General features: G+C 37.4%; 4 protein-coding genes across 9 annotated transcripts; 2 read left to right on the top strand and 2 right to left on the bottom strand.

Moving 5' to 3' along the window:
* Window positions 1–625: 625 nt before the first annotated feature.
* EAF2 (ELL associated factor 2) lies at window positions 626–53,058 on the bottom strand. 2 transcript variants are annotated; one of them, XM_069555172.1, is made up of 7 exons: window positions 52,824–53,051; window positions 41,272–41,366; window positions 32,888–33,024; window positions 30,708–30,853; window positions 21,160–21,417; window positions 19,725–19,848; window positions 626–798 (listed from the first exon to the last, which is right to left on the bottom strand). In XM_069555172.1, the coding sequence occupies exons 1-6, from the start codon at window positions 52,927–52,929 to the stop codon at window positions 19,742–19,744; spliced, it is 849 nt and encodes a 282-aa protein (XP_069411273.1). In that variant the 5' UTR covers window positions 52,930–53,051; the 3' UTR covers window positions 626–798; window positions 19,725–19,741. The 2 variants fall into 2 exon arrangements, with proteins under 2 accessions (XP_069411273.1, XP_069411282.1); XM_069555181.1 differs by lacking the exon at window positions 19,725–19,848 and having other exon boundaries at window positions 52,824–53,058.
* Window positions 53,059–53,113: 55 nt separating this feature from the next.
* Window positions 53,114–95,416, top strand: IQCB1 (IQ motif containing B1). 5 transcript variants are annotated; one of them, XM_069554804.1, is made up of 15 exons: window positions 53,114–53,190; window positions 53,726–53,807; window positions 58,586–58,697; window positions 58,918–59,080; window positions 60,922–61,051; window positions 64,403–64,496; window positions 69,689–69,788; window positions 74,298–74,476; window positions 77,130–77,239; window positions 77,840–77,949; window positions 81,647–81,789; window positions 83,392–83,540; window positions 92,079–92,210; window positions 93,825–93,981; window positions 94,826–95,416. In XM_069554804.1, the coding sequence occupies exons 3-15, from the start codon at window positions 58,598–58,600 to the stop codon at window positions 95,053–95,055; spliced, it is 1,797 nt and encodes a 598-aa protein (XP_069410905.1). In that variant the 5' UTR covers window positions 53,114–53,190; window positions 53,726–53,807; window positions 58,586–58,597; the 3' UTR covers window positions 95,056–95,416. The 5 variants fall into 5 exon arrangements, with proteins under 5 accessions (XP_069410905.1, XP_069410896.1, XP_069410932.1 ...); XM_069554795.1 differs by having other exon boundaries at window positions 53,114–53,242; XM_069554831.1 differs by having other exon boundaries at window positions 53,114–53,242; window positions 92,079–92,214.
* Window positions 85,362–86,548, top strand: LOC138421266 (pirin). Its single transcript, XM_070289496.1, is given in 2 exon segments — window positions 85,362–85,427; window positions 85,748–86,548. Coding segments are annotated over 2 exon segments (774 nt in total). The 3' UTR covers window positions 86,456–86,548.
* On the bottom strand, window positions 87,038–90,563 carry LOC138421143 (G2/mitotic-specific cyclin-B1). Its single transcript, XM_069555009.1, has one exon. It carries the CDS (start codon window positions 88,382–88,384, stop codon window positions 87,101–87,103), a length of 1,284 nt encoding a protein of 427 aa, XP_069411110.1. The 5' UTR covers window positions 88,385–90,563; the 3' UTR covers window positions 87,038–87,100.
* Window positions 95,417–107,296: the final 11,880 nt, after the last annotated feature.

The raw sequence follows: 107,296 nt of genomic DNA, 5'->3' as shown, positions 1-107,296 counted from the left end.
CTGCTCAATTTTACTGTGAAACTAAAACTGTTCTTAAAAATAAAGTTTATTAATTAAATAAAAAACTTGCTGTTCATTAGTGACTCTCAATCTGGTGTTTATTTCCCTCAAATTCAAAAATGTTACAGGTATAAAGATTAATTATTTATCTCATTAACACAACTGCTTATTTTTTATCTCAAAAGCAAAATAAAAGGATTAAACAATATCAAAGAGATGATAAAGAGAAAATGACAAACTATGTGAGAGATAACAATGTCATTAACAGTTTCATTAAAATAATTACTTAGCTTCATCTTTACCTTCAATTTTAGCTTAATTTTCAACCAAAATTTAAGGAATATCAGAAAGGTTCAGAGACATAATTAAAACCAGGACATTTATTACAAATCAAGTTTTGACATTTCACAATTGAAGACAGGAGTGTGGTAAAACAGAACACTGAACTTGAACTTTAGAACACCTGATCTGCCACTGGTTAACTAACAATACGTGGGCAAGTAACTTAAGAGTCTGAGTTTGTTTTCTCATCTGTAAAACCTCATAAGAGTTTTGTTAAGATTAAATAAAACACATGAAAATGCTGGTACCCATAAAAGGTAAAAAATGTAACATCAACTGAAAATTCTGAATCAGATTAAATTTATTATCAAAGTTAGGATACATTTTCCTCAGTCTTAGAAATTTTTATTCCTAAGATAAAATAAATTATCACATCTTGCAAATTTTATACTTATATCTGAATATTTCTTCAGTCATCACTGTCACTTCCTGATTCACTCAACTGCAAATCATTTCCTAAAATAAAAAAAGCAAAACTCTAGTAATTATTTAATATTTTAATGTTTTTTGATAACACAGATATTTTGCCATATATAACCCCAAGGTGATCCTGTTTAGCCAGCATTACATTCTTAAATTATAGAAATAAGCAATCTGATTATTAGTTATATCAGTAGCAACTCTAATTGATAATGTCTGTAAAGAAAAGACAAACCATTAATCTTCAGCACAGTTTTAGTATCACTTGGTATCTATTTTAGTCTTCTTTCACATACCAACATCACCCTTCTTTTATACCACTGACTTAATTACATGAGAAAATGTAGCTTAGCATAGGGGTCCCCAACGCCCGGGCCAAGAACAGGTTCTGGTCCGTGGCCCATAAAGAGCTGGCCACACAACAGGAGGTGAGTGGCGGGTGAGGAAGTGAGCGAAGCTTTATTTCTGCCGCCACTCCTACCTTCACATTACCTCCTGAGTTCTGCCTCTTGTTAGATCAGTGGTGGCAAAATAACTCTAATGTGTTGTGCTTGAATCATCCCAAACCATTCCCCTCACCCCTGCCACTGACTGTGGAAAAGCTGTCTTCCACAAAACTGGTCCCTAGTGTCAAAAAGCTTGGGGACCATTGGTTTAGAAGATCAGACTATTTTGAAGAGTGAAAAAGAGCTGTATAATTGTTTGTTTCAAATTCAGTCAGTCATTAAGTAATATATGTTAAGAGTAACTCATCATTGAATCTTTCATAATTCATCCATGTGCTTACAGCATGGAACATATTCCAGTAGGGGAGACAAACAATAAACAAATATATTATATAATATTTATCCTAAGTAGAGATAAATATTATGTAATTTAGATGGGTATGGGGGGAGGGTGGGAGGTAATATTTTAGATAGAGGAGTTAGGAAAGCCTCCTCAGGGTGGGACATTAGAACAGAGATCCAAATGTAGGCAGAGACGCATGAAAATACATGAGTGTGGAGTAAACTGTCCAGGATCAGGAAAAAGCAAATATAAATGCCCCAAGGCGGAAGCATGCTTTTCGTGTTCTCAGACAGCAAGAATACCACCGTGGCTAGACTAGAAAGAATTAGGAAAAAAATGTTAGGAAATAGGTCATAAAGATATCCAGAAGACCACAGTGGGTAGGTCTGGAGAAGGATTGGTAACTCACTCCAGCATTCTTTCTCGGAAATCCCATGGATAGAGGGGTCTGGTGGACTACAGTTCATAGAGTTGCAAAAGAGTTGGACACGACTTAGTGACCTAACAACAAATCGTGTGTAGGTCATGATAGAACCTTTGAATTTTGTTTGAAATATAATGGGAACTCAATTCATTGTAGCTCAGCTGGTAAAAAATCTTCCTGCAATGCAGGAGACCCCGGTTCAATTCCTGGGTCAGGAAGATCTGCTGGAGAAGGGATAAGCTACCCACTTCAGTATTATTGGGTTTCCCTGGTGGCTCAGCTGGTAAAGAATCTGCCTGTGAAGAGGGAGACCTGTGTTTGAGTCCTGAGTTGGGAAGATCCCCTGGAGAAGGAAAAGGATACCCACTCCAGTATTTTGGCCTGGAGAATTCCATGGGCTGTATAGTCCATGGGGTCTCAAAGAGTCAGACACAAGTAAGCAACTTTCACTTTCAATTCATTAGAAAATTTTTAAAAGGCAACTGACTTAAACACTGTATATCAGTGAACAGACTATAACGGTGTGGAAGAAATATGCAATCAGGGAGGACAGTTAGTTATGAGAGTATACAGTTTCTCATGTGAGATATTGTCTTTGAGAAAGACAAATACTGTATGATTTCACTTATATGTAGAAACTAAAGAACAAAACAAATGAACAAATATACAGAGAAACAGAGTGACAAGTACTGAAAACAAACAGGTGCCAAAGTGGAGGTGGGTAGAGTGAGGAGACAAATAGGTGAAGGAGATTAAGTTGTATAAACTTTTAGTTATAAAATATATGTTACAAGTATGAAATTTACAGTAGGAAGAATATAGTCAACAACTGTGTTACATCTTTCTATGGTGATGGATGACAACTAGACTTTTCATTGTGATCACATTTAAATGTATAGATTTAACATATATATTTAAAAAATATATTGTAACTCATACAAAAAAAAAATCAGGTTTGTGGCCACTGAAGGTAGGGGGTGGAGGATGAGGGAATTAGCTAAAAGGCAATCAAAAGGCACAAACTTCCAGCTATAAGATAAATACTAGGGATGTAATACATAACATGATAAAAATAATTAACACTATTGTGTGTCACAAAAGAAAACTGGTAAGAGAGTAAATCCTAAGAGTTCTCATCACAAAGAAAAAAAGTTTTTTTTCCTATTTCTTTGATGTTTTATCTATATGTGATGATGGATATTCACTAACACTATTGTGGTAATCATTTCAGGATATATGTAGTCAAACAGTTGTACACTTTAAGATTAAACAGTGCTGTATGTCAATTATATCTCAATAAAACTGGGAAAGAAGAAATAATATTGGCTTAGACTCAGGTGATTCAGGCAAAGGTGGTGACCAGTGGTCAGATTTATAATTTTCTCTGAAGATAGAGCTTACAGGCCTATCAACAGTATTAGACTTAGTGCAAGAGAAAGAGAAAAGTGAAGAATGACCCTCAAGTCTTCTGGTCTTACCAACTAGATATATTGTGGTATCATTTACTGAGATGAGAAGCAGCAGATTACAAGACTATGTAAGAAAAATCACAAGTTCAATTTTTAAAATGTACATTTCAAATACCTAGTTAATATTCAAGTATATATGGTATATACAAGTGTATATATAAATCTGAAGCTCAAGGTAGAGGCTAGACCTGAAAACTATCTGGGAGTCATTGATTATAGGGGGTTTATTTGGAGCTATAGGATTGGATAAATCTTTCGGGTAGTAAATTAAAATGGTTAAAAATTTTTTCTATTTTTAAACTACTCCACAATCAACAAAAGCTGATATATTCTGAAATATCCAATTTAATAGAAATAGTTTTTAGGCTCTATATAACTTATTGTAAGACAACTTGGCCCATTGCATGAACTCCAGAACTAATTACATGATTTGATAAAGAAACCTGCTAAAGGTCTCACAGGACCATTTTGTCATTTTCAACACTCAAGTTTCTACTTATTATACAACTATTGTATGGCATAAGATTGTTTAACTTTATGTGATATCGGTACAATGAGATTCTCAAGTGACAGAAACCCAAATGTCCTGAGTTCCACTTTTCTTAATAGACTTCATTCTACGGAGGTTATAAGCACAGTATTACCAATGCTGTTGGTTGAAATGTTCAGTTATGTAGATATGAGATTAGCCTTTGAATATGAGATGCTTAGTAAAGAAAACAGGTTTCAATTAAAATGGTAATTAAAACTTGGGAAAAAGAGTTTACCCATAGCAAATGCATTCTGACACCTAAACCAATGTTTCTCAATGAGAGCAATACTGCTCCTTTAGTAGATGTTACAGAAATGTATGTGAGAGATTGCTTGTCCCAGTGATTTGCAGATCGCTTTATAGATTGCTAGTGGCATACTGTGGAAGGGGAATTTTGGAAGCTTAAATATCTTGCAATGCAAGGCCCGTCATGTACAATAAACAACTCTTCTATATTCCGCAAAACTTTTGAAAGTCCAGTGGGATATTCATGTACTTGTAAGATCTGGTGGTAATTTTAGGGCCAGGATTAGTTGCATTCTTATATACTAAAAGTATTCTTTTGTATAGATTTAAAATTCTCTAAAATTTACAAGGGCTTCTCTGGTGGCTCAGACTGTAAAGAATCTGCCTGCAATGCAGGAGACCAGAGTTCAGTCCCTGGGTCAGGAAGATCCCCTGGAGAAGGGAATGGCAACCCACTCCAGTATTCTGGCCTAGAGAATTCCTAGACAGAGAGCCCTGGTGGGCTATATAGTCCATGCAGTCACAAAGAGTTGGACATGACCGAGTGACTAACACAGACACACAAAATTTACAAGGATGTAACTATCATCCTTGATAGTTAAACTGAAAGAAAACTTTACTTTTTTCAGAATCTTACAAAGATTTTTTTTAATTGGTTTTGAAAACACAGCAATTATCTATGTTGCTCAATGTCTTTGGGTCAGCAATACAGCCCTTCAAAATGTGTCTGTGTATGCAATTCTATGAATATAATGTATATAGTTTTCCACTCCTTATTTTAACAAGTTAAATAAGAAATATTATTAACATATGAGTTGAATATTGTTTTGCTTCTCTTAATCCCACATATAATCATTAAAAGTAAGGGCAAACTTATAGGACTTTGTTACATCTTCTGGCCATGCCTGAACAAAGTAGAATATGTATTACCTTACTATAAATTTTTGTCTTAATATTATATTAATCATTTTCAAAGATGTATGTGTTTAGATGATATCAAACTATTAAATTCATTTCATGTTAGTAAAAGGGACTTAAAATATGTTATGAAAAAGGGTATTGAGTCTGCTAAGGTTGAAATGGGATGACTATTTTAACAGTAAAAAAGGGTTTATTTCCTCTTATTAGGAAACCTACAGTTTGGATAAATTATATCAAGAAAAGAAATTCACTATTTTTTAAAATTCCAATTAGTTATTACTGGTATAACAAAATTGCTGCTGACCTCTCCATATCATTTTTACATCCAAAATATTTCTAAAGTCTTTTATTATTTCTATAGTTTGTTGATTCCTTTGGATTTTCTATGTAGACAATTATGTTATCTACAAATAAGGGTGATTTTATTTCTTGTTTCCAATTCTTACTTTCATTTCTTTTACTTGTTTTATTGTATTTCTCCAGAACCTTCAGTACAACACTGAATAGACACAGGGTGGTCCTAAAATGGCGGAGGAATAGGATGGGGAAACCACTTTCTCCCCCACATATTCATCGAAAGAACATTTGAACGCTGAGCAAATTCCACAAAACAACTTCTGAATGCTGGCAGAGGACATCAGGCACCCAGAAAGGTAGCACATTGTCTTCGATAGGAGGTAGGACAAAATATAAAAGATAAAAAGAGAGACAAAAGAGGTAGGGACGGAGATCCATCTCGGGAAGGGAGTCTTTAAAAAGAGAGGTTCCAAACACCAGGAAACCCTCTCACAGGCGGGTCTGTGGGGAGTTTTGGAATCTCAGAGGGCAACATAACTGGGAGGAAAAATAAATAAATAATTAAACTCCACATATTACGTTGCTAACGGCAGCTGCCAGCAGAGAAGCAGCGCAAACACTCTATCCGCCACTAGTAAGCAGGGGCTGGACAGGGAGGCACAGGCTGCATTGCTTAGGGTAAGGAGGTAAGGATCAGGCCTGAATGCCCTGAGGGCAATCTGAGGGAACTAACTTGAGATAGCAACCCAGACTGTAGGATAGCCAGAGAGAGAAAGAAGAAAAAAAAGAGGGATAGAGAGAAAAAAAAAACTATCCTGGGAAAAGCCCTAACCTAAGACACCGCCAGGCCTGCTCACAGAACAAAGGACTGAGCAGAGCTAGACGGCGGTGGACTGGCCCATCTCCCGCTGGAGACAGGCAGGTGAGGGTAGCCAGAGCCGGAAGGGGGCAATTGCGACCCCAGAGAGGCATCCTCTACCAAACTGCAAGCAGGCTTCATTGCTAACCAAGACTTCTTGGTATTTTGGACAGCTGACATCCACCAGGAGGGTCGCAGCCAGAGATCAGCTCCCAGAAGAGACACATGGCACACCTGAGAAGGCGCGTCCATTGTACACCCAGAAAACCGAGCGGCTGGGACAGGGGAGGTGATAAGATGCACCCCCCACCTGGGGGTGACTGCTCTCACCAAGCACCTGGTCACCTGAGCTGCTCGGACCTTGGAAGGGCACAAAACGCAGGCCCAACCGAGTCTGCACCTTTGTGGAGTACCTGAGAACCTGAACCTGAGTGGCTTAGACCAGGGAAGTGTATGCAACCCAGGGCCTGCCTCAGACAGTTCCTGGCAGAGCAACCTAGAGCCTGAAAACTGTAGACCATGAAAGCACACACGCTGTGAGCAAACCCAGTGCAGCTAAAACACTGCAAGCACTCCCCACACACACCAGTGATACTTGTTTGCAGTGTTCCTCCCTCCCCAAAACACGACTGAACAAGTGAGCCTAAAAAAGTGACTACCATCGCCCCCTAGTGTCAGGGCAGAAATTAGACACTGAAGAGACTAGCAAACAGAAGCTAAAATAAACAGAGGGAACCGCTTTGGAAGTGACATGTGCAACAGATTAAAACCCTGAAGTTAGCACTAACTACACCAACTAACATAGGAAGGGGCCTGTAGATGTTGAGAAGTATAAGCCAGATCAAGGAACTATCTGAAAATGAACTGACCCCACACTGTCTCCAACAGCTCCAGAGAAAGACCTAGATATATTTTCACTACTATCATTTTTTAAATTAAAAAAATTTACATTTTAAGTCCTCTATTACTCCTTTAATTTTCATTTTTATAACCTACTGATGGTGTGATCACTCACCTAGAGCCAGACATCTTGGAATGTGAAGTCAAGTGGGCCTTAGAAAGCATCACTATGAACAAAGCTAGTGGAGGTGATGGAATTCCAGTTGAGCTGTTTCAAATCCTAAAAGATGATGCTGTGAAAGTGATGCACTCAATATGCCAGCAAATTTGGAAAACTCAGCAGTGGCCACAGGACTGGAAAGGTCAGTTTTCATTCATTCCAACCCCAAAGAAAGAAAATGCCAAAGAATGCTCAAACTACCGCACAATTGCACTCATCTCACACTCTAGTAAAGTAATGCATAAAATTATCCAAGCCAGGCTTCAGCAATACGTGAACCGTGAACTTCCAGATGTTCAATCTGGTTTTAGAAAAGGCAGGAACCAGAGACCAAATTGTCAACATTGGCTGGATTATGGAAAAGGAAGAGAGCTCCAGAAAAACACCTATTTTTGCTTTACTGACTATGCCGAAGCCTTTGACTGCATGGATCACAATAAACTGTGGAAAATTCTGAAAGAGATGGGAATACCAGACCACCTGACCTGCCTCTTGAGAAACCTGTAAGCAGGTCAGGAAGCAACAGTTAGAACTGGACATGGAACAACAGACTGGTTCCAAATAGGAAAAGGAGTACGTCAAGGCTGTATATTGTCACCCTGCTTATTTAACTTTTATGCAAAGTACATCGTGAGAAATGCTGAGCTGGAAGAAGCACAAGCTGGAATCAAGATTGCCGGGAGAAATATGAATAACCTCAGATTTGCAGATGACACCACCCCTATGGCAGAAAGTGAAGAGGAACTAAAAAGCCTCTTGATGAAAGTGAAAGAGGAGAGTCAAAAAGTTGGCTTAAAGCTCAACATTCAGAAAACGAAGATCATGGCATCTGGTCCCATCACTTCATGGGAAGTAGATGGGGAAACAGTGTCAGACTTTATTTTTTTGGGCTCTAAAATCACTGCAGATGGTGACTGCAGGCATGAAATTAAAAGATGCTTACTCCTTGGAAGGAAAGTTATGACCAAGCTAGAGAGCATATTAAAAAGCAGAGACATTACTTTCCCAACAAAGGTCCATCTACTCAAGGCTATAGTTTTTCCAGTGGTCATGTATGGATGTGAGAATTGGACTGTGAAGAAAGCTGAGCCCTGAAGAATTGATGCTTTTGAACTGTGGTGTTGGAAAGGAGAGTCCCTTGGACTGCAAGGAGATCCAACCAGTCCATTCTAAAGGAGATCAGTCCTGGGTATTCTTTGGAAGGAATGATGCTGAAGCTGAAACTCCAATACTTTGGTCACCTCATGCAAAGAGTTGACTCATTGGAAAAGATTCTGATGCTGGGAAGGACTGGGGGCAGGAGGAGAAGGGGACGACAGTGGGTGAAATGGCTGGATGGCATCTCTGACTCGATGGATGTGAGTTTGAGTGAACTCCAGGATCTGGTTTTGGACAGGGAGGCCTGGAGTGCTGTAATTAATAGGGTCGCAAAGAGTCAGACACAACTGAGCGACTGAACTGAACACCTTGTAAAAAAAAAAAATAGAGACTATTTTAAAGCAAACTTCATATATATATGTTATAATTTTGTGACTTTTTTTTAAATATTGTATTTTTGAGAATCTAACCTCTACTCTAGATTTTTAATCTCTGCTTTTTGGTACTTGTTATCAATTTTGTATCTTTAAGAACCCAATCTTCAGTACCCATTTTTATTTGGGAGTGAGATTACTGGCTTGATTGCTCTCTCCCCCTCTGGACTCTCCTGTTTTTCCATCTGGTCACCTCTATCATCTCCCTCCCCCTACTCTTCTCTACCCAACTCTGTGAATTTCTGTGTGTGTTCTGGGCTGTGGAGAATACTTAGGGAACTGATTACTGGCTGGATCTGTCTCTTCTGATTCCCCCTTTTCTCTTCCTGGCCATCTCTGTCTCCTTCCTCCCTCTTCTCTTCTCTGTGTAACTCTGCGAATATCTCTGAGGGGTCCAGACTCTGGAGAGCCCATAGGGAGTTGATTACTGGCTAGCTTGCTCCCTCCCTTTTGATTCTCCCTCTTCTCCTCCTGGTCACCTCTATCTCCCACCTCCCTCTTCTCTTCTCCAAGTAACTCTGAGTGAACCTCTCCAGGTGTCCCTCACTGTGGAGAAACTTTTCATCATTAATCTAGATGTTTCATCATTGGTGCTGTATAGATGGAGAAGGCTTGAGGCCACTGTAAGGATAAGACTGAAAACCAGAGGCAGGAGGCTTAAGTCCAAGACCTGAGAACACCAGAGAACTCTGGACTCCAGGGAACATTAATTGATAAGAGCTCATCAAAAGCCTCCATACCTACATTGAAACCAAATACCACCCAAGAGCCAACAAGTCCCAGAGCAAGACATACCACACAAATTCTCCAGCAACACAGGAACATAGCTCTGAGCTTCAATACAGGCTTCCCAAAGTCACACCAAACCCACTGACATCTCAAAACTCACTACTGGACACTTCATTGCACTCCAGAGAGAAGAAATCCAGTTCCTCCCACCAGAACACAGACACAAGCTTCCCTAACCAGGAAACCTTGACAAGCCACCTGTCCAACCCCACCTACAGTGAGGAATCTCCACAATAAAGAGGAACCACAAACTGCCAGAGTATGGAAAGGCCATCCCAAACACAGCAATATAAACAAGATGAAAAGGCAGAGAAATACCCAGCAGGTAAAGGAACAGGATAAATACCCACAAAACCAAATAAAAGAGGAAGAGAAATCTACTTGATAAAGAATTCTGAATAATGATAGTGAAAATGATCCAAAATCTTGAAAACAAAACAAAGTTACAGATAAATAGCCTGGAGACAAGGAATGAGAAGATGCAAGAAATGTTTAACAAGGACCTAGTAGAAATAAAAGTCAATATATACTGAATAATGCAATAAATGAGATCAAAAACACTCTGGAGGGAACCAACAGTAGAATAATGAAGTCAGAAGATAGGATAAGTGAGGTAGAAGATAGAATGGTAGAAATAAATGAAGCAGAGAGGAAAAAAGAAAAAAGAATTAAAAGAAATGAGGACAACTTCAGAGACCTCTGGAACAATGTTAAATGCCCCAACATTCGAATCATAGGTGCCCCAGAAGAAGAAGACAAAAAGAAAGACCATGAGAAAATACTTGAGGAGATAATATTTGAAAACTTCCTTAAAATGGGGAAGGAAATAGTCACCCAAGTCCAAGAAATCCAGAGAGTTCCAAACAGGATAAACCCAAGGCAAAACAGCCCAAGACACATATTAATCAAATTGATAAAGATCAAACACAGTTCAATTCAGTTCAGGTGCTCAGTCCTGTCTGACTCTTTGCGACCCCATGAATCGCAGCACACCAGGCCTCCCTGTCCATCACCATCTCCTGGAGTTCACTCAGACTCACGTCCATCAAGTCCATGATGCCATCCAGCCATCTCATCCTCTGTCGTCCCCTTCTTCTCCTGCCCTCAGTCCCTCCCAGCATCAGAGTCTTTTCCAGTGAGTCCACTCTTTGCATGAGGTGGCCAAAGTACCGGAGCTTCAGCTTTAGCATCATTCCTTCCAAAGAAATCCCAGGGCTGATCTCCTTCAGAATGGACTGGTTGGATCTCCTTGCAGTCCAAGGGACTCTCAAGAGTCTTCTCCAACACCACAGTTCAAAAGCATCAATTCTTCAGTGCTCAGCTTTCTTCACAGTCCAACTCTCACATCCATACATGACCACAGGAAAAACCATAGCCTTGACTAGATGGACCTTTGTCGGCAAAGTAATGTCTCTGCTTTTTAATATGCTATCTAGGTTGGTCATAACTTTTCTTCGAAGGAGTAAGCCTCTTTTAATTTCATGGCTGCAGTCATCATCTGCAGTGATTTTGGAGCCCCCCAAAATAAAGTCTGACACTGTTTCCACAGTTTCCCCATCTATTTCCCATGAAGTGATGGGACCAGATGCCATGATCTTTGTTTTCTGAATGTTGAGCTTTAATCCAACTTTTTCGCTCTCCTCTTTCACTTTCATCAAGAGGCTTTTTAGCTCCTCTTCACTTTCTGCCATAAAGGTGGTGTCATCTGCATATCTGAGGTTATTAATATTTCTCCCGGCAATCTTGATTCAAGCTTGTGTTTCTTCTAGTCCAATGTTTCTCACAATGTACTCTGCATATAAGTTAAATAAGCAGAGTGACAATATACAGCCTTGATGTACTCCTTTTTCTATTTGGAACCAGTCTGTTGTTCCATGTCCAGTTCTAACTGTTGCTTCCTGACTGGCATACAGATTTCTCAAGAGGCAGGTTAGGTGGTCTGCTATTCCCATCTCTTTCAGAATTTTCCACAGTTTATTGTGATTCACACAGTCAAAGGCTTTGGCATAGTCAATAAAGCAAAAATACATGTTTTTCTGGAACTCTCTTGCTTTTTCCATGATCTAGCAGATGTTGGCAATTTGATCTCTGGTTCCTCTGCCTTTTCTAAAACCAGCTTGAACATCAGGGAGTTCATGGTTCACATATTGCTAAAGCCTGGCTTGGATAATTTTGAGCATTACTTTACTAGCATGTGAGATGAGTGCAATTGTGCAGTAGTTTGAGCATTCTTTGGCATTGCCTTTCTTTGGGACTAGAATGAAAACTGACCTTTTCCAGTCCTGTGACCACTGCTGAGTTTTCCAAATTTGCTGGCATATTGAGTCCATCACTTTCATAGCATCATCGTTCAGGATTTGAAACAGCTCAACTGGAATTCCATCACCTCCACTAGCTTTGTTCGTAGTGATGCTTTCTAAGGCCCACTTGACTTCACATTCCAAGATCAAACACAAAGAACTAATATTAAAAGCAGCAAGGGGAAAACAACAAATAACACACAAGCGGGTTCCCATAAGGATAACAGCTATCTTTCAATAGAAACCCTTCAGGCCAGAAGGGAATGGCAGGACATATTTAAAGTGATGAAAGAGAGAAACCTACAACCCAAATTACTGTACTCAGCAAGAATCTCATTCAGATATGAAGGAGAAATCAAAAGCTTTACAGACAAGCAAAAGCTGCGAGAATTCAGCACCACCAAACCAGATCTCCAACAAATGCTAAAGGATCTTCTCCAGACAGGAAACACAGAAAGGGTATATAAACTCGAACCCAAAACAAAAAAGTAAATGGCAAAGGGATCATACTTATCAATAATTACCTTAAATGTAAATGGGCTGAATGCCCCAACCAAAAGACAAAGACTGGCTGAATGGATAAAAAAACAAGACCCCTATATATGTTGTCTACAAGAGACCCACCTCAAAACAAGGGACACATACGGACTGAAAGTGAAGGGCTGGAAAAAGATATTCCATGCAAATAGAGACCAAAGGAAAGCAGGAGTAGCAATACTCAATTCAGATAAAATAGACTTTGAAAAAAAAAGGCTGTGAAAAGAGACAAAGAAGGACACTACATAATGATCAAAGGGTCAATCCAAGAAGAAGATATAACAGTTATAAATATATATACACCCTACATAGGAGCACCGTAATATGTAAGGCAAATGCTAACAAGTATGAAAGGGGAAATTAACAATAACACAATAATAGTGGGAGACTTTAATACCCCACTCAAACCTATGGATAGATCAACTAAACAGAAAATTAGCAAGGAAACACAAACTTTAAATGATACAATAGACCAGGTAGACCTAATTGATATCTATAGGACATTTCATCCCAAAACAATGAATTTCACCTTTTTCTCAAGTGAACATGGAACCTTCTCCAGGATAGATCACATCTTGGGCCACAAATCTGGGCTTGGTAAACTCAAAAAAATTGTAATCATTCCAATCATCTTTTCTGACCACAATGCAGTAAGATTAGATGTCAGTTATGAACTGCACTCATCTCACACGCTAGTAAGGTACTGCTCAAAATTCTCCAAGCCAGGCTTCAGCAGTATGTGAACTTCCAGATGTTCAAGCTGGTTTTAGAAAAGGCAGAGGAACCAGAGATCAAATTGCCAACATCCGCTGGATCATGGAAAAAGCAAGAGAATTCCAGAAAAACATCTCTTTCTGCTTTATTGACTATGCCAAAGCCTTTGACTGTGTGGATCACAATAAACTGTGGAAAATTCTGAAAGAGATGGGAATACCAGACCACCTGAACTGCCTCTTGAGAAACCTATATGCAGGTCAGGAAGCAACAGTTAGAACTGGACATGGAACAACAGACTGGTTCCAAATAGGAAAAGGAGTACGTCAAGGCTGTATATTGTCAACCTGCTTATTTAACTTATATGCAGAGTACATTATGAGAAATGCTGGGCTGGAAGAAGCACAAGCTGGAATCAAGATTGCCGGGAGAAATATTAATAACCTCAGATATGCAGATGACACCACCTTTATGGCAGAAAGTGAAGAGGAGCTAAAAAGCCTCTTGATGAAAGTGAAAGAGGAGAGTGAAAAAGTTGGCTTAAAGCTCAACATTCAGAAAACGAAGATCATGGCATCTGGTCCCATCACTTCACGGGAAATAGATGGGGAAACAGTGGAAACAGTGTCAGACTTTATTTTTGGGAGCTCCAAAATCACTGCAGATGGTGACTGCAGCCATGAAATTAAAAGAGGCTTACTCCTTCGAAGAAAAGTTATGACCAACCTAGATAGCATATTAAAAAGCAGAGACATTACTTTGCCGACAAAGGTCCATCTAGTCAAGGCTATGGTTTTTCCTGTGGTCATATATGGATGTGAGAGTTGGACTGTGAAGAAAGCTGAGCACCGAAGAATTGATGCTTTTGAACTGTGGTGTTGGAGAAGACTTTTGAGAGTCCCTTGGACTGCAAGGAGATCCAACCAGTCCATTCTAAAGGAGATCAGTCCTGGGTGTTCTTTGGAAGAAATGATGCTAAAGCTGAAACTCCAGTACTTTGGCCATCTCATGCAAAGAGTTGACTCATTGGAAAAGACTCTGATGCTGGGAGGGATTGGGGGCAGGAGGAAAAGGGGACGACAGAGGATGAGATGGCTGGATGGCATCATGGACTTGATGCACGTGAGTTTGAATGAACTCCGGGAGATGGTGATGGACAGGGAGGCCTGGTGTGCTGTGATTCACGGGGTCACAAAGAGTTGGACATGACTGAGGGACTGAATTGAACTGAACAGAACTGAACAGGAGAAAAACTATTAAAAATTCCAACATATGTAGGTTGAACAACATGCTGCTGAATAACCAACAAATCACAGAAGAAATCAAAAAACAAATCAAAATATGCATAGAAATGAATGAAAATCAAAACACAACAACCCAAAACCTATGGGACACTGTAAAAGCAGTGCTGGGGGAAAGTTCATAGCAATACAGTTTTACCTCAAGAAACAAGAAGAAAGTCAAATAAATAACCTAACTCTACACCTAAATCAACTAGAAAAGGAAGAAATGAAGAACCCCAGGCTTAGTAGAAGGAAAGAAATCTTAAAAATTAGGGCAGAAATAAATGCAAAAGAAACAAAAGAGACCATTGCAAAAATCAACAAAGCTAAAAGCTGGTTCTTTGAGAAGATAAATAAAATTGACAAACCGTTAGCCAGACTCATCAAGAAACAAAGGGAGAAGAATCAAGTCAACAAAATTAGAAATGAAGATGGAGAAATCACAGACAACACAGAAATACAAAGGATCATAAAAGACTACTATCAGCAACTATATGCCAATAAAATGGACAACTTGGAAGAAGTGGACAAATTCTTAGTAAAGTACAACTTTCCAAAACTGAACCAGGAAGAAATAGAAAATCTTAACAGACCCTTCACAAGCACAGAAATTGAAAGTGTAATCAGAAATCTTCCAGCAAACAAAAGCCCAGGACCAGACAGCTTCACAGCTGAATTCTACCAAAAATTTAGAGAAGAGCTAACGCCTATCCTACTCAAACTCTTCCCTGAAAACTGCAGAGGAAGGTAAACTTCCAAACTCATTCTATGAGGCCACCATCACCTAATACCAAAACCACAGAAAGATGCCACAAAAAAAGAAAACTACAGGCCAATAATCACTGAAGAACATAGATGCAAAAATCCTTAACAAAATTCTAGCAAACAGAATCCAATAACATATTAAAAAGATCATATATCATGACCAAGTGGGCTTTATCCAAGGGAGGCAAGGATTCTTCAATATCCACAAATCAATCAACATAATACACCACATTAACAAATTGAAAGATAAAAACCATATGATTATCTCAGTAGATGCAGAGAAAGCCTTTGACAAAATTCAACACCCATTTATGATAAAAAAAACCCTCCAGAAAGCAGGCATAGAGGGAACATACCTCAAGATAATAAAAGTCATAAATGACAAACCCACAGCAAACATCCTCAATGGTCAAAAATTGAAAGCATTTCCCCTAAAGTCAGAAACAAGACAAGGGTGCCCACTCTCACCACTACTATCAACATAGTTTTGGAAGTTTTGGCCACTGCAATCAGAGCAGAAAAAGAAATAAAATGAATCCAGATTGGAAAAGAAGAAGTAAAACTCTCACTGTTTGCAGATGACATGATTCTCGACATAGAAAACCCTAAAGACTCCACCAGAAAATTACTAGAACTAATCAATGAATGTAGTAAAGGTGCAGGATATAAAATTAACACACAGAAATCCCTTGCATTCCTATACACTAACAATGAGAAAACAAAAAGAGAAATTAAGGGAACAATCCCATTCACCATTGCAACAAAAAGAATAAAATACTTAGGAATATAGCTACCTAAAGAAACAAAAGACCTATATATAGAAAACTATTAAACACTGATGAAAGAAATCAAAGAGAATGCAAATATATGGAGAAATATACCATGTTCATGGATTGGAAGACTCAATATAGTGAAAATGAGTATACTACCCAAAGAAATCTATACATTAAATGCAATCCCTATCAAGCTTCCAATGCTATTTTTCACAGAACTAGAACAAATAATTTCACAATTTGTATGGAAATACAAAAAACCTCAAATAGCCAAAACAATCTTGAGAAAGAAGAATGAAACTGGAGGAATCAACCTGCCTGACTTCAGGCTCTACTACAAAGCCACAGTCATCAAGACAGTATGGTACTGGCACAAAGACAGAAATATAGATCAATGGAACAAAATAGAAAGCCCAGAGATAAATCCACGCACCTATGGACATCTTATCTCTGACAAAGGAGGCAAGAATATACAATGGAGAAAAGACAATCTCTTTAACAAGTGGTACTGGGAAAATTGGTTAACCACTTGTAAAAGAATGAAACTAGAACACTTTCTAACACTATACACAAAAATAAACTCAAAATGGATTAAAGATCTAAACGTAAGACCAGAAACTATAAAACTCCTAGAGGAAAACATAGGCAAAACACTCTGACATAAATCACAGCAGGATCCTCTATGACCCACCTCCCAGAGTAATGGAAATAAAAGCAAAAATAGACAAATGGGACCTAATTAAACTTAAAAGCTTTTGCACAATGAAGGAAACTATAAGCAAGGTGAAAATACAGCCTTCAGAATGGGAGAAAATAATAGCAAACAAAGCAACCGACAAAGAATTAATCTCAAAAATATACAAGTAACTCCTTCAGCTGAATTTCAGAAAAATAAACGACCCAATCAAAAAATGGGCCAAACTAAACAGACGTTTCTCCAAAGACATACAGCTGGCTAACAAACACATGAAAAGATGCTCAACATCACTCATTATCAGAGAAATGCAAATCAAAACCACAATGAGGTATCACTTCATGCCAGTCAGAATGGCTGTTATCCAAAAGTCTACAAGCAACAAATGCTGGAGAGGGTGTGGAGAAAAGGCAACCTTCTTACACTGTTAGTGGGAATGCAAACTAGTACAGTGTGGAGAACAGTGTGGAGATTCCTTGTGGAGATTCCTTAAAGAGGTTCCTCTTACACTGTTGGTGGGAATGCAAACTAGTATAGTGTGGAGAACAGTGTGGAGATTCCTTAAAAAACTGGAAATAGAACTGCCATATGACCCAGCAATCCTACTGCTGGGCATACACACTGAGGAAACCAGAGTTAAAGAGACACGTGTACCCCAATGTTCATCGTAGCACTGTTTATAATAGCCAGGACATGGAAGCAACCTAGATGTCTATTGGGCAGACAAATGAATAAGAACACTGTGGTACATATACACAATGGAATATTACTCAGCCAATAAAAAGAATACATTTGAATAGTTCTAATGAGGTGGATGAAACTGGGGCCTATTATACAGAGTAAAGTAAGCCAGAAAGAAAAAAACACCAATACAGTATATTGACACATATATATGGAATTTAGAAAGATGGTAATGATAACCCTACAGCAAGACAGCAAAAGAGACACAGATGTATAGAACAGTCTTTTGGACTCTGTGGGAGAGGCTGAGGGTGGGATGATTTGGGAGAATGGCATTGAAATATGTATATTATCATATGTGAAATGGATCGGTAGTCCAGGTTCGATGCATGAGACAGGGTGCTTGGGGCTGGTGCACTGGGATGACCCAGAGGGATGGGATGGGGAGGGAGGTAGGAGAGGGGTTCAGGATGGGGAATACATGTACACCCGTGGCGGATTCAGGTCAATGTATGGCAAAACCACTACAATATTGTAAAGTAATTTAGCCTCCAATTAAAATAAATAAATTTATATTAAAAAAAAACACTGAATAGACATAATGATATTAGTTCTCCTACCTTCTTCCTGATTTTAATGGAAATGTTTCTGGAGTCTGTATTAGTATAATATTGGCAGTAGTTTTGCTTTTTGTAATGAACTTTTATAATATTAAGGAAATTCCCTTACATTCAATCTTAAGTAAAAGTTTTAAAATTAATAAATATTGGCTTTTGTCATTTTCAAATTTGTTGAAATGATTATATGGTTTTATTCCTATAATCTAGTAATATGGTAAATTATTATTATTAATATTATTTCAGATATTGAACATATATTACACTTCTGTGATGAGCTTTATTGGTTTGTGATTTAGCATGCTTGTTTTAATATCTTACTTAGTAATTTTACATTCCTGTTAAATGAAATTGGTCTATAATGCTTTTTGTCTTGTTTCTGTTCAGTTTTGGTATTGAGATTATCCTAAAATTATAAAAGAATTGAATTGCTTCGCCTAGTATTCTATTCTCTGAAATAGTTTGTCGAAGAATTGTTTGTTCTTTGAAGATTTGTTATAATTCATCTGTTAAATTATCTTCAGTTTTCTAACATCTTGGGGATATGGAGATAGGGTTAAGGAGAAAGAGACATTAATTGTTAATGGTTTCCTCAGATTTTCCACTCCTTTTTGAGTCATATTGGGTAAATTTTATTTTTTTTCCTAGAAAATCATCCATGTGTGTGTTAGTTACTCATTCATGTTCTGCTCTTTGCAACCCCATGGACTGCAGCCTGCCAGGCTCCTCTGTCTATGGAATTCTCCATGCAAGAATACTGGAGTGGGTTGCCATTTCCTCCTCCAGGGGATCTTCCTGACCCAGGGATTGAACCAGGGTCTCATGCATTGTAGGCAGATTCTTTACCATCTGAGTCACCAGAGAAGCCAAAATCATTCGTGTTTATGCCAAATTTACTGAGACAAATTTTTTGTAAAGTTCTCATAATTAAAAAAATAAAATATATAATTTTAACCACTTTTTCATTCCTAATATTGTGTTTTTTTCTTTTTCTTTCTTCATCAGCCTTAGTTAGAAGTTGGTCTTTTTTTAGTTTTCAAAGAAGGTAACTTCTAGCCTTGTGATCTTCTAATGTTTCTTTGTTATCTATTACACTAATTTCAATTCTGATATATAATATTTTCTTTCCCTGCTTTAAGATACTATTGTTCACCTCAAGATGAAACTCTCACTCATTTATTTTCAATTTTTTTATAAAAGAACATTTTGAGACTATAAAGTTCCCTATAAGTACCTTTTAGGTGGCACCCCAAAACTGCTGAGATTTTTTGATATTACTTAATTACAAATATTTTAAAATTTCATTGTAATTTCCTTTTAACATGTAAATCACTAGATACGTGCTCCAAAGTTTCTAAGCATGTATTTTGAACTATTTTTTATTTATTTATATTCTCATTGTCTATAGTCATATGATGATTAATAAAATATGATTTCTTTCAAATGTGTTCATTTGTCCTAGTAGAAATTAATTTCATAAATGTTTTACATTCATATTCTTGAAAGAACACCTGCTTTTTATTTTTATACTGTAATATTCTACATATTTACTATTAGAACAGGCATATTCAGTCTTTCAAGGCAAAAGAAATAAAACAAAAATAAACAAATGGGATATAATCAAACTTAAAGTTTTTGCACAGCAAAGGAAACCATAAACCAAATGAAAAGACAACTTACAGAATGAGAGAAAATATTCACAAATGATGCAACTGACAGGGCTTAATTTCCAATATATTAGTATTTTTAATGTTCCAAACCAAACAACCCAACTGAGAAATGGGCAGATGATCTAGAGGCATTTCTGCAAAGAAGAAATACAAATAGCCAATAGATACATTAAAAGATGCTAAACAAAGCTAATTATTAGAGAAATGCAAATCACCTCACATTAAACAGCCATCATTAAATGGTCTACAAATAAATGCTGGAGAGGGCGTGGAGAAAAAGGGACCCTCCTACACTGCTTGTAAGAATCTAAGCTGGTGCAACCACTGTGGAAACTTGTATGGAGGTTTTTTCAGAAAACTAAAAACAGAATTACAATATGATCCAGCAACCCCACTCCTGGGCACATATCCAGAGGAAAACCATAATTCAAAAAGATATATGCACCCCTATGTTCACAGAGAGCATTATTCAAAATTGCCAAGTCATGGAAACAATCTAAATGTCCATCAAGAGATCAATGGATAAAGAAGATGTAGTACATGTTTACAATGGAATACTACTCAGTCATGAAAAAGAACAAAATAATGCCATTTGTAGCAACACAGATGCAACTAGAGATTATCATACTAATTGAAATAAGTCAGAATAAAAGAGACAAATACCATACAATATCACTTACATGTGGAATCTAAAAGATGACGTGAATGGACCTATCTATGAAACAGAAACAGGTACTTTGTCAGTGCTAGTATTATGTGATAAGCAAAATAAACAAGATCATAGCCCTCTTGGAGCTTATAAGATAATAAATCAAACAACATATAAATTTCTAAATGACAATTGATATAAAGAAGATACTGCTCTGAAGATCTATAACAAGGGGGATTTGATCTTATCAGAAGAGTCAAGACTTTCTTGATCAAGTGAATCCTGGAATATAATCTAAAGAATAAATTATCTACATGAAAAGAAAGATATATTTCTAGCTGAATAGAGAGTTAGTGTAAGTCCCTGAGGTAGGTAGGTAGGTAGGTAGGACTTCTGTGTCTAGAGCTGAGAGGTGCAGGTGAGAGATGCAAATTTACAAGGTATATGTATACAAGTATTGATTGCAAGAGAAATATAGAACTTATCTGAGGAAAGAGTATAGAATAAAAAGAAAAAAGGACCTAGAATTAAGCTTTGAGAAACTTCAGCTGTAATAACTGAGTAGAAGATTATAAACCAGCAAAGAAAAGACAGAAAAGTATCTTGAAAGAAAGGGGAAAAGCCAGTAAGGCATGTCACAGAATCAAAAGAAAATGAATAACTTAATAAGAAGGTAATGGTGATTTCTGTTAAATTAATAAAAAAGAAGCAATTCTATTTAAATTTTAGGTTGTAATCAGTGTGATTCCATTGTGAATTCTTACTTTTCCAATCACTCATGCTTATGTATACTTACTTAAAGTATTCATCAGAAGGCCATTGTTATCATGATGTTTATTCTGACCAGCCACTATTTCAGGAATCCTGCACTGTGGCATGATAGACATGGTGGGATGTTCTGAGATATAGTTCCCTGGATCAGGAGAGGATTTGCACTCTTCATTTTCTGAATCACTGGAACTATCCTCACTGCTTGAAGATGAAGAACTTTTGGAATCTGATGAACTATCACAACTACTCATCTGGTCCATTAGACTAGCTTCTGCTTTCAGTTCTGAAAATTAAACAGAATTTAACAGTTAGGTCAAAATAATGTTAACTATGTATTTAAATATATAGTTAATAAATAATGTTAACTATAAATATTAAATAAACATAATAAAATTTGAATGTGTCAGTTTCTAATGAACTTGATGAGGAATAAATAATGTATACATTCACAGCATTTTATGATTTTATTTAAAAAGCTCCTCTACTAGTACAAAATGAAAAGTAAAACCCCACTTCCTACCCCATCCTCAAATTCTTTTAATCCTACTCTCCAGGAATAATCACTCCTAACAGTTTCTTATCACCATATATGTTTTAAAATTCTGCTTGGAAAATGGCATTTTAGATTTTGACACCCAATTCACCTATTGTTAGAGCTTGAGTGTGGTCTTTGTTATCACCCAACCAAGAGTTATTTTCTGAAGGGGCAGGTTATAAGATGTCCTGACTATGCTATTCCTCCTCTCGTCCTTTCTGAGGTCTCTAACCAGATTACCTTCCTCTTTTCATCTTTCAGAGTTCTCCTTTTGCATTGTTTCCTGGGTGTATAGTTTTACTTTGTGGGAAGAAGCAGAAACAGATTAAGTCTATGTCATCTTGTCCCACAATACATTTTAAAAGACAGAATTTATACAGAGTGTTTTTTTACCAAAACAAAATAAAATTTATAATTTATAAATGGAACCTAGATAATCTTCAAATATTTGAGAAGTAAATGCTCTTCTGGAAAACCCATGGATCAAGGAAGAAATAAAAAAGATTTTAGAAAATACTTCTAATTGAAAGAAAATGAAACCACAATTTATCAAAATCTGTGGAGTAAAAATAAAGTACATTTTGGAGAAAATTTTTAAAACATTAAATGATTATGTTGGGGGAAAAAGAGGTTTCAATTAAATGAACTAAGATGTATTTAAGAAGCTAGAGAAAGAAGAGCAAAATTAAACTTAAACAAGCAGAAGGAAAAAAAATTAAGAGCAAAAAAACAAGAAAGAACCAAAAGAGTGAAAAAATGAAATGAAATTGATTGCTTTAGATAAATAATGTTGATAAAACTCAGCTGGGTTTATCAAGAAAAAAAGATACTAAACATGAATTAGAGAAGGAAATGGCAACCTCCTCCAGTATTCTTGGCTGAAAAGTCTCATGGACAGTTGGTGACTAAACCACCACCACCAAACATGAATTACTAATATAAGGAGTCAACGAAGTGACAGCACTACGGATCTTACAGCATTAAAAGAATAGGAAGGAATATTGCAAACTACTTCACGCCCATAAACACAGTAAATTAGATGAAATGGATCAATTCCTTGAAAGGCACAAACTACTAAGGTTCACTCAAGAAGAAACAGCCTGAATAGCCCTAAAAATTAGGTTGTAGTTATAATCTTCCCCACACCCTGCACACAAATCTCCAGTGACAGAAGACTTTACCAGTGAATTATACCGGTTATTTAAGGGAGAAATAATACGAGCTTGATGCAAATTCTTCTGTACAATTAAGAAGGAAGGAATACTTTCCAATTCATTCCATACAGCCACAATTACTGATACAGAAATTCAACAGAGACATTACAAAACCAAACCAAACCAAACACCTAATATCCTTTATGAACCTGGTCACAAAACTTTTAAGCAAAATTTTAGTAAATCAAATTTAATAATATATACCAGTGGTTTTCAACCAGCTACGATTTTCTCTCCTAGGAAGAAATCTAGCAATGTTTAAAAACATTTTTGGTTGTCACAATGGGGGGCAAGTGGTGATACCAGCATCTACTGGGTAGAAGCTAGAGAGGCTGCTAAGTACTTTACAATATACAAGTCAGCCCCTGACCAAGAACCATCCATTTCCAAATGCCAATATTGCTGAGGTTGAGAAGTGCTAGTATTAAAAGGACAATATATAATGACTAAGTTGGATTTTCCAAGGAATACAAACTTTTAAAAATCAATCCATATAGTTCACTATGTTAAAAACTGAAAAATAAAAGCCATCTCAAAACAGCAGAATTGTCAACAGTAGTTCTTGACCAAAAAAAGGAAAAAAACTTTCAGCATCATAGAAATAGAAGTTAACCTGATGAAAGATGTCTAGAAAGAACTTACTGCTGAAATCATACATTAATTGTAAAGAACTGAAATCATATGTAACTCTAAAGGACTGAATATTTTCTAGCATCAGAAACAAGAGGTTTTCCACTTTGACCACCTCTAGTCAATGCTGAATTGAAGGTCCTCCTTGGTACAATAAGTTATGAAAAAGAAACAAGAACCAACAGATTGGAAAGGGAGAGGTAAAATTGTCATTATTCACAATAACATGACTGTAAATGTAGAAAATCTTAAGGTACCTTCAAAAAAGGCTCAAGAATGAGTTTAGCAAGGTTAAATATAACAAGGACCATATACAAAAATCAGTTTCATTCCAATCCCAAAGAAAGGCATGCCAAAGAATGTTTAAACTAACACAGAATTGCCCTCATTTCACATGCTAGCAAAGTAATGCTCAAAATTCTCCAAGCTAGGCTTCAACAGTACATGAACCAAGAACTTCCAGATATTCAAGCTGGATTTAGAAGAGGCAGAGGAACCAGAGACCAACCTTCCAACATTTGTTGGATCATAGAAAAAGTAACAGAATTCCAGAAAAATGTCTACTTTTGTTTCACTGACTACACTAAAGCCTTTGAATGTGTGGATCACGACAAACTGAGGAAGATTCTTCAAGAGGTGAGAATACCAGGCCACTTTACCTGCCACCTAAGAAACCTGTTTGCAGGTCAAGAAGCAACAGTTAGAACTGGAAATAGAACAACAGACTGGTTCCAAATTGGGAAAGCAGTATGTCAAGGCTGTATATTGTCACCCTGCTTATTTAACTTATATGCAGAGTACATCATGCAAAATGCCGGGCTGGATGAAGAAGCAGCTGGCATCAAGACTGCAAGGAGAAATATAAATAACCTCAAATACGCAGATGACACCACCCTCATGGCAGAAAGCAAAGAGGCACTAAAGAGCCTCTTGATGAAAGTGAAACAGAAGAGTGAAAAAGCTGGCTTAAAACTCAACATTAAAAAAACTAAGATCATGGCATCTGGTCCCATCACTTCACAGCAAATAGAGGGGAAAACAATGGAAATAGTGGGAGAGACTTTATTTTGGGGGCTCCAAAATCACTGCAGATGGTGACTGCAGCCATGAAATTAAAAGACAGTTGCTCCTTGGAAGAAAAGCTATGAAAAACCTAGACAGCATATTAAAAAGCAGAGACATCACTTTGCCAACAAAGGTCCATCTAGTCAAAGGTATGATTTTTCCAGGAGTCATGAATGGATGTGAGTGTTGGACCATAAAGAAGGCTGAGTGTTGAAGAATTGATGCTTTTGAACCATGGAGTTGGAGAAGACTCTTGAAAGTCTCTTGAACTGCAAGGAGATCCAACTAGTCCATCCTAAAGGAAATCAATCCTGAATATTCACTGGAAAGACTGGTGCTAAAGCTGAAACTGCAATACTTCGGCCACCTAATCTGAAGAGCCAACTCATTAGAAAAGACCCTGATGCTGGGAAAGATTGAAAGCAGGAGAAGGGGATGACAGAGGATGAGATGGTTGGATGGCATTGCCAACTCAATGGACGTGAGTTTGTGCAAGCTCCAGGAGATGGTAAAAGACAGGGAAGCCTGGAGTGCCGTAGTCCATGGGGTCACAGTCAGACACAACTGAGTGACTGCACAACAACAACATAGATAATTTTGACAAAATATTTGAAGGACCTATATGCTGAAAACCATAAAACATTTGTAAGAGAAATTAAATATATAAATAAATGGAGAGAGACACTGTGAGGAAAAAAAAAACTGTCCATATACACATGGGTCTATTTCTGAACTTTTATTCTAACACACAGATCTATTTGTTTATATTTATGCCAACACCATATTGTCTTGTTCAGTTCAGTTCAGTTCAGTCACTCAGTCGTGTCTGACTCTTTGCGACCCCATGAATCACAGCACGCCAGGCCTCCCTGTCCATTACCAACTCCCGGAGTTCACTCAGACTCATGTCCATCGAGTCAGGGATGTCATCCAGCCATCTCATTCTGTCGTCCCCTTCTCCTCTTGCCCCCAATCCCTCCCAGCATCAGAGTCTTTTCCAATGAGTCAACTCTTCGCACGAGGTGGCCAAAGTATTGGAGTTTCAGCATCATTCCTTCCAAAGAACACCCAGGGCTGATCTTTAGAATGGACTGGTTGGATCTCCTTGCAGTCCAAGGGACTCTCAAGAATCTTCTCCAACACCACAGTTCAAAAGCATCAATTCTTCGGTGCTCAGCTTTCTTCACAGTCCAACTCTCACATCCATACATGACCACTGGAAAAACCACAGCCTCGACTAGACGGACCTTTGCTGGCAAAGTAATGTGTCTGCTTTTCAATATGCTATCTAGGTTGGTCATAACTTTTCTTCCAAGGAGTAAGTGTCTTTTAATTTCATGGCTGCAGTCACCATCTGCAGTGATTTTGAAGCCTAGAAAAATAAAGTCTGATACTGTTTCCACTGTTTCCCCATCTATTTGCCATGAAGTGATGGGACCGGATGCCATGATCTTCGTTTTCTGAAAGTTGAGTGTTAAGTCAACTTTTTCACTCTCCACTTTCACTTTCATCAAAAGGCTTTTGAGTTCCTCTTCACTTTCTACCATAAGGGTGGTGTCATCTGCATTGTTTTGTTAGCTTTATAATAATTTTGAAATCAGAAAGTTTTAGTCTTACATGTTTGTTCTTCTCTTACAAAGTTGTTTTGGGTATTCTAGGACTCTTCCATTTTGCACAAGAATTTTAGAATTAGCTTCTCAATTTCTTACAAAGCTTGTTAAAATTTGTATTGGGATTGCACTGAGTTGTTTGCCATTTCCTTCTCCAGGGAATCTTCCCCATCCAGGGATCAAACCCACGTCTCTACATTGACAGGTGGACTCTTTACCACTGAGCCACTAGGCTCAATAATATATCTATATATTATATGTATACATCATGCATATTATCTAAATATATATTATATATACATGTACATACATTATATATTATGTAGATAACAATATGTATATATCTATATGTATATTATACATCTATATATAGATATGTATATATATAATGGAATATTACTTATCTATTAAAAAAAGAATGAAATAATGCCATATGCAGCGATATGGATGGACCTAGTGAATTAAGTTAGAAAGAAAAAGACAAATACCATATTATATCATTACACATGGAATATAAAATATGATACAAATGAGCTTACCTATAAAACAGATACAGACTCAAAGAGAACAGACTTGTTGCCAAGGTAGAGTGTGGGAGAGGGATAGATTGGGAGTTTGGGACTACCAAATGCAAACTATTATATATCATCTATATATGTGTAACTGAATTGCTTTGCTGTACACCAGAAACTAACACAACACTGTAAATCAACTATATTTCAATCAAATAAATTTTTAAAAGAAACCCAATGAGATACCACTACACATCTTATTAAAATGAATTCAAGCATTGATATAGATTAGAAAAATGTAAAATCATAGAACCACTTTGGAAAACAATTTGGTAGTTGCTTAAAGAGTTAAATATACACCTACCGTATGATCCAGCTATTTCACTTGTTGTTGTTGCTGTTGTTCAGTCGCCCAGTCGTGTCTGACTCTTTGCAACCCCATGAACTGCAACACGCCAGGTCTCACTGTTCCTCACCATCTCCTGAAGTTTGCCCAAGTTCATGTCCATTGCATTGGTGATGCTTACCAGCCACGTCATCCTATGAAGCCCTCTTCTCCTTCCCCTCAATTTTTCCCAGTATCAGGGACTTCTCCAATGAGTCAGCTGTTCCTATCAGATGACCAAAATACTGGAGTTTCAGCTTCAGCATCAGTCCTTCCAATGAGTATTCAGGTCTGATTTCCCTCAAGATTGACTGCTTTGATATCCTTGCAATCCAAGGAGCTCTTAGGAGTCTTCTCTAGCACCATAGTTTGAAGGCATCAATTCTTTGGCCTTCTTTACGGTCCAAATCTCACAACTGTACATGACCACCAGGAAGATTATAGCCTTGACTATACAGACTTTTGTTGGCAGAGTACTGTCTCTGCTTTTCAACATACTGTCTAGGTTTGTCATAGCCTTCCAGCCAAGAAGAAACTGTCCTCTGATTTAATGGCTGCAGTCACCATCCGCAGTGATTTTAGAGCCCAACAAGAGGAAATCTGTTGTGATGCGTCCACCTTTTCCACTTCTATTTGCCATGAAGTAATGGGGTCAGATGCCATGATCTTTTTTTTAATATTTAGTTTTAAGCTGGCTCTGTCACTCTCCTTCTTCACCCTCATCAAGAGGCTCTTTAGTTCCTCTTTGCTTTCTGCCATTAGAGTGGTATCATCTGCATATCTGAAGTTGTTGATGTTTCTCCCACCTATCTTGATTCCAGCTTGTAACTCATCCAGCCCAGATGTTGTGCTCAGTGTATAGGTTAAACAAACAGGTGACAGCAGACAGCCCTGTTGTACTCCCTTCTCAATCTTTAACCAATCAGTTGCTCCATATGAAGTTGCTCAATCATGTCCGACTATTTGTGACCCCATGGACTGTAGCCTACCAGGCTCCTCTGTCCATGGGATTTCCCAGGCAATAGTACTGGAGCGGATTGCCATTTCCTTCTCCAGGGGATCTTCCCAACCCAGGAACTGAACCTGGGTCTCCCACATTGTAGACAGATGCTTTACCGTCTGAGCCACCAAGGAAGCCCAGTTGTTTCATACAGGGTTCTAACTGTTGCTTCTTGACCCACATACAGGTTTCTTAGGAGACAGGTAAGATTGTCTGGTATTTCCCATCTCTTTAAGAGCTTTCCATAGTTTATAATGATCCACACAGTCAAAGGCTTTAGCGTAGTCCATGAAACAGAGATAGATGTTTTTCTGGAATCCCCTTGCTTTCTCTATGACCCAGCAAATGTTGGCAATTTGATCTCTGGTTCCTCTGCCATTTCTAAACCCAACTTGGACATCTGGAAGTTCTCGGTTCATGTAATTCTGAAGCATAGCATGCAAAACTTTAAGCATGACTTTACTAGCATGGGAGATGAGTGCAACTATCCACTGGTTAGCACATTCTTTAGTACTACCCTTCTTGGGAATTGGAATGAGGACTGACCTTTTCCAGTCCTGTGGCCACTGTGTGGTCTTCCAGATTTACTGACATATTGGATGCAACACCCTGATGGCATCATCCTTTAGGGTTTTAAATAGCTCTACTGGAATTCCATCACACCCACGAGCTTTATTAACAGTAATGCTTCATAAGGTTCACTTGACTTTGCACTCTAGAATGTCTGGCTCTGGGTGATTGACCACACCGTCATAGTAATCCAGTTCTTTAAGATATCTTTTGTACAGTTCCTCATGTATTCTTTCCATCTCTTCTTGATCTCTTCAGTGTCTACTAGCCTTCTACCATTTCTGTCCTTATTGTGCCCATAAAGCCTTCTTGTCTCTCCGTGCAATTCTTTGGAACTCTGTGTTTAGTTGGATGTACCTTTTCCTTTCTCCCTTGCCTTTTGTTTCTCTTCTTTCTTCAGCTATTTGTAAAGATATCCTCAGATAACCACTTTGCCTTCTTGCTTTTCTTTTTCTTTAGAATGGTTTTGTTTGCTGCCTCCTGTACAATATTACAGACCTCTGTCCATAGTTCTTCAGGCATAGTTAACTAGATTGAATCCCTTGAATCTATTCATTACTTCCAGTGCATATTTCACTTCTACATATTTAGTCAAGATAAAACATTTGTCTTTTCAAAGATTAATATGTGATGTTCATAAGAGTTTTATTTGTAAAAACCAAAAACTGGAAACAACTCAAATGTCCATCTTCAAGTTGAGCAGATAAGCAATTGTTGTCTGTCCATAAAGAAGATCCTTTTACTCAGCAGTAAAAAAGGATTGAACTATTTATACATGCTTCAATAATGGATGATTATCAAAATAATTATGCTTAGTGCAAAAATCTAGACATAAAAAAAGAGGACATACTATATGATTCCACTGATATAAATGTCTAAAATAAACAAACTAATGATAGTGACATAAAGCAGATCAGTACTTACCTAGGAATGGATGGGGTGGGGAGGACTGGCAGAGTGGTATTACAAATGACCAGGCAGAAACTTTTTAGAGTGATAAATAAGTTCATTATCGTGGTTGTGGTTGTAACTTCAGGATGTACAAATATCAAAACCTAATAGACTGTAGTTTAAATACCTGAAGATTTTGTATCAGACATACCTCAATAGAGCTGTTAAAACATGTACAAACACATGCACAAGTGATACTACATGGCTTCTGAGCCTGTGTAATTAAAAAGATAAAGATTTCACCTCCACGCTGTCCTTTCTCCTTTCACTCTCTGTCTCTCGACACTTATTCTTAGAACCTAGCCACTAGGTTGTGAGGAAACCTAGGCCACCTGGAAAGGCTACGTGTACTCTAACCATTATGGCAACAAGAGTTCTGAGATTATATTTTCTTACTGTTTGTAAAGTGAACACTAATATATTAGGGATCTAATACTATACTGGGCTTAGAAGGGGGCAAGAGGAAACAGAACATGATATATAAGTTATGAAGGCTAAGTGTAGAAGCAAATAAACTTCGGTGATCAGGATCTTGCTCCTACCACATTTAATTACAATAACACAGACACCCAAACTGCAGCTAGAAAAGAAATAGATATATAAGTTTCCTTACTTTCAAAGGGACTGTGCTTTCCTAGAAACACCTTCCTGCTGAGAAGTGAGCAGCACTTCAGAAGAACTTGCCTGCTGCTTTGGCTTCCTACATCTCCTCACTTCACTATTGGTTTGGCGACATCTTAGACATCTATAGTCTGGCTATACATAAAAAAACTTCAACAGGAAGATGCTGTGAAGACCTGAATTTGAATCATCATAACTGTCAAAGAGGAGAAAACTCCAATTACACGTATTTAAACTTGTTCCTCTGAATAATAAATAATAAATACTTGTTCCTCTGAATAATAAAAATGTAAATTCTGTTATATATAGGCTCATGTACATAAAATTACTAAACTATGTTCTTCCCCTAGAAAAACCCATAATTAAAAACATGCTTTTAGAATTTTATGGTTAGTTTGCTTGTCAATTAAAATGAAAGATTTCACTTAACATTTATTAATAATTTCTTGTAAAGGGACATTACATACACATAGACTTTACCTCTTTCAATATCATCCATTGGAGATGCTGGGGACATCTTGTCTTCGGATGGAGAATGTTTTATAAGATTGGGAGTCCTAGCTGAATTTCGCATTTGTTGCTGCTGCTGTTCTATTCGATACTGAATTTTACTGCTTCCTTCAAACCTGCCATTAAGAATAGCAAAAGGTCAAAACCAGTATGATGATTGCAATATAACAACAATTTCAACTTACAAAGCTGCTAAAACTGACAGCTTGTTCTTTATTCTAGAGCTCTTTAAAATGACATTCAAAGATTAAAGCATTAATTAATTCATTATATAACAAATGTTTATTGAGCCCTGCTATATACATGGCATACACACAGGCTCATTGAAGGATACAAATGTGAACAAAAAACAAAACCACTGCTCTAAGTTGAAGAGATAAGACATACACAAATGACTGAAATAAAATGAAATTATACATAAGTATACAAGAGATACAATATATTCCCTAAATTCTGAAACTTTCATCCTGTTAAAATTAAATCACTCCCACATTTTTCATTTAAAACATTAAGCTGCTAAGTCGCTTCAGTCATGCCTGACTCTGTGCGACCCCATAGACAGCAGCCCACCAGGCTGCTCCGTCCCTGGGATTCTCCAGGCAAGAACACTGGAGTGGGTTGCCATTTCCTTCTCCAATGCAGGAAAGTGAAAAGTGAAAGTGAAGCTGCCCAGTCATGTCTGACCCTCAGTGACCCCATGGACTGCAGCCTTCTAGGCTCCTCCATCCATGGGATTTTCCAGGCAAGAGTATTGGAGTGCAGTGCCATTGCCTTCTCCTAAAACATTAAGACATTTTACTAAAGAAGATTCGTATACTCTCCTTTCAATACTTTTAAGAAAAGAGTATGTATAAATAACACAGTTATGCTTGACTTTGCTGCTCCCATTTCCAGTCACCAAATCCTGCTAGTTCTTCCTTCACAAAGTATTTGGAACTTCGCTTTAATCTTCATTCCTACTCTCAAGAATCATGGTTTATGCATTTTTCTGTTTCCCACATGGTTTCATTTAAATTGATTTGCTTGGGATATTTACATTTCAAAACAAGAATGTAAGCATGTCTATCCCTGGTTAAAAAAACTTTAATGCAGTATATAACCACCGCCAATAAGACACTGTACTAATTTCATGGTTAATATCGAAAGCATTAGCTCACCTAACTCTAGCTTCTTCCAGCCTCATTCCCCATTTCTAATATTGGTATACAAGCAAAGAAACAAATTTCTGCTCTATTCAAGCAAGTCTTATTCATAGGTTCCAAATAAGTCAGATAAATTCCTACCTTGTTTATGTCCACATGTTCTCTCTGATAATTAAATCAGTATCTTCTAAACTTTTCTATCAATAAAAATCATCTGAGAGGAGAGGATAATTTAAAAAAAAAAAGCTTCCTAGGCTCCTTCCCTGATCAGTTGAGTTTGGGAACTCATATGTTTAACAAAACACACAAAGGTAATTCTTATCACCAAATATGTTTGGGTAAAACAGTTCTAAATCTTATCTTCCTTTTAAGGTACATCAATAAGAGCTCCCTTAATGCTCTGGTGAACCATAACTTCTCCCTTCTTTTAATTCCTAGAACAAGTTTTGTCTATACTATTAATATTTTTATGGCTTTTAGAGCACAGCCCTTTATGCTACATGTTAATTATTCTACTGCCTATCCCCCTTCCCCAAAATCTGAGATGGCTATACTCTCTTACTGACTTTTTTAGTGCAATTATATGTTAACCCAATTAAAATGTAGAAGTTTTGAGGTACTATTTGTATTGGAAATTCTCCCTTTTCTTGCTTCACGTTTTCTAGGTGCTTGATAAAATTTTACCAACAATAATGATATTATTTGGAGAGTGCATAATGACTCCTTTCAGTCCAGTTCTACAAACATATCTACAACAGAATAAAGATATAACTACATATAAGAAAACATTTAGAAACAAAAGAAGCTTTTATATATCATAGGGAGAGATGGTAAAAGCTTCTGGCTAAAGGATCTTCATCAAATTTAAACTTGCAAAAAAATCAAAACATCTTGCACCACATAGAAAAATCCTTATATAATAATGTGACTTAATCCAATAACTTTTTTCATTGACATTTTCTTAGCAATTTATGTGTTGATAAAATATTTATTTCATTAACCACATACCTTGTTTTTTTTACAGTGATGTTGCTGCTGAGTTTTTCTAGACGACATTCCCCAGTATCATGGTTAATAATCAAAATGCATTCTTTTAAGTAAGGTTTCTTTGAACCTTTGAAAACAGTTACTGGTGCAGTTGAACCCTGTTTAAAAAGTTTATTGTTATTAAAAATTTTCATGAAAATTCAGTTGAAAGAGACTGAGATCGTCACTTCTCTGGTACCTAAGCTAGTAAAGAATCCGCCTGCAATGCAGAAGACCTAGGTTTGATCCCTAGGTTGGGAAGATCCCCTGGAAAAGGGAACAGCCCCACTTCAGTATTCTGGCCTGGAGAATTCCATGGACTCTATAGTCATGGGGTTGCAGAGCCAGACACGACTGAGCAACTTTCACTTGAGATCTTCTGTGTTTCTCAATCTATTTTGTACTTCAAGTCACCTAAGTTAACTACCTAAATTTACTACTCTGGCTTTAAGGACTATAGTAAAAAAACACAGATGAAGAGAGATTGAGATCTCAAAATTGCTGTCATTAGGAAAGAGACTAGAGGAAGTAGTTGCGTTAAGCCAGTAAAGATTTGTTTCATAAATCTTTGTAGATTTGGTCTACAACAGGCAATTGGTATTCAATTCTAATACAGCTAATATACTTTACAATAAGGGGACAAAAGTTCTGAATTATATTTCCTACCCCTCCTCTTCTTCCTTCTTTAATTTGTCAAATCTTAAATCTTATTAAAGGGGTGCTCCCCTATGCAGATTAAATAAAATGAATGTATCAAGAAACATGTTACATTAAACCAACTGATTAAAAGTGGGCCAAGCAGACATTATATGCTTCATGATGTAATATAAAAGAAAGTACAAGGCACCATCTACAAAGCATTCTTGCCTGAAAACAAATAAACAAACAAACAAAACCTTACAAAGAATCTAACTCTCATCAAGCCTTTAAAAATAACTACCAGCTTATAGGAAACATGAGGAGAGAGAAACAAGTTACATAATACCAGACAGAAGTTATTTGGGTATATCCTCTAGGACAATTAATCTGGTTTCTCCAGCAAACTGATGTCATAATAGAGGTCAGGGAATTTTACAGAATAAAAGAGACATAAGAAACATAATATCAGAATGCAATATAGGAATATAAAATAGGTAAACAATAAGGACCTACTCTATAGCAAAGGGAAATATGCTCAATATCTTATAATAACTTATAATGGAAAATAATCTGAAAATATAGATAGATATGTATAATGGAATCACTTTGATATATACTTGAACTAACACAACCTTATAAATTAATGATACCTCAATAAAAAATAAATGAATACATAAATATGCTATATAAGGATTTTACATGGATTCCTAGGGAGAAAAGTTGAAAAAAGACATTTTTGAAAACATCATGAAAACATAAATATGGACCAGGTCTTATAATTAATTTTATGGTAAGTGATGGTTAGCATGGTCCTTAAGTGAAAGTAAAAATATCCTTATCAGTTAAGGATGTATACATAAGCATTTGTGAATATCTAGGATTGCTTTTAAAATATGACAGGAAAAAGAAGTGGTAGGAGACTATATTAAAAACAGCAAAATGGTGATAATTCTTGAAACTCAATAAGTACATAGGAGTTCATTATACTATTCTATTTTCCATAATAAAAGGTTAAAGAACCCTGGCTCACTCCTAATAACCCACATTTACCGACATGCTCCTCTTCTATCCTTTGTTCCCACTTTCCTCAACCCTGAAGGAATTTTATGTTTCTCATTCTCTTATTTTATCCCACATATATGTATCCCTAAACAATATATTCTTATAATTGCTTGGTTTTGAACTTTATAGAAGTACATTTAATTTTTACAGCACTAATTATAATAATTTTGTCAAACACGATAGTAATATTAGATCAAGTTAGAACAAGGTGATTTCTAAAACTCTGCAGCCCCACGGACTGTAGCCCACCAGGCTCCTCTGTCTATGGAATTTTCCAGGCAAGAATACTGGAGCAGGTTGCCATTTTCTACTCCAGGGGATCTTCTCCACCCAGGGATTGAACTCCTGCATTGTAGGTGGATTCTTTACCACCAGAGCCACCTGGAAAGCCCCCATAAAAGACTAAAGTGAAGTGCTGCTCAGTCCTGTCAGACTCTTTGGGACCCCATGGACTGTAGCCTGCCAGGCCCCTCTGTCAATGGGATTCTTCAGGGAAGAATACTGGTGTGGGTAGCCATTCCCTTCTCCAGGGGATCTTTCTGACCTAGGAATCAAACCCAGGTCTCCTGCATGAAGGCAGACTCTTTACCATCTGAGCCACCAGAAAGGTTAAAAAGGCATATCATATTTTAAAAGTTAACAATTATTAGAGATTGTACACATGATCACAAGGAGGAGTATGAGATAAATTTTGTAATTGAGGTTGCCAAACAGAAGGGCTAGATTAGAGACATCTGAAAGGTTGGGAGAGAACATGATGAAGCCAAAAGAAAGAGAAATTTTTCCAAGACAAAATGATCTATAGGAAGTTAAGCATCCACAGCATAGAAGAGGACATATCTGGAGTGGCCTATAAGAAAGAGTGAGATGGGGATCACTCAGGAGAAGCCCTGGTAAGGTACAGAGCCAGAAGCATGATCTTAATAAATATACTTGCTTGGCTGGTAAATATATTTTTCAGATGTCTTCACTGAAAATAAGTGAGTAAGATACCCCCAAATAGCAACCCAAGGGCTCCATGTTACATTTAAGAGATTCACGTAATATATCCTCCTTAAAAATACTTGTATTCTTACTTAGAAAACATTTTAAAATATAATACTTTATTGTTGCTCTGAGTTTCTGAAGAAGGAATACTGATTAGATTTTTTTATTGCTCCAATTATTTACAGTAACAAGATCTGAACAGATACTCAATGAATGCTCATATGAATAATATGAACATTTTTTATTATAAATAAAAGTTAAACAGGTTGTTCACAATCCCTATGCCTGCCTTCTATACTCTGAACAATTTTTAAAAAAATATTTATTTATTTATTTGGCTGTGTTGGGCCTTAGTTGTGGCATGCAGGTTCAGTTACCCAGTAACATCTGGGATCCTAGATCCCCAGCCAGGGATCAAACCCATGTCCCCTACATTGCAAGGTAGATTCTCAACCATCAGATCACTAGGAAGACTACAAACAAGTTTTTTAATTAAACTTTTTTACTCACTAAACTGAGCACCACTCTTATTTTAAACTTCAATTTCTGAACTTACTTCAGGTCCCAAGAAAGGGGTATTAAACAATTAAGGTACCAGGAAACTCCTAAGCATATGAACTCTCTTTGCTTCTGAATCACTGCTGAACACATCCTACCACCTCATGTTTCCTGCTATAACCCGACTTCAGAATGCAATTATCAGCTCACCTAGATTACTGCTATCCTCCTTCCTTCTTTCCTTCTAGTTTTGTTTTCCATCTGCTGACAGGCAAATCTGAGCATGTTGGATTGTGAATAACAGGAAAGGAAAGGAATCAGTAACGGAGTGGAAGAGCACAATAGTACTCCCAAAGTAACATGAGGGAAAACAAAGAAAAAAAGAAAAAAGATGAGCTGCTTCATAAAACTATTAACAAAAAGAGAAAACAAATTAAAAGTTGGCTTAAAGCTCAACATTCAGAAAACTAAGATCATGGCACCTGGTCCCATCACTTCATGGGAAATAGATGGGGAAACAGTGGAAACAGTGGCTGACTTTATTTTTTTGGCTCCAAAATCACTGTAGATGGTGATTGCAGCCATGAAATTAAAAGACATTTACTCCTTGGAAGGAAAGTTATGACCAACCTAGATAGCATATTCAAAAGCAGAGACATTACTTTGCCAACAAAGGTCCATCTACTCAAGGCTATGGTTTTTCCAGTAGTCATGTATGGATGTGAGAGTTGGACTGTGAAGAAAGCTGAGAGCCGAAGAATTGATGCTTTTGAACTGTGTTGGAGAAGACTCTTGAGAGTCTTGGACTGCAAGGAGATCCAACCAGTCCATTCTGAAGGAGATCAGCCCTGGGATTTCTTTGGAAGGAATGATGCTAAAGCTGAAGCTCCAGTACTTTGGCCACCTCATGCGAAGAGTTGACTCATTGGAAAAGACTGATGCTGGGAGGGATTGGGGGCAGGAGGAGAGGGGATGACAGAGGATGAGATGGCTGGATGGCATCACAGACTCGATCGACGTGAGTTTGAGTGAACTCCGGGAGTTGGTGATGGACAGGGAGGCCTGGCATGCTGCGATTCATGGGGTTGTAAAGAGTCCGACATGACTAAGCGACTGAACTGAATTGAACTGAATATATATACATATCCATATGTCTGATGGCTACATGCCTTTGACTCTGTTGGTCAAAGTCCCTTTCAAGATGAATATAGTCTGATTCTTTGCTTTAAGTTTACATAGCTCACTTGGGAAAGCAGCCCACCACATTCTTGGGACTTTAGCTTATTTTAGGACTAGAGCCCTATTTTAATGTCCTATTACAATTATACTTTAAAATGAAGTATATCTTTTATCATTGTATAATAAACCTTAATCAAGTATATCAGCTTTGAACTAAATGTGGATAGAATTATCCTAATAAAAACAGAAAGTGCAAATTAGGTTTAAAACTGAAACACAGAATATTCCACTAATTGGGAATGCATGTAAGAATTAAAGATTTTAAAATTTAAAAAATAAAAAACTAAAAATTAAAAAAAATAAAAATAAAAATAAAAAGCAGAGACATTACTTTGCCAAAAAAAAAAAAATGTAAGTAAATAAAAGACACTAAGATTCCATGAACATGCAAATAAAAAGAAAGCAAAGGTGGCAAAATTAATATTAAAGAAGGTGGTATTTAAGCTTAAAATCACAAAAACAAGGTAAAAAGATTTATTATACAATGATAAAAGATATACTTCATTTAAAAGTATAATTGTAATAGGACATTAAAATAGGGCTCTAGTCCTAAAATAAGCTGAAGTCCCAAGAATGTGGTGGGCTGCTTTCCCAAGTGAGCTATGTAAACTTACAGCAAAAGCAAAGAATCAGACTATATTCATCTTGGAAGGGACTTTGACCAACAGAGTCAAAGGCATGTAGCCATCAGACATATGGAACTCTCACATGTCCAGGGTTTGAGAGCTAGAGTTGTTGAGCAACCATTAGACATATATTCATTGCATAATAGGACGTGTAGCTGGAAGTTTCCTGTGGGCTATTTTACTGAAGTCCACAAAAGTACCTCACAAGATAACACTAAACATATCCCAGACTTAGACAGCACCAGTGACAAATCATTAGCAGTCAAGTATCTCTTTTCCTTTCAAAATTCAACATTTTAAAATTTTATAGCAGTCAAACATAGAGCTTTTTGTAAAAATGAGAGACTTGTAAATGCCCAATGCTGACTCCCTTAACTGTTCATTTTTATTCATTTCTTCTATTTGATACTATCAAAGAAAACCTAGAGAAATGAAAAAGAAAATTCACCCTATCAAAGAACTACCAGAATCTTAAGGTATTCTTAAAAGAATAATAAAAGTTCTATTTTATGGAATGCCTCCAAGCTTCTAGGCATTTTCACCAAGGTGATGAAAATAAGTTGATAAAGAAAATAGGAGAATCTAAATGCCTCAAACTAATAAAGCATTTCTACAAACACCCACAAAATTAAGAAAAGTGAAGAAATGTAAAGCTCCTACCTAGTTAAAGTTCTTTAATGAAGGAGGAAAGTAAAAGTGAAAGGGATTCGTGTTCAGCTCTTTGTGACCTCATAGATTATACAGTCCATGGAATTCTCCAGGCCAGAATACAGGAATGGGTAGCCTTTCCCTTCTCCAGGGGATCTTCCCAACCAAGGAACTGAACTGGGGTCTCCTGCATTGCAGGCAGATTCTTTACCAACTGAGCTATCAGGGAAGCCCAATGAAGGAGGAAAATGCCACAAAATTTGAGAATATATTTCTAGTCTTATTCACAATTGTTTACAGACTGTATGCCTTGGAGGAAAAAAAAAAAAAAACAAAACCCTGCTCTTAGCAAACAGTAATTCTAACAATTCTTTTCCATTCCAGCTATGTGAGAGTCACAGTACAGGATAAAATTCTTTCGCATTACACAATAGGCCCTTCTTTACCTGATTCCTAAATATCTTTCCATCTCCCACTATGTACTTATAGGCACCCTTTCTTACCTAGCCATAGTGGCCTATATGTAGTTCTTCCAATGTAACAGACTTTTTTGTTGCTTTGTTGTAGCCCATATCTTTCTTTTCTCTGCCTAAGAAGTCCTTCTCTCTTTATTTCACCTGGGTAATTTCAACTCATCTTTCAAGACAGCATTCCCAATGTCTCCTTTCCCTCTCCAGGCTGAATGATCCCTTCCTTGTACTCCCATAATATTCTGTGTATACCTTTATGATGGTCCTTACATTATGAAACTTTAGTCAATTATCTCCTATCTTTCTCATTAAACGGTAATATTTTTTTAGGACACCTACCACATCTAGTCTACCTCTTTTTTTTTTTTTTTTTTTTTTGCTGTGCTGTAGGAAAAACCACCTGATGTTTTTCAATAAATTTTCAACAAATTACGTGGGAAAATACACCTGATATTTTTCAATAAATTTTAAATTTAGGTTTTTCTTTAATAAACCTCACAAAGCAAAAAAAAGCCTTAGATTACTGGGTACTTAATTTCCTAACTATTTTAGAGACATCAGAATCTGAATACTTTTTAATAACAGAGTAATGCAAAGCCTTACTTATCTACACTGTTTCACACTGAACTCTATTTTTCATTTCCTTCAGTTTCTAAGGGAGCATATGAGAAAAATAAAATGCCCCCATGAATTTAATTAACATTAGGGAAAACTTCAAAGGCACCAACTGATACAGTCTGACATAAAAGTGAGGTCTCAATATATAGTGTTGGCTGATAAAAAGAAAAAGATGGAAGGCTGGATAGAGGATAGAGAGCTTATTGGCTATATCTCTAACCATGACAAGCCATTTCATAATTGTATATAAGAGAATGTGGATGAACTAGCACAAAACCATTCCTATCACAAAAATTAAATAAGACAAAGGAAAAAAAATCTCAGAAAGTCTGGTGTTTTCTATGTTAAACTATAAATTTACAATCTTGGTTTTCTTTGAGAATAGATCAAGTGAGTATAAAAGAAACATTGAATGCTGAGAAATTTCTAACTCAAGGATTGAGAAAATTAGAGCATACAATATAAACAGTATTTGATAACATCTGAAGATTTTTGAAATGGGCAAAACTTTTAGTAAAGGCTCCCTGATCTAGTATCTCTCTTTACCAACCCATTCCCTAATTAAGTTATTGCTAAAATCACTCCTAAAGCACAAATCTAACCATGTTATTTCTCCGCTTAAAGACCTCTGAAAGTTAAGTGTTAGTCGCTCAGTCATGACTAACTCATGCTCAGACTCTTTGCCACCTATGCTCTGTCCATGGAATTTTCCAGGCAAGAATACTGGAGAGGGTTGCCATTCCCTTCTTCAGGGGATCTTCCTGATCCAGGAACTAAACCCTTGTCTCCTGTGACTTCTGATTTGCAGGCACAGTCTTTACCCACTGAGCCATCAGGAGAACTCTAAAACCTCTAATGGTTCTCTAATACCTATGGGATAAACTTCAAATTCTATATTACAACTAAAAGATTCTCTATAATCTGATTCCAATCTACCTTTCCAGTCTCATATCAATCATTTTTCATCATTCTGTAATTTACTACATGCATTCATTTAGTCACAAAATTCTAGTCCTTTCTCCACAGAAACCTTTCACATATTGTTCCTTTTGCCTAGAATATTTTTTCCTCTTGTAACTGGTGAGATTCCACTTGTCCTTTAAGTCTTGGCCCAAATAGCATCTGCTTTGTGAAGCCTTTCAAGATTCTACCAGGCAGAGCATTTACTTATGTTTAAAATTCTTAAACAGAATTTTATCAGTGCTCTAATCTATAGCGCTAGGTGTTCATGTGCCTGTCTGCTATAACAGATTAGGACTAGGTGGCAGAGGATATGTTATTATTCCTAGTTTGTAGTACAAAATCTGGTTCATAACAGTGATTTAATAAATATGTTTAGATCTCTAATTGTTTCACATCATTTAATAAGATAGTTCTTGAAAATTACAAAGTAAAATTTAACGTTTCAAGCATTTCCAAGATTGTTTTATTTAAGATAGTTTAAGATTTTTTGCTTTGCTGTATTTATTAATTACTTTAATTGATCATCACTATATTAACTGTGCAATTATTTTCATTTAAATTTAGTAAAAATTCTATTAAAAATCTCTTCAGTTTAAATATTAATATATATACTCACTTCTATATTTGGTAAAGTAATTGTCACCTGTTCACCTTTGCCGACTTCAAGTTCTCCTTCACAAGAAGTGTCAATAGAGGCAGGTTTGAAGTCATCTAAAAATACATACAGATACAGGTTTTTATAAGATGGAATACCTGAATATGTGGATATCAAAAAATGAGCATGTTTCAGAGTGATAAATCATTTTCCAGCAGCCAGTAATTAAAATGGATTAGAAGTGTCTTGATACTAAAAATAAATAGAATACAATCCAGTTTTTCTGTATATATAACTCTGAGAAAAAAAAGAAATAACTACACTCTAAAACAGTATTCCTCAACATCATGATCCCTTAGAATCTGTTTATATCAAGATGATCCAAACTAAGATGTTCCACTGCTAAAAATGAAATAATGTCAGTGTCTTCACAATTTGCTAAAACCAATTGTCAGTAGAACATTTTCAACTTTCAGGTTTTTGTTGTTGTTCAGTCGCCCAGTCATGTCTGACTCTTTGCAACGCCGTGGACTGCAACACGCCAGGTCTCCCTGCCCCTCACCATATCCCAAAGTTTGCCCAAGTTCATGTCCATTGCAATGGTGACGCTTACCAGCCACGTCATCCTCTGAAGCCCTCTTCTCTTTCCCCTCAGTTTTTCCCAGTATCAGAGACTTCTCCAATGAGTTGGCTGTTCATATCAGATGACCAAAATACTCGAGTTTCAGCTTCAGCATCAGTCCTTCCAATGAGTATTCAGGTCTGATTTCCCTCAAGATTGACTGCTTTGATATCCTTGCAATCCAAGGGGCTCTCAGGAGTCTTCTCTAGCACCATAGTTCGAAGGCATCAATTCTTTGGCCTTCTTTACGGTCCAAATCTCACAACTGTACATGACCACCAGGAAGATCATAGCCTTGACTATACGGACTTTTGTTGGCAGAGTACTGTCTCTGCTTTTCAACATACTGTCTAGGTTTGTCATAGCCTTCCAGCCAAGAAGAAACTGTCCTCTGATTTAATGGATGCAGTCACCATCCACAGTGATTTTAGAGCCCAACAAGAGGAAATCTGTTGCGATACGTCCACCTTTTCCACTTCTATTTGCCATGAAGTAATGGGGCCAGATGCCATGATCTTACTTTTTTTAATATTTAATTTTAAGCCAGCTCTTTCACTCTCCTCCTTCACCCTCATCAAGAGGCTCTTTAGTTCCTCTTTGCTTTCTGCTATTAGAGTGGTATCATCCACATATCTGGGTTATTGATGTTTCTCCTACCTATCTTAGTTCCAGCTTGTAACTCATCCAGCCTGGCATTTTTCATGATGTGCTCAGTGTATAGGTTAAACAAACAGATTTACAGCAGACAGCCCTGTTGTACTCCCTTCTCAATCTTGAACCAATCAGTTGCTCCATACAGGGTTCTAACTGTTGCTTCTTGACCCGCACACAGGTTTCTCAGGAGACAGGTCAGATGGTCTGGTATTTCCATCTCTTCAAGAGCTTTCCACAGTTTGTTATGTTCAGGTTTTTGTTTCCCCCTAAATTCTTCTTAAACCACCTTGGTCTCCTACTACCGCTTGTCTGCTGTCCTGTGGAAAAGTGAGAGAGTTAGTCGCTCAGTCGTGTCCGACTCTTTGTCATCCATGGACTGTAGCCCACCAGGCTCCTCTGTCCATGGAATTCTCCAGGCAAGAATACTGGAGTGGGTAGCCATCTCCTTCTCCAGGGAATCTTCCCAACCCAGGGAACGAACCCTGGTCTCCAGCACTGCAGGTAGATTCTTTAACTTCTGAGCCAACAGGGAACCAAGGAATTCTGCTATGCTAGCAGAATACGAAATGAATGAAAACGCAGCAAACACATATTCATGGGGAAACTTTAAAGAAAGCTTATTTATTTTAACAGCTTGAGTTTCTCATGGATATATACACCACTAAAAGATGTGTAAATTTAACCAAATCTGCCACTTCATAAGAAATTAAAATAAGCTTTCATTTTGGATTAAAGTATGTCATTAAAATATATCACCTAGATGGAACTTAGGGTGCTGAGATATAAGTATTTCACATACTAAACAAGCTTAGAAACCTCAAAGAACACAAAGAGAAACTCCAACTAGATTAAAGACCTAAACATTAAGACCAAAAACTATGAAACTCTTAGAGGAAAATACAGGCAGAGAACACGTTGACATAAATCACAGCAGATCCTCTATGACCCACCTTCTAGAGTATTGGAAATAAAAACTAGAATAAACACGTGTGACCTAATTAAACTGAAAAGCTTTTGCACAGCAAAGGAAATGATAAAAAAGGTGAAATCCTCAGAATGAGAGAAAATAATAGCAAATGAAACAACTGAGAAAGTATTAATATTCAAAATATACAAGCACCTCATGTAGCTCAAGAACAGAAAAACAAACCACCCAATCAAAAAGTTGAAACAGACATTTTTCCAAAGAAGACATACAGATGGCTAATACACACAATGAAAACATGCTTAATATTGCTTATCAGTAGAGAAGTTCACATCAAAACTACAATGAGGTTATCACTTCACACCAGTCAAAATGGCCATCATCAAAAAATCTAAAAATAATAAATACTGGATAGAGTGTGGAGAAAAGGGAACCCTCCTGCCCTATTTGTGGGAATGTAAATTGATGTAGCCACTATGAAGAACACTATGGAGATTCCTTAAAAAACTAGGAATAGAACTACCACACGACCCAGCAATCCCACTCCTGCACATATACTCTGAGAAAACCATAACTGAAAAAGATATATGTACCCCAATATTCATTGCAGAGAATTTATTGCACCCCACTCCAGTACTCTTGCCTGGAAAATCCCATGGACGAAGGAGCCTGGTGGGCTACAGTCCATGCGGTCGCTAAGAGTTGGACACGACTGAGCGACTTCACTTTCACTTTTCACTTTTATGCATTGGAGAAGGAAATGGCAACCCACTCCAGTGTTCTTGCCTGGAGAATCCCAGGGACGGGGGAGCCTGGTAGGCTGCCATCTGTGGGGTTGCACAGAGTCGGAGACGACTGAAGCAACTTAGCAGCAGCAGCAATGTTCATTTACAACATGAACATTTACATTTCATTTACAACATTTCATTTACAACTATTTACAATAGCTAGGACATGGAAGGAACCTAAATGTCCATGGACAGATGAATGGACTGTGATATATTTATATACACACAAGGGAATTTACTTAGCCATAAAAAGGAATGTATTTGAGTCAGTTCTAATGAGGTAGATGAACCTAGAGCCTATTATACAGAGTGAAATAAGTCAAAAAAAGAAAAACAAATATTGTATACTAACACATATACATGGAATCTAGAAAAATGATGCTGATGAACCTATCTGCACTGTGGCATTAGAGACACAGACATAGAGAACAGACTTGTGGACACAGTGGGGGAAGGAGAGGGTTGGAAAAATTGGGAGAGGAGATGGAAACATATATATTACCATATGTAAAACAGATAGCCAGGGGAATTTGCTGTATGACACAGAGAACTCAAACCTGGTGCTTTGTGACAACCTAGAGGGTTGAGATGGGATGGGAGGTGGGAGAGAAGTTCAAGAGGGAGGAGACATATGTTTACCTATGGCTGGTTCTTGCTGATATATGGCAGAAACTAACACATCATTGTAAAGCAATTATCCTCCAATTAAAAATCAATAAGTTTATAAAACTAAGATATGGAAATCTCTTAAAACCAATTCACATCAGTATACATTAATGTTTGATAATAATTCTGACATAGAATTCCTTCACTGTTGTCAAGTCATCTTCTGATTTTTTCAAAAGAGAAGCTGGTGTTAGGTAAGAAGTTGGGCATGAGCAATGAGGGGTGGCCTATCCAAAAAGGATGCAAGCTGATCTCTAAAACAAAAATTTGGAACAATGGATTAAAGGATTTAAAACAACAGACAAGTTATAGCTCAGTTCCATTCAAGCAGACAGATTTTCTGTTAGACAGACACTCCCAAGACATGGGAGCAGGCTGACCCCAAAGCAGCTGTCTTCCTCATCCCTGTTGGCTTCCCTCTTTTCCTCATCCCTGTTGGCTTCCCTCTTTTCATACTTCCTGTCTCCTCCTTTTGGTTGTGCCCAGTGCAAAACAGGGCTTGTACCCACCACCAGTCAAGGAAAGGAAATACAAACGTGCATACACTCAAGGCCAACTGGCAATTGCAAGTTATATAACAACAGACTCTGTTGTGTATGTCTTCTCATAATTTCATCTGTTATGATCAAATATATGTATGTGTAGAATATTTATGAACACTTAAAGGGCTCCTAGATGCCTAAGGTTACTTGAAGAAGTGCCTGTGGTTAGCCTATATCCACTATGTGCCAAGGGTACATGTGCAGGAGTTGGAATAGTCTCTGTGGTTATTTTTGTAGCATATCTGTGAGCTCTCCTGGGTGTGCCTGGAATGGGGTTTAGTCCCTTGTTCCAAATTTTTGTTGTGATGAGATAAAAACCAAGGAAGAGAAATAAACCAACATGACACTTGTAATCCATATTTTTGTATAAAGGATCTTGATTTTTAGGATTTACAACTAATTTATGTTAAAACAACATCTGTGGGGGTCAAACAAAACATCTGTAAAGTCAAAATCTGCCAGTAGGCTATAAATCTATAATCTCTATTTTGGTGTTTAAAAACTGATTCTTTTTCTTTATAATATATCATTACTTTCAATCTTCACAACAACATTTTGATTTTAATATTCTCATCCAAATTTTACTGATGGTGAACTCCTCTAAGTAATGAAGCCAGTAAAAGATAACTCAGAAACTCAAGCCACTATTATTCTTGTTCAGTCGTTAAGTTGTGTTCGACTTTTTGTGACCCCATGGACTGTAGCACACCAGGCCCCTTTGTCCCCTGCTATCTCCTAGAACTTGCTCAGATTCATAACCACTGAGTTGGTGATGCTATGTAATTATCTATCCTCTGTCTCCCCCTTCTCCTTTTGCATTCCATCTTTCTCAGCATCAGGTGGCTGTTTGAATCAAGTTTAAGTATTGGACTTTCACCTTCAGCATCAGTTTTCCAGTGAACATTCAGGGTTTATTTCTTTCAGGATTGACTGGTTTGATCTTCTTGGCAATCCAAGAGAGTCTCAAGAGTCTTCTCCAGCACCACAATTCAAAAGCATCCATTTTTCAGCACTCAGCCTTCCTTATTATCCAACACTCACATCTGTACATGACTACCGGAAAAATCATTGCTTTGACAATATGGACTTTGGGGGCAAAGTTATATCTCTTCTTTTTAATACTCTATCTAGGTTTGGCAGTTTTCCTTCCACAGAGCAAATGTCTTTTAATTTCATGGCTGCAGTCACCATCTGTAGTGATTTGAGAGCCCAAGAAAATAAAATCTGTCAGTTTTCACTTTTTCCTCTTCTATTTGCCATGAAGTGATAGAACCAGTTGCCATGATCTTAATTTTTTTTAAATGTTGAGTCTCAAGCCAGCTTTTACATTCTCCTCTTTTACCCTCATCAACGGACTCTTCAGTTTCTCTTCAGTTTCTGCCATTAGTCTGGCATTTATTCATAAGCTTTTAAGGGCTATGAATCTGGCTGAGTCTGGCATTTTGCATGATGTACTCTGCATATAAGTTAAATAAGCAGGGTGACAATATACAGCCTTGATGTACTCCTTTCTCAATTTAGAACCAATTAGTTGTTCCATGTCTGGTTCTAACTGTTGCTTGTTGACCTGCATACAGGTTTCTCAAGAGAGAGAGAAGGTGGTTTGGTATTCTGATCTCTTTAAGAATTTTCCAGTTTGCTGTGATCCACACAGTCAAAGGCTTTAGCATAATCAAAGAAGCAGAGGTAGATGTTTATCTGAAATTCTCTTGTTTTCTCTATGATCCAACAAATGTTAGCTCTTCTTCCTTTTCTAAATCTAGCTTGTGTATCTGGAAGTTCTCAGTTCACATATTGCTGAAGACTAGATTGATGGATTTTGAGCATATTCTTACTAGTATGTGAAATAAGTGCAGTGGTATGGTAGTTTGAACATTCTTTGGCATTGCCTTTCTTTGGGATTGGAATGAAAACTGACCTTTTCCAGTCCTGTGGCCACTGCTGAGTTTTCCAAATTTCCTGGCATATTGAGTGCAGCACTTTAACAACATCATCATTTAGGATTTGAAATAGCTCAGCTGGAATTCCACCACCTCCACCAGCTTTGTTTGTAGCAATGCTTCCTAAGTCCACTTGACTTCACACTCCAGGATGTCTAGCTCTAGGTGAGTGACCACACCATTCTCTATTATACTCTACCCTTCTATACATATGGCTTGTTTGCCTTAGATCCACAGCTCTGAACTTTTGTATATATGCGTGTGTCTGGGGGTTAGAGATAGGAGATGAGCAATAGTCATAAGTCCCTTTGGGAATCTGATGAAAATTATAGACCAGCTATAGATCCTGTTTTCATAAAAATGCATTTATGAAAAAATATATCAAATACTATATAATTTCAAGGGATTCACAAGCCCTTAAAAGACTATGAATAAATGCCTATAATATCTGAGATACATATAACATACAGAAATGTACTCAACACACCTGTAGCTTTGCTTAATGATAAGCTGGAATTTATAACCAATAAGTCTATCAACACTATTCTGAACTACTCTGAATCTACATTTCTAATGATTACTGTTGGAATTAATAAATTCCACTTCTTACTTGTTTACATTAAGAAGTGTTATCTTTTTATTTACCTCACACAATAAATTTCTTTTAAAGTATGCAACTTTTGTGTTTCATGGGGTTAAATAGAGCTCTAAAATTACAGAATTTGTTGAATAATCTCATGTCATCCTTTGCATATGTTTTCTAATGTTTAAGTTGCTATGATTCCAGACTAAAAAGTTTATTTCTTTCAGTTTTTCTTGGTTTGGAAACCCCACTACTAATTTTATCATTTGTTTATTTTCTCTGGATTTCCTTTGCCTGTATTATTTTCTTCAAGTTTACAACACAATTACTTATACCACATTAAGAGTAGAAAAACATTTCCTGTTTTGTTTTCAATACTTTTCTGTTACTTTTTGACTGTTTTGGCTGTAGCATCACAAAATGTCAGTATCTTCACAAAGGAGCCCACAATTAGTATCATAAATTTATTTCCTAAGATTTGAACTAATTCAACTAACTCCAAAACACATACCCTTTCCATTATACTACACTAATCAGAAGAACATTACTGTAAATATGATTTTAATCAAATGTTCATTAGTGTCCTCTCGAATATTTGCTCACACCAAAGCTTACCACTTTTTTAGGAATGGTTCCACTCGGTGCCTCACAGTCTTCCTGCAGTCACTGTCCATGAGCTCATCATTTTATGACAGCAAAAAATGGTGTCATGTACAAACTTAGGAATTTCAATCTTTATTCACTTATCTGGATATAAATTGCAAAACCAGTGCTAGCCCAAATTCAGCACTTGTTCTAGTGAGTCCTATTACTCAAACTCTTCTACCCAGTGAGGCATCTGCAGTTAAGCATTTGGTTTATCATTTATAGAGCACCCCACATCTTCCCTACCACATGCTGACTATCTTTTGATAGGTTTTACTGCCAAGCCCTGATAAATGCTTTCTGAAAGTCTAAATAAATTACATTTACTGGCACTCCCATACACATTTGAATACAACCTTCAAGAATAACAGTGACTACTATTTATACTCTACCATGTACCAAACACTGTGCTAGGTTGTTTACACTGTCTTATTTAATTCTGAAATTCTGAAATGTAAATGCTATTATTATCATTCTACATTTGAAAAACTGAGACTGAAAACTCAGAGAATGTTCCCAAAGTTATATTACATATATAGGCAGTGAAGGTCAGAATTCACATCCAGGTTTTTCCAAAACCTAAGTGCATTGAACAGGCATAATTACCCAATTACCTAAAAACAGATACTTTGCCAACAAAGGTCTGTTTAATCAAGGCTATGGTTTTTCCAGTCGTCATGTATGGATGTGAAAGTTGGACTGTGAAGAAAGCTGAGCGCTGAAGCACTGATGCTTTTGAACTGTGGTGTTGGAGAAGACTCTTGAGAGTCCCCTGGACTGCTAGGAGATCCAACCAGTCCATCCTAAAGGAGATCAGTCCTGGGTGTTCATTGGAAAGCCTGATGCTGAAGCTGAAACTCCAATACTTTGGCCACCTCATGCGAAGAGTTGACTCATTGGAAAAGACCCTCGTGCTGGGAGGGATTGGGGGCAGGAGGAGAAGGGGACAACAGAGGATAAGATGGCTGGATGGCATCACCGACTTGATGGACATAAGTTTGGGTAAACTCTGGGAGCTGGTGATGGACAGGGAGGCCTGGTGTGCTGCGATTCATGGGGTCACAAAGAGTTGGACACGACTGAGCAACTGAACTGACTGACTTTCTTCCAAGTCACAATGATTTGAGTGTTTGTTATAATTAGGCCAACCCAGAAGGAGATTAAGAGGTACAAATCTCCAGTTACATAATAAACAAGTATTGAGCATAAGGAACATGGTCAATAACATTATTATAACTTTGTATGGGGACAGATGGTTACTAGATTTATGGTGGTGATCATTTCATAATGTATGCAAATATAAAGTCATTATATAGGACACCTGAAACTAACATATGTCAACTTTGTTTCAATTAAAACTTTTAAAATAAATAAATGGTTTTTATTTATTTAAAAATGCTAATATATAGTCTTAAAAATTATAATACTTTTAATATGTATTTCACAACCTTAACTGTTAAAATCCCTAGAAGATTATAAAGATATTTACATTTAGGGGATAAATGAAAGCTTTGAGCATTATGTAAAACTGATACTGAAAATATTTTTCAGTATTTTTCACATATCTATCAATTTAAGAATATTTCATAATTTTAATAAAAAATGAGAGAATGCTAAATTTATTGCTCCATTCTATAGATAAGATGAGCTCAGCAATTTAAAGTGAATTTTCTAAATTACATAGTTAACAGAAAAGTTGAAATTAATGTATTATGTGTGTATTTCTGTTCTACTTCATTACTGAGCCTAAACATGAATATATTTTTTAAAAATAGAAACAGTTCTCCATCAATCTCCTTCAGAAAAAATATATCTTTATGCACAGTAGTGATAATTAAAAATAATAAACATTTTTGATTTCTAGAAAGAAAATGCATAATTTTTAAAAAATAAGTCTCATCACTTACTCTGTGTCCTTAATGGGGTATGAATCACATAGGAAGTAAACCAGTCCTCAAGGTTAATGACCGGTTTTATTTTAATACATCTAGAAAGGTTCTGTCTGATTCAACAAAAAAAAAAAACTAAGGGCTGAACACCTTTGTAATGTCTTCCACAGGATTAAAAGTATATTCAAACACCTGGGTTTACTGTGGTTACTACCGTTGCTGTTTTGTTTATATTCATTCTTGTAATGGATCATCCAATACTCTGATTCTGAAGACACAATTCCAGCGTTTTGAGAACTTTTATAAACAAAAGACTTTAAGGCATCTGCAAAGTGCTTTTTGAAGTCTATTTCTTTTTCACTTAAATTTGGGTTTTACGCCCTTAAAAAGATATAGCCAAGTGTCAGGAAAATCGAGTCTTCAGCAAATGTGTATAATCTTAAAACACAATTTAAAAAATTAATACTATGATGACTGGAAACCTGAGAAAGAAGAGGAAAGGAGAAGGAAGATATTATTTGAGAGAAAGGTGTGGAGAAACCAGATAAAACTCTACCATACTTTTGGAAAATGGAACTGAAGAAGGAGAGAAACTGCACAGCCAGCACTAGCTGTCTCACTAGATAAAGTGTGGTAAAGAAGAGTCAGTGTTGAGGATCTGTTTGCAAATACTCCTCCATTTATTCTATCAACTGGATATTAATTTTGCTTAATAAAACCCTTTCATAAAATGTAAAAATATATCCTTGGAGAGTTAAACCTGTAGGCTCTTGTTATCTTCACTGTGAGTTACCATAATCAGATTGTGTACAACTATGTAAACCTAAGGAGAATGTGAGTTTTAACAAAGCATGAAACACTTCAGAGCAAAAACTATAAAGATCTCTAAAACAGTCTTACGACAGAATGACCGAGAAGGGTGGAATGATGAGACACTAACGAAGGGCAAGAGGAAGTGAAAAAAATACCTACTTTAAAATTTTGCCACAGAAAAATAAGAGGTTATGACTCAATGATCTCAAAGTTTCCTTCCCACTCTATAATTCTATGAGGGTTATTATGCAAAGAATGAATGTTTTACATATCAAATCATAATATATTATATTTCCTTCCTGGAATCTACACCATCCAACTATTAAAGCAAAAGAGTTCTATTTCCTACCTCAACAACATAAAAGAGGAAAATGTATCAAAACTAGTTCCAGAGGACAAAAGAGCTTTCTAATAAATTAATAGTGCACCCTTCAATACTGTGATCATTAGTATTTGATAGATGACTGAATGAAATCAGGGGTCCAAAAGAGATACAGATATAAGAATGATCAAAAAATCTTTCCCCAGAAATACACTAAGAACCCTCATCAGTCAGAGACACCAAAAGTGAAGACAGGAAAGAATATTTCCCTACCAACCTAAAGGCATTCTCCTTCCCATTTCCCTTTGCCCCCCCGCCCCCCATCCACTTGTCACCTTACTACAGTTGTTCCTTGAGTAACACGCACGCACGGGGCTGAGATTCACAGGTCCACTTACATGCGGAATTTTCCCCCACTAAATAGAGTACCTGTATTTTCATCTTACAGATCTTTAAATTAATGAAGTATGGGAGAAGCATGTGTTCCATTAGAGGTCACATATACGGAATCAAAACACTAAAGTTTCAGTCTGATTCTACCCAACGGCTTCCGCTTCTGGACCTCGGGTGAGTCGTATATCGACTCCCTGGTTTCTGAGGCAGAGGCAGCAATAAGTGGATTTTCCACAGCGCGAGATCGACACCCCTAACCCCTGCGTGGTTCAAGGGTCAACTGTACCTTCCTTTCCACCTCTGAATCGGCCACCAGTCAGCTCTGACTCCATCCATAGTCGCCTCTGCAGACCTACCCCACATAGCGTCCCTTTCTACCTGCTGTCGTGCTTAGTCCCTCAGTCGTGTCCAACTCTTTGCGATCCCATGGACTGTAGTCCGCCAGGCTTCTCTGTCCATGGGGATTTTCCAGGCAAGAATCCTGGAGTGGGTTGCCATTTCCTCCTCCAGGGATCTTCCCAACCTAGGGATGGAACCCAGGTCTCCCGCCACCAGGGAAGCCCTGCTGGTCTCCCTTAAATCACTCCACTCAGAATTACCCACACCTGCGGCTTCCATCTGCCTGCTTCCACCGGCCCCCTAGCACTTTACGGCTAAAGCAGCGGGTCGCACAGGGCACCCCATTCTCTCACAGAATAAGAGGATCTGTTCGAATATGACTTGGAGAGGGTTGTGCTTCTGCACCCCCGAAACCAGAAATCCTCCCTTTCCCCTCGGGCGTCCTCACTCACAGCGCACAGTGTGGAAGGCGCAGCGAGGCTGCTTCTCAAAACTGCCCCCTAACTTGAGAACTCGCTCGCGGCTGTCAATATGCGAAGGTCCAGCTGCTCCATTCATCCTTCTCCTGCGGCTCTGACTTTGCCTCTGCCGCTGGCGCAGACTACCAGTTGTCACCTCAGCCTGTTTGAACCAGCTGCGCCTGCTGCTACCAGTGCAGCCACCACAGACTCCGCCCCGCGCCAGCCGAGCGCCGTCCCACTGGGCGCTGATTGGCTTCCTGGGGAAGGGTGCCCCGCCCCTTGCCCACGAGGCTCCTGGTCCCTGCGCCCGCTTCACGCGTTGCGACGCACGCAGCCCCCGGGAGGCCGAGCTTCTGAGGTACGCCCTGGGAGCCGAGTTCTCTGGTGGAGCGACGCGAGGCGGGAATGAGGTAGCCGACTTGAAGTGGCGTCTGGGGAAGGAGGCGGCCCCGGGATACCCAGAGGGCAGGACCACAGGCTTCTGGACCAAGTGACCGGGCTTTTAGGAGCTATTAGAGGGAGAACCGGCCTTTTTGAGGAGATGTGGTGTGGAAACTGAGGAGGGGGAGGGGCGGAGAGTGGGCGCGAGGCCTGATGTCTTGTCTGAGGCCTGGTAGCGCCAAAGCCGGGTCTAGAATCAGAAGTAAAGGAGCCCGTGGCCTCAGAGCGCAGTCTATGGACCTGACTGGAGGCGACGCTGTGGCCTCAGCAGTTGTTATTTGGCCTTTTGTTCCTAAGGAAGTTCCAGGTGGTATTAATACCGGGATGCGGGAGCGGTTTAGGGGAGGTTGTTAAGAAGCGGGGATAAAGATTCAGAGTTAGGAACTGCAGATATTTAGGATCAGTTGCAGCTAGGTTGCATTGGGTTGCCTTCTTATTTCTTTTTTTCACAGAGATCCTTGGCGTTAAGGGCACGGCCTGGAAAAAGAGATACCCAGAAGATCAAGGCCAGAGACCTTTTGCTCTGGCAACAGGGTAATAGCATTAATTATTGAAAAATAATGTCTTTTGTTTTTTTCCGTCTATAAAGTTGATGACTTTATGGGTAAAGATGACAGATATGCTGTATTAGAGGAGAAGCACCCAAGAGAAAGCTTACAAATGGTTGCCATAACAGCGGTGGCTTTTCAAAGTGATTGAAAACTCCCTTTCTTAACTGCTCCCTTCTCCAAATTGTCATATATTTTTCCAGGCAGGAAGATGAACGTGGCAGCCTCAGCCTATCTGCTTATCTAAATTCTGCTCTTTTAAAGTGTACTAAGACTGTTTCCTGTGGTAGTTAAGTGCTCAGGTTCTGGAGCCAGAATCTTTGGGTTTGAACCCCAGTTTCATACTCCACAGAGTGACTTGTGTGAACCAAAGTTAGGTATGCTTATCAGTAAAATTTTTGGAAAAAAATAATGGTTCTTATAACTTGCACTTTTTCAGAGGATTAAATGAGGTAGTACAAGAAAGCATTTAAAACAATGTCATAAAGTAAAAGCTCTCTGAATGGTTATTGTTTTTGAGATTTGACTGTCATGTAACATTTTAGGGCCATCTTTGGTGGCTGCCTTCTTTTCCAAATTTTAAATTATTCCGAGAGGTAGGAACTATTATTTTGTTTACAGGTTAGAAAGCTTGTTCATGGAAGCCCAGTCTTCTGACTCTGTATGTTTTTCATCCTTATCTATATCATGTATTTGACATTTAACATATTTTATAGAATTAAATATTTTATTTTACATATGTATATGTATGAGTATGTGGACACTTTTCTTTCTTAACCTGAATGTGAGCTGAGAATCTGTCCTGTATAAAATCTTCGTGACCCTTACCTCTGTCATAGAGCCGTGTGCTTGTTTGGTGATGATGATAATGTTTCAGTAATGTTTTACTATGTTAACCAGAGATCAAGAACAGTGTTATAAGTCTGCTTTACTTTAAAAAGGCTTTACAGCAGAAATCTAAAGTTTCCATCGTATAACAAGGGTAAAAGAAGATGTCAAGAGATTGAAGTTTTGGAATACCCCAAATTTGTGTGTTTATTCATTCTTTCAATCTACATAAATATTAAGATATTAAGTACCTACCACCTACCAAGTACTAGTCTATCCTCTGGGAATATAGCAGTGTATCAAGGAGATAAGAAGGCAGCCACCAGGAATGGTATGAGTTTTGCCCTTGTGAAACTTACCTTCTAATGTGAATTTTCTCTAAACATATATTTAAATAAGCTATATTGTACTAGCTAGCCCAGGAAGAAATAGATTAATGAACTAGATAGAATCCAAAAATATGTTGAGGTGACAGGTTGCTTCTCTTGTATCCATTCATGATAAATTACCTCAGGAGTTTATGAAAGCTAGGTGCATTTGTTCTTTTTTCACCAATCTGTAATTTCATCTAACCTTATTATAGCTTCCTATCATATACCATTCAGAAAACTAACTTAATGTTTTGAAGGTTAAGTTGTAAGTAAATGAAGATACAAATAAAACAAAATCGTAAAAAATGTAGAAAAATTTAGGAGATTATATTTTAGCTCTTAGGATAGGAAGGACCTTTGTAAGCATGACACCAAAGGTAGAAGTCATAGAGGGAGAGATTGTTATACTTGACTACATAAAAATTGTAAATCTTTGGTAAAACATAATTAAACTTTAAAAAATAAATGGCCGACAAGGATAAAGTGTTTATGAAAGTGAAAGTGTTAGTCCCTCAGTCCTGTCCAACTCTTTGCGACCCCATGGACTATAACCTGCCAGACTCCTCTGTCCATGGAATTCTCCAGGCAAGAGTACTGGAGTGAGTTGCCATGCCCTTCTCCAGGAGATCTTCCCAACCCAGAGATCACACCCATGTTTCCTGCATTACAGGCAGATTCTTTACCTTTTGAGCTACCCAGGAAGCCAAAATGTGTTTACAACCAATGTAAAAGATAAAGGGTGTCTAATCCATGTATAAAAAGCTTAAAGCTTCTACAAAGCAGTAAGACAAGCTAATAGAAAAATTAAGGGGTATAAATAGAAAATATCTAAAAAAAAAGAAATGACCAGTAAACGTGAAACCAGTAAATGTTGAACCTCCCTAATAATCAAAGAAACATAAATTAAAAGATGATACCATTTTTCACCTAGCGAATTGACAAAAATGCAAAATATAACATTATTTACTATTAATGGCTTAGTAAAATGAGCACCTTTAAACATTGTTGCTGGAAATATAAATTGGAACATCCATTTTAGAGGAAAGTTTATTGTCTAATGAAAAAAATTTTAAAATATGTATCTTGCCATCCACCCATTTGACTTGAAGGGAAAATTCATCCCACAAAGAACTATCATGAGTACATAAGACATGTACTTTGATATTCATTGCCTCATTCCTTATAATGGCATACACTCTGAATGACTTCCAATAGAGGAGATGCTTAAATATATTTTGATGCACTATTATGAAGGAAGCATAGCATGATACAGCTATTGGAAAGAATGAGATTAACTCTGTCCACTTTCTTGGAAAGTTGTATGCCTTATATGTGCCAAGCGTTGTGCTAGGCTTTTTAAAAAAATATTTCCAAAACTTGTTTTTTTTTTATAATTAATATTTTACCTAATAAGGAATGCTTTCTGGATGCCTATATTATGACCAAAAATGTGAACTATGGTGCCAGTTATGAAGAGTATTAGCATAAAAAGTGAGTTAGAAATAGGTTTTTGGAAATATGTTTCATGTTTTTTTCTCTTTTATGTGGGAGGGGATATAATGAACATTGATATGGAAATTTAAGTCATATTGATCTGTATTTGAATACTTACTCTACCACATAGAGGAGGGTTGGTGGAACGATGAAAGGTTCTTCTTCAAACTTTACTTTTTTTTAAATCTGTAAAGTGGAGATGATTAAAGGCTCTGTCTCATAGTCCTGTTGTAAGGATTAAATGAGATAATGCTTATGAACGCACTTCACACAGTGCTTAATTCAAAGTAAACAATGTTATGTTATATAAATAACATCTATAATTTTTTATGGTTTCTTTGAGCTTTGGATGCCTTAAAACTTTTTTTAAAGAAAAGGTTTAGCAACAAATTAAATTAGGATGTGGATTTTTTTTTAAGATAATTGATTTTGTTTACTATACTATTTATAAACAAGCTTTGGTTATTTTATAATAAAATTTCTGAATTATGTGTTGGGAATCCCCAAGACCAACTTCAGGTTCAGTGATTTGCTAGGAGGGCTCATAGTTCTCAAGATATAATTATATTCATAGCTATGATTTATTATACTACAAGGACACAAAATAAAGTCAGCAAAGGGAGAAGGCACATGAGGTGAAGTTCAGAGGAAAATAGGTACTCTCTTCCAAGAGAGCCCTATCCCAATGGAGTCACATAGGATAATGCTTAATTCTTCCTGCAATTAATTGTGATAATGTGTTAAAGTATAGTCTACCAGGGAAGCTCACTAGCAACTTGGTGACCAGAGTATTTATTGGAGGATGGTCATGTAGGTGTCCTCTGCTACCATATACCAGAATTCCAGACTTCAGGAAGGAAAGCAGGTGTTTAACATAAACCACATTGTTTAGGCCCAGTGAACTACACTAATATTAAGAAATTGATGGAAACCTCCTGAAATCCAAGTTCTTAGACACCAGCCAAGAGCCAGCCTTATAAGAAGACCTTTGAAAATGATAGCAGTCTTAGGCCTGTATTGGGCTTCCCAGGTGACTCAGTGCTAAAGAATCTATCTGCCAGTACAGGAGATGCAAGAGATGTGGGTTCAAACCCTGAGTTGTGAAGATCCCTTGGAGCAGGAAATGGTAACCCAATAGCAATTCCGGAATTCTTGCCTGGAAAATTCCATGGACAGAGGAGTCTGGTAGGCTACACACGGGGCCTCAAAAAGTTGGACACGACTAAGCACACAGGCACACAAGCTGTGTGCTACACACACAGGCTTGGATTAGCTCTTTTCTGCACACTTTCTCTTTCATGATAAAAGAAAATGAACTCCTAACCTAGTATTGTTGTGCAGATTAGAGAGAGTGAGTGTGAAACACCAAGCACAGTTTTGGACTCTTAGTGCACAATAAGCAGTACCCACTTTAGCTATCTAGTCAAGGCTATGGTTTTTCCTGTGGTCATGTATGGATGTGAGAGTTGGACTGTGAAGAAAGCTGAGCGCCAAAGAATTGATGCTTTTGAACTGTGGTGTTGGAGAAGACTCTTGAGAGTCCCTTAGACTGCAAGGAGATCCAGCCAGTCCATTCTAAAGGAGATCAGTCCTGGGTGTTCTTTGGAAGGAGTGATGCTAAAGCTGAAACTCCAGTACTTTGGCCACCTCATGCAAAAAGTTGACTCATTGGAAAAGACTCTGATGCTGGGAGGGATTGGGGGCAGGAGGAGAAGGGGACGACAGAGGATGAGATGGCTGGATGGCATCGCAGACTTGATAGACATGAGTCTGAGTGAACTCCGGGAGTTGGTGATGGACAGGGAGGCCTGGCGTGCTGCAATTCTTGGGGTCGCAAAGAGTCAGACACGACTGAGTGACTGAACTGAACTGACTGTAGCTGTTACACTAAGGTATAAGAATCTCTAACTTTAGAAATCCAAGTTTCTTCCTATAAGGAAGAAATGAGAGAAATCTAACTTTCACTTTTCAAACCAAGCCCAGCTATTGCCGTTTATGTTTCATATGTTGTTTAGGGGATGACCTAACTAAGGACTGTTGACCTTTATCTTTCTGATTCTGTTAAATATAGGTGGTATGAGAAATGAAGCCAACAGGTACAGACCCGAGAATCTTATCTCTGGCTGCTGAAGTTGCAAAAAGTCCTGAGCAGAATGTCCCTGTTATACTGTTGAAGTTAAAAGGTAAGAAAATCTTTTTTGTGATTGGCTAATTTAAGTAACAAAACAAATTCTATCATATTAGCATTTGTTTTTAATTTGTTCAGTGAAATCTTAACATTGTGATAAAGCAGTGATTTCTTCATTTTTAATGTATTTTTAGTTTTTCTTCAACTTACAGAAATACAGATAGCTCTTGCATTTATTGAGCATAAATAAGTTATCTTATTTCCTTTCGCCTTAGAAATAATAAACAACACACCTTTAGGAAGCTCAGAGTTGAAGAAAATCAAACAAGATATATATTGTTATGATCTCATTCAGTATTGCCTCTTGGTCCTCACTCAAGATTGTTCTCGTATCCAGGGTGGTTGGACTACAGTTTCCCAGCTAACACAGATATTAAGGTAAAATGAAGCAATAAGTCAGCTTTTTATTGAGAGATATAGTAGATTCTTATTTTGAAATTTACTTTCTTTTCTTAAAATCTTGCTAACAAACATTGACAACTGCTTCCATGGTATGTTATGGATGTATATTGTTCCTAACTGTACTTGTGAATATTTCACTGTCTAAAATTTCACTCCATAAGCTCTGCGAAGATGGTGATCTTGTCTCATGCTCACCACTGAATCCCAAGGACCTTACAGACTCTTTATTGACTAAAGAATATTGAAGAAACAAAGAGATTAAGACACTGGTTCTATACTGGAAAAACTTAACAGTAGAGATGGGATGACAATCATGTGGATTTATCATACAAGGCAGAATGAAAGAGGTGCTGAAATGAAAGGCATTTCAGGAGAGATACAGAAACTATTCATTTCACAGTATATTGATTTAGCTATCTCAAATTTATATTTCATTAGTAACCCAAATCATGCCAATAAATTTAGAAGCAGCATATACTGATCTACTGCCACGCTAGAAATTAAGAGAAAAAGAGATCAAAATCTTTATTTTATGTAGGAGGCTATAAAATAAGCCAGATGTTCTCAGCGTCTAAGCCACTTCCTAATTAGTAACTGAAAATGTGCAGTACTAACTGGATCTTAGTTTTTGAAACTGCTTACTCATAATTAAAGATACATAAAGGCCAGATTCAAGGTATACCATTAGATATACCTTAACAACTGTATATAATATTTTTATACCTTAATTTTCAAGATTATTTCCTGAAGTAAATAAGGCCTTATGTCTTTGTTTTGTTAGATATGTTAGTTCATGGAAATATTGATTGAGCTAGACTCTCAGAAGTAGACTACGCGTCTTAAGAAATCCACAGTTATGAATGTACAAAAATGTGTTTCATTTATTAACATTTTCAGTAAAAATAGTACTTTTAATTAACTTTAGAAATGAAAGGGAAAAGAGAAACTGATGCATGTGGGTGTAAGTCTCTTGACTTTCAGAACCAATATGCAAAAAAAAGGACCTATTAAGTTTTTAGTATACTCAATATGTAGTAACTGTTACACAAGCCTCAAGCATCAGTACTTACTCATAGAGTACAAACATAGAGACTGTTCTTGGATTGGGGACTTTTTTTGGTATTAGTTTGCAGAAATACTTTATTATTATTGAACCTTTTAAATATACTCATTTCATACCTAGGGGATGACTTTATGTATGGTTTCAAGAGGACCCACCATTTCTCTAAATGACCTTTCTTTGTCTGCTGTGGAATGTGTCTGCTAGAGTTTTTGCTGTTTGTCCTTCCGATGTAGGGAGTATGCAAGCAGATATTTTGCAGGTTTTAGGAAAGGAGATCTCTTGGAAAGAATTGGTATAAAATTAGAGTGTTCCATTTCCTAATCTGTCCCTTGTAGACTAATACTACCCTAGCTATTTTTCAGCTGTCTGATGTCTAAAATGTATCAGTTAACATATGTTATTCCCGAGTTAAATTCTCAAAGTATTCTATTGCTTTTAGAGTGTGTGTAGCCCATTCACCAAAAACTTGCCTCTCTCTTTATTGTGAGCCAAGTGTATTTTGTTTCCTGAAGAACTGACAAGTAAATTTTTAGAAAATAGATGTCCTAGCTCTAAATACAGGCAAAATTCACACCACTGTTCACTTATTAAAAAAGTTGTTACACTAACTGTCCATTAAAAATTCTTTATTGGCTTGACAACAAAAGAAAGATACTAAAAATTCTCATTAAGACACAGTGTCTAGAAGCCTTAGCATTTGTCTAAAATTTGCAATTGGCACAAACTGAGTCACAAACTTATGCTCTTATTTCAGCCATTGCTGTGTGGGCTTGGAACCAGGAGAAGATGCAGAAGAATTTTACAATGAATTACTTCCATCGGCTGTAGAAAATTTTCTGGTTTTGGGGAGGCGATTACAAACATGTTTCATCAACGCAGCTAAGGTATGTTTGTTTACTTAGGGGTTTGTGTTTGTAGCCAAAACTGTTTAATTCTTGAGATGATATTCCACATTGTTTTTCAGATGTGCAATATTTGGCTGCAAGGACAATTGGAGTGGCTTCCAAAGTGGCTCAGTGGTAAATGATCCACCTGCCAAGCAGGAGATGTGGGTGTAATTCCTGGGTCAGAAAGACCCCCTAGAGAAGGAAATGGCAACACGTTCCATAATTCTTGCTTGAGAAATCCGATGGACAGAGGAGCCTGGTGGACTATATAGTCCATGGAGTTATAAAAGAGTTGGACATGACTTAGTGATTAAACAACAACTAGAGTAATGGATTTAAACATTTTAGCTACAAAAAAACCTTTACAATTGAAAATTTTACAGTGCTGACTGAAGCATATTGTACAACACTATGCTTTTTGAAGTATCTGCTTTACTACTCACTTTTGAGCAACACCCATAGATATTTATTTCCATAGCATAATTTCTGTTTTAATTAATAGTAGAGGAAAGTATTGTTCTCTAAGCTCAAGGCTTTCTTTGTTAACTCCAGTGGTAAAGAAGAATAAAGGTAAACTTTCTATTTGCTCATTCAGATCCTCTCTAGTCAAAATATTTCAGCCAAAACATTTGGATTCATATCAGTCCAACAAATATTTCTTGAGTGAATTATGCTGAATACTATATGTACTTTTTTTTTGACCCATGGATTGTTTTGAAGTGTGTTGCTTAGTTTCCAGATAGTTGAGGATTTTCTTGATATTTTATTGTTACCGGTTTCTAATTTAATTCTGTTATAGTCAGATAACATACTGTGTCATTTCAGTCCTATGTCTCCTGCATTGGCAGGCAGATTCTTTACCACTGAGCCACCAGAGAAGCCCTGGATCTGATTTCTTTTTCTGGCTGTGCCAAAAACTTAACTCTGGATTCTTACACAAATAACTTGATTTCATTCTGCCTCTGTTTCCTCCTTTGTAAAATGAATTTCCATCTCATGAAGAGCTCAGACCATTATGAAAGCTTTATGTTTTCATCAAAGCATTTTTAATATTCCCCATTTAAAAGCAGTAATAATTAGATTATTTTCATTCATATTGTCCTTCAATACTTTCCATAATACTTTCCTATTTGTTAGGAAACATTATGGTGTTTGTATAGAGATAAAAATTTTTTTAATATATCCATCAAAGGGAGTAAATCAGCTACAAAATAAAAAGAAGGCCCCTTGACCACAGAAGAAATTAAAATTGGTGGATAAAAAGATGATGACAAGACAAAGAGGATTCAGTGCCCAGGCCCAGAAGGGCGCAGAAGTAGTGTCCAGAATCCAGGCAGGAAGCTACTGTCTGAGTCCGTGACTCAGGTGCCAGTGGAGCAGGTGCTGGTGTGATAGACAGGCTGGTTGAGCAGGAGGACTGGCTCTCTTTGCCTTCAAGGCCCAGCCTCTGCACCCATCCAGTTCCTCCTGTAGCACTTGTTTGTTGATGGGTTATCATGGCATCAGCAGCACAGACTAAAACAAAACAGTTTGGACTTTGGTTTTAAAATTAATTAAAATTCTGTTTCTGCTGTCAAAAAAGAATAAGAAAACTGAACTTATCTATTAATTCTATCTACCTAGTTGTTTGTCAGTCATATATATATATTTTAAAATCAGTTGGTATGTTGGTAGTAGAGTACGTAGTGGGACATACATAGGATTTTATGGCCTAAACTGAAAACTTGTTTACATATACATATATACAGGCATACATACATATGTATATATACACACACATACATTCATACATACATATATTCTATTTTTAAGAATAGAAAAGCACCTATGCCAGAATTTTGAAGTGACTTCGGGATAAATTTTGTTAACCAGTCTCAGAGGCCATGAATTTAAGGTTGACATTATCTGATGGACTTTTAAAAGAAAGTACTAATTTTAGGAACCCAGCAGTATCCTTTGAGATTGGTAGCAATGAAGATTATGTGCCCTTTCTTTCAGTGAAACTGGCTAAGGCAGTTTATTGGACTAAAGGGATTCTTGATCTAATGTGACACTTCTTTCTTTTTTGATTGTTGTTATATTTGTTAGTACATATCTGTGTAAGCACCTATCTAACCCTGCACTAGAATAATAGGAAGAAAATGCTTTCATTATTATAAAGAGTAACCATAGCAATCATATTTTTGCTGTTATTACTTTTATGCCATAGTACATTCAGAACATGGATGAGATTAATGGCCTTTATATTAACTTGGCAGTAAAATTATGTGGCCAGGGAAAGACAGAAGTGTGAATGTATTCTGTTTATTTCCCACTTTGACACATACTGTAATCTAGAATAATTCCTCACTCTACTTTCCAAAAGGAAAGAAGCAGAAAAAAATTGTCATTTATTTATTGGATAAATATTGATTTAACTGTGTGTTTAAACTGCTTTAGACACTGGGTGTATAGTATATAATGGGTGTTTCAGTTCAGTTCAGTCGCTCAGTTCCAACTCTTTGCAACCCCATGAATCGCAGCACACCAGGCCTCCCTGTCCATCACCATCTCCCAGAGTTCACTCAAACTCACGTCCATCGAGTCGGTGATGCCATCCAGCCGTTTCATCCTCTGTCGTCCCCTTCTCCTCCTGCCCCCAATCCCTCCCAGCATCAGAGTCTTTTCCAATGAGTCAACTCTTCGTGTGAGGTGGCCAAAGTACTGGAGTTTCAGCTTTAGCATCATTCCTTCCAAAGAACACTCAGGGCTGATCTCCTTTAGAATGGACTGGTTGGATCTTCTTGCAGTCCAAGGGACTCTGGAGAGCTAAATAACATGGTCTCATGCTCTCATGGAGTCATAGAGTAGAAGCTGCAACTGAAATACACTAAATGCTTTATATACTGACATCTATATGTGCGTATTGCAGTGATGTTCAACCCTGGCTGCATACCCTAGTCACCCACTTAATTGTGTAAAAAGTAGATGTCTAGACTTTTAACTTTGGAGATTCACGTTACAATATGTTTGAACTAAAACCTGTACATAGGAATATTTGTAAAACTCCATAGATGATTCTTATGAATGACTGGTATTGAAAAATCCCTAGTGTATCAACTTATAGTTCTTTTGCTTCTTCTATTGTCCCATTTGACCTCTGGATAGCAATCACTTCTGTTATGTATTACTAGCCTTAACCACAGTTTTTTTAATTAAGAAAAAAGCTTCAAGATTATATACCTCATAAATAGCTAAGATAGATCCAAAAACCTGGTCCTAAGACTCTCCAGAGAGAAGTCTATCTTTTTATTAATTAAAACAATTACAGTGAAGTCAATTCTTATGTGTGTGTGTCTGTGTGTTAAGGGTGAAGAAAAAGATGCATTACTACACTTTTTTGAAGTTGTGACTGATTCTCTCTTCTGGCTATTGGGAGGCCATGTTCAACTCATCCAAAATGGTAAGAGAAAAGATTTTTAATGTAACTGATAGTCATTGTAGAGTCACCTGCTATCAGTTTGATTTTTTTTTTTTCTAAAATCTACTTCATTAAATACATTTAAATAAAAGCACATTGAAATAACCCCATACACAAAAAGTTAAGGCAAATTTGGATATTCCAGCTTTAAATAGACAACATTAACAATAATATTACATTAAGGGGAATATTGCTAAAATAAAACTTTCTCCTTAGCTTTTTCTATGTAGCAAATTTAAGATAAGGCTTAATAATTTTAACAGTTTATTCCAGGGGAAAAGTTTTTTATGTTTGTTTCAAAGATTACAGTTGTATTTTAGTCTTAGTGTGTCAGAAATCCTTATGTAAAGAGTATAGATATGATTTAATTCACAGCCTAACTATTGAGGTAAGATTAAGCTTCTATATGGTGACATTTTACTAAACGGGAAAGTTACTTTATAGGCTATTTCTATACTTACATTGAAAAATATAAATATATGTTAGTTTTATGTTTCCTTAAGACTAAAAAGTAATTTTTAATAAGTGTGACAGTGTTCCTACGTTCTTGAAAGATTTACTGTAAGAAAAATGTAATGTATAGGAATAATATAAGAACATTGATATTTTTAGAAAGTAAAAATTGAGCTGAATATTAATATTTTATTTTTTACTTTCAGAATTATGCATGTATATCATTTACAGAGTCAGCAAGTTCCATAAGGATTATTTAAAAACACGCAAACACAGTCCTTGGCCCTCACACCTCTCTCCATTTCCCATTTTCCAAAGGCAATTACTCTCATGCTGAAATACTTCCTTTTAAAAAAAAGAAACATTATCTGTTCATTTCCCTTTATGAAAAAAATATTATTATAAACTTCTCTACTATAAGAACTATTTTACCAAAATGTAAAGTGCTTAGCTACACTATGGTATAATACTAAAAACCTAGTTAAAAGACAGCAGGAGATAGAATACGTGAAAAAAGTTTTAAATATGCCATATTCCTTTTCAAAATAATAGCTGTAACAAAAGTGACAATATTTCTCAGGTCAGTCTGTCAGTTTAAAACACCAATAAAATAGGTGTTAAATAGAATGTCCAGTAAGTTTTTCTCTCAAAAGAACCACTTCCTTGGAGAAATAGCTGACTGTATATAGGTATGAGGTAGAAAATATGCAAGGTAAGCCAGAAGTATCTTGAATACTAGATAGGAAAGAAGCAGTCAAAGTCTGTTAGGATTTTGTGAAAAGGACTCAGGAGCCAGCCTAAGAGGTTTCTGCTAGCCAGAAATGGGAAAATTGAAAAGTAATGAGGGTAATAACTACAGTGGATTAAAACACATCAATAGAGTGAGATTATTAACTTTAACCTTTTTACTATGGGAAGTAGAATAGTTTAATTAACCCCTCTGTACTCATCACTGAGATTCAATCATTATTGACATTTCTCTAATCTTTTTATTACTTATTTCCTGCCACAATTAGAAACAGTTACCATTAGAGTCTGCTAGGGAACCAATTCATTTTGAAAAATAGTAATAAATAAAGAGTCCATCATTTATACTGCCTTTTCTTACATATTGATGAGGAAAATTTTTTCTTTATAAACATATTCCAGCTAATAAGTGAAAAGGGTCTGATAGAATCATGCTATATTATAACCTTTAGTGAATTAATTATCCATCACTGTCAACATCTCAAAAGGAGAGATATCAGATATGAAGTGCCTCATTGTAATGTCTCATTATAACCTCACATATGACATGTATATAACAAAAATTCAAACATGAATCATTTTGATCCTGGAGCTCCAACTACCAATTTGTAGACGGTCAGAGAAACATTATGCCAGAGGAATGCAGTTAGCAAAAGTAAACTGGGAAGCTCAAAGGACAGTTGACATAACTGAATGTAGTTAGCAGAAGTAAACTGGGAAGCTCAAAGGACAGTTGACAGTTGCAAGGGGCAAAAGGGTAGAGTAGAAACCCATAGGTTAAAAGAAATTTGAAAGATAACTGGTTACATTGTGTGGCTCCTGTTTGGATCTCAGTTCAAATAAACTTCTGAAAATTCACCAAAAAAATGGCAATGGGAGCAGGGACTGGATATTTGATAAAATCAGGGAATCATAATTAGTTAGGTTAGATAATGGCTATATTTTATTTTTTAATAATTCATACATAATATTTTGGGAATATGTATTGAAATATTTCTGGGTAAAATTATTTGATGTCTTGGATTTGCTTTCAGATAAAATGGGAGGCAAGAAGTAGATAGGGTAGGTGAAACAAGACTGGCCATGAGTTGATCATTGTTGAAGTTGAGTGACTAATACATGCAGGGTCATATATACTACTCTTACACATGTTCGAAACTTTAATTTTAAAAAATTGGCAAATATCAGTTTTTGTTGGGAGACCAAATAGTTATCTGACTATACTTGAAAACAATATACTGCTGCTGCTGCTGCTGCTAAGTTGCTTCAGTTGTGTCCAACTCTGTGCTACCCCATAGACAGCAGCCCACCAGGCTCTGCCATCCCTGGGATTCTTCAGGCAAGAACACTGGAGTGGGTTGCCGTTTCCTTCTCCAATGCATGAAAGTGAAAAGTGAAAGTGAAGTTGCTCAGTTGTGTCTGACTCTTCGCGACCCCAAGGACTGTAGCCTACCAGGCTCCTCCGTCCATGGGATTTTCCAGGCAAGAGTGCTGGAGTGGGTGCCTTCTCCAAAAATAAATCTTATAATAAGATAAATGTTATTAAAGTAGAATAACTTCAACAAATTATTTTATCATATTTTTTCCAAAATAGAGAAAAGATATATAAACACTGCATACTACATGATTTCAGTGAATTCAGAATTAAAGGGTTATTAATAAACATCTTTGCTGCTGCTGCTGCTGCTAAGTCACTTCAATCGTGTCCGACTCTCTGCGACCCCATAGATGGCAGCCCACCAGGCTCCCCCATCCCTGGGATTCTCCAGGCAAGAACACTGGAGTGGGTTGCCATTTCATAACCAATGCATGAAAGTGAAAAGTGAAAGTAAAGTCACTCAGTCGTGCCCGGCTCTTAGCGACTCCGGGGATTGCAGCCTACGAGGCTCCTGGGATTTTCCAGGCAAGAGTACTAGAGTGGGTTGCCATTGCCTTTTCCAATAAACATCTTTAGGTAGACAAAAATAGAAAAATACACTTATCCCAGCTACAGAGAATTTTTTTGTTATTGAAAAATTAAAAAACCATAAAAATATTTAATAATATCAGGTTTTTGAAGTTGTTAGATTTTTTAAAATGTTATCTAGTGAAATATTGGATTATGTAAACAGAAATGAAGAACAGTAGTTAGTATGTGAAAGAAACCAAATATGTCCCCTCAGGAGACTGATGGAGAAGGAAATGGCAACCCACTCCAGTGTTCTTGCCTGGAGAATCCCAGAGACGGGGGAGCCTGATGGGCTGCCGTCTATGGGGTCGCACAGGGTTGGACACGACTGAAGCGACTTAGCAGCCGCAGCAGGAGATTGAAAGAGGAATAAATGTGTAGAAGCTAGGATAGTGTTCACAGAGCTGCCTTTCCAGCATACCTGATCCCACTTTAATTAAAATTCTAGTCAGTTAATGAACAAAGGACTATTAACTGACATTTAATAGGAATCTACACTGTTTCTAGGCAAACTTAGATAGTGTGTTGTCACCCTGCTTATTTAACTTCTAAGCAGAGTACACCATGCAAAATGCTGGGCTGGATGAAGCACAAACTAGAAATCGACTGCTGGGAGAAATATCAATAACCTCATATATGCAGATGACACCACCCTTATGGCAGAAAGCAAAGAGGAACTAATGAACCTCTAGATGAAGGTGAAAGAGGAAAACTGGCTTAAAACTCAACGTTCAGAAAACGAAGATCATGGCACCTGGTCCCATCATTTCAGGGCAAATAGATGGGGAAATAATGGAAACAGTGACAGACTTTATTTTCTGGGGCTCCAGAATCACTGCAGATGGTGACTGCAGCCATGAAATTAAAAGATGCTTGCTCCTTGGAAGAAAGGCTGTGGCAAACCTAGACAGCATATTAAAAAGCAGAGACATTACTTTGCTGACAAAGGTCCGTCTAGGCAAAGCTATGGTTTTTCCAGTAGTCGTGTACAGATGTGAGAGTTAGACCATAAAAGAAGGCTGAATGCCAAAGAATTGATTCTTTGGAACTGTGGTGTTAGAGAAGACTCTTGGGAGTCCCTTGGACTGCAAGATCAAACCAGTCAGTCCTGAAAGAAATCAACCCTGAATATTCATCGAAAGGACCAATGCTGAAGCTGAAGCACCAATACTTTGGCTACCTGATGTGAAGAGCCAATTCATTGAAAAAGATCCTGATGCTGGGAAAGACTGAAGGCAGGAGGAGAAGGGGATGACAGAGGACAAGATATTGGATATATCACTAAATTAATGGACTCAAGTTTGAGCAAACTCTAGGAGATAGTGAAGGACAGGGAAGCCTGGTGTGCTTCAGTCCATGGCATCACAAAGAGTCTGACATGACTTAGCAATTGAACATAACAACAACCCTGTTCTAGGACATTTTATAGTAGTCTGTGAGAGAGTTGTTAGTTTTAGCTTTACAGGGAAAGAAGTCAGATTTTCTGAGAGGTTAAGTGACTTGCATAAGCATGTAGTGCCAGATCTTCATAACTGGCTGTTCAGAACCTAAAAATTACAAACCAAATACTCTTCTGGGTAGTTAGTGATTTTATTATTATTTAAGAAGGTATTAGCAAATATGATACATTATATAACAGTTAAATTTTTAAGTACATGAGCTGCTGATTATAATCGTCTGAACTATTGCTATTCCTTCATATTCTCTTTTTCACAGAAAATGTGATTGTCTTCACTGAAATCAGTTAGAAAAGGAGACTCAGTTTAAGGATATGTTATATTTTATTTTTAATTTAAGGGAAGATAACGATACATTCTTAGCTTAGTATTTATTTGTAACTGTCCATAAAAATGGAATAACTGCCTTATTATGGTTATGGAAAAACCAAGTATAACTTTACTGCAAAGTATATCAAGGCAGGAAGTTTAGCAGAAATGCTTATGCTTTGATCTGGTTTTGAAAATACAAGTAAATCCCAGTTGTATCATCATAGAATCATAATCTTTCTTTTTTTCTCTTTTTTTAGTACTGAAAAGTGATCATTTCTTGCGCTTACTGCAAACTGATAATGTTCAAATAGGATCTACAGTCATGACTTTGCTACAGAACATACTACAGATCAATAGGTGAGTTGGCTTTATAAAATATATAGAATTTTTTATTTTTGATGAGAAGCATTATCAGTTTTACTAAAATCAATTGTATATGACATTTAAGAAGGTTTGTTATTACCATTGTATTTTTCAATGAATATAAAAAGTATAAAATACTGTAAAAGAAAGTTTATTATCGAATTTGTATCTTATTTCAGAACTTAAGATTTTAGCCCTATCTCAGTCTTAGAGAAGAAAAGTTACTGTGATATCTGAAGGAGAATATTGGGATCACGATAATAAATGACTAATCAAATAGCATCACTGACTTAATGGACATGAATCTGAGCAAACTTCAGGAAATAGTGAAGGACAGGGAAGCCTGGTATGCTGCAGTTCATGGGGTTGCAGAGAATCAGACATGACTTAGTGCCTGAACAATCATGTACTTATTTAGCAGACTGCAAGCTCAGTATTTGCCAAGTGCAATGCTGTTCTAGAGTATAAAAGAAGTAACAGACAATTTTTCCCAGGTTAAAATAGAAAGGCAGAGTAAACACTGTTGAAATCATTGATTTTTTTCAGCTCAATATGGATTTGTTAAGCATCTAGTATATGTGATGCCATCCAACCATCTCATCCTCTGTTGTTCCTTTGTCCTCCCGCCTCCATTCTTTCCCGGCATCAGGGTCTTTTCTGAGTCACTTCTTTTCATCAGGTGGCCAAAGTACTGGAGTTTCAGCTTCAGTATCAGTCCTTCAAATGAATATTCAGGACAGATTTCCTTTACAATTGACTGGTTTGATCTCCTTGCAGCCAAAGGACTCTGAAGAGTCTTCTCCAACACCACAGTTCCAAAGCATCAATTCTTTGGCACTCAGCGTTTTTTATAGTCCAACTCTCATAACCATACATGACTACTGGAAAAACCATAGCTTTGAGTTGGCAGACCTTTGTTGGCAAAGTAACGTCTCTGCTTTTTAATATGCCTTCTACGTTTGTCACAGTTTTTTCCCAAGGAACAAGCATCTTTTAATTTCATGGCTGCAGTCACCATCTGCAGTGATTGTGGAGCCCCAGAAAATAGAGTCTGTCACTGTTTCCATTATTTCCCCATCTGTTTGCCCTGAAATGATGGGACCAGGTGCCATGATCTTCATTTTCTGAATGTTGAGTTTTAAGCCAACTTTTTCACTCTCCTCTTTGACTTTATTCAAGAGGCTCTTTAGTTCCTCTTCGCTTTCTGCCATAAGGGTGGTGTCATCTGCATATATGAGGTTATTGATATTTTCCCAGCAATCTTGATTTCAGCCTGTGCTTCATCCAGTCCAGCATTTTGCATGGTGTACTCTGCATAGATGTTAAATAAACAGGGTGACAATATACAGCCTTGACGTACTCCTTTTCCTATTTGGAACCAGTCTGTTGTTCCATGTCCAGTTCTAACTTGCTTCTTGACCTGCATACAGATTTCTCAGGAGGCAGGTCAGATGGTCTGGTATTCCCATCTCTTGAAGAATTTTCCACAGTTAAGAAGTAGATGTTGTTCTGAAACTCTCTTGCTTTTTCTATGATCCAATGGATGTTGACAATTTGATCTCTGGTTCCTCTTCACATACTGAGATGAGTGCAGTTGTGCGGTAGTTGGAGCATTCTTTGGGATTGGAATGAAAATTGACCTTTTCCAGTCCTGTGGCCACTGCTGAGTTTTCCAGATTTGCTGGCATATTGAGTGCAGCACTTTCACAGCATCATCTTTTAGGATTTGAGATAGCTCAACTGGAATTCCATCACCTCCACTAGCATTGTTTGTAGTGATGTTTCCTCAGGCCCACTTGACTTCTCATTCCAGGATGTCTGGGTCTAGGTGGGTGATCACACTATCATGATTATCTGGGTCATGAAGATCTTTTTTGTACAGTTCTTCTGTGTATTCTTGCCACCTCTTCTTAGCCAAAACAGATTCAATATTGGTTTGTCCAACATAGACAGATATGTTCAGCAGGCAGAGAAATAAGAGTGCATGCAAAGATTTGTACACACAAATGTTTATAGCAGCTTTATCTGTAATAGTCAAAGACAAGACAACTCAAATGTCCACTGACAGTGAATAGGACTTGTGGAAGAGATCTGGACTAGAATTATGGACTTACAAGTTATCAGGCTATAAAAAGTATAGTTAAAAACATGAGAGAAGAGCTCAGTGAAAAATATGTATTGAGTAAGAAAAGAAATTGGCCCAAAATGGAATCCTAGGGAATAACCTTTTAGGGGTGTACTGGAAAGCCTACAAAGAAAACAGGAAAAAAAAAAAAAAAGGTCAAAAATCTGTAAACAGGGTGGAAGAGGACCAGAAGAACCTTTTTCCACAAAAGCTGAATAGTGGAGAATATCAGTTATAAACGTTCATGGTTATTTTTTCTAACTGGACAAAGGTTTATTTATATTGTTGAGTAAGAGTCTGTTTGCATTGCTCTCAGGTAAGAATCCTTGCCATTATTTGCTTTCTACAAGCCAACATCTACTTTTTTTTTTTCTTTTTTTAATTGGTAGAATATTGCTTTACAGTGCAGTGTTGGTTTCTGTCATACAACAACATGAATCAATCATAATTATATATATCCCCTCCCTCCTGAACCTTCTTCCTGTCCCCACAGCTCACTTCTCTAGGTCATCACAGAGGGCCAGGCTGGGGTCCTGTTGTTATATAGCAAATTCCCTGATAGTTGTAAATATGTCAATACCACTTTCTCAGTTCGTCGCACCCTCAACTTGCGTCACTGTGTCCATAAGTCATTCACTACTAAGTTGATCAGTACCATTTTTCTAGATTCCATATATATGCATTAATATATAATACTTGTTTTTCTCTTTCTGACTTCTTTCACTCTGTATATGAGGCTTTAGGTTCATCCACTTCACTACAACTGATTCAAATTAATTCATTTTTATGGCTGAGTAATATTCTAGTGTTTATACATATTCTTTTTTATTACATCTTCTTTTTTAATAATTAAATTTATTTAGTTTTAATTGAGGGATAATTGCTCTACAATATTGTTTTGGTTTCTGCCAAACAGCAACATGAATTAGCCATAGGTATACCTATGTCCCCTCTCTCTTGAACCTCCCTCCCACCTCCTTCCCTATCCCACCCCTCTAGGTTATTATAGAGACCCAGTTTGAGTTCCCTGAGTCACACAGCAAATCCCATTGGATCTCTGTTTTACATATGGTAATATATATGTTTTGTGTTACTCTCTCCATACATCCCATCCTCTCCTTCCTCCCCACCCCACTGCCCTATGTCTATAAGTCTGTTCTCTTATGTCCTATCTGCATTGCTACCCTGAAAATAGGTTCAACCGCACCATCTTTCTAGATTCCATATGTATGCGTTAATATACGACATTTGTTTTTCTGACCTAGTTCACTTTGTATAATAGGCTCTACGTTCATCCACCTCATTAGAACTGACTCAAATGTGTTCCTTTTTATGGCTGAGTAATATTCCATTGTATATATATACCACAGCTTCCTTCTGTCAGTGGACACCTAGGCTGCTTCCATGTCCTAGCTAGTATAAATACTGCTGCAGTGAACATTGGGGTACATGTGTCTTTTAGAATTGTGATTTTCTCAGGGACTATGCCCAGGAATGGGATTGCTAGGTCATACTGTAGATTTATTCCTAGTTTTTTTTAAGGAATCTCCATACTGTTTTCCATAATGGTTGTGTCAGTTTACATTCCCACCAACAGTGCAGGAGGGTTCCCTTTTCTCCACATCCTCTCCAGCATTTATTGTTTGTAGATTTTTTGGTGATAGCCATTCTGACTGGTATGAGGTGATACCTCTTTGTCATTTTGATTTGTATTTCTGTAATAATGAGCAATGTTGAGCATCTTTTTATGCAATATCTACTTTTACAGAATTGCAAAATATATTAATCAGTAATAAATGGATAATCAAAGGAACATACCCCTAGAAAATCATATACTCCTTGGTGGGGTGAGTAAAAGGACACCTAGTAATCCCTTTTGACTGTTTCTAAGTTTCAGATAATTTTTCATGACATCAGTAATGCAGCATAAAGTTGTTGTGTAATGATGGAATACTAAAAGAAAAATTTCCTCCTAAGTACGTGATAATTGATTTTCTCTAACATGTTTGTCTTCATCCATCATTAAGCAATGAACCATGTACTTACTGTCTTGTGATTTTCCTTTTATTATTGCTTGAAACTTTTGAACCATCTGTTTACTATTTTGCACATTAATCTTTCTCCAGTAATTGATTGCAGGTTTCTTTGACTACTTTGTATTCACTATTTTACTTAGCATGGTGGCTTACATACAATAAGAATTCAATTAGTTGATGTAATGTGATGTATTGTTGGAACTAAGCTAGCCACTTAAAATATTGGTTAATTTCCTGGATCAGGCCATAGACATTAAGTTGCTGCACCTTTTTTGTTTAATTTGTTGTGATAATGATGCATCATTTAGTAATGGTACATTTTTTATTCTTTTATTCTATTAGCGGTGATTTACTCAGAATAGAAGGGAAAATCCTTCATTCAATTTTAGATGAAGTTGTTTACAAACTTTTATCAACTCCTAGTCCAGTCATAAGAGGTACTGCTACAAAGCTACTACTGTTGATGGCTGAATCCCATCAGGAAATTTTGATTTTACTGAGACTAAGTGCCTGCTATAAAGGTAATACATTCTTTCTTTTCTTGAGATTTTTAAAAAGAACATTTTTATTGATGGTATATGGAAAACAAAATACCTGTGTTGGAAAAAGTCATTAACTAAAGTGTGCAGATAAAAACTCTGTCACAACAGGTAACAATTCAGGGGAAAAACTATATAATCCAGCCATCTTCATATCTCAACAGATGGCATATGATACTTTATTGAAGAGGTTACAATAAATAATTTGCTCCCTTCGACACAAAAGATTGTGTGTTGAATGTGCCATATATGTAATAACATAAGGACCGAAAAGATCAGTGATCTTCCCTAATTTTATTGAGAAAATAGAGCTTTGCTTGAGAGCTTGACAGCCTTTTAATCTTTACATCATTTAATAATTACTCTTTACCTCCTATACTGCCTTTCCTCAAAGACCAAAAAAATCCCCATCACCCCCAAAATCATGTGAATAAAAATTCAGAAACTTGAAAAGGAAAGGGTTCAGTGTATTACCATTACCTTATGATAGCTTTTCTTTAATTGAGCATTTACTCTATGTCAGATACTATTCTGCATACCTTATGTGTATTAGAATATTTAATCTTCATAACAACCCAGTGAGATGTTTGCTATCCTCATTATATAGCAGTGGAAACAATAAGTGTGGAACATGTAGGTGGTTTATCCAAAATCACTGTTTGTTTTTTTTTTTCCAACTGCTAAGCAAAGTTTAATGTGAGTTTTTATTTCTTTGTTAGGCAGTCATGAATTTATTACAGTATATTTTCTTATTCAGTATGGTCAAGAAATAGGTTTCTAGTTCATTAAGTATCTTATACTATATATTAATAATAATAATTTATCTTATATATTGGAGAAGGAAATGGCAACCCACTCCAGTATTCTTGCCTGGAGAATCCCTTGGACAGAGGAGCCTAGCCAGGCTATAGCCCATGGGCTCACAAAGAGTCGGACAAGACTGAGCAACTAACTATATTGTATATAAAATTTCAAGAATTAGAATACAATGTGATATATTTAATGGACTTCCCAGGTAGTAGTGGTAAAGAATCCGCCTGCCAATGCAGGAGACACAAGAGACACAAGTTCAGTCCTTGGTTGGGAACATCCCCTGGAGGAGGGCATGGCAATCCACTCAAGTATTGCTCCCTGGAAAATGCTGTGGACAGAGGAGTCTAGCAGGCTCCAGTCCATAGGGTTGCAAAGAGTCGGTCAGACGTGACTGAAGTGACTTAATACACACAGACGTGAGTGACTTAGCTTACTTGAGTCATTACTGTGAACTTTGTGGGAGAGAAGTGCCAGTAATAAAGCTCTCTAGATGATACTATGCTAGATACATATTATTTCTGTAATTTTATTTCTTCTGTAGAAATGTGAATGCCCAACAGAGTTCATTATAAAGGAATTCTATCTTAATCTGTCTCCCTTTCTTTTCTCAACAGTAGAACTTACTTAGTTTCCTCAAGATATTTTACAGTTATTAATACTGCTGAGAACTTGAGTCTTAAAGTAGAAGACATGGAAAGACCCATATATTCCTATGCTGTGCTTAGATACTCAGTTGTGTCCAACTGTTTGGAACCCCCTGGACTGTAGCCCGCCAGGCTCCTCTGTCCATGGGTATTCTCCAGGCAAGAATACTGGAGTGAGTTGCCATTTCCTCCAGGGGATCTTCCCAATCTAGGGATCTCAGGTCTCCTGCATTGCAGGCGAATTCTTTAGCATCTGAGCCCCCAAGGAAGCCCAGTTGTACACCAAGCCCATTCTCTTGCTTATGTGTATTGCACACATACATTATAATAATCATTCCTCCATGCCTTAGAAATGGGCTTCCCTGGTGGCTCAGAGGTTAAAGCATCTGCCTGGAATGCTGGAGACCCGGGTTCGATCCCTGGGTCGGGAAGATCCCCTGGAGAAGGAAATGGCAACCCACTCCAGTACTCTTGCCTAGAGAATCCCATGGAGGGAGGAGCCTGGTAGGCTACAGTCCATGGGGTTGCAGAGTTGGACACGACTGAGCAACTTCACACGACTTCACACGCTCACATGCCTTCGAAATAGTACTTATTTTGTAACTTACATTACTACTCAGTTTTAATTTGGGATGGAAGTGCAGTATTTTAATGTTATAACACTTCTATAATAAATGCTCAGGAGCCTATTAATTAACCCCATATCACATACATTGTTGATATTTTTATTTAATAATGACTTCTTTTAATTAATAGTAACTAATAGCCTGTTTCAGTACTTCCACAGGATAGGCATTTACTCAGTATATATTCAGTATCTTTAAAATGTTCTCATGTAAGGTATTTATGTTGGAACAGGAAAAAATATATATATATAACTCTACCCTTTGACTTACCATAATGATTCCACTCTCCCTGTTTTTTCTAATTAAAGAGATTGACTAAGCAGATTTTGCATCAGATCTCACAAGTGAATACCCCAGAACTCTTAGGACAGTGGAAAATCTTAAAGACCTCTATCTAGAAGTTTTTGAGAAAAGGAAAAAGAAAAATCATGTGATTAATCTTGTTATTTTCATTTGTTTCTAAACTAGACATTTTAACCTCAAATTAATTCTGATAAGATAATAAAATCATATTTTATTATTAATAGCTATGCTTTTGTTATTCCATTTCAGGACTTAGAAGTCTACTAAATAAACAAGAACCTGGGACAGAGTTTAGTCAAGAACTTAGACAGCTCATTGGTCTTTTAAGCCCTAAGGCCTATCAGGAAGTAGAAGACCAGGTATTGAATTATAAAAATAATTTGCATGATATTTACTAAAATTTCAGTAAACACTTTAGTTTGAAAATACTGGCTAGTAGTAGTCTCCTGAATCTTGTATTTGCTTTGTCTCCCCCTTCCTTTACTTATTCTCCCCTAAAATCCAGAGCAGCTATAGTTTGATGAGAGAAGTTGTTTTATGGTTTAAATTTTTCACTCTAGAGCCTTTTTTTAAAATCTATACAGAGTCCTTTGTATCCTTGTATCTTTGAATAAGTGAAGCTAAGCATCAGAAGTGAAGCAAAGATGTTAAAGCATTAAATAAGCAAAATTGTGAAATCCTTGTAATGAGAATGGAAGTGATATTAATCAGGGAGAATTTGAAGCTGACCAGACTGCATCTTGAATACATTTTAGATATTGCCTAACTGAGCCTCCTTTGGGAGATGAGGTTTAATATTCTTAGGCTGTTCCTGTCCTGCGTTTATATAAATGTTGCCTTCTGCTCAACTTATTAAAGATGGAGATTAATACTTGCCCAGGCTGATATTTTAAGAAGTAAAATTCTAAAAACAACTTGCCTAGGGATGTCTTTAAATTAATTCTGGTCTTTAATTTCAGAAACAACATAAAGCAGCTTGCTTGATTCAAGCTTATTGGAAGGGTTTCCAGACTAGAAAGAGATTGAAGAAGCTTCCATCTGCTGTGATTACTTTGCAGAGGAGTTTCAGGTAAAAAATTTGGGTGAGAGGATTGGTGATCTGAGAGGGCTGCTGCAGCTGCTAAATCGCTTCAGTCGTGTCTGACTCTGTGCGACCCCATAGACGGCAGCCCACCAGGCTCCCCCATCCCTGGGATTCTCCAGGCAAGAACACTGGAGTGGGTTGCAATTTCCTTCTCCAATGCATGAAAGTGAAAAGTGAAAGGGAAGTTGCTCAGTCATGTCCAACTCTTCGCGACCCCATGGACTGCAGCCCACCAGGCTCCTCCGTCCATGAGATTTTCCAGGCAAGAGTACTGGAGTAGGGTGCTGTTGCCTGCTCCCTGAGAGGGCTAGATATATCTTATTAGAGTATAGCTGAAAACTTAAAAGAGAAAACTTAAAGAGTTCTTTTTTTTCTTTTTCAATATTCTAGTGTATTTCTTTCATTCTTGCTTCATACATTTGTGAGTGCCAGCACTTCATTAACCTTATACTTTCAAAAGCAGAGGACATAACATAAAACAGGAATCTAATGTAACAAATAAATAATCCTATTCACTTAAGACTTTGTGAGCCAGGTCTACAGAGGGAGCCAATAATGGTCAATATCTCATTAAACCCTTAAAACCAAAAGTTGCCATAATTGTTCAAATGTAATTATGGTAAAAATATGTATGAATATTAAAAAGCTTAAGTATGTTAACCTGATTTTCCTCAGTAAATATTGTCATGGAGAGATTTGGCCATTGACATATGACATAGTTTGTCATTTATCTCTATTTCAAGTAGACTAAAAATGAAATAATGAAGACGTGGCCCAGTTTTTACATGACTACATCTAGATTCTTAGAGGCAATAAAAAGAACATACACACACGCCACCACATAGGAGTTAGCTTCTAGGTCATTGCTGATAAATTGGAGCCATCTCAGAGATGATTTCAAAAACCTAACTTAAAGCTAAATTTTAGTTCACTGAAGTGTCACTTGCATATTCCAGAAGTCAGTGTTTTTTTAAGAAAACTGAAACTATTTTAATAACTGCAGCTGTGTTTCTCAGTTACAAACATGTTTTAAAATAGTGAACTAAAATAGGCTGCATGAAGAATCACCTGTGAGATGGCCCTGCTTTCATTAATGACGTTAGGAGCTAAGTTGTTTGTATCTGTGTTTTCTTTCAGTTGCCTCTAAGAACCTGTGTGGATTAGTGGTAGGTATTGAAGCCACTCTGGCTGTGTCCCTTAATGGACATTCATTTCATTGGTAAAAGTTTCCTTCAGAGAAGACTTAAAAAGTTAACTAATATCATTGGGCATGAATTTCATTGGTAGCAAAAAAGCCACCAAGGGAATTTTTAAACATGTAATTTTTTAAACATGTTTCAAGTGCCTAATATATTCCAGAGCCTATCCTAGGTATTGGGAGAGTTAAACAGACTTGAGTTTGTATCCCTCCTTAGCAACTTATGGGCTGAATGATCTTGGACAAGTTTCCCTACCTCCCTTAGCCTCAAATTTCCCATTTATAAGGTGAGATAATTGTCTGTGTAACTCACAAGAGTAAAATAATATAAATTTTTTTAGCATGTTACTGGGCACTGAGAATGTGGTAGGGAGGGAAATGCACATTTTTTGCCATTGAAGATTTACATATCTAATTAGGCAGACAGATCTATTAAATAAATAGTATGCATAAGAGGCAAGTAGAATCCATTCAGGCATTGCTCAAAGTTTATTGTGTATCTTACCTGCTGTTTCTTTAAAAATATTATTTATTTCTTTGGTGAAATAAATTTGGGAAATGATGGATATTTTGAGAGTCACAATATATTGTTTACAAGATCCTGAGATGTTCTAGCTTTACCTTTGTAGTGAACTCAGGTAGAATAGTTACCACTCATGAATTCTACCTACTATCATTTTCAGCTGTACATCATCTTACAGTTAAAGGTGCCCCTGTGCCATGGATTCAGACTTTTAATGTTTAGTCTTACAGTAGTTGCCAAATTTGCCTATTTTCCTTTGCAATATTAAAAAATCTCTATTTACAAGTATCCTAGAATTACAGATTTTGTCCACTTAGAAGTGTATCTATGGAATCTAATTAATAGTCCACTGTTTAGAAATTCCATTTCTTTATGTAGCAACACCAGAGTGGTTATAAATATATCCCTTAAAAGGCATTTTCCATGAGGCCAAAATTACTTAAATCTCACATTATAATGAGTTTTTAATTTTTTAATCTCCAGTTCGCTCCAGGCTTGAACACCTTTTCTCTTCTAATAGTTGCAACAGTTTATGCAAAATTCTTTTACTTCCTTTGTAGCTGGGCTTTCTGCAAAGGTTATTTCTGTCTCTTTGTGGTTAGGTCATTATCTCAGAGTAATTTCCCTCTCCCTTGTTATTTTGGGGGAGGGACTACCCACCACTCATAATCATGGACCGAGATTCATCAGAGCTTCGGATTAAACGGGGTATTCTGTTATAGTCACACTCTTTTTAAAGCACTTTTGTGGGGCTTTCTTTTTATTTAATCATTTTTCATGGTCAGAAACTTCATTTTCTGTTAAAATTTCGTTTTCTGCCCTTTTCCTCAGCAAGGTTTTCTGAAGCAGCTAACAGCCATCTCAGTTACCCTCAGGAAAGCTCACAATTTGCCTGCCTCTAATATGGTGCTGGTATTTAAGTTATCTTATTTGTTTTACTTGTAGGGGAAGAAAACAATTTTTTCCCTCCATCTATTTTAGGTTCATTGGTTGGGGTCATGAAGACTATACTGACAGAAACAAAAACAGATTAACAAAAGAAAAACAATTTAACTTGTGAAGCACACACAACATGGAAGAAACCTGACATGATGCATAACTTACAAGGGGTGGTTAGAATTTGGGTTTATATAGTTCCTGCTTTCTGAGATGGCCCACACTCTGTCCGTGGAATGTGTTTCTCCCAGGGTTGTTGTAGCCTTTTGAGACAGACCACATTCTGTCTATGTAATATGTGTCTCTCTAAATAAATCCACTTCTTACCTAAAAAAAAGAGAAGAACTTGGGCTTAATTTTATATATATATATTTTATATATTATATATATATTTTATATATAATATATATATATTATATATATAAAGAATAATTTATAGAGAAGTGACAGGTGAAAAGGGTTTTAGGCTTCTAAGGACAGTGAACTGTGGGAAGGTAAGTATATTGGGGAAAGTAAATATGTTGGGGAACTAACTAATGAAAGATATGTGTTATTTGTGCAGGTCTGTCTTAGCATAACTTTCCATCTTCATGGCCAAACCTTGGGAGGAAAAGTTTGTGACAGTCATTTCTCAGATGTTTCTGCTTTTAGTCAATTAAGAGACACTCTGGGAAGACTTCTTTCTATGCTTCATCATTCTCTTTTGCCTCCAGCTCAAAACAGTGTTTATGCCAAAGTGGCATATTCCACTACCTTTCAACTTCCCCTTGAAACTGATCTCAAAGGCATAACTGTATCTCTTTGTTTGCCTTAGGAACAGTGATTATAGGCAGCAATCACTCAGATAAATGTTAGTTGAGTTAAATGAACAAAATCCATTAAGTACTTCTTTGAAATATTTATTTAAAAAACTTTTTTGCTCTCTGTATTTATATGATTACTAGCGAGGTTAAGCCTTTTTTGATATACTTCTTGAGTAGATATATGATTATGGAAATTATGTGTACTTAATGTTTCCGTCATAGATCTAAACGAACAAAGATGTTAATGAAGCTAAGTAGACAGAAGGAAGAAGAGGACCACAGATTACAGCTGCAAATTCAAAGGCAGAGAGCCATGAGACTTTCCCGAGAAGTACGGCTGAATATGCTTGAAATAGTTCATCCAGGTGTGTGGCATTATCGGTTTATAAGCATAAGATCGATAGGGTAGTTTTGATAAACCAAATTTCCTAGCTACCTGATGAGTTAATTTTTAAATGTGAACCTTTACCCCTGTTTCAACTTTTTCAGGTCTTAATAAATCTCTTCAGTCAAAAAAAATTCTCATTTTTTTCTGATTAGACTTACTAGTTGATGATGAGCAATTTCTCCACTAATTCTTCTTAATTTTCAGATAAATCAGTGAAACATAAAATTTTATGCTTAAAGATAGATGTCTTTGACATAAAGAAAGAACCCCTTGAACTTAAGTAAGGTATTATAATATTGCTACATTGAAACATTCTGCCCTCAGAACTTAACTCATGATTCAGTACAAACCTGGTGACACCTTCTTGCCATCTTTGATACACAAAGCTGAAATTAATATTAAAGTGTAGCCTGGAAAATCTGAGTCATTTCAAGATTCCTTTTTTATTTCTTCCCCTTCCTACTACTTATTCCCAGTATCCCTCAGTAGCCTCTTACTTTTCTTCCTTTCCCTTAAATATAGATCTTTCCCAGGGTTCCTTCTTTACCCTTTTATTCTCATATTGCTCTTCCTGGGGTATCCCATCCATAACTGTAGCTTCAATTACCAAATGAGTGCTTAGCATTCTTAAGTCTTGTCTGCATCCTCACCCTTTTTCTTAAGATCTAGACCAGCCCTACCCAACAGAACTTTCTACAAAATGAAATGTTCTTTGTCTGCACTGTTCAGTACAGTGCCAATGGTTAGAGATAGCTGTTGACTTGAAATGTGGCTAGTGCACTTGAGGGCCTTAAATTTTATTTTATTGTCTTTAAGTAGCCATTTGTGTCTAGTGCTTACTACATTGGACAGCACAGCTCTGTAGCCAGGTGCTTATTGATTAGCTTTGCTTAGATAGCCACAACCATCCCCAAAGCTAGTCATTATCTGTCCCCACGGATTTCCACTTCCTGTATTCCTAATCTCTCAGGTAATTGCACCAGCAGTCTACTCAATGTCCCAAATATGAGACATCCTGGAATTCTTTCCCCTCCCTCCACATGTAGTTCACCACTAAATCCTATGAATTTTGGCACTATCTCTCAAATATATCCTTTTTAATTTTTAAAATTAAAATTTTTTTAAATTTTAAATTTAAAAATTAAATTAGTTACTGTGAACCCTAGGATATATGCTGACCAATTGCTAGAAACTAAAAAATTATCTGTAGAACCAAGTGAGTGACTAAAGAGAAATTTAGAACCATATAGAGTAAGTAACGTATATGCACAGTGTGCCCTTTCCTTTTGGTGGTACTGAATGACTTTCTATTTACTTATGATTCTTTTTTTCTAAATATTCTTGCTATTGGATTTTTAGTCCTTTCTCGTTCCTAAGACTCAAAATAATTATGTGAGTCTTTTTTCTAAAGATATGTAAACTGAGAAGGCTTTTGGAGCTCTTGTAAAATAATAGAATTGGGAAAATCGTATTGAAAATAATTAAAGGACTACAAGATTGTTACTTTGATTGTCCTGATTCTAGAGTTTGAGAAAGCATAGAAGTGAGTATGTTATAATAGTGTCTGTCATCTTTTTAGGTCAGGTGGAAAAACATAATCGGGAAATAGAAGAGAAATCAGCATTGATTATCCAGAAACATTGGAAAGGGTACAGGGAAAGGAAAAATTTTCACCAACAGAGGCCATCTCTTACGGAATATAAAGCGGCTGTCATACTTCAGAGAGCAGTAAGTCTGATGTAGTAAAAAGAGTACTGGATTAGTAGGCAGAGACATGGGTTCAAACTTGACTTTTGCTGTTTACCTGCTGTAAAGTCTTGGTTAAGTCTTTTAACTTAGCTTTTTCTAAGCCTTTGTTTCTTCCTCTGTCAGAACCTCCTTAGGGCCAAAATGACTTAGATATTCAGTCCTTATTACTTTGATAGAACCTTGTGCATCATTTACCAAAATGCAGTGTTGTTATTAGTTTTTTTTTGTTTTTATTTGAACTATGAGCATCTTAAGGTTAAATCACTAAGTCTTATTTATTGTCTACCTCTCGCATGTGCTTGATACATGAATGAATGTCTACCCTGTGTTTTTCACTCAGTTATGTGGATCAGATGACCTAATTTATGGGAAAGTATTTCATCAGTTGTAAAGTCCTCTTTAAGTGCAGCATGTCATATTGGATGTTTTCAATGCATAGATAATATATTAGTTATAATAAGATCATTATAATTCTTGAATTATAGAATGGTATTCTTCAGTGATTTTCCTGGGGTTTATATGGAGCATAGTAATATTTTATAGCACAACTCTGTCTATTTCACTTAATATCTAGTTTTCCTAATATATAGTTATTTACTTACACATGGTTAACGTTCATATTAGGATTTCAGTCATATAGCATTTAGATTTATAATCCCTATTATAAAGTTTTAGGTCAGTTTCAGTTTTTCACAGTCAGAGATTTTGAACAGTCTCTGTTGATTTCTCTGATTAAGCTTTTACAAGTCTTTTTCAAACCATTGAAAAAACAGAGTGGTACTCTATTCTGAGAGAGATAGTCTGCTGCCTTCATTTTTCTCATTCAGGCCAAGTCTGCAACAGATGGTCCTGTTCTGTCACTGAATCACATCCATGCATGCTGTTTACCTTCTGATAAGCAAGGCCATCTAAGGATTAGCCCATAGATACCAGTGTTAGCCCTGGAGGAGGGCATGGCAACCCACTCCAGTATTCTTGCTTGGAGAATCCCCATGGACAGAGGAACCTGGCAGGGTACAGTCCATGGGATCGCAAAGAGTTGGACATGACTGAGCGACTAAGCATAGCACAGCACTAGTGTTAGAGACTGATGGTGAAAGGAGGAGCCTGTAGATCCTTTCTAATACCTTTGCCACATGACCACCTCCTTTTTTTTTCCCCCTGTGCTGCTTGTCATATGGGCTCTTAGTTCCCTGACCAGGGATCAAACCCATTCCCACTGCAGTGGTGCAGTAGAAGTGCAGCGTCTTAACCACTGGACTACCAGGGAAGTCCCAAATTTTTTATTTTGATTACATGTTGAAATGCTAATATTTTACATATAATGAGTTATGCTTATGTAACTCAGTACATGCAAAATACTAATTTAACCTCTTTTTACCTTTTACCCTTTGTAAACCGGCTAATTTCAAATTACACATCCTTACTCATGTAGACAGCTTAGGGTTTTCGGTAGTAGTATAGTATTGGAATTAAATTTGAAGAATTAGCTGCCTTTACCCTTTTAATGCTCCAGGATTTTCTTTTCTTGCTTTTACATCTCTTAAGAAGCTCAAAGGGGGCCCCCAAGAGCATGGGACTACCGGGCATCAATAGGGCCAAGCAGGGTCAGTGCTGGTGGTCAGTTAGCAGAACCCTGCCCTCCTTGGCTGGCTTTAGACTCCCAGGGGAGTCGCTGCGAGAGATGGCCAGAGACGCTTAACTGGTCCTCTGCAATTTGGTGCAAATGGCAGACAACCTTTCTTTTGCAGAGCACTATGATCTGCTAAGCCTATAAACGTTCTCTTTTTATTCTTCAACATGGTGTCCTCCAAAGTTACCCTGTTAGTGCTCAGCCAGGAGCAGTCAGAAGGGGTTGAAGCATGGGTATGCAGGAGTATTGGCAGACCTGAGTTTTAAAATCTGGCTCCATTTTTACTGTTTGATGAATTTAAAGGTAGTAGTCCAGGCGGAGAAGGCAATAGCAACCCAGTCCAGTACTCTTGCCTGGAAAATCCCATGGACAGAGGAGCCTGGTGGGCTCCAGTCCATGGTGTCGCGAAGAGTCAGACACAACTGAGTGACTTCACTTTCATTTTTCACTTCCATGCACTGGAGAAGGAAATGGCAACCCACTCCAGTGTTCTTGCCTGGAGAATCCCAGGGACGGGGGAGCCTGGTGGGCTGCCATTTATGGAGTCGCACAGAGTCGGACACAACTGAAGCGACTTAGCAGCAGCAGCAGACCAGGTGGATTTCCTGATCACCCGCACTGAGGTTTTGAAATGATATCTTACCTCCTGGAAGGGGGGTGTAGCATAGCTCAGGAAGACTGCCGTGGACATGTTGGTCAGTTGAACTCAGGAGGCCTGTACTGGATGATCTCAGGCTGGGGCATTGTGCATGAGGAGACGCCTTGCTCAGAGGAGCCAGTCCATGACCTTCAACTGTGGGTTAATTTGAGGAGCTCACAGAAGATATTGGAGCCTTGGTACCCGGAACTGAAAAGCAGTGAAATCCCTAAACCCAGTAAGGATAGTGTGACCATTGCTGTCATTTCTGAAGAAGCCCTGGGAGTCAAGTCGAAGATTTACATCTACACACCAACCTTATATTTGGACTTCAAATTGGACAAAGGAGCAAAGCATTCCCAGCCTATTCCTAAAGGGTGGACAAGCTCCCTTTGTACCATATCTGGAAATGTGTATACTGTACCTGATAATATGCAACAAAAAACAGAACCTCATCACACAGCTGTGTTAGGGGAAGGTGACAGTGTCCAGGTGGAGAATAAAGATCCTGAGAGAAGCCACTCCATCCTAATTCTTGAGGCGCCATTAAGAGAACCAGTTGTTCAGCATGGAAAAGTGTACTTACCCTTAGAGAATCCAAAATGTGATGCTTTCTTGACTTGAAATTTTTGTAATCTTCTGTTTATTGTCAGTGAGGTGCTACTAATTTTCAAACATAACTTAGACCTTCATGAAAGGACACAGCCTCATATACTGCAGAGATACCAAAACTATGACGAGATTATTTTTATCAAGTCAGTTCAGTCCTTGACATTAGCCAGTGCTATTTAACTGACAACTACAGTGAATCTTTAAAGTTCTTACCACAAGAATTCTGTAACTGTGTATGGCAACAGATGTTAAGTATACCTACTGTGACAGCCGTTTCTGAATATGCACAAATATCAACATTATGTTGGACACCTGAAATATAATATTGTATGTCAATAATATCATACCTCAATTTTAAAAAATAAAGAAGATAAAAAGAACTAAAACTTCAAAAATGGTTGTGAAAGAGCCAAGCCTAAGAATATTTTGAATAAAGAGATTGCCATTCCTGATGACAGTTTGCAATGGGTGAAGGAGATATAATTGCATTTGTTTATCTGAAATTTGGTCTTTATAAATCATTCACAATCTTAGTTTTTTTTTTTTTAAGTAAAAAGAACTACAACTTTATTAAAAGTAAATAAATGTAACATATAATATGTACAGATGGCACATGGTGCCAATTTTATTTGCAGATAGTATTCCAAAGTTCACAAGTTACACCTTTGCCACAGCCTTGGCTAAATCTTGAACTAGTGCAGAATTCAGCTGTGCTAGAGTGCTGATCTTAGCATGCTTAGATGTGGCATACTTGTTCTTGATAGTCATGTGCTTTGAAAGCCCACGGTTCACCATGACCACATTCTTTGCCAGGTGTTGCATAACAACAAGCAGGGATTCTTCAGTGTATGACAGGTAATGCTGTAGAGTTGGTGTCCATTCACCATTATCAAGAATTTTCAGTGCTAAGCAAAAAGCTCCTGCTGCAATCTGAGAAGGAGGAAAGTGCACCATATCGTAGTCCAGCATAGTTAGTTCCATCAAATATTTGGCCAGAGTATGTAGCTCAACATCAACCTCTCCAATCTTAGATGCTCTCCGAAGGAAATGCAGGGGTAGAGGGCGGCCCAGACTAAAATTTAAAGCTCTCAGAATCTTCATTTCCATCTGTCTGATTTGAAACTTGGTGTAGGTGTTGTCAGTCACAAAGGCAAAGTCACCGATTTCTGGAGGGTACATTTCCTCATATTTGCTTGCAACAAACATGGCAGTGACTCCCACCAGCTGCAGCATCTTCTTGGGCACACAGTTATCCTGCATGAACCGATCAATTATGGAAACAGTCATGTACATGGTCTCCTGCAGTAACCTGAATTTCATTTGAACTTGCACTAGCCAGTCAATCAGGATGGCTCTCATGTTTCCAGTGACTTCACGACCCATTAGGTATTTTGGTTTGACTGCTTGCTCTTCCTCAAGTTGTCTTAGATAAGCATAGATATCTTTTACATATTCGCTACAAAGGTTTGGATCCGCTCCGTCTTCTGCATCCACATCACTCACTGCAAGAATTACATCTGAGAAAGCCTGACACAGATATTCTTCTGCAGGGGCACAGCCAGATGTTTCCATGGGGCTTGGAGACGGAGTATCGACCAAAATAGGCTCGGGGGAAAGTTTCTCTTCCTTAACAGGCTCGGGTTCCCGCTCTGGCTCCGGCTGGGGCTCCGGCACAGGTACAGGAGCCTTTTCCAGAGGTTTTGGTACTTTTTTAGCAATAACTTTTCCAGCAGGTAAAGTTTTTGCTTCCTTTTTCAGAGGCAGTTTGGCCTGCGGTTGTTCACTGACTTTGTTACCGATGTCTCCAAGCGCTGTTCGGGGCCTCAGCCCGGGCTTAGAGGTTGCAACACCGGCCACAGGCACGCGCTTGGCCCCTGCCATACTGATCTTCGCCTTATTTTCAGCATTAATCTTCGTGTTCCTGGTGATCCGGAGCGCCATGGCTTCTTCTGCACCAGGCAGCAGCTCAGCGAGGAGGAGAGCACTGGAGCCCCCAACCAGCCGGGAGCTTGAATCAACCACAGGCACAATCTTAGTTTAAAAACTTGTTTTACACTCCTTAGGAATCGGATGCTGGGAAGATAACTGTTTGCTGTTTACATATCCTGAGTTTGTTTCAAACTAAGAACTACAGAATGCATACCATTTTAGTGGTAGAAAAAAATATTCTCATCACCCAGAACTTTCTGAATGTCTGCTTCTACTCTTCATTTTTTATGAACACAAATGAATAGATTTCTCAGGCCATTTTTGATTTCAGAAATGTGGAAAATGACTTTGAAAGAGCCAAAACCTGAAAATCAAATATTGGAAATGAGTGACAAGCACAAGGGCAGGTCTGACTGCCTTCTGGAATTTTCGTTTGTGGGATCCACCTATTCATATTCAATGCATCCAATTTCCAAAGCTGACTTTGCCAGTGCTTCTAAAGAATTCCACGCTAAAGTGATAAACATGGTTTTTACAGCAATGAATGTGAGATATTTCCTGGCACCAGCAAATAAACCTAATTATTGGTTCTTTTACAAAAAAGTAACAAAGCTCAGAAAGAAGGTGATGTTTGCTTGTATCTCCTCTCTAGAGCCAGAATGATAGCTAATTCTTGCTACCTGATTATAGAAGAAAAGTACCATGTATACATATCCAATGAAGACCAACTGCAAAAGCACTTAAAAGAACAAGCCATTGGCAGTTGAAAAAAATAAACATTTGGTGATAGATATAATCTCAGAGAGTCCTAAAATAACAAAGAATGAAGAAGAGACAGAGAAAGAGATGTCAAGGTGAACTTTATCTGATCTAAGGGCAAAACTTCCCCTGTTCTGGAAACTTTGAGTTCCCAGCATAGCATCATAAACCTGACTTGGTACTAAAAACAAGAGGTAGAGAGAGGAAGGATAGGAAGTATAAGGAAGAAAAATCAAGAAAAGGGAAGAACAGAAGAAAAGGAGAAAAATCTCTCAATAGAATGAAAACACAGTTGAAGGCTTGAGTACTATAGTAAAAACATAAGGAAAGTTTATATACTAATGTGAAAACCTCCAGCCCCTTTTTACTTCTCAGCTCTCAGTGCTATCACCCAGGCTTAAATCCTATTGAAAGTATTTTCTTGAGGAAATCTGAACAGTCCAAGAGAATAGTTAAACTCATTTTGAGGTCCTCCAATGAAACAGCCCAGTTCAGTAGCCCTAAAAAGAAGTACATAGTAGATTAACCCTACCCTCATGCTCAGCATTTCTAAACAGCTGAAAGTATCACTGGACATCTGAGGAAAGCTAATGCCAAACAAACAGAATAATACTACTTGGTGGAAACAGCTATTGCAGGGATAAGAAGACATTTTAAATGTATTATTTTCTCAGAGAGCTAAAAGAAAATAATACATGAAATAAAATCAAGATGCTATATAACAGGGAACAAATATAATAAAATTTGCCAGAAAAAATAATACAAGATATAATAAAAGGGATAGGAAAAAAGGTCTGGGAAATCTAGAGAAAGAGGAAAGAGAACCAGTCTAAGAGGTCACATATCCAAACATGTGAAACAGAGAAGGAAAAAAGGAGAGAAAATAAAATAGTTTGATTTCCCAGAACCAAATACCATGTGGTTTAGTTCAAAAGGACTGACCAACTGTCCATTACAAAGACAGAAATACACTCACATTTATTTCACATTACTGTGAAATACACTGGGAACAAAAGTACTCTTCAACAACATGATTGGAAGCTAAAAGGTATTGGAGTTAGGCTGACACATATTTGAGGGAAAATGACTTCCAATTAGAATTCTGCATCCAACCAAACCATCAGTTAAAAATAAAGATAGACTATAAAGATACATTTATGCATCACAAATCTCTGAAACAAAGGAATAACTCAAGAAAGGAATCCAGAAAACACAAAGGAAAAATGGGAAGAGTCACCAAGATGATGGTGAATGGGGATATCTGGATAATAGCTATACACAAAGAATAGAGAACAACTGATCCAGATTGGAGCAGGTCAAAAAGCTCCGGAATGTATATCCAAGAAAATTAATTTGGTAGATTGCCTGATACGTTTTACTATAAGGACAATTAGGGCAGAAGTTGTTATATATAATCAGTGATAAATACATAGAAAAATAAGGAAAATAACAGAATTATTAATTCCTTGCTTATTTTTCTAATGTATTAAAATATGCAAGGAAGAAAAAAGTAATCATCATATACTATATGATCATAAATAGCCTTTATGTAGGCATAAACACTGAACATGAACATAACTAAAACTATGATTTAATAATATTGAATATTTAGAGATATAGAAAGTATGTGTGAAAGAGAGCTAAGTCCTTACCTTTCATATAAGAAAATCAATAGATAATACCTGTTACTGAAAAAAATCTCAAAAATGTAGATAGAAATAAACATCAGTAGAAAAACCTGAAAGAATTAAAGTTGATGTCTTTCAGCGGAGAGGACAGGATAACTCGGCAGAGAGCTGTAAATTTTAACAGTTCTTCTAAAACTGATACTTTAAACAATAGAGTTACATCAACAAATTTTTGGAAAGCATCAAATTGTAAAATATATTAGGTTGCAGGTCATGTAGTTTTCTTGCAACTCTTCAGCTCTATAGTTGTAGCACAAAAGAAATTGTAGACAGTATGGAAACAAATGAGCATGATTGTGTTTCAATGAACATTTGTAGACACTGAATTTTGAATTTCCTTTAATTTTCATGTCATAAAATAATTCTTTTCCTTTTGAACTTCATAATCATATAAAATGTAAAAGGGCTTGTCTGGTGACTCAGACAGTAAAGAATCTGCCTGCGGTGCAGGTGACCTTGGTTCAGTCCCTGGGTCAGAAAGATCTGGAGAAGGGAATAGGTACCCATTCCAATATTCTTGCCTGGAGAATTCCATGGACAGAGGAGCCTGGCAGGCTACAGTCTATGGGATCGCAAAGAATCGGACACAACTGAGCAACTAACACTTGCACTTCACTTTCAAAATGTAAAAAAATCATTCTTCTCCAGCTACTCAAAAACAGCAGCTGGATTTGATCTGTGGGCCATAATTTTCCAACTTTTGCCTTTAATAATGTGAACGTAGAACAAATAAGAGTGAAAAAAAATGGACAAAATAATGTCTTGTCTCCTAATCTTGCCTGTTATAAGATTTCTTATCAGGAATTCATTCTGAAGAACAAAAGGAAGCACATTTGTTTACCAAACTTTTTCTAATATAGTGTCTCCTTGATCTTTACTATCTTTTGGCTAAGTAGAATTGGGGGTCCCTGTTTTCTGTAGACATAGAACCTGTCTTATGGAGATTGAGTGACTTGCCCAAAATCGAACAGGTTTGTAAGGGACTAGAACTTAGACTAGAACCCAGAGCTGGTTCCCTGTTTTTTGCCTTCTGTAAAAATAATACATGAATATTTCCTTATAAAATATTAAAACACCACAAAAGATTATAATGATAAAGTTATTGTCTTCTGTCACATCTGTCATCTCTCCCTCTATACACACTATAAGTTAACAACTATTACAGTGTTGTCCTACTATATATTGTTGTAGAAAGAAAATAGTTCTATCAGTCAGGGAAGAAAAATCACAAGTTTTGTTTTTGTTTTTTTTTTCCCCAGACTCTTAAATTCTTAGCAAAATGTCGTAAGAAAAAGAAACAATTTGCTCCTTGGCCTGGACTCAGAGAACTCACTGATGCACGCAGAATTGAACTGAAACAACAAGTGGATGACTATATCAGAAGACATCCAGTGTGTAGGCTTTTGTGTTACATTATTGCAGTGTGTGATACTCACCAACAAATAAGTGTCTCAGTTGTATGTGTACATTTATTGTTGGCATAAGGTAATGCAATGGCTTTATTGTAGCCTTACCATGGCATTACCTTGACTTTACTATGGCTTTGGAGTCTTAATAATTGTGTGGACCGTAAAGTCAATAGTAAAGGACACTTCACTTCAACTTAGTGGTTTTCCATACTGTATCAGCGAGACTGTTGGTACATCCTTATCAACATTTATTATTTTCACATCCTAATGAACATGAAGTGGTATTGTGATTTGGGTTTATTTACATTCTGTAATAATTAGTGATTTTTAACATCTCTTTTGTGCTTATTGCTTATTTATATATCCTTCTTTGGAGAAAGTTCAATTGAAGTCCTTTACCCATTTTTAATCAGGTTTTTTTTTTTTTAGTGTTGAGTTTTAGGAATTCTCTGTATATTCTGGATATTAATTCCTTATCAGATGTATGATTTGCAAATATTTTCTTCCATTCTGTGGGCTGCCTTTTACTCTATTGATAGTGTCCTTTGATGCATAAAACTTTTTCATTTTGATGAAGTATAATTTGTCTAATTTTTGCTGTTGTCTGTACCTTCACAGTGTCATATTAAAGAAATCATTGCCAAATCTAATATCATAAAGCTTTCCCTCTATCTTTTCTTCTAAGAGTTTTGTAATTTTAGCCCTTATTGTTTAGGGCTTTGATCTCTATTTTTTATTAATGCACTGTGCATGATTCTGATGCATTCTTCTATTTAAAAAAGAAGTACTGCTTTAGCCATGCCCTAGTACAACTGTTACTCTGTGGCTGACAGGTAAGATGTTAGTTAGAACAAGGCAGCATCCATGATCCAGGAACTGGAATACCTGAGAAAACTGTAGTGTTAGAAACTTTTATCAGTTTCAGTGTTGAGGTTATGTCATCCTTGTTCTAAATATTAATAATTAGGTCAGTTCCCTTTAAAGTAGCTAACTAGCCAGAAGAATATGATCCTTTGAATGATTCTGTCCCATGTTCTTTGAAATTAGAAGCTATATAATATTATGGCTTAGATAAGTTTGAGAGAAGGAATAGGATAAGAAGTAAGGCAGTTTCTCAGGTGGGGTTCAGAACAAAGGGATTGGTCCTGTTACTCCTCCAGGCCAGTGTCTTTACCAAACCATTTGTAATTTTCACTGTGATTCCTCAATCGTACCTCTTCTCCCAGAATATTACACTATGTGAGGAAGTGAGGTATAGGAGTATATCAAAAAGAATTTTGCCCACTTGCATTTTCAATGAAATCTGCTTTTAAGAAGTTATTTAATGTTTGTTCAAGAGTACAAGATCGGGCTTCCCTGATGGCTCAGTGGTAAAGAATCTGCCTGCCAATGCAGGAGACATGGGTTCAGTCTCTAGTCCAGGAAGATCCCACATGCTTTGGGGCAACTAAGCCCATCCACCATAACTACTGAGTCTGTGCTCTAGAGCCCAGGAGCCAGAACTACTGAACCCACATGCAGCAACTAGTGAAAGTGAAACATACTTTGATATATGTGTCCTTCGTGTGACAATTTTCTTCTGTCGTTTGTTCCCAGGGCTCTCAGGTATCAGATGTGACCAGCAGGGAGCTCCATTCCCAAGCACAAGAACGACTGCAACACTACTTCTTGGGCAGGGCTCTAGAAGAGAGATCTCAACAGCACAGGGAGGCACTGATGGCTCAGATCAACACCAACATTGAACAGTTGATGAGTATGTGCTCATTCCATTTTTGTTTCCTAAAAGGAACACCCTATGCAAGATTTTGGTGACAGCCATAATCTTCAGAAGGAAAATAGCATTTAGTGGTCTATTAGCTCATTTCCTATCCTCAGAAATTTCTACTTCTGGATCATATCAGCACACAATGTTTTCAACTGATGCAAATCCCATAACCTTCCTGACTGCTTCCCTCAGCCTTTCTATCATTCATATGTACCAACTCAGACAAAGTTATTAATTTCAAAGATGCTGAGCCCTACTAGCCAGATTCTGTTATATAATAAGAAAAGCTTCTTAAGCCTACTTTAAAAGTAGATAATGACAGTATTTTATGGTGCCATTTTATATTTTTAATGAATCATTTTCACAAAAACTAATTCACCTACTTCTCACAACTGCTGATACATTAAATGAGAGATCTCGTCCATGAAGCCAGTGTTTCAGACAGGTTCTGAAACACTTATTACTTGTGGAGCAGAAGGGGTCAGGATCCTCTGTTTAGTGCCATTTACTTGTAAATTTTGTATTTTTGAATGGATAGGTGACTAGAACTGAGCCTCTCATCTGTAAGAATTCTGCTATTTGTTTTTAAGTTCCTACTCTTTTAAATAAACCATCTAAAAAAATATCTACCTCTTTATTCTTTCCCTTTAAACACAGAAGGATGGGCTACATCTTGTGAATAGTCACATGCCAACTACAGCTGGCAACAATAGACTCAGAGTTAGAATCTAGTTTCTGCTGCTATTGCAGAGTTCCAGCTTTGCAGTTTCTATGTTTCTGTTTGTCTGGTACAGAACTCTTCCACTCACCTGTTTATTTTTTGTTACTACAGAATCACCAAGTCTGAAGGAGGCAGAAGGAAAAGATCCTGAGCTCTTCCTAAGTAGATCCAGGCCTGTGGCAGCCAAAGCCAAGCAGGCCCATCTTACCACCCTGAAACATATACAAGCACCCTGGTGGAAGAAGCTTGGGGAAGAAGCAGGAGATGATATTGATGTCCCAAAGGATGAACTTAATATAGAATTAGGAACTTTATTCATTGGTGGAACCAAACCACCTTAAAGGAGTTACCTGGAGGAATGACATATCTATATTTAAATAGATTATATTGGTTCTACCTCTGACATGCTAGTAGACTAGTGTTATCCGTAACTCATGGCTTTCTAGAGGTTCTTCTCTAAACAAGACTTGATGGATATAGGCAAAGAGTTATTTTCTACCTCAATTTCAATTCTTTTCTTTTTCCACACCTCCATCCTTGGCCACACATACAAATTGGTATGGCTTTTATTATGAAACTAAATTCATCATTGTATTCTGTTATTAATATATATTTGAAATGTGATATTTCTTTTTTTGTTTCTGCTGTTTTCCAACTAAAGGTGTTTTCTCAATAAATATTTTCAACAATTGTTCTGAAAAACTTGTCAGGTTTACTTCAACTTTTCACATTTATTGATTTTTCTGTTAAATAGGCTTCCCAGATAGCGCAGTGGTAAAGAATCTGCCTGCAATATAGGAAACACAGGAGGCACAAGTTCAATCCCTGGGTCAGGAAGATCCCCTGGAGGAGGAAATGGCAACCCACTCCAGTTTTCTTGCCTGGAAAATCCCATGAACAGAGGAGCCTGGAGGGCTGTAGTCCATGGGATCTCAAAGAAGCAGACATGACTTAGCAAACGTGCATGCACTCACAGGAAGTGTGCTCTTGGAATTTATTAAGGTGAGAGAAAGAAATGGTCAATAGAAAAACAACTATTTTCTACCAGTGTTTGAATTCAGCTTCTTTCTTATTTCTAAAAGTAACTACATTTAAAAAGTCCACTTGGGATTCAGTGCCAGAATTCTAATAAAACTGCATTCTTTCTATTAAACTAAGAGAATATAACCTACTATTTCCGTTTTGGTCTTGTCTCCTAGGGGTCTTAGAACTAAAATAATGTTTAATTTCTGGTATGATTCTCAATATCTACACAATTATCAGGTTCTAGCCTAACAATTTTGAATTTTGCTATTATCTGTGTTTTAATACCAAAAGCCACCTCTATTTGTGTTTTGATAATACAAAATTTACGTTAAAATCAATTAAATAATTGACTCCATAACATAAGGAACCTGGAGTGTGCTTTTTCTATAAATGAGTAGAAATACCAGTATTTCTGGATGGAAAGACAAAATACTATAATGTAAATCCCTCTGAAGTTTAGTAAAATTCTAGTCAAAAATCTAGTGTAATTTTTATTCATAATTTAGAAAATGAATAAAATTCATTTGTAAAAATAAGCAGATGAGAGTTCTGGTTTCACTTAGAATATAAAAAGTTCCATGAGAACGTTTCTTCCATCTTAACAAAAAATTGCAAAGTAATCTATGAAAATCGTTTTTCTTGAGCCTATCAGATAGTTGAGGCCTCAAGATAACCAAATAAATCGAGGGGACTCAGTATCTGTGAAATAAACCATTTTATCTTTGAGAGCACAAGAGACAAAAGTGGCTGGAAAAAAATCAACTAAAATTTTAACAGATTCTTAAGGGTGAAGTGTGAGTTGCCTGTCAGAATATCTAGGAACTTTAGAAGTTAGAGCTCTACCAAATATGAGAAAGTTTGGGAGCAGGGCAGGAGACCTGAAAAGATACCTCTGTGGCATAGGCAAACAGGAGATGACAGGCTGCTACTGGGTGACATGCCCAAAGCCTCACCTGCTTTCCGAGACCCTTTTCTTAAAGGTCTTAGGCTGCTGGAGCAGGGGCAGCAAGCCCTCTTAACATCTAAGGCTCAGACGAAATTCCATTGCATTTAAGAAAGGAACAGAAAACCTAGCTGTCGGTGCTGAAGACAGGGGTGATAGGAAATAGTCTACCATGATACAGGTAGAGTCCAGTGTTACTAGGGAAGTATGGAAATAAAAACCCTTGTCTCCTGGGAGGGAGGCAGAAAATGACATTGGGCCCAGAAATCCTACATCTACTCAAAGCAGATGTCTGGTAAGCTAATGAAAAGGAGCAAACTCCTGCTAAAAATGAACCACAGTTATGAAGCAGTTTGACTACCATGGCATAAGAAAGCCCTATCTCCAACCCCAGGGAGAAGAAACTTGGCCTAAAATTTAGGCTGGATCAGGACAAAAGACCACCCAAGTCTCAACAACTAGCCTAGCACCAAGTAATAAGCAGCAGTAGTTAACCACTGGGGTAGGGAAGCATGGAGAGACACCCCTTCCCCGCACTCCCCCACCCCACCCCCTGGCAAAGGCAAACAGGGATGCTTGAAGATGGAGGTAAAGCAGGAACATAGAAAAAACTTCAGCTTTTCAGACCCCACTATAAGCATAAGGTAATAGCTAAAAAATACAGGCACTTGAAGCCTATAGTACATTAGAAATGAAAAGCCAGACCCGGCTAAACTCCTGAATGGTTTAACTCAGCCTCCCTGCAACACTGCAATATAATTAATCTTTTAATTTCCGACTTAATGCTGTCTCACTTTCTGACTTAAAATGCTGCTATGTTTACTATAACAAAACTAGTTCAGTATTACTCAGATAAATGAAAAATAAGATTTTAAAAAGTGATATTAATTATTTGATCATCAACGTTTGTCACAATTTAACTTTATTGACTCCTTATTGTAAAATTCAGACTTATATTGAAAACCACTAGGGCATTCAGGTATGACCTAAATCAAATCCCTTACAATTACACAGTGGACGTAACAAATAAATTCAAGGGATTAGATCTGATAGAATGCCTGAAGAACTATGGACAGAGGTTTGTAACATTGTACAGGAAGTGGTGGCCAAAACCATCCCCAAGAAAAAGAAATGCAAGAAGGCAAAATGCTTTTCTGAGGAGGGCTTATAAATAGCTGAGAAGAGAAGTGAAAGGCAAAGGAAAAAGGGAAAGATATACCCAACTGAATAAAGAGTTCCAAAGAATAGCAAGGAGAGATAAGAAAGCCTTAAGTGAATAGTGCAAAGAAATAGAGGAAAACAACAGAATGGGAAAGACTAGAGATCTCTTAAAGAAAATTAAGAGCTACCAAGGGAACACTTCATGCAAAGATGGGCACAATAAAGGACAGAAATGCTAAGCAGAAGAGTGAGAAGAGGTGGCAAGAATACACAGAACTATACAAAAATGGTCTTTAAAAAAAAAAAAAAAAGTCTTAAAGACCCAGACAACCATGGTGGTGTGGTCACTTGCCTAGAGTTAGACATCCTGGAATGTGAAGTCAAGTGGGCCTTAGTAAGCATTGCTACAAACAAAACTAGTGGAGGTGATGGAATTCCAGCTGAGCTATTTCAAATCCTAAAAGATGATGTTATAAAGTGTTGCACTCAGTATGCCAGCCAATTTGGAAAACTCAGCAATGGCCACAGGGCTAGAAAAGGTCTGTTTTCATTCCAATCGCAAAGAAGGGCAGTGCCGAAGAGTGTTCAGACTACCATACAGTTGTGCTAATTTCACAAATTAGCAAGGTAATGCTCAAAATCCTTCAACCTAGTCTTCAACAGTATGTGAACCAAGAACTTCCAGATGTACCAGCTGGATTTAGAAAAGGCAGAGGAACCAGAGATCAAATTGCCAACATCTGTTCAGTTCAGTTGAGTTGATTTCAGTTGTTCAGTCATGTCCAATTCCTTGTGACCCCACGGACTGCAGCATGCCAGGCTTGCCTGTCCATCACCAAATCCCAGAGCTTACTCAAACACATGTCCATCAAGTCGGTGATGCCATCCAACCATCTCTCCCTCTGTCATCCCCTTCTCCTCCTGCCTTCAATCTTTCCCAGCATCAGGGTCTTTTCCATTGAGTCAGTTCTTTGCATCAGGTGGCCAAAGTATTGGAGTCTCAGCTTCAGCATCAGTTCTTCCAATGACTATTCAGGATTGATTTCCTTTAGGATGGACTGGTTGTATCATAGAAAAAGCAAGAGAGTTCTAGAAAAAAAAATCTTCCTTGACCTACTCTAAAGCCTTTGACTGTGTGTGTGGATTACAACAAACTGTGGAAAATTCTTAAAGAGATAGGAATATCAGACCACCTTAACTGCCTCCTAAAAATTTGTATGCAGGTTCAGAAGCAACAATTTAAACCAGACATGGAACAATAGACTGGGTTCAAAATTGGGAAAGAAGTACGTCAAGGCTATATAATGTCACCCTACTTATTTAACTTCTATGCAGAATACATCATGAGAAATGCCGGGCTAGATGAATCAGAAGCTAGAATCAAGATCGAGGGGAGAAATATCAATAGCCTCAGATATGCAGATGATACCGCCCAAATGGCAGAAAGCAAAGAGGAACTAAAGAGATTCTTGATGAAGGTAAAAGAAGAGAGTGAAAAAGCTAGCTTAAAACTCAACATTCAAAACCCTAAGATCATGGCATCTAGTCCCATCACTTCATGGCAAATAGATGGGGGAAAAATGGAAACAGTGAGTGGCAGATTTTCTTTTCTTGAGCTCCAAAATCACTGTGGATGGTGACTGCAGCTGTGAAATTAAAACATGTATGCTCCTTGGAAGAAAAGTTATGAGAAACATAAACAGTGTACTAAAAAGCAGAGACATTACTTTGCTGACAAAGGTCTGTATAGACAAAGCTATGGTTTCTCCAATAGTCATATATGGAAGTGAGAATTGGACAATAAAAAAAAGCTGAGCACCAAAGAATTGATGCCTTTGAACTGTGTTGCTGGAGAAGACTTGAGAGTCCCTTGGAGAGCAAGATCAAACCAGTCAATCCTGGTTTGATCAGTCAATCCAGGAAATCAACCCTGAATAGTCACTGGACTGACTGATGCTGAAGCTCTAATACTTTGGCCACCTGATGCAAAGAGCCTACTCATTAGAAAAGACCCTGATGCTGGGAAAGACTGAGGGCAGGAGAAGAAGGGGTGACAGAGGATGAGATGGTTGAATGGCATCATTGACTCGATGGACATGAGTTTGAACAAACTTCAGGAGGTGGTGAAGGACAGGGAAGCCTGGTGTGCTGCAGTCTACGGGGTCACAAAGAGTTGGACACGACTGAGCAACTGAATAGCAACAACTTTATTGGATGTCTTGCTCACATCATAGCTCATTTTCTATACAGAATAGAGTACTAGAGTGGGTATAATACAAATAGAGACCCAATACATAACATTTATTTTTATAAACCTATAGAGTGAGTGTCTAGAAATAGAAATTTCTGCTAGTTAATAGAAATTCCATAGAAAAGCTATTCTGCATCCTGTTTTTCATTTTAGGAATATTCATATCTGTTTAAGTCATTTTCAAATTATGACAAAATAGAATCTAAAGGCATGTTTGCTATTATAGTGATTAAATTTTGAAGATTTTATTCACCTTATAAGTGAAAGTTTGTTTGCATTGACCAGCATCTCACTATTTCACCTTCTTTTGTGACCCCATGGACTGTAGGCCACCAGGCCACTTTGTCCACAGGATTTCCCAGGCGTGAATATTGGAGTGAGAGGCCATTTCCTCCTCCAGGAGATCTTCTCCATCCAGGGATCGAGCCCATGTTTGTTGCATCTCTTGCATCTCCTGCATCGGCAGGTAGATTCTCTACCACTGCACAACCTAGGAATCCCAATATTAGTACAGTTTGTTTTAAAATGTCTATTTCTGACTTATAAATGTATTTTCTTGAGTTTGAAAATGTTTCAAATAAATGAGGGAGACATGATGTTCTCATAGACCTTATTTCTTCTTTGCCAAAGTGTCAAGGGCATTCATGGCAACATAGCTGTATTTCCATAGCTACTCACTCATATGACTTACAGGGCTTAAAAATTATACTTCAAAACATTGTTTGCTATTTCTTAATAAAATTTTTAACATTCTACTTACTTCAGTTTTTCAATGAGTTTTTTAAACAGAGGTTCTATAGTTTCTTTGTCAGCCAAAGAAAGGAACTGCCTGAAGAGTTGTGTTCTGTAGGCAAAAGTTAACTGGCACATACCTAAAGTCTGTAAGACTAAAAATTGTTTGGAGAGTTGTAAATCTGTGTGAAGTCATTGGATTAATGAGTTTCAAATTATATAACTCAGGCAACATAACTTTTCTTTAAAATTAACGTCAATCTTTTCCCTTTGGGCTTCCGTGGTGGCTCAGATGGTAAAGAATCTGCCTGCCTGGGTTCAATACTGGCTCGGGAAGATGCCCTGGAGATGGAAATGGCAACCCGCTCCAGTATTCTTGACTGGGGAATCCCATGGACCAAGGAGACTGGCAGGCTACAGTCCATGGGTTGCAAAGAGTCAGACATGATTGGGTGAATAACACTTTTCCCTTCAGGAGTCTACAGTATAAAACAACAATTTTCAATGTGTTGCCCATGGACCCCTGTAAGAGGTGGTCCTGAGAGCCCTTCAGTTACCAAAGGGTCAAAACTATTTTCATAATAATACTAAGATGTTATTTGCCTTTTATACTGTGTTGATATTTACACTGATAGTACAGAAGCAATGGTGGTGAAACTGCTGGCACAAATCAAGGCAGAGGCACATGACTGCTGCAATAACCATTGCATTCTTCATAGCCATGCATTCATAGTATTGGAAACAAAATATGACCTTCACTTAAGAATGTTCTTAATAAAGGAGTAAAAATTAATTTTATTTAACTTCAACTTTAATATATTAATATGAATTCACATTTAAATACATATAAATGTTAATTAAAAATAAAATTACATAAACTGACAATTCAGTAAATCATATTTGAAAATATTATATCTATTGTATCTGTATGTAGGAAATACTGTTTTTGTGTGTGCTTTTCATCATTTCTGCACATTTGGTGATGATGTATTAGTAGACTGAACTCAGTCATGGTGGGTTTGCCTACACCACAGAAATCAGTAAATGGTACCCCTGAAGAAATATTTTCCCCAGATGTTAAACATTTACAAGCACATCACTGGATATAACTGACTCACTGGAAAAGACCCTGATGCTAGGAAAGATTGAAGGCAGGAGGAGAAGGGGATGACAGAGGACGAGATAGTTGGATGGCATCACCGACTCAATGGACATGAGTTTGAGCAAGCTCTGGGGGTTGTTGATGGACAGGGAAGCCTGGCGTGCTGCAGTCCATGAGGTCACAAAGAGTCAGACATGACTGAGCAACTGAACTAAACTGAACTGAAACAAAAGTTCAGTGGTATATGTGATTTAGTGTGTCAATTTGATTGGGCTAAAGTACACCCAGACAGCTGGTAAAACAATATTTCTGAGTGTGTCTGTGAGAGCATTTCTGAAAGAGATTAGCATTTGAATCAATAGGCTGAATAAAGAAAATCTGCCCTCACCAATGTGGGCAGGCATCATCCATCAGCTGAGGGCCCAAACAGAAGAAAAAAGGTGAAAGAAGGGCAAATTCTTATTGTCTCTTTCTGAGCTAGGATGGCAGGCATAGTAGCTTCTGGTTCTCAGGCATTTCAGACTCTGGGACTTAACGCCAGCAGTGTCCAAGTTCTCAAGACTTTGGCATCATACTGGGAGTTATACCATTGACTCCCATAGTATTCAGGCCTTTGGACTGGGACTAAATTATACCTCTGACTTTCCTGGTTCTCCAGTTTGCAGAAGGCAGCTTGTGGGAATTCTCACCCTTTATAACCAATAATTGAGCCAATTTCTATACTCAGTCTTAGTTCAGTCACTCAGTTGTGTCTGACTCTTTGCAACCCCATGAACTGCAGCATGCCAGGCCTCCCTGTCCATCACCAACTCCCAGAGTTTACCCAAACCCATATCCATTGAGTCAGTGATGCCATCCAACCATCTCATCCTCTGTCGTCCCCTTCTCCTCCTGCCTTCAATCCCTCCCAGTATCAGAGTCTTTTCCAATGAGTCAGCTCTTCACATCAGGTGACCAAAGTATTGGAGTTTCAGCTTCAACATCAGTCCTTCCAATGAACACCCAGGTCTGATCTCCTTCAGAATCGACTGGTTGGATCTCCTTGCAGTCCAAGGGACTCTCAAGAGTCTTCTCCAACATCACAGTTCAAAAGCATCAATTCTTCAGCGCTCAGCTTTCTTTATACTCCACCTCTCACATCCATACATGACCACTGAAAAAACCATAGCCTTGACTAGATGGACCTTTGTTGACAAAGTAATGTCTCTGCTTTTGAATATGCTATCTAGGCTGGTCATAACTTTCCTCCCAAGGAGTAAGCATCTTTTAATTTCATGGCTGTAATCACCATCTGCAGTGACTTTGAAGCCCAGAAAAATAGTCAGCCACTGTTTTCACTGTTTTCCCATCTATTTCCCATGAAGTGATGAGACCGGATGCCATGATCTTAGGTTTCTTAGTGTTGAGCTTTAAGCCAACTTTTTGACTCTCCTCTTTCACTTTCATCAAGAGGCTCTTGAGTTCTTCACTTTCTGCCATAAGGGTGGTGTCATCTGCATATCTGAGGTTAATGATATTTCTCCTGGCAATCTTGATTCCAGCTTGTGCTTCTTCCAGCCTAGTGTTTCTCATGATGTACTCTGCATATAAGTTAAATAAGCAGGGTGACAATATACAGCCTTGACATACTTCTTTTCCTATTTGGAACCAGTCTGTTGTTCCATGTCCAGTTCTAATTTTGCTTCCTGACCTGCATATAGGTTTCTCAAGAAGCAGGTCAGGTGGTCTGGTATTCCCATCTCTTTCAGAATTTTCCACAGTTTACTGTGATCCACACAGTCAAAAGGCGTTGGCATAGTGAATAAAGCAGAAATAGATGTTTTTCTGGAACTCTCTCGCTTTTTCGATGATCCAGCAGATGCTGGAATTTGATCTCCGGTTTCTCTGCCTTTTCTAAAATCAGCTTGAACATTTGGAAGTTCACGGTTCACATATTGCTGAAGCCTGGCTTAGAGAATTTTAAGCATAATTTTATTAGCATGTGAGATGAGTGCATATATAACTATTTATCTGTTAGAAAAGACATAGAGTTTCTCTTTTTCTGGAGAACCCCAATCCTGAGTCCTAACTAATATTTAAGTATATTAGGCAGTCCTGAAACCTAAAGGTTTAAGCACTCTTGATCTAACATAATCATTGCAGCATTAGTCTTTAGCAGTTGGTCCCTTCCCTAGTCTATTTGAGAATGTAAGGATGTGCTATTCATAGACCCGTCACCAAATCATCCCACCTTGTCTCTTTTCAGGAACCTAATTATACTACTACTACTACTGCTAAATAATAAACATTTATTGTGTGATATATGCCTGACTCTGGTAAGTATTTTATAATCATTATCTCATTTATTCCTTACAACAACCCTACAAGATAGTAACATTTATAATTTTCATTTTATAGATGTGAAAACTGAAGCTGTGAGACATTGACTAATTTGGCCAAGTTTAAAGCCAGGTCTAATCAATTCTAAAATGAACCCCTTATTCATTTCAGTTAATCATTTCTTCACTCAGTCACTCTTTTGGTACTTGAGATTTTTGTAGGTATTTAATTAGTTGTGTGAAAATGTCCCATTTGTTTTACAGAACACTTCTTAAGAGTTGGGATGGTGCTCTATACTTTTTTTAGTCCCTTCACTATTACTGCGATGTGTTTAGTTGCTTAGTAGTGTTTGACTCTTCGTAACCCCCTGGAGTGCAGCCCACCAGGCTTCTCTGTCCGTGGGATTCTCCTGGCAGGAACACTGGATTGGGTAGCCATTCCCTTCTCCAGGGGATCTTCCTGACCCAGTAATTGAACTGGGGTCTCCTGCATTGCACTAGGATTCTTTATCAGCTGAGATACCAAAGCAGCCCATTTTATATATACTATTGCAATACTTAGGTACTTTGAGGTGTTCGATTAATCATTAAAGACTGAGTTCTCAGTACTTGACAAAGTGTCTATTACATCAGAGATTTTAAACTAACATACTAGTGAATACCTATAAGCATCTATGATGTAAAAACTCCTGTGCTAGATGCAGAAGGCAGATACAGTTTCTGCTAATGGAGCTTATGTTCCAAAAGAAGAGATAAACATTTAACAAAGAAATGATTTAATGTGTGATGACTATTATTTTGCAGGAAATAATGTGTACCCGAGAGTCACTTAATCTGGGAGGCGGTGAGAAGAAGCCACTCAAAGAAGTGAAATAAAGAATGGACTGAGCAGCTCAAGGAGTAAAAGAAGAGTGTTTCATGGAGAGAGAATGAAAAAATACTATATTTATTCAACCAATGTATTATGAAGGAGGTACTTGGTAATTTTTTGTTGAGTGTGGATTTAGCTAGCACACATGAAAAAGTGGTCTTGCCCTTCATTAGAGACCAAGCAATTTTAAGGGCTTTGACTTTCATGTAATACACTAAAAAAAAAAAAAAGGGGGGGGCAAAATAGAAAGATTAAGTAAATCAAGTTAAAAAACATGAAAGGAATAAACTGGCTTCATAGAATGCCCATATGGCACGCAGAAGACAAGAGAGTGGAGGCGAGGTCCTAGATGGCTATCTCTAGAATATGCAACCCTCCACACTACACAAGTGTAAAGAAGTCACATAGCTTGATGGGAAAGAGTCTCCCAGGGAGCGGAGACTCAACACGTGTCCCTTCAGGAGTCCTATTAAGGTGTCTTACTCCTGGATCTATAAATTATGCAGCCAAATCTTTCATTCATATTAACCAGTCTTTCCTATGTCTGTCAACTCAATTAAAACGTGTGTAAGGAAAGGAAATGAGCTTGGTAATCTTGAAGGCTGCGATGAATAAAGCAGGAGAGCAAGGCTAGGACTGCACTTACTTCAGGAATCAGAAGACAGGCTGTTAACTGCTGGTTATATAAAACCTATTAATAACTTAGTTTTGACTCTTGGTTGAATATACTTTCCTAAACAGCATGCTTAGAACTCTAAAGTAGTAAATGCAGAAAATATCTTAACTGTTAAATAAAGCTTCTAATAAAGATTAAGGAGAGTTCATTGAGCAGGACACACCTAGGACAATTTAAAGATGTATAGGAGGTCTATAGACTTTCTCACAATATCTGCTCTAAATGCAAATTATCAAATTTATTATATCAGTGATGGTGAAGTGACTTTGTTCATCTTGGTGATGTTCTTAACTAGGAATATTGATGAAGGTAGACTTTAGTGATACAGTCCTTGAAAGTACCTATGAAGCATATCAGAGATGTCCTTTTGATGTGTAACTTGAGTTCTAGTGGCCTCTTTGTGCCAGTATATTCTCATTAAATACAGTTGTCTCCTGAAGGACTTTTAGAGTACTCTCCAAAAGAGGGGCCTGCCACATTCCCTAAGATACATGATAAGAACATTCTTCAAATTGAAGGGCTAGAAAAGTCTCCATCACATAGCTTGCTTAAAGGCCTGAGATTTATTCTTAGATTCCAGGTGAAAAAATAAACCACATCATTTCCTGACACATGGTTGGTGCTTAGTAAGTATTTGTTGAATCAGTGAAGAATGAGAGGAATTTTCTGAATGATTAAGAATTTTCTCTTTGATTTCAGATTCCTTACGCTCTTGGCTGTAAGTGCCTCATGATAAGAAAGTCACCATTGCTCCTCATACAACTTCTTCATATATTGGAAATGCTCAGTAACAATTCATACAGAAACAGTAGCTGAGTTCCTATGGCATAAATGTTTTTTCTCCTCTACAAAATGCCATGGAGCAGCTCCCAGAAAGACCATGCCTGGGAGACAATTCTTGTCACCTCCCAGGCAAGGAAGCCCGGCCTCTTCAGCTCTCCTCTTCTCCTATGTGCTAGGGCTATTGCTTGGTCCTGCCCCTCTTTGGGCAAAGTTACTGCTTGAGGATGCTCAAAAAGAACTGAAATATAGTATCAAGACAGGAGCATAACTTGGCAAGTATCTGTATCCCTCAGGCATCTCTGATGCCTCTGAGAAGCCTGTACCAGAACATCCACTCTGCACTTAAAACCCTCTCAAGAAACACTCTGCCATCCTTGTTCCCCATCCCAAAGTTCATCCAGTAGGAGGTAAGGAGACACCTGCAGCTTCACAGATAGAAGAGGCCTTCAGATCCCAACCTCTTTCATCCTCAAAGATAGATCTATAGGGATTCAGGAAGAGCAAAAACTGGAGCTGAGCTGGGAAATACACATCAAGGGGGCTGCTGTACCTTCCAAGTTTCAAGGAGACAAGAACCTGAAAGAAAAGTCATCAGGCCTGGACTCAGTTTTCCTAAAGTCAGGTTGGTCTCTCCATGGGTCTAGTGCCTAATCAGGAGTGCCAACATTCCCAGGAGGAAAAGTTCAAGAAAGTTCAAAAAAGAACAAAAGTTCCAATTC

The sequence above is a fragment of the Ovis canadensis genome, chromosome 1 (genome assembly GCF_042477335.2).
Source record: "Ovis canadensis isolate MfBH-ARS-UI-01 breed Bighorn chromosome 1, ARS-UI_OviCan_v2, whole genome shotgun sequence".
In the NCBI taxonomy this organism is placed as follows: Eukaryota; Metazoa; Chordata; class Mammalia; order Artiodactyla; family Bovidae; genus Ovis; species Ovis canadensis.
Note: the sequence above shows the minus strand (reverse complement) of the source record. Positions and strands in the feature narration are given on the sequence as shown.

Excerpts from the sequence above, each read along its gene's own strand:
- EAF2 (XM_069555172.1), bottom strand. The coding sequence starts at position 52,929 with ATGAATGGAGCAGCTGGACCTTCGCATATTGACAGCCGCGAGCGAGTT. Across the intron at positions 41,367-52,823 it reads CGCCTTCCACACTGTGCGCT|ATGACTTCAAACCTGCCTCT; the intron begins GTGAGTGAGGAC and ends ATGTATTTTTAG. Across the intron at positions 19,849-21,159 it reads CCTTCTGATGAATACTTTAA|AAATGCCTCTAGATCATCTG; the intron begins GTAAGTATACAT and ends TCTTCTTTGCAG.
- LOC138421143 (XM_069555009.1), bottom strand. The coding sequence starts at position 88,384 with ATGGCGCTCCGGATCACCAGGAACACGAAGATTAATGCTGAAAATAAG.
- IQCB1 (XM_069554804.1), top strand. The coding sequence starts at position 58,598 with ATGAAGCCAACAGGTACAGACCCGAGAATCTTATCTCTGGCTGCTGAA. Across the intron at positions 77,950-81,646 it reads ACTTTGCAGAGGAGTTTCAG|ATCTAAACGAACAAAGATGT; the intron begins GTAAAAAATTTG and ends TTTCCGTCATAG. Across the intron at positions 81,790-83,391 it reads GCTTGAAATAGTTCATCCAG|GTCAGGTGGAAAAACATAAT; the intron begins GTGTGTGGCATT and ends TCATCTTTTTAG.